Source organism: Aquarana catesbeiana, linkage group LG08, assembly GCF_042186555.1.
Source record: "Aquarana catesbeiana isolate 2022-GZ linkage group LG08, ASM4218655v1, whole genome shotgun sequence".
Lineage (NCBI taxonomy): Eukaryota > Metazoa > Chordata > Amphibia > Anura > Ranidae > Aquarana > Aquarana catesbeiana.
Window position 1 is genome coordinate 9,405,535 of NC_133331.1, and position 144,179 is coordinate 9,549,713.

General features: G+C 50.2%; 2 protein-coding genes and 2 non-coding genes across 5 annotated transcripts in view; 1 reads left to right on the forward strand and 3 right to left on the reverse strand.

Annotated features, from left to right (window-relative positions):
- Positions 1-7,026, reverse strand: part of EXOSC1 (exosome component 1) — a 28,424-nt gene extending 21,398 nt beyond the window's left edge. For both annotated transcript variants that reach the window (XM_073595484.1, XM_073595483.1), the window contains exons 1-3: positions 6,874-7,026; positions 4,563-4,678; positions 4,102-4,173 (exon numbers count right to left, since the gene is read on the reverse strand). In XM_073595484.1, coding sequence (XP_073451585.1) covers positions 4,102-4,173; positions 4,563-4,678; positions 6,874-6,901 — 216 coding nt within the window. In that variant the 5' untranslated portion in view covers positions 6,902-7,026. The remainder of the gene's footprint in view (positions 1-4,101; positions 4,174-4,562; positions 4,679-6,873) is intronic.
- Positions 7,027-13,904: 6,878 nt separating this feature from the next.
- On the forward strand, positions 13,905-13,976 carry TRNAR-UCU (transfer RNA arginine (anticodon UCU)). The gene has a single exon. It is a non-coding gene; the product is annotated as a tRNA-Arg (tRNA).
- A 12,860-nt stretch (positions 13,977-26,836) lies between these two features.
- On the reverse strand, positions 26,837-118,862 carry OGA (O-GlcNAcase). The gene is made up of 16 exons (XM_073595485.1): positions 118,436-118,862; positions 90,292-90,343; positions 87,193-87,290; positions 85,610-85,740; positions 75,114-75,285; positions 72,505-72,603; positions 68,995-69,279; positions 66,892-67,050; positions 64,211-64,827; positions 56,665-56,839; positions 44,623-44,708; positions 43,767-43,871; positions 42,010-42,098; positions 40,467-40,659; positions 38,308-38,467; positions 26,837-28,903 (listed from the first exon to the last, which is right to left on the reverse strand). The coding sequence occupies exons 1-16, from the start codon at positions 118,575-118,577 to the stop codon at positions 28,767-28,769; spliced, it is 2,700 nt and encodes an 899-aa protein (XP_073451586.1). The 5' UTR covers positions 118,578-118,862; the 3' UTR covers positions 26,837-28,766.
- Positions 118,863-131,398: 12,536 nt separating this feature from the next.
- On the reverse strand, positions 131,399-131,470 carry TRNAR-UCU (transfer RNA arginine (anticodon UCU)). The gene has a single exon. It is a non-coding gene; the product is annotated as a tRNA-Arg (tRNA).
- Positions 131,471-144,179: the final 12,709 nt, after the last annotated feature.

Here is a 144,179-nt window from a genome sequence, read left to right on the forward strand (position 1 = left end):
TCCAGTGCTGTGACCCCTTGATAACATTTCCCAAGTTGTGGGGACCCCTAACAGAAAAATAATTTTCGTAGCACATAATCACACAGATAGGTTGGACTTGATGGACTTGTGTCTTTTTTCAACCTCACCTACTATGTAGCGTGGGTTGTCAGCACCCAAGGCAAGGCAAGTAATTTGCACCCCTAACCCACGGACATTTAGCGTCCACGAGTCCCTTCCACTTGTATAGTATTAAAACCCCTTATGGTACATTTTAGGATGTACCACTCTCTTTGTTCTCCTTTCTTTGCCTTTTATCTCTATCGTAAATCCCCCCCCCCCCATCCCTCTCTCTAGCCGTCTTTTTCTTGTTCTCTCTCTCATGCCCCGTACACACGGTCGGACTTTGTTCGGATATTCCGACAACAATATCCTAGGATTTTTTCCGACGGATGTTGGCTCAAACTTGTCTTGCATACACACGGGTCACACAAAGTTGTCGGAAAATCCGATCGTTCTGAACGCGGTGACGTAAAACACGTACGTCGGGACTATAAACGGGGCAGTGGCCAATAGCTTTCATCTCTTTATTTATTCTGAGCATGCGTGGCACTTTGTGCGTCGGATTTGTGTACACACGATCGGAATTTCCGACAACGGATTTATTGTCGGAAAATTTTATAGCCTGCTCTCAAACTTTTGTGTGTCGGAAAATCCGATGGAAAAAGTCAGATGGAGCCCACACACGGTCGGAATTTCCGACAACACGCTCCGATCGCACATTTTCCGTCGGAAAATCCGACCGTGTGTACGGGGCATTATTCTTTCTCTCCCTTTTTCTTTGTTCCTCCCCCTTCCATGTATTCTTTATTTTTATTCCTTCTCTTACTCTTTGGTGGGGGGGGATGGGGGGGAATGAGATGAGCGGCAGTGTTGGCGGGGAGTTGGGATGAGTGGCAGTGCTGGGGGGAGTTCTGATGAGCCAACTTGGTGCGGACTTTTATTCGCAACTATAATCACAGGTAGTGTTACTCACTGTGTCTCCCACTTTGTGATGTCTCGCAGCAGTGACACCTATGCTAAAATCAGGAGATAGGGTCTCCTCCAGCCCCTCCCACTTCACATTCCTCACCAGTCAGCTGACCTCTAGTCTCTGCCCCCCCACCCATGCCGTGAAATGAATGGGCGGCTGCGAAAAGGCTGGGAGAACGGTGCAGGCTTCAGGAACAGCCCAGGATTTAGTGACCCCTGGCAAATTGTCATTCGACCCCCGAGGGGGTCCCGACCCCCAGGTTGAGAACCACTGATCTAGAGAGAGTTTTTTTTCTATTTAGGATACATTGATAATTTAGTTTATTCAGCTTGAAATGGAGCTTAGTTACACTAGACTACCAAAAGTATTGGGACGCCTGTCTTTACACGCACATGAACTTTAATAGCATCCCAGTCTTAGTCCGGAGGGTTCAATATTGAGTTGGAAAACCCTTTGCGGCTATAACAGCTTAAACTCTTCTGGGAAGGCCGTCCATGAGGTTACCTGCATTGCATTTGTGCATCATTTAAATAAACTATTACATGAAAAAAAAAAAATATTAACTAAAAGGCAGGTGTCCCAATACTTTTGGTAATATAGTGTATGTAGCATGAGGCTGCATATTCTACAATATTTAGATTTTTGGTAAACTCATTCAATAAATCCAAGCTCCGCAAGCGGAAATAACATGCACTGGCAAAGTTATGGTTTTAAGAATTTGAGTAGTTCAACTACGTGCGATTAACCCATTAGGCTACTTTCACCCTGGGGCCCGCCGAGCATTAGCGCCGCTCGTTTTAGAAGAAAGGGTTAAAAGCACTCATGTTGAGGCGCTTTCAAAATCGCGTTCTGGGCGCTTTGGAAGCTCCGCCCATTCATTTCAATAGGGCAGGAAGTCCTGGGAGCGCTAAATACAGCGCTTCCCAAATCGCCCTAAAAGATGCAGCTTGCCGGACTTTTCAGAACGTCCCACAAGCGCACCCCCCCCCCAGTGTGAAAAGTCACATTGAAATTAATGGGAGGCGTTTTTTTTTTTTTTAGAGATTTTTTTTAGCGCTAAAATGCCAGAAAACCGCCTCGGTGTGAAGCCAGACTTATAATAAAATCAGATCTGATTATCGCTGTTTTACTAACCTGACAGCTTATTATTCTAAATAGGAAACCTTCATTTTGTTTGCGAATATTAAAGATTCCAACCACCAGCAAGAATGAGTCCTCACAATTAAAGAGCACCTGTCATTTCAGATCTATCATTACAGCGCCTGTTAGAGGGCGTCCAATCACCTGCTGCTGCCGCCACGCCCCTCCCCTTGTTGTGTCACCGCCGCATCACCAGCCGTCCCATTAAAGTGAATGGGACTGTCGGTGAGCCAACAGCGGGTCAGAGGAGGAGGAGCCAACAGCGGGTCACAGGAGGAGCAGCGGGTCAGAGATGACAGTTGCTCTTTAACTGCTCGCCGACCAGCCGTCGCAGTTTTACTCCGGCAGAGCGGCGCGGTTGGGCAAAGCGACGTTACCTTACGACGCTTCGCCTTTTGGCCACAGCGGCACGCGCGTGTGCCCGGAGCCAATGTGAGTGCCCGGGGGGGGACGCGATGACCACTGGTCCCCCACGAACGCTCATGACAGCGAGAATCGGGATATATGTGTGTGTGTGTAAACACACAGACCCCGGATCGTTCAGGGGAGTAGAGACAGATCGTGTGTTCATACTAAAGTACGAACACAGATTTCTCTCTCCTCCTAGACAGTCCCCCCCCCCTACAGTTAGAACACACAGTCAGGGAACACAGTTAACCCCTTGATCGCCCCCTAGTGGCTAACCCCTTCCCTGCCAGTGACATTTATACAGTAATCAGTGCATTTTTATAGCACTGATGGCTGTATAAATGACAACGGTCCCCAAAAATGTGTCAAGTGTCCAATTTGTCCGCCGCAATATCACAGTCCCAATAAAAAAATCGCAGATCGTCGCCATTACTAGTAAAAAAAAAAAAAATTGCCATAAATCTAGCCCCTATAACTTTTGCGCATACCAATCAATATACGCTTATTGTAATTTTTGTTTTACCAAAAATATGTAGAAGAAAACATATTGGCCTAAACTGAGGAAAAAAATGTTTTGTTTTTTTAATTGTGGGATATTTATTATAGCAAAAAGTAAAAGATATTGTGTGTTTTTTTTCGCTCTTCTTTTGTTTATAGCGCGAAAAATAAAAACCTGCAGAGGCGATCAAATACCACCAAAAGAAAGCTCTATTTGTGGGGGGGGACTTCAATCTCGTTCATGTACAGTGTCGCACGTCCGCGCAATTGTCAGTTAAAGCGACGAAGTGATGTATGGCAAAAAATGGCCCCGGTCATTGAGCAGCCAAATCTTCCGGGGCTGAAGTGGTTAGAAATGATAATTTAAAATCGAGTTGATTTAAATCAAAATCCACCCTGGTGTAAAGGCGTCCCAATACTTTTGGTAATACACTGTAGGTCCCACACATTTACAAATTACATCGTGTTTTTTTTTAGGGTTTTCTTTTACACACGGACAGCCCACTGCTCAATTCCCCTCTATAGATATCTGCACTGTATTGTGTGCGATTGTCGGTGCTCCTCTATAGATATCTGCACTGTATTGTGTGCGATTGTCGGTGCCGCTCTATAGATATCTGCACTGTATTGTGTGCGATTGTCGGTGCTCCTCTATAGATATCTGCACTGTATTGTGTGCGATTGTCGGTGCTCCTCTATAGATATCTGCACTGTATTGTGTGCGATTGTCGGTGCTCCTCTATAGATATCTGCACTGTATTGTGTGCGATTGTCGGTGCTCCTCTATAGATATCTGCACTGTATTGTGTGCGATTGTCGGTGCTCCTCTATAGATATCTGCACTGTATTGTGTGCGATTGTCGGTGCTCCTCTATAGATATCTGCACTGTATTGTGTGCGATTGTCGGTGCTTTGACTTTCACTAGTAATGGGCACAATGTGCACCACTGCAGGGACTCCACATGGACAGCTTTGCACCCAACGTTTACATAAGTGCTGTGTGGTGCCCGTTATGGTAGAGCCTCTGCTGGTATACTCCTTACCTTGCATGTCACAATGACGCCCACATCTGGTAGAAGAAGGGAATCTGTGTCCCTCACCACAGATAACACCGACTGCAGAGGAAGAATACAGAGAGCATTTAAAAAGCTGAAACAAAAAGGTCTGAATACTGAACCAATGGGGCGGATTTACTGAAGCTGGAGAGGGCAAAATCCGGTGCAGCTGCACATGGTAGCCAATCAGCTTCCAGGTCAGAAGGATTAGGGACAATGGAAGAAAGGGAGGATCAGAGAAGACAGGATCAAACAGCCTTTTTACACAAGGCAGAGGATCAAACCCTTAGGTTCCACCAGGAATTTGTGTAAAACCACCTCCCTCCCCCACTGTCGGGTCTGACGTACAGCTCTGGCAGCGAAAGGGTTAAAGCAGAGCAATTGTGTGCAAATCTCAGTAAGAGAAGAAGATGTCACATTTTCCCCCAGTTGATCGGTTGCATACTTACCGTATCATTGTCACATGACTTAACCACGTAACCAGCGAGCGAGGCGAAGATGTAGCCGTGTTTGCAGTAGGTCCCGTGTCCCGGAGTACAATCCTCCAGACTGCACAGCCGCTCCCCTACAGAGAGAAGAAAGACACTGTATAAGGGGGCTCCGCCCACGCAGCCACTCCCCTACAGAGAGAAGACACACTGCATAAGGGGGCTCCGCCCACACAGCCACTCCCCTACAGAGAGAAGACACACACTGTATAAGGGGGCTCCGCCCACACAGCCACTCCCCTACAGAGAGAAGACACACACTGCATAAGGGGGCTCCGCCCACACAGCCACTCCCCTACAGAGAGAAGACACACTGCATAAGGGGGCTCCGCCCACACAGCCACTCCCCTACAGAGAGAAGAAACACGCTGCATAAGGGGGCTCCGCCCACACAGCCACTCCCCTACAGAGAGAAGAAACACATTGTATAAGGGGGCTCCGCCCACACAGCCACTCCCCTACAGAGAGAAGACACACACTGTATAAGGGGGCTCCGCCCACACAGCCACTCCCCTACAGAGAGAAGACACACACTGCATAAGGGGGCTCCGCCCACACAGCCACTCCCCTACAGAGAGAAGACACACTGCATAAGGGGGCTCCGCCCACATAGCCACTCCCCTACAGAGAGAAGACACACAATGTATAAGGGGGCTCCGCCCTACAAAACTCCCTACAAGACCCCGACCCCGGACTGCCTACGGGACCCCGACCCCGGACTGCCTACGGGACCCCGACCCCGGACTGCCTACGGGACCCCGACCCGCCTACGGGACCCCGACCCCGACCCCCCTACGGGACCCCGACCCCCCTACGGGACCCCGACCTCCCTACGGGACCCCGAGCTCCCTACGGGACCCCGAGCTCCCTACGGGACCCCGACCTGCCTACGGGACCCCGACCCCGGACTGCCTACGGGACCGGGACCCCGACCCCGGACTGCCTACGGGACCCCGACCCCGGACTGCCTACGGGACCCCGACCCCCCTACGGGACCTCGACCTCCCTACGGGACCCCAACCTCCCTACGGGACCCCAACCTCCCTACGGGACCCCAACCCCGGACTGCCTACGGGACCCCGGACTGCCTACGGGACCCCGGACTGCCTACGGGACCCCGGACTGCCTACGGGACCCCGACCCCGGACTGCCTACGGGACCCCGACCCCGGACTGCCTACGGGACCCCGACCCCGGACTGACTACGGGACCCCGACCCCGGACTGACTACGGGACCCTGACCTCCCTACAGGACCCCAACCTCCCTACAAGACCCTGACCCCGGACTGCCTACGGGACCCCGACCCCGGACTGCCTACGGGACCCCGGACTGCCTACGGGACCCCGACCCCGGACTGCCTACGGGACCCCGACCCCGGACTGCCTACGGGACCCCGACCCCGGACTGCCTACGGGACCCCGACCTCCCTACGGGACCCCAACCTCCCTACGGGACCCCAACCTGCCTACGGGACCCCGACCCCGGACTCCCTACGGGACCCCGACCCTGGACTGCCTACGGGACCCCAACCTCCCTACGGGACCCCAACCTCCCTACGGGACCCCGACCCCGGACTGCCTACGGGACCCCGACCCCGGACTGCCTACGGGACCCCGACTCCGGACTGCCTACGGGACCCCAACCTCCCTACGGGACCCCAACCTCCCTACGGGACCCCGACCCCGGACTGCCTACGGGACCCCGACCCCGGACTCCCTACGGGACCCCGACCCCAACCTCCCTACGGGACCCCAACCTCCCTACGGGACCCCGACCCCGGACTGCCTACGGGACCCCGACCCCGGACTCCCTACGGGACCCCGACCCCAACCTCCCTACGGGACCCCAACCTCCCTACGGGACCCCGGACTGCCTACGGGACCCCGACCCCGGACTGCCTACGGGACCCCGACTCCGGACTGCCTACGGGACCCCGACCTCCCTACGGGACCCCGACCTCCCTACAAGACCCCGACTCCGGACTGCCTACGGGACCCCGACCTCCCTACGGGACCCCGACCCCGGACTGCCTACGGGACCCCGGACTGCCTACGGGACCCCAACCTCCCTACGGGACCCCGACCCTGGACTGCCTACGGGACCCCAACCTCCCTACGGGACCCCAACCCCGGACTCTCTACAAGACCCCGACCCTGGACTGCCATCTCCAACAGCCAGAGTGAGCGCCATTTTTCTGGGCCTATCACTTTCCACTTTCCCGGTGCCTCCGTGATCTCCCCTTCCCCCTCCCCCAGCCATTTCCACCACTCACCGGGCACACACCACCTCACCGGAGCCATCGCTACCACGTGACCGACGGCACGCTGCTCTCTGAATGGGCAGCAAGACGTTACGTGATCCAACCAGCGTCGCTCATCATTGGTTGCTAAGGAAGCGCCTGAGTGCGGGGAGTACCAACATGGCCGTGACGGAACGTCACTTCCGTTAAGGAATCCAACAGGTCGCGTAATCTGACGGAACACCGGTGTAGCAGTAAACTTGGTATCCCATGAAATCAGGTATCACTTGCAGCTACTGCGCATGTGCCGATTTCAGACAAGAGAAACCGAGCGCAGAGCTACTGGTAACGAACAACACAGCTGAGTTCTCTGAACTCCTCACATTCCGCATCATGAAGACAAAACACAGCGGGGGACACGACGAGGGGACACAGGCTGAATGTCACATGGGGGGGACAGTCTGGATGTCACATGGGGGGGACAGTCTGGATGTCACATGGGGGGGGGCAGTCTGGATGTCACATGGGGGGGGGGGCAGTCTGGATGTCACATGGGGGGGGGCAGTCTGGATGTCACATGGGGGGGGCAGTCTGGATGTCACATGGGGGGGGCAGTCTGGATGTCACATGGGGGGGGGGACAGTCTGGATGTCACATGGGGGGGGCAGTCTGGATGTCACATGGGGGGGGCAGTCTGGATGTCACATGGGGGGGGCAGTCTGGATGTCACATGGGGGGGGGACAGTCTGGATGTCACATGGGGGGGGGGCAGTCTGGATGTCACATGGGGGGGGGCAGTCTGGATGTCACATGGGGGGGGGCAGTCTGGATGTCACATGGGGGGGGGACAGTCTGGATGTCACATGGGGGGGGACAGTCTGGATGTCACATGGGGGGACAGTCTGGATGTCACATGGGGGGGGACAGTCTGGATGTCACATGGGGGGGGGCAGTCTGGATGTCACATGGGGGGGGGGCAGTCTGGATGTCACATGGGGGGGGGGCAGTCTGGATGTCACATGGGGGGGGCAGTCTGGATGTCACATGGGGGGGGGACAGTCTGGATGTCACATGGGGGGGACAGTCTGGATGTCACATGGGGGGGGGCAGTCTGGATGTCACATGGGGGGGGCAGTCTGGATGTCACATGGGGGGGGACAGTCTGGATGTCACATGGGGGGGACAGTCTGGATGTCACATGGGGGGGGACAGTCTGGATGTCACATGGGGGGGGGACAGTCTGGATGTCACATGGGGGGGGACAGTCTGGATGTCACATGGGGGGGGACAGTCTGGATGTCACATGGGGGGGGCAGTCTGGATGTCACATGGGGGGGGGCAGTCTGGAAGTCACATGGGGGGGGCAGTCTGGATGTCACATGGGGGGGGCAGTCTGGATGTCACATGGGGGGGGGACAGTCTGGATGTCACATGGGGGGGGCAGTCTGGATGTCACATGGGGGGGCAGTCTGGATGTCACATGGGGGGGGCAGTCTGGATGTCACATGGGGGGGACAGTCTGGATGTCACATGGGGGGGCAGTCTGGATGTCACATGGGGGGGCAGTCTGGATGTCACATGGGGGGGGACAGTCTGGATGTCACATGGGGGGGGACAGTCTGGATGTCACATGGGGGGGGACAGTCTGGATGTCACATGGGGGGGGGACAGTCTGGATGTCACATGGGGGGGGACAGTCTGGATGTCACATGGGGGGGACAGTCTGGATGTCACATGGGGGGGGCAGTCTGGATGTCACATGGGGGGGGCAGTCTGGAAGTCACATGGGGGGGGCAGTCTGGATGTCACATGGGGGGGGCAGTCTGGATGTCACATGGGGGGGGCAGTCTGGATGTCACATGGGGGGGCAGTCTGGATGTCACATGGGGGGGGCAGTCTGGATGTCACATGGGGGGGGCAGTCTGGATGTCACATGGGGGGGCAGTCTGGATGTCACATGGGGGGGGCAGTCTGGATGTCACATGGGGGGGACAGTCTGGATGTCACATGGGGGGGACAGTCTGGATGTCACATGGGGGGGCAGTCTGGATGTCACATGGGGGGGGACAGTCTGGATGTCACATGGGGGGGCAGTCTGGATGTCACATGGGGGGGGCAGTCTGGATGTCACATGGGGGGGCAGTCTGGATGTCACATGGGGGGGGCAGTCTGGATGTCACATGGGGGGGCAGTCTGGATGTCACATGGGGGGGACAGTCTGGATGTCACATGGGGGGGGACAGTCTGGATGTCACATGGGGGGGGACAGTCTGGATGTCACATGGGGGGGGGGCAGTCTGGATGTCACATGGGGGGGGACAGTCTGGATGTCACATGGGGGGGACAGTCTGGATGTCACATGGGGGGGGACAGTCTGGATGTCACATGGGGGGGACAGTCTGGATGTCACATGGGGGGGGACAGTCTGGATGTCACATGGGGGGGGACAGTCTGGATGTCACATGGGGGGGGGGCAGTCTGGATGTCACATGGGGGGGGAAGTGTGGATGTCACATGGGGGGGGGCAGTCTGGATGTCACATGGGGGGGCAGTCTGGATGTCACATGGGGGGGGACAGTCTGGATGTCACATGGGGGGGGGGCAGTCTGGATGTCACATGGGGGGGGGCAGTCTGGAAGTCACATGGGGGGGGCAGTCTGGATGTCACATGGGGGGGACAGTCTGGATGTCACATGGGGGGGGGCAGTCTGGATGTCACATGGGGGGGGGCAGTCTGGATGTCACATGGGGGGGGACAGTCTGGATGTCACATGGGGGGGCAGTCTGGATGTCACATGGGGGGGGGCAGTCTGGAAGTCACATGGGGGGGCAGTCTGGATGTCACATGGGGGGGGACAGTCTGGATGTCACATGGGGGGGGACAGTCTGGATGTCACATGGGGGGGGCAGTCTGGATGTCACATGGGGGGGGGGGGCAGTCTGGATGTCACATGGGGGGGGCAGTCTGGATGTCACATGGGGGGGGGGGCAGTCTGGATGTCACATGGGGGGGGGCAGTCTGGATGTCACATGGGGGGGGCAGTCTGGATGTCACATGGGGGGGGCAGTCTGGATGTCACATGGGGGGGGACAGTCTGGATGTCACATGGGGGGGGGCAGTCTGGATGTCACATGGGGGGGGCAGTCTGGATGTCACATGGGGGGGGGCAGTCTGGATGTCACATGGGGGGGGCAGTCTGGATGTCACATGGGGGGGGACAGTCTGGATGTCACATGGGGGGGGGCAGTCTGGATGTCACATGGGGGGGGGCAGTCTGGATGTCACATGGGGGGGCAGTCTGGATGTCACATGGGGGGGGACAGTCTGGATGTCACATGGGGGGGGCAGTCTGGATGTCACATGGGGGGGCAGTCTGGATGTCACATGGGGGGGACAGTCTGGATGTCACATGGGGGGGGCAGTCTGGATGTCACATGGGGGGGGACAGTCTGGATGTCACATGGGGGGGACAGTCTGGATGTCATAAGGACACACAATGGTTGGCACGGGCTGCCTGCATTATTAGAGGGGGGGATTCCTATTTTCACGGCCGGCATTATTATTGGGGAAGGACACAATTTTAAGCCACCAACTGCCATAGAGGTGGAAAAGCAAGCCGCTGTCATTGTCTTTATTTTGGGGGTGACGTGTATTAGTGGTGGGGGGGGTCAGTCTGAGGTGTCAGTATTTTGTTTTGTGGGTGGTCAGTCTGGGGGGTGTAGCCAACAGTGGGGGGGGGGGGGGATTCCTAATTATTTTTTGGCTTGGAGTAATCAGGTTTCCTCACTCCTCAGTGTACTTATAATATTTAAATTAAACTATTTTTAAAAAGCTCTGTGTGTTATTTGTTTATATCTCTGTGTTTAGGGATCATTTCCCTTTCATTGTTGTGTACAGCACTACATGGACCTTTATTCAGCGTACATCAATATAGAATATCGCCTCCATTCGTTACGTCTAGGGATAGGGGCCGGTACCCTCATCCTTTGTATTAGGATATTGGAAAGGGGGGGTGTCCCCGCGGCACTGTGAAAGTTGAGGACTATCTCCATACCTGAGAATTAGGCCAAAGTAATTATAAAAATGTCAATTTATTAAGAAAGTAAACAGAATTAAAAACATTTTGTACGGCGGAACATAAAACAGTTGTTGCAAAATCGATATCAATGGTTCCCAAAGATCAGGTGACCCTCACAGGTATTGTGAGTAAACGAGATGTCTGTCCTGACGTAGTCCTCTGCATGTTCTCGTGACTTTGGCTGCTTCTTCAGGAGGAGTCAACCATAAACATCAACAAAAGTAAATACAGTCTCATAGTTACAGTACATGACGGCAGAACGGGGAGGGACGGCAGAACGGGGAGGGACAGCAGAACGGAGGGGGACAGCAGAAGGGAGAGGGACAGCAGAGGGAGAGGGACAGCAGAAGGGAGAGGGACAGCAGAAGGGAGAGGGACAGCAGAAGGGAGGGGGACAGCAGAAGGGAGAGGGACAGCAGAATGGAGGGGGACAGCAGAAGGGAGGGGGACAGCAGAAGGGAGGGGGACAGCAGAAGGGAGAGGGACAACAGAACCGAGGGGGCATGGAGGATGCGGGGACAGTCACGCACGTGGGGGAGTTACAAGCACCGATCACCTCTGTATAGATTTCACTAAAGCAGCTGAAAGCCGTGGGGGGGGAGAAGCTTGTAACTCCCCCACGCGTCGATCACCGCTGACTATCCCCCATGTGACAAGCGAATAAAGAAGCTCAAAAAAAAAATGGTGATCAGGCACAGGAATATCTTGCCACAAAAGAGTGACTTCATCCCACCGAGTGATGTCCACATTCCACCAACAAGCAAAAATGCAGAGAGCGCTATGGAGGAGACTGCCTTTCCCATTTCCAGCATCACACCTACCAGGAGTAACACTAGGCCATGGAGTGATGAGATCCTTCCAACCAAATACATGACCCCAGCAGTGGGTTCCGGCCTTAGGCCACGATGGAGTACATTTATTGTCCATCCCAGCGTCGTACGTCGTAGGAAAAATGTGAACAGAGCTTTGGACAAGACTGACATTTGCGTTCCCAGCATCACGCCTCCTAGGGATCAAAACAACATCATCCCACAGAATGGTGGTAACCTCTCATTACCGAGTTTCCTTATAACACCAGCGACTGATGACATCAATGCACAATTGGATTCCAGCATTAGTCAACAAAGGACAACACTGGCTGTTGATCCCAGCGTCGAAACTCGTAGTAATCAAACCCGTCTTCACCTACGGGAATTATTCCAGCTAGTGAAGGAGCGCAGGGCGACCAAGGAGGACGGCCAGGAGTCTTAAACCGGATCTTTACTTCTCATAGCGCTCCAGCGCTATGGTGTCCTGGAGCCACTGCCAGCTTTTGCCAGGAGGCTTCCAGGTACCAATCCCCGGCCGATTTAACTGGCCGGGCCAACATGACATCACTCCCGCGCAGGCGTGGGAGTTCAGGTATCTCGGCATTGCCGAAGTTGTATGTTAAGCTGCGCGGGCGCATTTATTTAGTTATTATATTATAAATAGTGCAGTGTTATTATAGTGTGTTATTGTATTGCAGTGTTATTATAGTGTGTTATTGTATTGCAGTGTTATTATAGTGTGTTATTGTATTGCAGTGTTATTATAGTGTGTTATTGTATTGCAGTGTTATTATAGTGTGTTATTGTAGTGCAATGTCTCTTTCTTTCTTTCTTTTTCTTTCCTTCTCTCTCCTTCCATCTCTTTCTTTTTTTTCTTTCTCTTTCTTTCTCTCTCCCTCACCTCCTCTTTATTTCTTTCCTTCTTTTTTTCTTTCTTTATTTCCCTCCCTTTCTCCCTCCACCCTTCTTTCTCTTTTTTTTTTTTTCTTTATTTCTCTTTCCTTCTCTCTCCCTCTCCTCCCCCCCACTCCATCTTTGCACATCATTGGCAGAACATGGGGATGAAGATGACAGGGGTGAGGTGGTAGGAAGCTGGCAGAGTGGTATAGGGGGATGAAGATGACAGGGGCGGGGTGGTAGGAAGCTGGCAGAGGGGTACAGGGGGGATGAAGATGACAGGGGTGGGGTGGTAGGAAGCTGGCAGAGGGGTACAGGGGGGATGAAGATGACAGGGATGGGGTGGTAGGAAGCTGGCAGAGGAGTACAGGGGGGATGAAGATGACAGGGGTGGGGTGGTAGGAAGCTCGCAGAGGAGTACAGGGGATGAAGATGACAGGGGTGGGGTGGTAGGAAGCTCGCAGAGGAGTACAGGGGATGAAGATGACAGGGGTGGGGTGGTAGGAAGCTGGCAGAGGGGTGCGGGGGGATGAAAATGACAGGGGTGGGGTGGTAGGAAGCTGGCAGAGGGGTACAGGGGGATGAAGATGACAGGGGTGGGTGGTAGGAAGCTGACAGAGGGGTACAGGGGGATGAAGATGACAGGGGTGGGTGGTAGGAAGCTGGCAGAGGAGTACAGGGGGGATTAAGATAACGGGGCGGGGTGGTAGGAAGCTGGCAGAGGGGTACAGGGGGATGAAGATGACAGGAGGTAGGGTGGTGGGATGCCAGGCACAGGATGATTAGGATAATGATGACAAAGGGTCAGTAGGTGGCCTCATATGCCGGATGGCATACATATCATCAGGGCTGTGTGTGTGTGTGTCTTTTTCTTTCTTACTTACCTCCCTCTCTCCCTCCATCCCTCTTTCTTTCTTTTCTTCTTGTTTTCTTTCTTCCTTTTTTTTTATTTCCCTCCCCTCTCTCCCTCCATCCCTTTTTTTTCTTTGTTTATTCCTTTCTTTTTTCCCCTTCATCCTTCCTTCTCTTTTTTTCTCTTTCCTTCTCTCTCCCTCCATCTCTCTCTCTTACCCTGCTCAGCGGGGGCGGGCCTTATAGAACAGAGGCCGTATATGGGCAGCACAGAGGTTTAGTGGTTAGCCTTGCAGCACTGGGGTCCTTGGTTCAAATCCTGACCAGGACACTATCTGCATGGAGTTTGCATGTTCTCCCTGTGCTTGCGTGGGTTTCCTCCGGGGACTCCGGTTTCCTCCCCCACTATAAAAGACATGCTACTTCTGCGTTGGTGGTGCAGTGGTGAGCATAGCTGCTTTCTAAGCAGATGACCCGGGTTTGATTCCCGGCCAACGCCATCTCCAAGATATCAGCCTCACCTTCTAAGTGCATTGAGTCCCCAGGGGGGAAAATTGATAAGCAAATTAAGTGTTGAGTATTTATGAACGGTGGAATAAAATTTAAACCAAAACTAATGAAGTGCATGCGTTGTATGTTTGTATGGATTTTATTAAACATTTTTGAATAACAGATTTCTTGCAGGTGGATGTGATTGTTTTGTGTTCCCCTTTTCAGCCAGTAGGTGGAGCACTCGGCTCCCTTCAGGTATTTTCTAGGCTCTCCTTCACAGTTTGGCTGGAGAAAGGTCCGTTGTGGACTATATAGATCAGGGGTGGGCAACCTTTTGAGCACAGTGTGCTGAAAAATGTTTTCAAAGATATTGAGCGTGACGATTTTATAACAAAAAAATGTCAACTTCACACTCTCAATCATGAAAAGGATTTTTTTTTTCACACCTCAGATCACTGCCCCACCACTGTACCCCCCTTCACATCTGCCCCACCATTGTACCCCCCCTGCACATCTGCCCCACCACTGTACATCTGCCCCACCACTGTACCCCCCTCCACCAATATTTCCCCTTTCTCATCTGCCCCACCAACGTTCCCCTTTTCTCATCTGCCCCACCAACGTTCCCCCTTTCTCATCTGCCCCACCAACGTTCCCCCTTTCTCATCTGCCCCACCAACGTTCCCCCTTTCTCATCTGCCCCACCAACGTTTCCCCTTTCTCATCTGCCCCACCAACGTTTCCCCTTTCTCATCTGCCCCACCAACGTTTCCCCTTTCTCATCTGCCCCACCAATGTTTCCCCTTTCTCATCTGCCCCACCAATATTTCCCCTTGCTCATCTGCCCCACCAATGTTTCCCCTTTCTCATCTGCCCCACCACTGTACGTTCCTGCACATCTGCTCCACCGCCGTACCCCCCATGCTCTTCTTCTGTCTCACCACTAAACCATCTTCTCATCTGTCCTAACACTGAACCTATCTGTTCTTCTGCCCCACCAATCTACCTCCTCCTCCTGCTCATCTGTCCCACCAATACATTTCCTTTCACATCTACCCCCCTGCTTTTCTGGCAGTATGTACAGGAGAGGAGTGTGGAGGGTAACACAGTTGGCAGTATGTACAGGAGAGGAGCATGGAGGATATGACAGTGGGTGGTATGTACAGCAGAGGAGTGTGGAGGGTATGACAGTGGGCAGTATGTACAGGAGAGGCATGTAGAGGGTATGACAGTGGGCAGTATGTACAGGAGAGGAGGGTAAGACAGTGGGCAGTATGTACAGGAGAGGAGTGAGGAGGGTATGACAGTGGGCAGTATGTACAGGAGAGGAGTCTGGAGGGTATGACAGCGGGCAGTATGTACAGGAGAGGTGTGTGGAGGGCATGACAGTGGGCAGTATGTACAGGAGAGGAGGGTATGACAGTGGGCAGTATGTACAGGAGTGGAGTGTGGAGGGTAAGACAGTGGGCAATATGTACAGGAGAGGAGTGTGGAGGGTATGACAGTGGGCAGTATGTACAGGAGAGGAGTGTGGAAGGTATGACAGTGGGCAGTATGTACAGGAGAGGAGGGTAAGGCAGGGGGCAGTATGTACAGGAGAGGAGTGTGGAGGGTAAGACAGTGGGCAGTATGTACAGGAGAGGAGTGTGGAGGGTAAGACAGTAGGCAGTATGTACAGGAGAGGAGTGTGGAGGGTATGACAGTGGGCAGTATGTACAGGAGAGGAGGGTAAGACAGTGGGCAGTATGTACAGGAGAGGAGTGTGGAGGATATGACAGTGGGCAGTATGTACAGGAGAGGAGTGTGGAGGATATGACAGTGGGCAGTATGTACAGGAGAAGAATGTGGAGGGTAAGACAGTAGGCAGTATGTACAGGAGAGGAGTGTGGAGGATATCACAGTGGGCAGTATGGACAGGAGAAGAGTGTGGAGGGTATGATAGTGGGCACTATGTACAGGAGAGGAGTGTGGAGGATATGACAGTGGGCAGTATGTACAGGAGAGGAGTGTGGAGGATATGACAGTGGGCAGTATGTACAGGAGAGGAGTCTGGAGGGTATGACAGCGGGCAGTATGTACAGGAGAGGTGTGGGGGAGGGCATGACAGCGGGCAGTATGTACAGGAGAGGAGTCTGGAGGGTATGACAGCGGGCAGTATGTACAGGAGAGGAGTGTGGAGGGTATGACAGTGGGTAGTATGTACAGGAGAGGAGTCTGGAGGGTATGACAGTGGGCAATATGTACAGGAGAGGCGTGTGAAGGGTATGACAGTGGGAACTATGTATAGGAGAGGAGTGTATGACAGTGAGCAGTATGTACAGGAGAGGAGTCTGAAGGGTATGACAGCGGGCAGTATGTACAGGAGAGGGGTCTGGAGGGTATGACAATGGGCAGTATGTACAGGAGAGGAGTCTGGAGGGTATGACAGTGGGCACTATGTACAGGAGAGGAGGATGAAGGAATCTGGGAAAGAAAAATGTAAATATTTGTGGAAAGATGTTTAGGGACTGCGTAGTGGTTAAGCGGGCCATACATGGATTGAAATTAAGCCAATTAAGCAGAGACCACCCATAGTCGATCTATGTAAGGGCTAGCTGTTTGTACACAAGTCAATCTATTAATCGACTTCAGTACAACCAGCCTGTCAGGTTTTTCCCAAAACATTCAGTGCTGCCAGCTATAGTTAGCAACACTCATGATTGTATTGTGTGGGTAGGGAAGGCTCCCCACTGGCAGAACACAAGAACACTGCGGGAGTGATCCCCCATCCACAGGTCAGCGGGTGAGAGGGTGTGTGTGGGACAGGCTGGGGAGAGAGGTCTGTGTGTGGGGGAAGTGGTTGGGGAGTGACCTGGTTGGTGGGGGAAGTGTGAAATGGATGATGTGTTTCAACTTTTTTTCACATTTGCGGTAATACTTACTGCCCTCTGAAAAGTGATCTGTGGCAGGTTGCTTTTCAAGGAGTGGTATAGCAGCAGCTGACAGGCGTTCACAAGGTGCTACTGCCGCCTCCTTGTTTTTGTTTTTATTACATTGCTGAATGGTAGTTTTACATTGTTGGACTATGCTGCTACTGCGAGCGAGTTTTGGCCCCATTGAAATCAATAGTCGAGTCTGACAGGTGGTGCCGCCTGTCAATCTCTGCAGGCCGAGTTAAAGATGCTGCAGCTTAAGAAATGACAAAAAAAAAAGTTGCACCTGGGTAGTAAAACATCAAAGCTCCGGCATTTCGTACAGCCCTGTCCAAATGTATTGGTAAGATTTGGGTGAGGGACGTGCGGTGAGGTGATTGGCTGGTGAGGCGCTGGCTGGTATCAGAGCCAGATACACGCGGGTTACATACGCCGCCATCGGTAGAGCGAGAACAATAATTCCAGCACTAGATCTCCTCTAACTCTAAACATGTAACCTGTAAAAAAAATGTTAAAGCTTCGCCTATGGAGATTTTTTTTAAGTACTGAAGTTTGGCGCCATTCCACAAGTGTGCGCAATTGTAAAGAGTGACATGTTTGGTATCTATTTACTCGGCGTAACATCATCCTTCATAGTATAGAAAAAAAATTAAAATCGGGCTAACTTTAGTGTTCTTTTTTTTTTTAATGCATGAAGCAGTTTCTTTCCAAAAAAAACAAGTTTGAAAAGTTGCTGCGTAAATACCGTATGATATAAAAAGTTGGAACGATCGCCATTTTATTACCTAGGGCCTCTGCTGAAATAAAATATACGCTAAGTTTATCTTGGTCTCAGACCACAGGACATGGTTCCAGTAATCCATGTCCTTAGTCTGCTTGTCTTCAGCAAACTGTTTGCGGGCTTTCTTGTGCATCATCTTTAGAAGAGGCTTCCTTCTGGGACGACAGCCATGCAGACCAATTTGATGCAGTGTGCGGCGTATGGTCTGAGCACTGACAGGCTGACCCCCCCACCCCTACAACCTCTGCAGTAATGCTGGCAGCACTCATATGTCTATTTCCCAAAGACAACCTCTGGATATAACGCTGATCACGTGACCTCAACTTCTTTGGTGGACCATGGTGAGGCCTGTTCTGAGTGGAACCTGTCCTGTTATACCGCTGTATGGTCTTGGCCACCGTGCTGCAGCTCAGTTTCAGGGTCTTGGCAATCTTCTTATAGCCTAGGCCAGTGTTTCTCCAGTCCTCAAGACGCACCAACATGTCATGTTTGCAGGATTTCCACTATTTTGCACAGGTGATTTAATCAGTTTTCACTGCCTTAGTAATTACCACAGCCGTTTCAGCTGAGGGAAATCCTGAAAACATGACCTGTTGGTGCACCTTGAGGACTGGAGTTGAGAAACACTGGCCCAGAGTCCAGTGATGGTGAACCTCGGCACCCAAGATGTTTTGGAACTACATTTCCCATGATGCTCAATCTACTCTGCAGAGTGCATGAGCATCATGATGAAATGTAGTTCCAAAACATCTGGGGTGCCAAGGTTCGCCATCAGGGGCCTAGACCATCTTTATGTAGAGCAGGGGGAAATTATGGGGCACTATTCCTCCCGGGAACACCAATGATGGGGCACTATTCCTCCCGGAAACACCAATAATAGAGCACTATTCCTCCTGGGAACACCAGGGGCACTATTCCTCCTAGGAACACCAATGATGGGGCACTATTCCTCCTAAGAACACCAATGATGGGGCACTATTCCTCCCGGGAACACCAATGATAGAGCACTATTCCTCCTGGGAACACCAATGATAGGGCACTAAAACCTCCCATTAAAAAAATCACAATGTATGTACTACTAACTGAGTATTGTTGTATACACTACAGCCGCTACCTTATATCACGGCCGCTTCTCATCTCTCTCCTCGAGGCAGCAGTGAGCGGGGCTGAGGGGGCGAGCTGACGTCAGCAAGGAGGAGAGGCGGACGTGCCTGGTCACATGAGCGCCGCTGTGTTCTCATGAGAATACGGCGCCGCCGCCTTGTACACAGGTACAGCCCTAACACACATACACATACATATATACATACATATACACACACATACACAATGTTTTGGGGTTCTGAGTAATTTTCTAGCAAAAAAAAAAAAAAAAGATTCTTACAAGTAGGAGAAATGCCAGAATTGGTTTGGGCTGGAATTGATTAAAGGGGTTGTAAACCTTCCTGTTTCTTCACCTTAATGCATCCTTATGCAGCAGCCAGCCCCCCCCCGTTTTACTCCCCTGAGCGCGTTCGTTCCTTCGGTGGAGACGCGCTCTCCCTCTCTGCCAGTTGTCTTGGCTCTTGATTTGATAAATTGATAGCAGCACAGCCATTGGCTCCCGCGGCTGTCAATCAGATCCAATGACGCGGGCGCCGGGGGGGGGGGGCAGAGCCCAGTCTTGCATTCTGTGTGAATATACACAGAAGCAGGACTCGGGGGCGCGCCCGCACGGGTGTCCACCTTAGGAGAGCCTTATCCAACATGGGCACTCGATGCAGGGGGAGGAGCTACCAGCCGGGGGACCCCAGAAGTCGAGAAACGGGGCCACTCTGTGCAAAACTGTTTTTTCACTATGCATTAGGGTGAAAAAACTTCTGTAGTGCAGTCCCCAACGCCCCCCCCCCCTCGTTTTACTCCCCTGAGCACATTCGTTCCCCCGCTGGAGACGCGCTCTCTCCCTCTCTGCCCGTTGTCTCAGCTCTTGATTTGATAAATTGATAGCAGCGCAGCCATTGGCTCCCGCTGCTGTCAATCAGATCCAATTATGTAGGGTCTACACGGGTGTCCACCTTAGGAGAGCGCTTCTCCAACGTGGGCACTCGATGCGGGGGAGGAGCTACCAGCGCCGCAGGGGGACCCCAGACGTCGAGAAACGGGGCCACTCTGTGCAAAATGAACTGCACAGTGGAGGTAATTACGACATTTCAATTTTTTTTTTTTTTTTAAACAACGAGGGTTTACAACCCCCTTTAAACTGACACGGTCTATAAACTGACTATTCTGCTTCAGTAATAGGGTCAGAGGTCGTCTGAAGTCAGACGTTTACAGCCTTGTCAAATGCCTGACCTCACACAGGGGGGTAGATTTAGGCCCCTTTCACACGGGCGCCTGTGTTTTGCAGGATCCACTTTGCTCAGCAGGGGGGGAGGGGAATCGCTCCGCTGATCCCCACTGAGCAGGCGGATGACAGGTCCGTCTTCACTTACTGAGCAGAGCGGAGATGGACAGAGTCCCGCTCTCCTCTATGGGGAGGTTGGATGAAAACGGAACGATTGTCTGTTTTCATCCAATCCGATCAACAGATGGAAAATAGGACCTCCATCAGTCTGGTTTTGGTGCTCCATAGAGGCGAATGGAGTGTCCAATCGGGGGGGGGGGGGGAGACAACAACACCATCTCCATATTAATGGCCGTGGCTTTAGAATGGGAAGTCCATATAGGTGTGATGGTGGGGTGTTCACAAGGTTTTGGCCATATAGTGTAATTTCTGTATTAAAAAAAATAAAAAGTAAAAACAAAAGTGCAAATAAACACAGACAAATGGTGATTTTTTTTTTTTTTTACCAGTTTTATTATAAAACAAAATCTTAACATCCTACAAAAGGTGTGCAATGTATATTCACATCAGAATTGTATTGTATAGTGGAACCTGGCCATAGACACAGGCAGGAGAGTTACCGAGGACCGCGGTCTCTCCTCATTGGATTGGCTGCTCTGCTGTGTTGCGTTTAAAATTGAAACACTTAAGAAAAAAAAACAAAAACAAACAACGATCGCTACAGACGGCTGGAGACGGGTGAAATTGAAGCTCTCACTCCAAATAAAAGCGCATTAGAAAAAAAAAGAGCTGCATTGTTCTCAAGGAAAATATTTGACCTTTATAAAATAGGAAATAAAACGTCATAAACTAACCCTTCAGCATTCCAAACTAACTGTAAAGCACAGCAAAAAAACAAAAAAAGAAAAGTGATTTTGCGTAGTAGCCTATTGCCGGAGGACTGATCCTCTTGAGTATCGTGCAATCTAAACAGTGATGACCAGAATAAAATATAGAGGTGCAATAATTGCATGTGAATATTGTATCATTGTGAAGTAAGATAAAACAATAATACCTCATAAAAAGTTGTGACTGGTAAAACGGAACACTTCAAATAATCACATATATCAATAAAAATGCCTGATGTGAAGTGCCAAAAAACCTATTAGTAAGTAATATGACAATAACAACAACAGTGAGAAAGTGCAAATAAAGTGTTAATAATCCAAATGGTAATAGATGAAAATTCTATGTCCATATGGTGAGATGGACTGTTCTTAAGAGTCACAGACTCTTACATTGTAACAAACGTTTAAAAGCAAATGGTAAAAGTTATGGAAAATGTTATTGTCATATTACTTACTAATAGGTTTTTTGGCACTTCACATCAGGCATTTTTATTGATATATGTGATTATTTGAAGTGTTCAGTTTTACCAGTCACAACTTTTTATGAGGTATTATTGTTTTATCTTACTTCACAATGATACAATATTCACATGCAATTATTGCACCTCAATATTTTATTCTTGTCATCATTTTGTTCAGATTGCATGATACTCAGGAGGATCAGTCCTCAGGCAATAGGCTACTGTGCGAAATCACTTTTCTTTTTTACTATGTTTGTGTTGTTGTGAACACTATACAGTAGATTTTGCTGCAAATATCCTACAATATTTTTCACCTTTTATTATTCACCATTGATAGCGCGAAGGACACTCACCACTCTATGTAAAGCAAAGCGTTATGGTAGCAAAAGCTGGGAGGAGATCCGGCCATGTGACCTGTCAAAGTCACATGCCTGCCTCTCCTCCAATCACGGCTCTCTTTCCCCTATATGGAGCAGAAGGAACTTTGTGGGCATTGCCAGCTACATACCATGGCCTGATTTCTCATGAATGGGATGGGGGGGCGATATCTGATCTACAATTTTGTCATCGAAGCCTAAAACATGTTGAGATGTCCCGGCTGGATTACCACCTAGGTGTGCCCACTACAAAGCGCAATATCCCTGGGTTGCCATTATTCTGATTGGCACCCCAACAACACTGTAAACACACCAGCCCAGTGGTCTCCAAACTGTGGCCCATTGCTTGCCTTTATCCGGCCCCTGGGGTACTATGTCATCTACTGATACCAACAATGGGGCAAAATTCCCTACATTGGCACCAATAATGGGCCACTATTCCTTTCACTAATACCAACGATGGGGCACCGTTCCTCCCACTGATACCAATAATGGGCCACTATTCTTTCCACTAATACCGATGGGGCACCGTTCCTCCCACTGATACCAATAATGGGCCACTATTCCTTCCACTAATACCAACAATAGGGCACAGTACCTCCCACTGATACCAACAATGGGGCACAATTCCTCCCAATGACACCAATGATGGAGTCCAGTGACAACAATGATGAGGCACAATTCTTTCCACTAACACCAAAGATGGGGCTCTCAATAACCACAGTCCGGCCCCCCTAAAGTCTGAAGGACAGTAAACTGGCCCTTTGTTTTGAAAGTTTGTAGACCCCCCCCCCCCTGCTTTAGCCCAATGCAAAAGGTGCAAATATTCTGCACATTGCTTTCCCAAGTGAAGGGCGGATACATTTTTTGCAGCCAATTGGGACATTCAAAGTGAATGAGTTGCCTTAGCACAAGTCGCATGTTCATGTGAGTATAGGTGTAAATGGGCCCATAGTGACTAGACTAGAATACTGCAATCACTGAGCAGCAAGTGATATCACCTGTGATGTGCTTCAGTTATCTTGCAAACCTGGCCTGTTAGTGGGTCCTGAGGACAGGAGATGAGAACCACTGCTCTAACTCATGTGTGTCAAACACACGACCCGAGGGCCAGATCCGGCCCTCCAGACCATCTCATGTGGCCCTCGTACCTCTCCGGCAGCTGCAGCACTCCTCATCTCCACCCCCACTTTGCCTCAGCAGTCGGCAGCAGAGAGGACAGAACTCCTTCACCAGATCCTGTGTGTCTCCCCGTGCAGCTGCAGAGAAGCTCGTCTCTTCCATCTCAGCAGTTGGCAGCAAAGAGGCGGATAGAACTTCTCTGCCAGATCCCCCTCTCTCTCCATGCAGCTGTGGAGAGGCAGGTCTCTGCCACACCCCTGCTCAGCAGTTGGCAGCAAAGAGGAGGATAGAACTTCTCCGCCAGATCCCCCTCTCTCTCCATGCAGCTGTGGAGAGGCTTGTCTCTGCCACACCCCTTCTCAGCAGTTGGCAGCAGAGGGGAGGACAGAACTCACCCTGCTAGATCCTGCGTCTCCATGTAGCTGCGGAGAGGCTCGTCTCTGCTACCTCACCATCTCAGCAGTTGGCAAAGAGGACAGAGGGCCTCCACCAGATTCTGTGTCTCTCTCCATGCAGCTGCAGAGAGGCTTGTCTTTGCCACACCCCGTCTCAGCAGTCTACAGCACAGGACAGAACTCCTCTGCCAGATCCTGTCTCTCCATGCTGCAGAGAGGCTTTTCTTTACAACTCTCCCATCTCGGCAGCTGGCAGCAGAGAGGATGAGAGATCTCCTTTGCCAGATCCTGTGTCTCTTTTTCAGCTGCAGCACCCCCTGGTCTGAGCTTAAAGCAGACTTGCGTGGCTTACTGCAGCCCTCCTCTGGTCCTCCTACAGACCCTGCACTTCTTCCTAGGAGAGGAGGGGTGCACTGTGATGTAAGGAAGGGTGGGGGAGCTCTACATCTGATGTAATGGTGTGCTCTGGACATCTAGCCTTACAGATACAACTGGCCCTTTGAGGGCAATGAGGCCACCGATAAAAGAGGAGTTTGATACCCCCGCACTAACTGAACTCTGGAAAATGTGCCCAAAAAAGCCAGGCAGTGGGCAAAGGATTAGTCACCAATATTGCCTGTGGTCTCCCTACAGCTGATCTTTTATGGGATAAAGAACGGTAACTACAAAAGCGCGCACGCCTTGTATGAACGCTGCCAGTCCAGTAAAAATTGCACCATATAGGGAGAATAGTCCCTCGGTGAAGGCCACGCTTCAAAACAATCACCCAAAAATCAGGCCAGTTTCTACTACAGGGGTGAAGCTTGGCCGCAGCCAATTCCTGTGTCCCTATTGCTCCCCCTGGTGGTGGGTGGTCTCACTGACAAAGCTCAGCTTTTGCAGGGAACCTGTATATTTAAGCTGCTTGCATCAACTGATCATCTGGACACCCGGCTTTGATCGGTGAGAAGCTTCGCTATGTATTTTTCTATCCTATGCAAGATCCGAGTTGACCAGGTTCGTGACCAGTTTATTTTAAAGGCAAATCTTCTATATCAGGGGTCTCTAAACTTTCTAAAAGAAAAAGGGCCAGTTCAGATTTTAGGGGAGGTACTGGAGTGGCAAGTGAGACTAAACAATGCCCCATCAATAGTTTTAGTGGGAGGAATGGTGTCCCACCACCAGCGCCAGTTGAGGGAGGACTGGTGCCCCACCACCACCATCAGTTGAGGGAGGACTGGTGCCCCACCACCGCCATCAGTTGAGGGATGGAATGGTGTCCCACCACCTGCGTCAATTGAGGATGGAATGGTGTCCCACCACCAGCGCCAGTTGAGGATGGAATGGGGTCCCACCACCGGCGCCAGTTGAGGATGGAATGGGGTCCCACCACCGGCACCACTTGAGGATGGAATGGGGTCCCACCACCGGCGCCAGTTGAGGGATGGAATGGTGTCCCACCACCGGCGCCAGTTGAGGATGGAATGGGGTCCCACCACCGGCACCAGTTGAGGGATGGAATGGTGTCCCACCACCGGCGCCAGTTGAGGAATGGAATGGTGCCCCAAGGGCTGGATATAGGCAAGCAAAGGCTCAAATCCGGGCCCTGGGCCGCAATTTGGCTACTACTGTTCTAGATCGTAAAATGAATGAAAGTAACAGAACATTGTAAGACTGATGCAAAACAAGTGCTTAGAGATATCACATCTTCCATAGACCCAAGGCCTACTGTACTTGTTACTTAGGGGCAAGTAGCCTCATATGTGATCTGCTTTACCTGCTAAATGATTTCTAATCCCTTTTAGTCGCTCTTATGATTTAAAACGCCTCTGCCACACTGCATAGCCAGCAGGGCGACGGCTACTGCAGCTTCCTGTGTCACCTACCTGGACGTTTGGGCTTTTAAAGCAGATCTCCACCCTCCTCCCCTCAGCTGTGCAAATTGGGCATTTTTGTGTGTTTAAGTTTTTTTAATGAAAATTCTCTGGCCTTAAGAGTACTGACCCCCTGAACAGATGACAGTCCAGGAAAAGAGGGGAGCATTGCAGTAAGAGATACTCCTGCTGAGAACTATTTGACCCCAAGCTTGGGGATTAAAGTAGCGCCGGGTTATTCTAAAAATATACTGGGAAGGAACTCTGTGGTTGAGATGGCAAAATTAAAGAGAGCCTGTCACCTACTTCAAAAAAGCCCTCTCCCGCGTCCTAGCCCTCTCCTTATGCGGGGGGGGGGGGGGGGGGTGGTGGTGTCCAACAGCCCACCACCTCCCTAGATAAACTTTTGTGTAGTTGCTGGAGAACAGGGAAGGGGGAATACTATAGAGCAGGAGTCCCCCACCCCCTCCCCCCGGCTGCGGACTGGTGCTGGTCTGTGGCCTGCTGGGAGCTGGGCTGTGTGGCGGGGGTTGGCGGCAGGCTGAGCGAGCAAAACCTGCACTGCCACCCTCCAACCACCAGTGGACACAAGCTCCCCTTCTCTTAGCACCACAACTCCCCTCCCTCTCTGCGGTCAGGAGGAACGAGAAGGGGAGGTAGGAGAGCCGGGTTGGGAACAGGATCTCATAGAGCACTGGGGAGACCCAAGCTGCAACCCCCATCCCTATGTGGTCACAGGCTGCACCCCCAACATACCCCTCCGAGGTGGCAAGCTGCACCCCAACACACAACCCCCCCCTCCTCCCAAGGTGACAGGCCGTCCGTGGAGGGGTTGACTTCCAAGTGGCCAGTCCCTGGTGCCAGGGAGGTGGTTGGGGACTGCTGCTGCTATAGTGTGGCAACCAGCACCCCCAACACACACACCCTTCTCCCCCCAAGGTGACAGGCCATCCGTGGAGGGGGTGACTTCTTCGCAGCTCGTGCCGGGCCGGCTGAGGACCGCTGGTATAGAGTGCAGCAAGCTACACCCCCAACACACACATTCCCCCGAGGTGACAGGCCATCTATGGATGGGTTGACGTTTGCGAGGCCGGTCCCTGAGGCTCGTTGGGGACCGCTGCTAGAGTGTCACCTGGGTGACAGCTCTGAGTCTGCTGAAATCACATCCAAGATGGCGGCACCCAGCAGTAGTTTGGGGCCTTTTGAATGACTTCACGGAGGAGGCTTTTACAGGTATATAGCATGCATACATTTCATGCACATATAATCCTATGGGGAGATTTGTGCTGAAATGGTCTAGTGACAAGGTCACCAAGAAAGCCATAGATTATACCATTTTCTCTCTTTCATTGAAACACGGTGACGGGGGATGCATGAAATAGCTGAACCGTTGTCACCAGGACATGTGATCTGCCGCAGCTTAAGCTCAGCTCTCCACCTGGACATTGCCGGGCTGTATAGAAGATACCCAGTCACGTGACCCAAGTATTCCAAATCCCGGACGGGACACCTATCTGGCTTGCAGATTATTTCCATCTTCTACTGAGCCCACCCCGCTGTGCTATATAGATGCATAGAAGATAACTTCAACACACTTGTTGTTTGGAAAACTACATTTGAAAAAAAAAAAAAAAAAAAAAAAAACACATGGGCAAAACCCACCCCAAAATTCTCTATTCCTATGGGCTCATTAATGTTGCCCCCCTCCATCTCCCAGCCTGAGCTTGGCTGTACAAAGTTTTCAGAACAAGACAAATTCAGATACTTACACTGATTTAATAAAAAAAAAATACATTTAATAAACTTTAATGAATACAGAGCTGCATTAGTTGGGGTTGCTTTAATACCTGCTCCTGGAGTTAAGCTTTAAAGAAGAAAAAAAATAAAAAATAAAATAAAATATATAAAAAAGAAAGAATCAGCACTTTGTCCTGTTTTTACGTTTGCAGATTAGGGCCAACGTGGGTGACCCCCCCCCCCCCCCATCTCTACCGCTATCCGACCACGCTGCTCTGAAGTAGAATTGATGAGAGGTGATTGATAGCGTTTTGAGCACCAGGCGCTTGCCCAAGGCCAGTGCCGTCACAACAAGTGCACAGGGAGGGGGCGTGTCACAGCAGAGCGGGTGAGTGTCACAGTGGAGGTAATGGAAGCAAGTCCACTCAGTCTGAGCTCCATAATAGATGTGCGGTCAAACATGGAGGGGGCGTGCCACAGCAGAGTGGGGGGGGGGGGGTCACAATACAGCGGAGGGCAGAACTCACCTTGGTCTGAGCTCCGCAATAAACGTGCAGTCAATATACATGGAGTGGGAGTGTCACAGCAGAGTGGGGGCATCACAGTGAAGGTGATGGAAGCAAGTCCGCTCAGTCTGAGCTCCACAATGAATGTGCTGTCACAGCAAAGCGGGGGCGTGTCATAGCAGAGTGGGGGAGGGGTATGTCACGGCAGAGCGGGCAGAATTAACTCATCTCGGTCTGAGCTCCACAATAGGAGTGCAGTCAATAAGTCATGCAGGAGGAGAAAACTGTTGGCATCGATAGCAAAGCCCACAAATTGGGCTGTTGACAGGGGAGGAGCTGCCGAGCAGTTAAAAAAAAAAAAAAAAGAGAAATGAAAGAATTTACTAGACAATCTTTCAACATTTCAACGTTCAGGTATCTCAATATGAATCTATGAGACCACAAATTAACTTTTCATTGCTCACGAGATGACTTCTTTAAGGAAGTATTATAAATTCTGAACACTGGGAAGTGCCTATAGGAAACTAAGTATCTGCAAAACAGCCCCCCCTTGTGGTCTCTTTAGCAAACACACTTTTTTTTTTTCCTTCATTTTTTTTTTTTTTATCAAAAGTGGAATTTCCCTTAAAGTACCTATAAAGCTTATGGGGCAACATCAAAAAAATGCATAAACCTCATATGAAATGCACCGAGCGCAGTGTTAATAACTATACCACAATGAGACGTGTAAACGGAACAGGAAAAGGCAGGTTTAAAGCACTTTTTTTTTTTTTTTTACCTTATAGTTTCAACCGTTAATTTTTAAAATGAAGCATGCTTTATCAAAGCTTGCATGAAGAAACCTGAACATAATATACAAAAAAAAAAAAAAAAAAAAGGAACAATGGTAAACAGTCTGTACATAGATTATCCTACAAGTACATTTACAGAATCATTACTTTGCTGCTTTTTAGAATTCCTCCATTCTAGGCAACCCTTCAATCCGCCTTGAGATGTGCTACATCGTTCATCTTCCCTGGGGGAGGGGAATTGGGTTCCCTCTTTGGAAAGAAAAAAAAAACAGACCATGGCGCCTTTGTGCACAAGATGACGCATGTTTTAGGAGCTCTTTAAATCGAAACAATTATTAAATGAGAAGTTTGTCAAATACGTAATCCGGAACGCAGAAAAAGAAAACCCGACGCGGATCCTTCAATAATCACACCCAGGAGCACAGAACTCCCCCCCCCATGCAAAGGAACAAACAGCATCATGGAGAAGACTTTAGACAATTTAAAAACTTTTTTTTTTTTTTTTTTTTGCTTTTTCTTCGTATTAAAGATTGGAGTCATCGTGTTGTAGTTATGCCTAGGAGATCCGGCAGAGCAAAACCTGGAATCTTCCATGTTTGAGAAATCTGAGAACAAATCCGGACAAGTTTTTTATTTGTGCAGAAAAACACATTTAAAGACTTCTTCCGAGAATAATAATATCTTTAGGAAATCCTTCCATTTTGGCAATTTCAAAGCAGCCGAGCTTGCTGTAAAAATCCAGGATTCTTTTGTCGTCTGGTCTGACTTCACAAAAAGCACCGCGTGATCCTGAGACCGGAGGAGGGTGAAAAAAAAAAGGCATTAGGCACGGGTACATTTATTTATATTTTTCACATTTGACTGCCTGGAAATTGCTACAGCGATTAGAATTAAGCGCATTCCTGCGTGCAATGCGTCAATGTTATTTCCTACTCATTGATCTGTGCTTGTCTGTACACTTTGATTTTAAATAAAGCTTTTTGGACCTGCGGTCAGCTCTCTACACTGTCAGATTGCTATGGTGGTGGCATAAGAGCAGGGAGACCTGCGAGAACAAAATGTAAGATTTGGGGTGCGCTAAGGCAGGCGATGACACCTGTGCGGCGTGCAGGTTCCCTTTGCTATTGCGCCTGTTTCCATCCCAGGCTGTGAGTGGGCAGCCTATAAAAGGTGCAGACAGACGCAGCTGCTGCACGGACACAGCCGAATGCCAAAACCTGACATGTGGACAGGAGCGGCTACATGGGTCCGAACACAGAATGACATGCAGGAAGGAGGGGGTCCGAACACACAATGACATGCAGGAAGGAGAGGGTCCGAACACACAATGACATGCAGGAAGGAGAGGGTCCGAACACACAATGTCTGACATGCAGGAAGGAGAGGGTCCGAACACACAATGTCTGACATGCAGGAAGGAGAGGGTCCGAACACACAATGACATGCAGGAAGGAGAGGGTCCGAACACACAATGTCTGACATGCAGGAAGGAGAGGGTCCGAACACACAATGACATGCAGGAAGGAGGGGTCCGAACACACAATGTCTGACATGCAGGAAGGAGGGGGTCCGAACACACAATGACACGCAGGAAGGAGAGGGTCCGAACACACAATGACACGCAGGAAGGAGAGGGTCCGAACACACAATGACATGCAGGAAGGAGAGGGTCCGAACACACAATGTCTGACATGCAGGAAGGAGAGGGTCCGAACACACAATGACATGCAGGAAGGAGAGGGTCCGAACACACAATGTCTGACATGCAGGAAGGAGAGGGTCCGAACACACAATGACACGCAGGAAGGAGAGGGTCCGAACACACAATGTCTGACATGCAGGAAGGAGGGGGTCCGAACACACAATGACATGCAGGAAGGAGAGGGTCCGAACACACAATGTCTGACATGCAGGAAGGAGAGGGTCCGAACACACAATGACACGCAGGAAGGAGAGGGTCCGAACACACAATGTCTGACATGCAGGAAGGAGAGGGTCCGAACACACAATGTCTGACATGCAGGAAGGAGAGGGTCCGAACACACAATGTCTGACATGCAGGAAGGAGAGGGTCCGAACACACAATGTCTGACATGCAGGAAGGAGGGGGTCCGAACACACAATGACATGCAGGAAGGAGAGGGTCCGAACACACAATGTCTGACATGCAGGAAGGAGAGGGTCCGAACACACAATGTCTGACATGCAGGAAGGAGAGGGTCCGAACACACAATGTCTGACACGCAGGAAGGAGAGGGTCCGAACACACAATGTCTGACATGCAGGAAGGAGGGGGTCCGAACTCAGATTGTGGGTGTTCAGACCCATGTAACCGCTCCTGCCAGCAACATTTTGGCTGTGTTTTTGCAGCTGCTGCATCCATCTCTATAGACGGCCCGCACTCAGCCTGAGGCAGATGCGCAATAACAAAAAGGAAAAAGAAAAAAAAAAAAAAAACGGGTGCAGCGCTCACTTCAGAGAACATAAAATGTCCAAACAAGGAATCCGATTATTTGGGGCTCTGGTTCCAGGTGTCCTCCAACCAGTTAATACAGAATGCAAAAACACGATATCAAGAATCGGCAACTCAAACATACGTGTTCAAGTCTTTATTTGCTACATAGCTGTGACAATAAAAAGCAGCTTACCTGTTTGTGGCAAACAGCCTTAAAGTGATTGTAAAGGCTTGTTTTTTTTTTTTTTTTTTAAACAAACATGTTACACTTTCCTCCTCTGTGCAGTTTGTTTTGCAAAGAGCAGCCTGGATCCTCCTCTTCTCGGGTCCCTCTTTGCTGCTCCTAGCCCCTTCCTCTTTTGAGTGCCCCTCATCCAGCAGCTCGCTACAGGGGGCACCCAATCCGAGTCAGAGCTCTGTGTATCCATTCAGACACGGAGCCCCGACCTGTCCCCTCCCTCCCCTGATTGGTTGACTGACTTTAACAGCCGTGGGAGCCAATGGCACCGCTGCTCTGTCTCAGTCAATCAGGAGGAGTGTCCTGGATGGCCGAGCGGATCGTGGACATCGCTGGAGAGAGAAGGAGCTCCGGTAAGTAATAAGGGGGGGGGGGGGCTGGGGGCTGCTACACACAGAAGGTTTTTTATCCCAATGTATAAAGAATGCATTGAGATAAAAAAAACGGAAAATTGTATACTCACCTTTCCGTAATTTTCCTTTCCTGACGCATCTTCATGGTAGCACACACTGGGTTGTGACTCCGCCCCCACAACCTGACAGGATTGGTCTATCTATAAAAGTTGAAGAGAGATGACCCCCACCATTCTCTGTATATATCATTTAAAACAGGGTGGGAATCTGTGTGCTGCCATGAAGATGCGTCAGGAAAGGAAAATTACGGAAAGGTGAGTATACAATTTTCCGTTTTCCTGACGCCTTCATGGCAGCACACACTGGGAAATAACTCGCCAGTCGGGAGGGTGCAAATTAAAGTTTTATTATTCTAAAGAGCTGAGGAATTGGCTGTAATAATGGCTCTGCCAAAGTCCGCTGTAGTTAGTTGTGCAGAGTCAATTTTATAGTGAGAAGTAAACGTATGTGTTGACGACCAGGTAGCTGCCCTACAGATCGTTTCCGGTGAAACTCTGCAATATGCTGCCCATGAAGTTGCCACTGCCCTGGTTGAGTGTGCCTTGATGCCTTCTGGGATGGCTAGCTGCTGAGATGAATATGTCTTTTTAATGGTGTTGACTAGCCAGGATGCGATTGTTCGGGAAGTTGCTGGATGACCTTTCCTAGGACCGTGAGGAATTATGAGAAGAGTATCTGATTTTCTGAAAGAGGCTGTAGCTTCCAAATAGCTGGTAATGATAGTTTTAACGTCCAATGCATGAGGTTCACCTTGGTTATTAATAAAGGATGGAAGGTTGATATCTTGATTATAATGAAAAGAAGATGATACCTTGGGAGTGAAACGTTCCGAAGGCCTCAATACCACTCTATCAGGATAGAAGACTAGGTAAGGTTCTGTTATCAGTAATGCTTTAAGTTCTGAAACTCTTCTCGCAGATGTAATGGCGATAAGGAAGGTTACCTTCAGAGTCAGGTTCCAAAGTGAAATTGTTTCAGTCGGCCAAAAAGGAGGTTTGGATAATGCATCGAGTACTGTAGAGAGATTCCATGGTGGAAATGTGGGTTTCTTTGGAGGTCTGATTTTTAAGCAGGCTCTCATGAACTGAATCACTAGAGGATGTAGTGCCCATCTAATGCCTGTTTTAGCTGAAAGAGCCGAAATCTGGACTTTAAGGGTACTAGAGCTTAAGCCTTTGGTAATACCTAACTGAAGAAATTCTAGAACTTGAGGAGGTTCTGGTGATACTGGGTTCCATTTTTTTTGTCGAGCCAGCGAACAAAACCTATTCCATACTTGTGAGTAGGTCCTGTTGGTGGTGCTTCCTCTAGCTTGAAGAAGAGTAGAAATGACCTCCTGTGAGCATCCTTGCTCTAACAGCCGAGTCCTTTCAATTTCCATGCTGTCAGGTGTAACTTCTCTGGAGCTGGATGTAGAAATTGACCCTGGGACAGAAGGTCCGATGTTACTGGGAGAGGAAGCGGTTGTTGTAGGCTGAGTTGTAGTAGGGTTGTGAACCACGGCCTCCTCGGCCAGAAAGGAATTATGGCTATTACAGTTGCTGATGATTTCCGAAGCCTGGATAGGAACCTCGCAATTAAGGGTACTGGGGGAAAAATGTAACCCAGCTTGAAATTCCACGGATGGGTTAGACAATCCATCCCTTCGGCTGATGGGAAGGCTGCTCTTGACAGGAATCTCCGACATTTGGCATTCGCAGGTGTGGCTGCTAGGTCGATCTCTGGTGTTCCCCAAGTTGTTGCAAGAAGGGAAAAAACCCGTTGGCTCAATGACCACTCGTTGTTGGAGAGAAGTTCCCTGCTCAAATAGTCGGCCAGCATGTTCTGGGCTGCTGGGACATATACTGCTTTTAGGTCTATTAGGTGTACTTGAGCCCACTCCATAATAGGGCGTACCTCCTGCATCAGAGTGTGACTCCTCGTACCCCCTTGCCTCTGGATATATGCTACAGCGACTCTGTTGTCCATCCGTATCACCACGTTCTTCCCTATCAGGTATGGAGTGAAGGCTAGAAGTGCCTGAAAGGCCGCTCTGAGCTCTAGTATGTTGGATACTATTCCCTGGGCTTGAAACTTCCATTGCCCTTGTGCTGCTAGATTTTGGTAATGAGCTCCCCATCCTAGCTGGCTGGCATCTGAAGTGACCACCTCTGGCTGTGGAGAAACTAGAGATTTGTATCTCTTGAGATTCCTGGGTCGTGTCCACCACCACATCGATTGTTTCACACCCCTGTGTATGTAGATCTTCTGAAGCATTGATACTTCATTCCACTGCCTCAGAAAAGAATTCTGCAAGATTCTTGTGTGCCATTGGGACCACTGAATCATGGGCAGAGTCGCAGACATGGAGCCCAGGATGCTCATACATACTCTGGCTGGCAAGTGTGTAACCGAGATTAGCCTCTGAACTTTCTGAATCAGAGGCATGATTTTCTCCTGAGGAAGCTGTACGCTGTTCAGGATGGTATCTAGCTCCGCACCGAGAAAAATCATCTTCTGAGTGGGCTGAAGCTTGCTCTTTTGCCAGTTCACCAGCCAACCAAAGTTTTGCAGAGTTGATAATAGGATCTCTCGGTGTTGTATCAAGACCTGGCGACTTTCTGCTAGAAGAAGTATATCGTCCAGATAATGATGTACTCTCAGACCTCTTTCTCTGAGGTATGCGATGAGAGGCAGAAGAACCTTGGTGAAGGTTCTGGGAGCTGATGAGATGCCGAAGGGTAGGCACTGGAACTGGAAGTGGTGTTGATTGATTGAAAAGCGGAGAAATCTTTGAAAAGCAGGATGTATTGGGATGTGAAGATAGGCGTCTGATAAGTCTATGGACAGCATCCAATCTTCTAGATTCACTGCTAATAGTATGGACTGTAGGCTCTCCATCTTGAAGGTTTCTAACTTGATATTTTTGTTTAGTCTTTTTAAGTCCAGCACTGGCCGTAAATCCCCCGTTTTCTTTTTTACTAAAAACAGAGGGGAGTAGAAACCTCTGCCTCTTTGACATAGTGGAACCTCCAAAATTGCCTCCTTTTGTTTTAGCTCCATTATGTATTGCAGAAGGATTCTTCTCTTTTGTTGAGAAGCCGGGAGTTTTGTTGGCAAAAAATGGTCTCTGGGGATCTTGTTCAGGAATCTCCACCTGTGGCCGTACTTGATCGTAGAATTGGTCCAATGATCCCTGATGTTTTCTGACCATATTTGTGTGAATCTTTTTAGTCTGGCGCCCACCCTCGGGGGATGGGCGGGCGTACCTTCAAAAGGACTTCTGTTGTTCGGTACCAGGGGTGGCCTTGGTTTTCCGCATCCTCAGGAAAGAAGACTGTGTGTTCTTCCAGTTTCTTTTAAACTCTCTGCCTGGTCTGTAGGTTTTTGCTTCTCTGTACCTTTCTGGAAGGTTACCTTTGTAAACGGGACCTCTTGGTCTCTTTGGTCTCCTGTCAGAGGGAATGAGCCCAGATTTTCCCCCTGTCACCTTGGAAATTGCCGTATCTAATTTGGAGCCGAAGAGGTTGGAACCATCGTAGGGAATTCTGCACCAATTAGTTTTTGATGCTGCGTCTGCTACCCAGGGTTTTAGCCACAGAGCTCGTCTTGCCATAACCGAGGCTAACATTGCCCGGGCCGAGCACCTAATAATGTCCACGGAGGCTTCTGCGATAAAATCGCCTGCTAATTTAAGTTCCTGTAGAGACGTAATTACTTTCTCCAAGTCTATCTCTCCCTGAAGAGATTTTTCAATATTTACAGTCCAGCCTGAAATGGCTCTACCAACTGCTGCTGTGGTGACTGCTGGTCTGCAAGCGCCCCCTGCTGTGGAATAGGCTTTTTTGAGTTCTAGGTCTATCTTCCGATCTAGGACGTCACGGAAGGAGACGGCATCTTCAATGGGTAGGGTGACATGCCTTGCCAAACGCATCAAAGAGGCATCCACAACCGGGGCATTAATTAAGGAGGAGACCTTGGGTTCTCTTAAAGGGTACATTTTTGCAAGTCTGTTGTTTAGGTTAGGTCTCTTGTCGGCTCTCTCCCATTCATCTTTGATCAAATCATTTAATTCCTCGATGAAAGGGAAGGTTTCTGGATCCCTTTTCAGGTTCGGAAAATATTTCCGCGTTTTTTGAGGTGTTTCCTCAGATTCTTCCCAACCTATGGCCTCTTTAACAGATTTTGCAAATGGTTCGACCAAGGTGAAGTCAAAACCTGTTGGCACTTCCGAGTCTTCGCTCTCTGAAGGGGATTCTGGATCTGCCCTTACTTCGATTGCTGAGCGAGGAGGAGCCATGGAGGTACCTGGTTCTGACCTGGCCGGCAGGGGTGCAGTTGACTCCATTATAGATTCTCTGACTGATTCCCGAATCAGGTCAGTTACTTCTCTGACGTCCGATTCTCTATCTTTCGTAGCTTCATTGAAGCACGAGCGACATACTAATTTATCTGGCAAAGCCGTGGCGCCACATACCCAGCAGCAATTTGCTGCGGGACGGGTGTGCTGGGTTTGCTTGCGACGTGATGAAGGCGATCTTCTATGATGAGATCGGCTACGTCGAGAACGACTGTGGCGTGAGTGACCACGACGAGAATGGCTACGGTGAGAGTGTCTGTGACGAGATGAGGAGCGTGATCGGCTTCTGCGGGATCTTCTGCTTGAGGCATGGCTTGATTTCTCCCTGCGTCTTGATTTAGACCTGGACGGACTGATAGAAGAAGTCTTGTCAGAAGATGTGTGCTCTTTTCTCTCTTCAATACTTACCATATGGACAGCCCCTTACCTTACAGGACGTGGGTGGTCTGCTTGGGCAGTGGTCTCCATGAGCAGAGAAGAAGAATGTAGGCAGAAATAAAGGTCTGGAATGTGGTTAAAGAGGAAAACAAAAATATACATATATATCTATGCCAAGATAATAATAATAATAACAAATTTCTTATTTCTTATTTCTTTTTTTTTTTTTTTTTTTTTTAAATTATTATATATATTTTTTTTTTTTTAAATAAAAAATACCCTTGTAACGATGAATCAGGAAGGATCAAATGACTTACCAGTTTCCAGAGGGAATTTCAGTTTCAGGATGCCAAGAAGAGTCAGCCAAAACGAGCAGAATAGCAAGCTGCTGTATTGAAAGCCAGAGCCCTTTTTTAAATAATACCGCCGCCGTCGCGCCAAAAATGACGCTTCGCGCATGCGCAGAAGCGCCGCGACGGCTCCAGCGCCATGTTGGAAGCTGGCAAACGTGAAGGCTGTCTCTATTCGATTCTCCCGCGCATGCGCAATGCGGAGCGGGACGCGCCGGCGGCCATCATCCATGCCTAGAGCGCTGTGGGACTACAGGTACCAGAGGGAGAAAGAATTAGGAAAATTGAAAAAGAAAGAAAAAGAAAAAGAAGTGGAGACCACTGCAATACTTCAGCTTCTTTAAAGCCTACTATGTGCCAGATAATCCATGATGCTGCCCCTGAGACCACCAGAGTGGGGGCTCCCTCCATAGAAGCTCCTTTAGAGACTGTACAAGAGGGACTTCCAAACAGGAGAGGCTTGAACCTGCTGGGGTGATGCGGTAAGAGGCTCTTGCGATGTCCAACCATCTTGTCAGGTGAGGATAACAAAGAGAATGGTGGGGGTCATCTCTCTTCAACTTTTATAGATAGACCAATCCTGTCAGGTTGTGGGGGCGGAGTCACAACCCAGTGTGTGCTGCCATGAAGGCGTCAGGAAAAAACCTTCTGCCTTTACAACTCCTTTACCACTTGGCGATTACGCTATAGCAAAATGGCGGCTACAGCGCGGTCGGCCAGCTCTGGGAGGGCGTCATGTGACGCTCTGTGACTCTCTGTGATTGCTGTGTCCTCCGGGGTAAACAGCCAATCACAGTGGCACTTCACCACATGATCAGCTGTGCTCAATCACAGCTGATCGCGATGTAAACACACTGGCCAGTTAACAGGCATTCCTTTCCTCAACTGTCACAGCGTGAGGAGAGCGCCGGAAACTGGCTAGTGTGAAAGGGGACATTTACCCTGATAATCAGAGCACATCAGTAAAAAAGAAAAAATGACCTGTTTGCAAAATTTTAGAACACCCTAACAAAAACATTTGTTTTATTTGGAAAATGTTTGGTCTTTTTTTGTTTGCTTAGCAAAAAATGACCACCCCAGTGATGATTAAATACCACCAAATGAAAGCTCTATTTGTGTGAAAAAAAAAAATCCAAGTTTCATATGAGTACAGCGTTGTATGACCGAGCAATTGTCATTCAAAGCGTGACAGCGCTGAAAGCTGAAAATTGTCCTGGGCAGGAAGAGGGGTGAAAGTGCCCGGAATTGAAGGGGTTAATCCTAGCAAGCCGAAACGCATAAGCTGCTTTTTATTGGCACCGCTATGCAGGCTCTTCATATTTTATTTGCAACAACAAAAAGGGAGCCTGCACGCAGGATGGGTGTCATCGCCCATCTGAATGAAGTTTAAAATAAAAAAAGGAAACCTTCAGAACATTTCTCCAATACACATATTTCCCTGTTCTATTCTCACATTCTGTGCACTCTGCTGCACTGAAATCCACTGAAACAGCTTCATCAGCCCTGCCCTGTTATCTATGGGACTACAGAATACCGGCCCTTATGTTCTGGAGACAAGGATAGTGAGAGGTGTTCTGTTGTCTACAGGGAAGAACTCTCAGTTGGAGATCACACCGTTTTCCAGTCATGTGTCAAGTATTGCAGACCCTGATGAAGAAAGAATTTAGAATCCATGAAAAGCGTTGGCCTTAGCTTCTGACTTTTTTTATTAGGATGATTAAACTTTTACGGGACTTGCACTAACCAGTGGCACTCTCCTCTTTTTACACTTTATTGGGGACTCTCAGGGATACCCCACATAACAGAGCCGCCTCTCCTGATCAAATTTGCTTTTCCCCATTTGGATCCAATTCCCCCAACACACTTTTTGTAAAGCCAGGAACTTGCTGGGCAGGGCTGACACCTCCGCTTGGGATTTTAGTGCAGCAAAAACAGTGTTGTCAGTCTATAAAATAAACGAACAAAAAAAAAAAAAAAAGCGATCTGGGCTTACAAAAAAAAAAAATCTTTCTGGACTTACCATTGGCTTTCAGAGAAGACAGGAGGCACCCCATCATCCCTTTGGCTACGCTGGGATCCGTCACCTTCTTGTGAATGTCCACTTTTATTAATGAGGGGAAGTTAGCGAGGAATGTGTCCGGTAAGATATCCTGCTCTTCATGAAAACTTAGCATGATTTTCTGGACGAATTAAAAAAAAAAAAAAAAAAAGGGAGGTTTGTTAGGTCACAACGGTTACCCAAATAAATCACAAATCAAATCAGAACTAGAAGATACAAATACAATATAGCAACCAGATAAATATAAGGAAAATGGTTTCCCTCATGCTTATATAAATGTTAGAGTGATGCCTTAAGTTGAAACTTTCCTTATGCTGTAGTTTGAAAAGTTTAAAATGCACTTGCAAGGCTTTTTGCAGAAAACATGCTACTTGCGTGCAAGGGCTAGCAGGAAGCCGCTTGTGGTCATAAGTGAGAGACTTATCTTGGAACACTGAACATTATCAAGAGACATAGCATACCTCACACCTCGGCCATATATTCCAATAAGTTTAGTTAAAGTTAAGAGGGTATATTTAGATAAGGGACTTTTTAGTATATCTCTGGGCAAAACACTATGCAAATATATATGTCATATAACATGTAACTGCCCCTTAGTCTGCCCCTACTGATGTATAATGTTGTTGTCCTATATAACATGTGAACTTCCTGTAATACATTGTATTCTTGATTAATCCATCCTTGTGTATGGTTTCTTGATTACCCGATCGATCAAGGAAATCTCCTGGTGTCCAACATAATCCAGCTCGAGCGAAGGAGGGGCGCACCTGACCCTTAACCCTTACAGATATTTCTAAACAATACTTCTTAAAAAAAAAAAGCAAAACAAAAAACAACTGGAAATATTGGCTGGACTGTGACCAGACAAAGGAACTAGAGGGTCCCCAGGACTAAGAATACTAGAGGGTCCCCAGGACTAAGAATACTAGAGGGTCCCCAGGACTAAGAATACTAGAGGGTCCCCAGGACTAAGAAAACTAGAGGGTCCCCAGGACTAAGACAACTAGAGGGTCCCCAGGACTAAGACAACTAGAGGGTCCCCAGGACTAAGACAACTAGAGGGTCCCCAGGACTAAGACAACTAGAGGGTCCCCAGGGAAGATCGGAAGATCGGGAGAGATCCCTGCATCAGCATTGCTTGTGTGGAGGCAGGGATCGGTTACTTTTCGTTCAACTTGCTGGTTGCATGAAAAAAAACAAAACCAAACCAAAAACACTACATGTATACCCTACTTAAAGGGGTTCTCAAAGGAGGAAGGCTTTTTACCTTAATCCATTCTATGCGTGAAGGTAAAAAACCTTCTAGGTCAGTGGTAGACAACCTCGGCCCTCCAGCTGTGGCGCAACTACATATCCCATCATGCCTCTACCTACAGAAGTTATGCCGGTGATTGTCAGGATCTTGCAATGTCTGATGGAACTTGTAGTTTCAAAACAGCTGGAGGGCCGAGGTTGCCAACCCCTGTTCTAGGTGAAGGTCCCCAGCCCCCCCCCCTCTTATACTTACCTGAGCCCCATCTCAATCCAGTGATGTGCATGAGAGTAGCGGCAGTCCCAGGTCTCTCTTGGCTCATTGGCTCCTGCTGCTGTCAATCACAGCCAATAAGGAGAGAGGGGCCGCGCTCTGTGTGTGAATGAAAACAGGAGCAAGCCTGCTCAAGTGCCACCATAGCAAGAGGGGGGAGGACAGTCAGAGGAGATTGAAAACTCCTCCTACAAGCTTTAACCAGACACTGATAAAAGTCATAAGACTGCTATATACTGCTGATGAGAAAAAGGTATTTAGCAGTTTATATTTACTAAAATAATTGCATTTCCATGTTCTGTGTACTGTGGGAGACCAGATATAGTGACTCCAGGCTCCTGGGGAGACCAGATATAGTGATTCCAGGCTCCTGGGGAGATCAGATATAGTGACTCCAGGCTCCTGGGGAGATCAGATATAGTGACTCCAGGCTACTGGGCAGACCAGATATAGTGACTCCAGGCTCCTGGGTTTATAGTAACACTTTGGGTCTGAAGTGCAGTCAGCAGTCTTAACACCATGGCAAAGCAATAAAACCATGTAAACGAACTGGAGGGGGGGGGGAGATGGGACACAAACAATAGGATTATGGTACCTCTGCTGCTGACAACTCTTTATCCGCCGTGGGTTTGCTGTATTTTTCCTGCATGAAGGGGATCCAGGAATGTTTGCACTTGTTGAGATACGGAGTGACATCCACAGTGCCCACCGCATAGCCACAGATACCGTCCTCATCCTCCAGCACAAAGCAATAGTCCAGGCTGTGAGATAGAAGCCCACCAACGAGCCTACATGAGGAAAAAAAAGATTTCAGCTGCCGATACATTTCTTCAGAAGTTAGAACGCTATTGACAGATTGCCTGTTTAAAGCCCCCGCTATGGGCTGCAGGAAGAATCACCCTTTTAGTGGGGTCTCCCCGCACTGCAAGGGTTAAATGCTTCGTAAGTTTAGGGGTGGAGGAAGAAGCTGTGATACTTACCTTGGTCCTCATTCTGGCAGGCTTCCCCAGTGCTTTGCGACCTGACCCCCCCCCCCCCGGTCACTCTGACAACATCATGTACACAAGACGAGGGCTTCCCACAACCCCCAGGGCCATCAAAGAGAGCGCCCCAGCAAGAAATTAGGGAGGTATTACATCTTAAAGGGGTTGTAAAGTCTTGAGGTTTTTCGCCTTAATGCATTCTATGCAGCAAGCTTCTTTTCCAGCTCCGGCCCCACGCCTCCCTGAGTTCAGGGACATATCCATCGGGTACACTGTTCACTTTGATGGGTTCTACTAATCCACGAGGGGCACGCCCCGACGCAAAGGGGGGCACTCCGACTGGGGCCCGCCCCGACGCAAAGGGGGGCACGCCGACTGGGGCCCGCCCCGACGCAAAGGGGGGCACGCCGACTGGGGCCCGCCCCGACGCAAAGGGGGGCATGCCGACTGGGGCCCCCTGATGTAAAGGGGGGCACGCCGACTGGGGCCCCCTGATGTAAAGGGGGGCACGCCGACTGGGGCCCCCTGATGTAAAGGGGGGCACGCCGACTGGGGCCCCCTGATGTAAAGGGGGGCACGCCGACTGGGGCCCACCCCGACGTAAAGGGGGGAAACCCGACTGGGGCACGCCGACTGGGGTCCACCAATTGTAAAGGGGGGAACCCCGACTGGGACCCACCCGACGTAAAGGGGGCACCCCAACTGGGGTCCACCAATTGTAAAGGGGGGGACTCTGACTGGGCACACCTAATGTAAAGGGGGGCACTCTGAGGGAACCTGCTATATTTTAAATAGACATACAACTACAACCTAAGGCCCCTTCCACACTACCGCGACTTCAAAGTCATGCGATTTTGCCGCAACTTGGCCACAAGTTTAGGGAATGCCTGGGTAAACTTGGTCTATGGACCTCAACTCACATCAGTCGGACCAAAGTAGTACAGGGACTACTTTGAAGTCGTACAGATATAAATGGTAATCATTAGCAATCATGGGGTAAGACTTGTCAATGCGACCTTGCAGTCCTAAGTCGCACAAGTGTGAAAGGGGCCTAAGCCATAGCACAAAATTGAGATTTGGACCTAGTCTGGAAGAAAATTTTAACGACTAGACCTCCTTGACTATTAGGTCCTCACCCCTGCTTTAAATACTTACTTATCTCCAATCAGGTCAGGCTGACTTTCGAATGGTAAGTCATCCATGGCATCGTCATACATTTCTCTGCAGATCTTATACACCGAGGCCTATAAAAACAACAAACGTTTATCTTTGACCAACATCATTGTTCACAATCGCTGCTCATCATCCCGATACCTCGCCTGGTGCTCCCGCCCATTAGTAAAGGATTTCAAAAGTGAACTACATCAGGAGGAAAAGCTTGTGGTGTGTCCCTGTATTTCCATCTCATACTATTCAGAACCGCGGCTCTATTAGAAATTCAAATGCTACAGATATTCTTAACCTTGGACCCTCATTCACACAGCCACAGAGGGGTGTACATATTTCTGCTCCCTGGAGTCACAGGCGTGTGCGTACAGCTGAGTCCAGCAGCCTGTAACCACTTGCCATCTGCAATACGTATATACACGTTGCAGTTTGTGTTTGCCATGGGTGAAGCCATCAGCAATAACCCCGGTATTTTTATTTTTTTTTTCTTCAGCCGGTTTTCTCATGAAAGCAGTCAGAGTGGCTCATTCTGACTGGATCTCTTTCCCCATTACCCCTGTGCCGCTCGCCAGTGTTTTTCAGGCGTACTGTTTCCACAGGTGCGCTCAACTGGCCTACCACAGAGGCGATAACGGACTACTAGATCGTCTTATCGCCTCTATGGACCTTGGAGCACTGGAGAGGCGTCATGTCGCGCCCCCCCCCCCCCCGTGTTTCTCAGGCATACTGTTTTGACCGGCACGCCTGAGAAACAATCAAACGATGAGGTCGACTGGTCACAGAGGTGGACAGAGACCAGATCGTCTCTGATCACCTCTATGACCTAGGTCATAAGTGTCAAACTGGCAGCCCTCCAGTTGTTGTAAAACTACAAGTCCCATGACGCATTGCAAGGCTGACAGTTACAAGCTTGACTCCCTCAGGCAGAGGCACTTGTACTTGAAGTTCCGCAACAGCTGGCGTTTGACACCCCTGATGTAAGTGGACCAGAGCGACTTTTTTTTTTTTTTTTTTTTTTAAAGAAAAAGGTTCATAATTTTTTTTTTTTTTTTAATCTTTTGCTTTTACAAAAGCCCAGATCCCTCTATAAAAAAAGAGGACCAGACATTCCTTATTTCTAGTACAATGGATGTATACAAAACCACTATTAAAAAAAAAAAAAAAAAATCTAACATTTACAATTATTAGATCCCTTTCACACTGGGGCGTTTTAGCGTTAAAAAGGCGCCTGTAAAGCGCCTGAAAGAAGCCTCATGTGCAATCCCAATGTGAAAGCCCGAATGCTTTCACACAGACCCCTTTCACACTGGGGCGTTTTTCAGGTGCTTTAGCGTTAAAAAAAGTGCTGGTAAAGTGCCTGAAAGAAGCCTCATCTGCAATCCCAATGTGAAAGCGCTGGCAGGGCATCAAAAAAAAATCCTGCAAGCAGCTTCTTTGCAGCGCTTTCGTGTTTTTTGCCACCGGGCTGGGCGCGCTGATGGCCCAAGCCCTTTCACACTGCCAGCGCCCGAAAAACACCTGAAAAACGCCCCAGTGTGAAAAGGGTCTTAAGAGGCGCTTTACCAGCATTTTTCAGGCGCTGGTAGTGTGAAAGGGCTCGGGCTTTCACACTGAGATTGCAGATGAGGCTTCTTTCAGGCGCTTTTTTTTTTTTTTTTTAACGCTAAAGCGCCTGAAAAACGCCCCAGTGTGAAAGGGGTCTTAATGAATAGGCCCGACTAGGTCAGCTGTTTATTTCTACTCACCTCATCTTTTGGGTAATACGGTCGTATCGTGTACATCTTAGAGGTGGGCGTCAGGGGAGGAGGCTGAAAAAAGAGGTCATTTGCTGCCTCAATTGGAAGCAAACGCTGTGAAAAATAAGAAGGAAATAAATCAGATAAAGAAAGCAAAAAACTTACGAAAAACAAAAAAATACCACTGCAGGTGGTGCTCAGCAAAAGGTGGTACATCGAGGGTGTTCTGGGCAGCAGCTACGCACCACTTTGCACAAGATAAGCCCAGCCTGCCGGGTCGCAGAGAGGATTGGTCTGAAGAGGGTTAACTGTGACAAAGAGGAGGTGTGTCGCCTTACCTCGCAGCATTACCGCAACATGCAGCGCGCAACGGCACCTGTGAGAGGGGGGAAAAAAAAGCTAGCGCGTGAAATTCCATGAACAAATTATTAGTGGTCACCCCAAATCACCGCTACAGATCGATTTTTACAAATAGGAATCTTTTACTTTTTTTTTTTTATTTTTGGTCTTCAGCACTTCTTTTGGTCATGGAAATTCGGCGGTTAGCCAAGCATGCGCACACGCGCGCTCGCAGGCGCAATAGGGACAGGCGCTGCGCGACCTGCAAAGGAACAATGTGAAATGCAACTACGCGCGGCGCAACCCCTGGCGCTTTTGGAAACACATCATCTCCTCCACCTGAAAAAACAGGATGGTTAAGTAAACGAGGAAAAAAATATATATATATAAAATCATAAAGAGATTAGATTGTTACAGTCAAAGCCTTCAGCAGACCAAGCCTTTCACTTCCTCAGATGCACAGAAATATTGGTTTGAACATAAAGTGTGAAAATAAAGTTATTGAGTTTTGAATTCGTGTTGATACCTGGAACTCTCCAGCTAGACCTCCTCTAAAGGCCCAGGGCTCTTGGTCTCCACTTAAGAACTGTGCTGAAGATTGACTACGACACCCTGTTGAAATCAGATCCAAGCGGAGAACGTTACATGAAGGGGGTTTGAGAGTCTACGTGTCCAGCAATATACTTAAGACGTGGAGAGGGCTCTCTAACTTCTGACGAGTCTTTTTTTTGCGCATTCCAGGCTGTAATAATCCTGTGCATTGACAAAATTCAAGAGTACCCCCTTGGAAAGGCTTAGAGGTCTTCCAGTTACATGCTGATGAGGTACGAAAAGGCTGCACATAAATGTTTATCTAGCCCCCAAGAGAATATAGTGTCCTGTGCTTTGGTAGCAGGGTTTGGGCAATGGCAACGCATTTTTTGATGCTGAAATGGATATGCAAGGCCCAGCTGCTTTAAAACTTATATATTAAACCTCAACCAAAATAAGCCTGCATTCGAGTGCAGATCCACTAACTGGCCTTTGGCATGGCTTCATATGGCTCAGTATCTTTGGAGGCTTCCATATGCCAGAGTGCCCACTGGTCTCCAGAGTGCCCACTGGTCTCCAGAGTGCCCACTGGTCTCCAGAGTGCCCACTGGTCTCCAGAGTGCCCACTGGTCTCCAGAGTGCCCACTGGTCTCCAGAGTGCCCACTGGTCTCCAACACCTTCAAATGTCACAGGGAAAGAAAGAAATTTGGTGGGCTCAAGTCAGTGAAGTCTTCAACCGTTCCAACAGGTCCCCAGAGCTCCAACTGGTCTTTAACACCTTCAAGTTAGTGGGGTCTCCAGAGCTCCCAACGGGTCTCCATCTCTTTTCTTTCCCAATGACATTGAAGGCGTGAGAGTAAGCTCAAGTTAGTAGGGTCTTCAGAGCTCCAACTGGTCTTTAACACATTCAATGTCATTGGGAAAGAAGAAAGATGGGGTTGGCTCAAGTTAGTGGGGTCTTCAACCATTCCAACGGGTCTCCAGAGCTCCCAAAGGGTCTTTAATATCTTCAATGTCATTATTAAACTAAAGAGGTGGGGTGGGCTCAGTTAGTGGTGTCTTCAACCACGGTCCTAACTTAACACTGGCGTCACTGACCTACAGAGGACCTCCACAACTAAAGTAGGCTTTAGTCTCTTAGGAGCAAGACTAACATTTATGTACAGACACTCCTTGCCTCAAAAAACGACTGGATAACCTTTTCAAAATGATAAAACCCAAGCACATGGGATGAGACACTAACATTATTATAAATGGCCTGGCACGCTAATGGCTACAGCAGTCAGAGTCAGCATTATTACAGCCCTAAGAATTAGGAATCTGAAGTCACATTCATCAGTACTGTAGGCATGTAGCAATCGCTACAGAAAAGGCATAGTGTGCAAAAAAAAAAAATAAATGAATACTAGCCACTGCACCATTTCTGGAAAGTATACACATATTGCACACGGTTTAGCTAAAGGTCAAAAAAAAAAAAAAAAAAAAAGAAGAAAAAGTACTCAAGTTAATTGAACAAAGCACAGCACTTGAAAAAAGAAAAAAAACAAAAAACACTGAAGCTGAAGGACACTTACCTGTCCAGGGCACCTGCGATGTCCTCCCCCAAAGCTGACCCATCCCTCGGCTCCGGCATCTTCAGTAAGAGAATCAGAAAGTGAAGCCTTGCGGCTTCACAGCCTGGTTCCCTAGTGCGCATGCGCGAGTCGCGCTGCGGGTTCTGAGTGGTCCATACTGTCTTCTGGGATCTGTGTCTCTCCCAGAACACATCGGGGGTGGGGGGCTGACATGACGTAGAACGCTGCGGATTCTGCTGCAATCTTCCGCCAGAAGTAGGAGCAAATACCTGTATTAGACAGGTATCTGCTCCTCCCTGAAAAGTGCCAAATGTGACACCGGAGGGGGGGAGCAATCTGGAAAGCAGAAGTTCCATTTTTGGGTGGAACTCTGCTTTAAAGTAGAATTCCACGCTAAACCTATTGATAGCGGCGCTTTATCGTCGGTATTCGGTAAAACTGCCCCGCTAGCGGCTGAGAAAGGGTTAAAAAGCACCGCAAAGCGCCTCTGCAAGGGTGCTTTGTCGGCGGTATAGCCGCGATGCCCCATTGATTTCAATGGGCAGGAGCGGTATACACACCGCTCCAAAGATACTGCTAGCAGGACTTTTTTTTTACTGTCCTGCTAGTGCACCGCTCCAGTGTGAAAGCCTTTGGGGCTTTCACATTGGAGACAAAGTAGCGGCTCTTTCAGGTCGGTTTGCAGGGCTATTTTTAGCGCAATAGCACCTGCAAACCGCCCCAGTGTGAAAGGGGCTCCAAGACCCCTTTCACACGGAGGCGCTTTTCAGGTGGTTTCACGCTAAAAAAGCGCCTGAAAAGCTCACGAAAACCTATTTTCATTAAGGGCCCTTTCACACTGGGGCGGCGGTAAAGCGCTGCTATTGTAAGCGGCGCTTTACCGTCGGTATACGGCTGCTAGCGGGGCGGTTTTACCCCCCGCTAGCGGCCGAGAAAGGGTTAAAAACCACTGCAAAGCGCCTCTGCAGAGGCGCTTTGCCGGCAGTATAGCCGCGCTGTCCCATTGATTTCAATGGGCAGGAGCGGTATATACTCCGCTCCTTCACCGCTCCGAAGATGCTGCTAGCAGGACTTTTTTTCCCGTCCTGCCAGCGCACCGCTGCAGTGTGAAAGCCCTCGGGACTTTCACACTGGAGACAAAGCAGCGGCACTTTCGGGTCGGTTTGCCGGCGCGATTAGCACAATAGCGCCTGCAAACCGCCCCAGTGTGAAAGGGCCCTAAAATCAATTAGAGCCCTTGCACACTGGGGCGGTTTGCAGGCGCTATTGCGCTAATAATAGCGCCTGCAAACCGCCCCAAAAGTGCCGCTGCATGTATTCCTGTGTGAAAGCCCCGAGGGCTTGCACACTGGAGCGATGCGCTGGCAGGACGGTAATAAAAGTCCTGCTAGCAGCATCTTCGGAGCGGTGAAGGAGCAGTGTGTATACCGCTCCTGCCCATTGAAATCAATGGGACGGCGCTGCTATACCGCCGGCAATGCGCCTCTGCAGAGGCGCTTTGCGGTGGTTTTTAACCCTTTCTCGGCCGCTAGCGGGGGGGTAAAACCGCCCCCGCTAGCGGCCGCATACCGACGGTAAAACGCCGCTATTAATAGCAGCGTTTTACCGCCGCCCCCGCCCCAGTGTGCAAGGGCTCTTAATGCTTTCACACTGGGGCAGTGCACTGGCAGGGTGGTGAAAAAATGCCCCTCTCCATTGAAAGGAATGAAAAGCTCTTCAAAAGCGCCTGAAAAGCTCTTCAAAAGCGCCTGAAAAGCTCTTCAAAAGCGCCTGAAAAGCTCTTCAAAAGCGCCTGAAAAGCTCTTCAAAATTGGTCTGTGTTTTACTGTCAGTTTACAAGCGCCTCAGTCTGAAAGGGGCCTAACTTAGGTATATACTTACCCATTTTCAGCCTCCTCCAGTCCAGTCAGGTGATCTGGCTTCTGTGTCAGTCAGCAGCGGCTGCAGGGGAGAAGAGGCAGTGCCAACAAGGGATGGGCCATAAGATCCTATGGGTGATGTGACAGTCACCTGCTTTCTGCTCAGGGAGCTCTGAGAACCGCGCGTTCGGCTGTGTTTGATCGCTCGGTTCTCAGTGTTGGAACCATCGGGTGACAGATGCAGAATCCAGCTAGGGAAGTATGATTGGGGAAAAAAAAGAAATAAATCCCACACTTCTCTTTTTAAGGTCTCATTCACATGGAATACTACAATGTACACCCCATGCTTACCTGCACAGGTGTTCTGTGCATCCCCGTTCAGGCAGTCCCATTCATGTCAATTGGGATGCAGAGCCGGCACAGACACAGCGGCTGCACTGAACACACATTGCTGTAGTACATCCAATGTGAATGAGGCCTTTAATATGATTAATGAGCAGAGAAAACACTGGAATTACAGCTCGGAGCTTAGTGGCTTTTGAAAATGGGGACAATGATGTTGACCTGTAAGCGCCGGCACAATCGCACCTTGGATGGCGTAAACGGATTGGCTGGATGTTGTCACCTGTCATCTATAGGGCCACACAAAGCCAAGCACCCAACCCCAAATCTATGCACCTAACCCCCCCCCCCCCACCACAGCATGTCCAATCCTAATGCAGATGAGACAAATCAATGCCGTATTGGAGTGATCTCCAAACTGCAGCCCTGTTTGCCTTGATCCAGCCCTTGGGATCAAGGCAAGCATTACCAATGGGGCACAAATCCTGCCACCGACACCAATGACGGGGCACTACTCCTGCCACCAATGACGGGGCACTACTCCTGCCACCAATGACGGGGCACTACTCCTGCCACCAATGACGGGGCACTACTCCTGCCACCAATGACAGGGCACTACTCCTGCCACCAATGACAGGGCACTACTCCTGCCACCAATGACGGGGCACTACTCCTGCCACCAATGACGGGGCACTACTCCTGCCACCAATGACGGGGCACTACTCCTGCCACCAATGACGGGGCACTACTCCTCCCACTGACACCAATGACGGGGCACTATTCCTCCCACTGACACCAATGATGGGGCACTATTCCTCCCACTGACACCAATGATGGGGCACTATTCCTCCCACTGACACCAATGATGGGGCACTATTCCTCCCACTGACACCAATGATGGGGCACTATTCCTCCCACTGACACCAATGATGGGGCACTATTCCTCCCACTGACACCAATGATGGGGCACTATTCCTCCCACTGACACCAATGATGGGGCACTATTCCTCCCACTGACACCAATGATGGGGCACTATTCCTCCCACTGACACCAATGATGGGGCACTATTCCTCCCACTGACACCAATGATGGGGCACTATTCCTCCCACTGACACCAATGATGGGGCACTATTCCTCCCACTGACACCAATGATGGGGCACTATTCCTCCCACTGACACCAATGATGGGGCACTATTCCTCCCACTGACACCAATGATGGGGCACTATTCCTCCCACTGACACCAATGATGGGGCACTATTCCTCCCACTGACACCAATGATGGGGCACTATTCCTCCCACTGACACCAATGATGGGGCACTATTCCTCCCACTGACACCAATGATGGGGCACTATTCCTCCCACTGACACCAATGATGGGGCACTATTCCTCCCACTGACACCAATGATGGGGCACTATTCCTCCCACTGACACCAATGATGGGGCACTATTCCTCCCACTGACACCAATGATGGGGCACTATTCCTCCCACTGACACCAATGATGGGGCACTATTCCTCCCACTGACACCAATGATGGGGCACTATTCCTCCCACTGACACCAATGATGGGGCACTATTCCTCCCACTGACACCAATGATGGGGCACTATTCCTCCCACCGACACCAATGATGGGGCACTATTCCTCCCACCGACACCAATGATGGGGCACTATTCCTCCCACCGACACCAATGATGGGGCACTATTCCTCCCACCGACACCAATGATGGGGCACTATTCCTCCCACCGACACCAATGATGGGGCACTATTCCTCCCACCGACACCAATGATGGGACACTATTCCTCCCACCGACACCAATGATGGGACACTATTCACACCAGGACATTTTCTACTCCCACTGGCCAGAGTGTGGCCCGCTAAAGTCTGCACGGTAATAAACCGGCCCTTTGTTTAGAAAGTTTGTTGACCCCTGCTGTATTTGTATTGGATCGACTAAGGTTTAAGTACTGAAATAAATATCGCAAAAAAAAAAAAAATGCACCGATATCCGAGCAGATCCAGCGACTGTGCTGTGAAAAAAAGTGATAAATGGCGTCCGTCACAGAGAACACTGCCATTACGTCATTGGGCGACAGCGGCATGACAAAGATGACATAAATCATTTTAATGCACCTGACAGGCTACCGAGAAAAGAATGCTTTTTTATTTTTTTGCTGCGGGTCCCAGCCAAGCTTGCACCCGCGACGTGCGCAAAAGACTGAACGAATGTGACTTCAGATGTCTTCATACAGCACAGAACATTCCACACTGCCTATCTAAGGAAGATTGTATATAAAATCGCTGCAGAGCGCAGTATGCATCTTGCTTTCTCCATCCAATAGTAGAAGACACTTGTGCTCAGGTCTCTCCCATCTGTGCACAATGAGGAAGACACAATAGAATCATTAGTAAGCAGGAAAAAAAAAAAAAAAATAGGACACACTTCCTGTCACAAGGACTGAGATCAACCAGGGATAGTTTTTGTTTTTTTTTTGGTTATTTTTTTTTTCTTTGATTTCTTACTGTACAGAACTAGTTCACGTCAAATTAAATCCTAAAAAGCTTTAAAGGGCGACTCCAGGCAACGAGTCAATCAGGGAGCTGCAAATGCCATTGTTTAGTCTGAAAGCCCACTTTGATTTCATGCTCATGGAATGTATGGAGTCAAATCTAAAATCGATAAAAAGGAATTGACAAATATTCCCATGATCCCTTGCAGCCAGGGCTCAGAACATGTGTGCAGCCTTGCCAGTCATTATGCAGTATGCCAATTTTACTCCTTAAAAAAAATAAATAAATAAAAAAAACACTACAAATTCCACCCCATAGCGCCTTATGAAGACTTCGGACAAACCCCGATAGATTGACAGAAGTTTGGCTTAATGTGTGATTAACCGCTTCCCGCCCGCCATACGTCATATGACGTCCTTGACCTTGAGCGGTGATATCTGAATGATGGGGGCAGTAAAGGCTACTTTCAGCCCGGGGCGGGCATCAGCGGTAAAGCGGGGCTATTTTTAGCCCCGCTTTACCGCCGTTTTAGGGGCGATGTCCAGCTGATAGCGGGGCAGTTTTAACCCCCGCCAGCGGGCGAAAGGGTTAAACCCTCTGTTTTCAATGGGCAGGGGCGCTTTAGGAGCGGTGTGTACACCGCTCCTACAGCGATGCAAAGATGTGGCTTGCAGGACTTTTTTTTACCGTCCTACAACCACACAGCTCCAGTGTGAAAGCACTCGGGCTTTCACACTAGAGAGGCTCTTTACAGGCCCTATTTTTAGCGCTGTAGCGCCTCAGTGTGAAAGTAGCCTTACAGACATCATTCAGATATCTACTTTTTCATCCAGCGATTCCCTACACCATAACAACGATCATAGAGGCTGTTCTGCCGCTCGATCGTTCTTATGGGCGGTGAGAGGGGACTCCCCCATTGCCATTGGCGAACCAGAGAAGGGGTCCACCAGCCCCGGATGCTGACCATAGAGATTTCTGGCAGAAAGCGGATGGTACCCAGAGTCTCTATGATCGTTCGGAGGCCGGGTGCAAAGTTATGACGTCACGTCCGGCCTCTGCATTTGAAAAAATGGTGCCGTCTTGGCTGGGAAGCTGCGATCGTTTTTTTTTTTTTTATTTTAAGCTTCCCAGCCTAGGAGGTGAGATGTGGGGTCTTATTGACCTCAGATCTCACTGTAAAGCGGACCTGTCATGCTTATTTATTCCTATTCCAAGGGATGTTTACATTCCTTGTAATAGGAATGAGAGTGATAAAAAAAAAAATAAAACAAAAAAACACACACACAAAATTATATATATGTGTGTTTTTTTTTATCACTCTCATTCCTAGTAATAGGAATAAATAAGCATGACAGGTCCTCTTTACAGTGAGATCTGGAGAGAGAGAGAGAGAGAGAGAGAGAGAGAGAGAGAGAGAGAGAGAGAGAGAGAGAGAGAGAGAGAGAGAGAGAGAGAGAGAGAGAGAGAGAGAGAGAGAGAGAGAGAGAGAGAGAGAGAGAGAGAGAGAGAGAGAGAGAGAGAGAGAGAGAGAGAGAGAGAGAGATTTTTTTTTTAAATTAATTAATTTATTTTTTTCCTGCACTTCCAGGTATTGGGCGCGAGTGTGTGCTGTCGGCTCGCTCTTGCTACGATTCTAACACAGCGGGTCCCAATAATAAGGAGCAGAATTTTAACTTTTGTACTTTTGCACATTGCAAGTATTCTGGCCACTTCCCAACTATAAGGACATCCTAGACTTGAAGTGGAGATATCTGGGATGATGGGTGCAGCAATTACAGGCAGCAGGAGGAGGGGTGGATCTCTCCTGTGCGATCGGGAGTCAGAGATCCGATCCAGTGGTGGCAGGTTACCATAGAGCTGGCTGTGGACCGGATGGTCCCCGGCCAGCTTTGATCATGGGAGGCGGGGAGTGACGTCATGATGTCACTTCCAGCTCTGGCAGATGTAAACGCTGCTTTTTTTATCCCTGGAAAGTAGAGAGCAATTTTTTTTTTTTTGTGTTTTTGTTTTTTATTTAATCTCATGCTTTCCAGGGTAGAGGATCTGGGCTCTTATAGACTGCAGACGTCTCCATAAAGAGGACCTGTCATGACGTATTCCTACTATAAGGGATGTTTACCATTTCTTGCAAAAAGCAATAAAAGTGATAAAAAAAAAATGACAAGGGGCAGTGTTAAAAAAATAATGTATATATTTTTAGTGACCCCCATCACCCCCATGCTCACGCATCGCCTACAGAGATTTTTAAGTACCGTCGTTTGGTGCCATTCCACGAGCATGCGCAATTCTAAAGCGTGATATGTTAGGAATGCCAAAAATGGAGAGCAATTGGCATGTGCAGAGCTGGGTGAGCGTGTATTACTGAATTTTATACAGTATAGGCCAGTGATGGCGAACTTTGGCAACCCAGAGGTTTTTGGAACTAAATTTCCCATGATGCTCACCTACACTGCAGAGTACCTGAGCATCTTGGGAAATGTAGTTCCAAAATACCTGGGGTGCCGAGGTTCGCCATCACTGGTATAGGCTCTTATATTTTAAATGTTTTCCAAAGCTATCCCTGCAAAGGAGCCAGCATGAAGTCATCTAGCAGGACCTTATTTTTCTGACTAACGTTCCACTTTAAAAAAAAAAAAAATTATGTATGACTGGAGCGTCCCTTTAAAACTCAAAACTTTTCAATTATATTTTAAATTTGGAGCCCTTTAAGCAAACTTCAAACTCACTAACAGAGTGAGCGACGGCCTTGAAAAAGGCCAAGCGTTAAGTTGGGTGGACGAGTCGACTTTACAGAAAGCCCAGCATCGCCGCCTGCTGTGTTCTCTACAAGCAAGTTTCCACACTGCTCCTTTAAACGACTTTGAAACCTGAAAACGAAAAAAAAAAACGAGGCTACGCAAGTAACCCAGGCCATGCTGGTGCACAGGACGAAAGTCCCAATCGTTCTCCCCGGGGTGATCGTTTCTACCTGCAAACACAAGCTGGTGCAACTACTTCGCGTAGAAGCGCATACTGTGTTTGTGCCGGCAAATTTGTGCTGCAGCTTAGGTGCCCAACCCCCACCACCACCCCAGCCCTGCAATTTGATGGCCTTTTTCGCACCAGAATAGCCTTGCGCAAAGCTCGCGTGCGCAGGGTGGTGGGGAGCCACCCATCAGTTCTTTTCCTGGGATGTCAATTGGAGGTCTCGGGAATGTTCTGTTAAAATAGCAATGGATGTTATTGCCACACAGCAAGCGGCAGGCAACTGGGTTCGTGTATGAAGTCAATGCCATTGGTTGGAAAACTCCCATGGAAGAGAGGCCGGTTGATTTCAGTCCTGTTCACAGCGACACAATAAAAAAAAAAAAAAAAAAAAAAAATACAAATACTGAAGTCATGACAGTATAAAGCCCATAGGGGGAGGGGGAAAAAAAAAACTCAAACATGACCCTTTCGTGACCAGAGGTGATGCTTAGGCCAAATTTAACAGCATCAGCTAAATTCGCAAAAACTCTGACCTGACTTAGTGTATGTACGCATTTAATGTTTATTTTATATAGTATTTTAATTTTAAAAATCCTGCTATTATTGGCTGCCACATCTGTAACCGTTTTTAATTTATGTACATATTTCAGGTTTATTTGGTTTAGTGTTTTAAAGCGGAAAGTACGGGGAAAGCTCATTTGGCTGTACTCTCCCCCCCCCCCAAGGGATCACAGACAGGAGTCCAGTTCATTTTGCACTTCTGTGACCAGTTTTTAGTAGACATGTGCAATTCGTTTAGTCCCAAATTCGTTAATTCCAAAATTTTCTAAATTTTTGGAAATTCGAAATTTCGGAAATTTTAAAATTCTAAAAATTTGGAAATTTGAAAATCCAAGAATAAGAATGATAATCCAAAAATTCGAAAACCCGAAAATCTGAGATTATAGGTATTGGAATTTCCTTTCAATTTTGGCTGTTAGTGAATGTAACGAATACGAATTTATCTGAAGTTACGATTTATCTGAAATCACGAATGCCGCATCTAAACAAATGGAACATAACGATCTAATAAATAATAATAATAAAACCTTTTTATTACTATTATTTTTTATTATTAATTTGTTCCATTCCATTTGTTTAGATGCAGCTTTCGTTATTTCGGATAATTCGTAACTTCAGATAAATTTTTATTTGTTACGTTCACTAACAGATAAATTTGAAAAGAAATTCCAATACCTATAATTTAATAGTTATTTAAAATTTTACTGATTTTCTTTTTTTTTTTCAGATTTTCGAATTCCCGAAAATTCGGAAAGCCAAAAATCCGAATTTTTGTTTTTCCGAAAAAAAAGCAGAAAACGAAAGTCTGAACTGGCCACTCCCGCCCCCTCCATAACCCAGCACTCCAGTGAGCGAAGGGGGGGGGGGGGGGGCAGATATCCGGTGACTGACAGTCAGCAGCTCTCTGCTCAGGGAGCTGTGAGAACCGAGCCATCACATAAAAAAATAAATAATAATAATAATAATATAATAACACAGATTTCCATACTTCTCTTATATTATAAATCCTGCTATTATTATTGGCTGCCACATTTACATTTTTTTTTTTTAATTTTTTGCAGCTGCAGCCACCGGGGTTGTGTGTGACAGACTCCTGCCCGTCAGGTGAAAGCACTCGGGTGGCTGCCTGCCGCCCGATTGCTTCCACACACTCCGGTCCTGGTACTGGCACTTTCTAGGCTCCACTTGCCCATCTGCAGGCCTGGGACCGACATGGCGGGGGCCGGCGTCTGGGGGATTTAAGTAATGTGGTGCTTTACTTAAAATGACGACACAGCCACCGTAATCACAGAAAATAATCGGGTAATGAAGTTTGTCGCCATTTCACGGGCGCACGCAAATTTTAAGGTTTGAGTATCTATTTACTCGGTGCAACCTAGTCTTTCATATTTTATTTGGGCAATTTATTACATTTGTTTGCCCTAAAATTCACTTAATGCATTTTTTTTACCTTTGTGGTAATATTGTGTGGCGTAAAAAAAAAAAAAAAAAAAAAAATTTGAACTACTGCTATATTTTATTCTCTAGGGTGTCCGATTTCAGAAAATAGATCATGTTTGGGGTGGGTTTACATCATCTTCAGGGCTATAATTATTTTGTAAAACGTGTGCAAAAAAAACGCAAAAAATAGCTCTGGTTGCAAAAAAAGGTTAAAATATATATCTGACAAAAAAAAGAAAAAAAAAAAAAAAAAAAAAGTTTTAGTGTAGCAAAATTGCAATTGCCACCATTTTATTATACAGGTTTCTCAGCTTTTCAGATCTAGAACATTCTGTGGTTTTTAAGTGCATATGCTTGTAAAAAAAAAAAAAAAAAAAAAAAAAAAGCATTTTAGATTGAGTGCATCATGAAAGAAAAAAAATAAAAATAAAATTAAAAGCCTCTGGCAGCGAAAGGGTTGGAGAGGACCTCTATGTACAAACCCCACCATTCTACAAAGCTGAACTTCTAATGCAAAAAGACTAGGCCATGGGTCATGACGTGGATGGGATGGCAGAGAGAGAAGCCTGTGCCACTTGCGCAAAATGCCAAAATGACCAATGGATGGATAAGACCCTCTTAGCACCTAAATTTGAGAAAACTGACCCCCCCTTCCCCAAGGTCCGCCTTTCCAGCACTTATTTGTGTGTAAGTAGTTTTGTTCCCCCCTCCTTTCCAGAGCTAGAAACGGAGGTAAAAGGATGACGGAATGGCTGCAGGATTCAGCAGAGTACGTACCTAGCCACTGCACAAATGACTTCACCATAGAAATGATGCTCTTGATGTCCCAGACGTAGGGGTAAAGGTCGTACAGGATGGTCCGGTTGGGGCAGTTAGAGAGCCGGGTGAACATGGTCATCACCACTCTGCACATCTCCTCAAATTTTGTCGCCCGTCTACGCCACTCGCACACCTACGACACAATCAAAAAGTTATACATCAATGTTTATTATTGGTGGATCTGTGATGAAATAACCTGAACTATATTAACCACTTCAATACCGGGTACTTTCAACCCCCCTTTGCTGCCCCCCTTCCTGCCCAGGACAGCTTTCAGAGCTGTCAAACTCTGAATGACAATTGCGCGGTCATGTAGCGCTGTACACATGATATTTTTATCTTTTTTTCACACAAATAGAGCTTTTTGGTGGTATTTAATCAGCACTGGGTGTTTTATTTTACACTAAACAAAAAAAAAAAAAAAACAAAAAAAAAAGACATTTTGAAAAAAAAAAAAAAAAAAAAAAAAAAAAAAAAAAAGGTTTTTCATAGTTTGTTATAACATTTTGCAAACAGGTAATTGTTCTTCTTCAATAATGTGCGCTGACAAGGCGGCAACGATGATGGAGGGGCAACGACAAGGCGGCAACGATGATGGAGGGGCAACGACAAGGCGGCAACGATGATGGAGGGGCAACGACAAGGCGGCAACGATGATGGAGGGGCAACGATAAGGAGGGGCACTGATGAAGGGGCAACTATAAGGAGGCACCGGAGGGGCAACTATAAGGAGGCACCGGAGGGGCAACTATAAGGAGGCACCGGAGGGGCAACTATAAGGAGGCACCGGAGGGGCAACTATAAGGAGGCACCGGAGGGGCAACTATAAGGAGGCACCGGAGGGGCAACTATAAGGAGGCACTGATCATCAGTGTAGATGTCCCCTTTCAAACTAGCTGGTTTGAGGCACTGGAGGGACAACGATAAGGAGGCACTGGAGGGACAACGATAAGGAGGCACTGGAGGGACAACGATAAGGAGGCACTGGAGGGACAACGATAAGGAGGCACTGGAGGGACAACGATAAGGAGGCACTGGAGGGGCAACGATAAGGAGGCACTGGAGGGGCAACGATAAGGAGGCACTGGAGGGGCAACGATAAGGAGGCACTGGAGGGGCAACGATAAGGAGGCACTGGAGGGGCAACGATAAGGAGGCACTGGAGGGGCAACGATAAGGAGGCACTGGAGGGGCAACGATAAGGAGGCACTGGAGGGGCAACGATAAGGAGGCACTGGAGGGGCAACGATAAGGAGGCACTGGAGGGGCAACGATAAGGAGGCACTGGAGGGGCAACGATAAGGAGGCACTGGAGGGGCAACGATAAGGAGGCACTGGAGGGACAACGATAAGGAGGCACTGGAGGGACAACGATAAGGAGGCACTGGAGGGACAACGATAAGGAGGCACTGGAGGGACAACGATAAGGAGGCACTAATGGGCAACGATAAGGAGACACTAATGGGCAACGATAAGGAGACACTAATGGGCAACGATAAGGAGACACTAATGGGCACTGGTTGGCAGCACTGATCATCAGTATAGATGTCCCCTTTCAAACTAGCTGGTTACCGTCCTTCTCCTCAGGATGTGACAGCTGTGAGGAAAGGAATGCAGATACTGGCAAGCGTGTTTACTGGACACAGCTGATCACGATGTAAAGGGCATTTGTGATTGGTGCTTTACCCCGATCTGTGATCAGCTGTGTCCGAAGCATCAGCTAATCTCCCCCACTCAGTAGTAACCACCAGCTCTGCTGATCCTCCTCTCTCTAGTCCCCGTTCAACTGCTCCCAGGCTGTGCACCATGTGCGACATCTGATCATTTCTACTGCTCAGGTCCCCCCCATCTCTGCTGATCCTCTGCCACTCAGTCCTCTCTCTTTGGTCCCCGCTCACCTTCCCATGTTGCACACCACAATTGCTGTCTGCTAGTTGCTTCAGTCCGGACCCCCGCTCACCTTCCTGCTGCTCCACACCAGATGTGACGTCTGACGCAGATACTCCCAGAATATATACACATGAACCAAAAATGACTCCTGATGACGTCTTCACGGTTCGCTTGTCTGTTCCCAGTGCATCCTGGGATCTCATAACTCCAAAGCAAAGCTAACTGAATAAAAGCCTCTCAAAAGCTCCACGTGCTGTTAGCGAGCTTTGGAGATGCATTGAAGCACCAAGAAAGCGACATGGGGTATTTTTGAAGCAAAGCAAACGTGTGACCAGGACTGTAAGGTGACCATTTTATTTAGGGACAGGGGCTTTCATTGGCATTCAGAATGCTTTAAAAAAAAAAAAAAAAAACATTTCTCCGGCAGATTAGGGCTGGCAAGATGGCAGCCATCACAAGGCCCCGATAGGCTGCGGCCGGATCTGCAGGCAGTGTCCACCTAATAGACCGCTACTCGGGAGGCACTCTCGCCTAGCAGTACAAAAGGGTCACTGGTTGGAATCCCAACCACGACACTCCCTGCCTGGAGTTTGCATGTTCTCCCTGTGCCTGCGTGGGTTTCCTCCGGGCACTCCGGTTTCCTCCCACACTCCAAAGACATGCTGGTAGGTTTATTGGCTTCTGTCTCAATTGTCCCTAGTATGTATGAATGTGAGTTAGGGACCTTAGATTGTAAGCTTCTTGAGGATGGGGACTGATGTGAATGTACAATGTATATGTAAAGCGCTGCGCAAATTGACGGCGCTATATAAGTACCTTAAATAATATTATTATTTATTATTAGGGTTGTCCCGATACCGAGCATTTGCCCAAGTACTTGTACTCGGGCAAATGCTCCAGATGCTTCTCCCGATACCTGGAAGTCAGCGATGATCGGCGCGTGGGTGAGTTACAAGATTCTCCCCCAGCGGCTTTCAGCAGCTTTAGTGACATACAGCGGTGATCGCTCACCACTGACTGTCACTGCATCCTCCTCCATACCCCCTCCTTTCCTCTGTCCCCCTCCGTTCCTCTCTCCTTCTCTGTGCCTCTCCGCTGTCCCCTCCGTTCCTCTCTCCTTTTCTGTCCCCCCCGTTCTGCTGTCCCCCTCTGTTTCTCTCTCCTTCCCTGTGTCTCTCCGCTGTCCCCTCCGTTCTGCTGTGTCTCTCCGCTGTCCACTCCGTTCCTCTCTCCTTCCCTGTGTCTCTCCGCTGTCCCCCTCCGTTCCTCTCTCCTTCCCTGTGTCTCTCCGCTGTCCCCCTCTGTTCCTCCGCTGTCCCCTCCGTTCTGCTGTGTCTCTCTGCTGTCCCCCTCCGTTCCGCTCTCCTTCCCTGTGTCTCTCCGCTGTCCCCCTCTGTTCCTCTCTCCTTCCCTGTGTCTCTCCGCTGTCCCCTCCGTTCTGCTGTGTCTCTCTGCTGTCCCCCTCCGTTCCGCTCTCCTTCCCTGTGTCTCTCCGCTGTCCCCCTCCGTTCCTCTCTCCTTCCCTGTGTCTCTCCGCTGTCCCCCTCTGTTCCTCCGCTGTCCCCTCCGTTCTGCTGTGTCTCTCTGCTGTCCCCCTCCGTTCCGCTCTCCTTCCCTGTGTCTCTCCGCTGTCCCCCTCTGTTCCTCTCTCCTTCCCTGTGTCTCTCCGCTGTCCCCTCCGTTCTGCTGTGTCTCTCTGCTGTCCCCCTCCGTTCCGCTCTCCTTCCCTGTGTCTCTCCGCTGTCCCCCTCCGTTCCTCTCTCCTTCCCTGTGTCTCTCCGCTGTCCCCCTCTGTTCCTCCGCTGTCCCCTCCGTTCTGCTGTGTCTCTCTGCTGTCCCCCTCCGTTCCGCTCTCCTTCCCTGTGTCTCTCCGCTGCCCCCCTCCGTTCCTCTCTCCTTCCCTGTGTCTCTCCGCTGTCCCCCTCTGTTCCTCCGCTGTCCCCTCCGTTCTGCTGTGTCTCTCTGCTGTCCCCCTCCGTTCCGCTCTCCTTCCCTGTGTCTCTCCGCTGTCCCCCTCCGTTCCTCTCTCCTTCCCTGTGTCTCTCCGCTGTCCCCCTCTGTTCCTCCGCTGTCCCCTCCGTTCTGCTGTATCTCTCTGCTGTCCCCCTCCGTTCCGCTCTCCTTCCCTGTGTCTCTCCGCTGTCCCCCTCTGTTCCTCTCTCCTTCCCTGTGTCACTCCGCTGTCCCCCTCCATTCCTTTCTCCTTCCCTGTGTCACTCCGCTGTCCCCTCCATTCTGCTGTGTCTCTCCGCTGTCCCCCTCCGTTCCGCTCTCCTTCCCTGTGTCTCTCCGCTGTCCCCTCCGTTCTGCTGTGTCTCTCCGCTGTCCACTCCGTTCCTCTCTCCTTCCCTGTGTCTCTCCGCTGTCCCCCTCCGTTCCTCTCTCCTTCCCTGTGTCTCTCCGCTGTCCCCCTCTGTTCCTCCGCTGTCCCCTCCGTTCTGCTGTGTCTCTCTGCTGTCCCCCTCCGTTCCGCTCTCCTTCCCTGTGTCTCTCCGCTGTCCCCCTCCGTTCCTCTCTCCTTCCCTGTGTCTCTCCGCTGTCCCCTCCGTTCTGCTGTGTCTCTCTGCTGTCCCCCTCCGTTCCGCTCTCCTTCCCTGTGTCTCTCCGCTGTCCCCCTCTGTTCCTCTCTCCTTCCCTGTGTCTCTCCGCTGTCCCCTCCGTTCTGCTGTGTCTCTCTGCTGTCCCCCTCCGTTCCGCTCTCCTTCCCTGTGTCTCTCCGCTGTCCCCCTCCGTTCCTCTCTCCTTCCCTGTGTCTCTCCGCTGTCCCCCTCTGTTCCTCCGCTGTCCCCTCCGTTCTGCTGTGTCTCTCTGCTGTCCCCCTCCGTTCCGCTCTCCTTCCCTGTGTCTCTCCGCTGTCCCCCTCCGTTCCTCTCTCCTTCCCTGTGTCTCTCCGCTGTCCCCCTCTGTTCCTCCGCTGTCCCCTCCGTTCTGCTGTGTCTCTCTGCTGTCCCCCTCCGTTCCGCTCTCCTTCCCTGTGTCTCTCCGCTGTCCCCCTCCGTTCCTCTCTCCTTCCCTGTGTCTCTCCGCTGTCCCCCTCTGTTCCTCCGCTGTCCCCTCCGTTCTGCTGTATCTCTCTGCTGTCCCCCTCCGTTCCGCTCTCCTTCCCTGTGTCTCTCCGCTGTCCCCCTCTGTTCCTCTCTCCTTCCCTGTGTCACTCCGCTGTCCCCCTCCATTCCTTTCTCCTTCCCTGTGTCACTCCGCTGTCCCCTCCATTCTGCTGTGTCTCTCTGCTGTCCCCCTCCGTTCCGCTCTCCTTCCCTGTGTCTCTCCGCTGTCACCCTCTGTTCCTCTCTCCTTCCCTGTGTCTCTCCGCTGTCCCCTCCGTTCTGCTGTGTCTCTCCGCTGTCCACTCCGTTCCTCTCTCCTTCCCTGTGCCTCTCCGTTCTGCTGTCTCTCTCCGCTGTGTGAATGGAGAGAGTCAGCTGACTCTGTCCATTCACATAACTGAAACATTGTAATCTTCTGTGATTACGATATCTCAGTTTATGAATGGAGAGGAGCCGCTGTCTTCTCTCCATTCATTCTCAGTGCAGCTGAGGCTGCAGAGAAATTGACTGGGGAATCTCTATCCTCCGTCTCTTTCTCTGCCTCAAGGGGGAGATATATAGTTACATAGTAGGTGAGGTTGAAAAAAGACACAAGTCCATCAAGTCCAACCTATGTGTGTGATTATGTGTCAGTATTACATTACATATCCCTGTATATTGCGGTCATTCAGGTGATTATCTAATAGTTTCTTGAAGCTATCAATGCTCCCCGCTGAGACCACCGTCTGTGGAAGGGAATTCCACATCCTTGCCGCTCTTACAGTAAAGAACCCTCTACGTAGTTTAAGGTTAAACCTCTTTTCTTCTAATTGTAATGAGTGTCCACGAGTCTTATTAAACTCTCTTCTGTGAAAAAGTTTTATCCCTATTGTGGGGTCACCAGTACAGTATTTGTAAATTGAAATCATATCCCCTCTCAAGCGTCTCTTCTCCAGAGAGAATAAGTTCAGTGCTCGCAACCTTTCCTCATAACTAATATCCTCCAGACCCTTTATTAGCTTTGTTGCCCTTCTTTGTACTCGCTCCATTTCCAGTACGTCCCTCCTGAGGACTGGTGCCCAGAACTGGACAGCATACTCCAGGTGCGGCCGGACCAGAGTCTTGTAGAGCGGGAGAATTATCGTTTTATCTCTGCAGTTGATCCCCCTTTTAATGCATGCCAATATTCTGTTTGCTTTATTAGCAGCAGCTTGGCATTGCATGCCATTGCTGAGCCTATCATCTACTAGGACCCCCAGGTCCTTTTCCATCCTAGATCCCCCCAGAGGTTCTCCCCCCAGTCTATAGATTGCATTCATATTTTTGCCACCCAAATGCATTATTTTACATTTTTCTACATTGAACCTCATTTGCCATGTAGTCGCCCACCCCATTCATTTGTTCAGGTCTTTTTGCAAGATTTCCACATCCTGCGGAGAAGTTATTGCCCTGCTTAGCTTAGTATCGTCTGCAAATACAGAGATTGAACTGTTTATCCCATCCTCCAGGTCGTTTATGAACAAATTAAATAGGATTGGTCCCAGGGGTCTGTTAAGACCCCTGATATCTCACCAAAGCCCCCCAACAGGGCTGATTAAAAAAAACACAAAAAAACAAAAAAAAAAAAACATATAAAAGAATAAAAAAAAATTATTGTAAAAAATAAAAATTGTAAAAAAAAAAAACAAAAAAACAAAAAACAAAAACACACACACATACACCGTTCACCCCCCCCCCCCCCCCCAAAAAAGAAAACACTGTTAAAAAAAAAACAAAAAAAAAACCACTGTCACGTGACATTAAAAAAAAAAGTATCGGTGAGTACTTGAAAAAAAGTATCGGTACTTGTACTCGGTCCTAAAAAAGTGGTATCGGGACAACCCTAATTATTATTATTATTACACCACAGCAGGGAGGCATGGAGGTGAGGGGGACAGATGGACTGGCAGTCCCCCATTCCCGGGCTCAGGATGGAGGAGGGTCAGTGCGCACCGGCGAGACCAAGGCCCGGAAGATGGCGGCGGTGGCCGCGAGTGTTCCGTGGCGGCCTGGATATCACCACGGGCGGACAGTAACCCCTCTCAATATCCGGCCCTGGGCAAGGCAGGGGTGTGGTGGAACGGTCTGGGTGTTTCTGAGGGCTCACCAGACCAGGAGATGGAATGGTGGAGGATTGCAATCAGGGTGCCTGGAGCTCCTCTCAAACACGTCTGCCACTGCGCACATCAGGACATGCCCCCCCCCCCCAAAAAGCATTTCTAATGCCACATTATAAAGCAAGTGTAAACAAGCCCTAATTTCTATTAGACTCCAATGGCCGTGGGAAAGGTAAAGTGTCTAAAGCAGGGATCTCCAAACTACGGCCCTCCAGTTGATGTGGAACTACACATCCCATGAGGCATTGTAAAACTCTGACATTTACAGACATGACTAGGGCATGATGGGAATTGTAGTTCCTCAACAACTGGAGGGCTGTAGTTTGGAGACCCCTGGTCTAAAGCAATAGGCTTCAAAGTAATAAAATAAAATTAAAAACTTCCTACGTTTGTAACCATGTCTAACAGAAAAAAAAAACCCCAGACACTTACTTTCTCTGCATCGTTGTCGTCAGAGTTAACGCTCACCACGCTGCTGTTCGCTCGCAGCCACTGAAATTCCTTCAACATCTGAGCACCTTTTGGTCCATGTTCATAAGGCAAGAAGAACAAATCGGCCAGCAATTGTAAATCGTCCAGGGTGACGGCTTCGGCGGCATATAAGGGCTTCTCATTAGGCCCGGGGATAAACGGCTCCTTACTGATCTGCTCGTCGGTTTGCATGGGAGCGATGTCGCCGCACACGTCGTCCTGCATACACGATTCCAAGGACTTGGCTTCCCCTACGATTTCTTTGTCCGTGTCCATCGGCTTCAACTCTTCCGACATTTTCGCCTCGGTAATGTCTGTCAAGATTTGGTTCACGTTCTTGTTGACGTCCTCGACTTTCTCCTCCACCATTTCCATGGGCTCCTCCTCCAGCTGTTTCTTCTCCTCCTCCTCCTCTTTGGCCAGCATGGGCGGCTCGGCGCTCAGCGCTGTTCCCTGGCTCATTATGGGCTGCTGGTAAACGGCAGTGACGATGGTTGAAGCATTTAGAGATGGAGAGGATATTAATGGCGCCATTCCGACCACGCCAGTCTTGGCCCCGCTGTGAGCGACTTGCCTGCCTGAAAAATGGTTAGGTACAGTTAAAAAAAAAAAATTTTTTAGTCACATTTTCATTAAAAGAGACAGTTACAATAACCTCTTACATTAAAAGAGAATTTTTTTTTTTTTTTTTAAAGATTTATACTTGCTTAGGTGGATGTAGCATAGGTCCGCCAATGCTGCATCGTTCCCCCGGAACCTCCAACACCGAGAACAGAGCGATCTAACACCGCCGATCCCTCGGTTCTCACAGCTTCGTGAGCAGGGAGCATCGGTCAGCAGCTCTCTGCTCTGCCCCTCCTGTGCTCACTGAAGCGCTGGGCTGTGGAGGGGGGTGGGAGCGACCGGCTCAGCCTCTCAGTGGCTCGCTGAGAGGCTGAGCCGGGTGCTGGTCTAGGCATGTGGGCAGGACCTGACTCCATTGTCGTGATCCAGCCCAAGCCAGGACTGGCTCTGTGACACCAGCCGACAGCAGACTTTAGTCCGCTGTCTGCTAAAAACGGGTCACAGGTTTGCAGAACAAACTTATTTTGACAGGTACCCACTCCGACCGCCAGGGGGATCAAACCGGTGGCCTTCCAGCTGCTGCTGAACTACAAGTACAACCATGCCTCTGGCTGTGGGAGTCATGCTTGCAACTGTCAGCCTTGCAATGCTTCAGGCTGGTTTCACATTATTGTGATTTGAATGCGGGTTTCTCCACATCCAATTCGCATGTCAGGAGATTAGAACCGGCTTTCTATGGAGCCGGTTCACACATCTCCAGAGCGTCTCTGGTGTGAATTGCACAGGGGTCCCGTGCTTCTATTGGTCCTTTTCAGGCCCGAATTCAGCCAAAAATTCGGACTGAAATTGGACCTGAATCTGAATTGAGATGCACTGGACCCCCGCTGTGAGCCGCGCCGTGCTGCGGTGTGAACGCAGCCTTAATGGGACTTTTAGTTCTGCAACAGCTGGAGGGCCTGCCAGTTTGACTTCTGTGGCTAGGCGATTGGAGCGAAAGTTCTCCTCCCTCCCTTCCCCCTGCAGCAGTCTTCTGGGACACAACAGGTCCCAGAAGACTGTATTCACCACTCACTTATGGGCAGCGCTGCTCGCGCATACGCCGTGGGCAACTGGCGGTGAAGCCGCAAGCTGTCAAAGCAGGATGCCCATGGTGAAGATGCCGGTGCCGAGGAAAGAAGACGGTGAGTGAAACAGACTGGGGTGAGCACACCTCTGGATCGTGTGGCAGGTGAGTGGTCAGTTTTTGTAGCTCCCGACTTTTTTTTTCACAGGAGACTGGAAATCCTCTTTAAAGTGGTTGTAAAAGGCAGAAGGTGCATTCTATGCATTAAGATAAAAAAACTTCTGTGTGCAGCAGCCCCCCCTCAGCACCAAGCTGCTTGCTGTGGGGACACTAGACAGGAGGGAGGGGCCAAGAGCTCCGAAGAGGGACCCAAGGAGAGGAGGATCGGGCTGCTCTGTGCAAAACCATTACAGAGCAGGTAAGCATGACTTTTTTTTTGTATAAAAATAACAAAAAACACACATCTTTAGTATCAGGTTAAGGTAAAAAAAAAAACCCTCTGCATGTAGAATCTCCCCTCCTCCAGACCCCCTTATACTTACCTGAGCCAGATCTCGATCTTCCAGCGATGTGCACGAGAGCCGCCCTCATGAAGCTTACAATCTAAGGTCCCTAATCTCACATTTCTACATACACATAGTAGAGACAATTTAGACCGGAGCCAATTACCCTACCAGCATGTCTTTGGAGTGTGGGAGGAAACCCACGCAGCCACAGGGATGTTCTCCCAGGCAAATGCCAGGCAGGGAGTGCCCTGGCTGGGAATCGAACCGAAGACCCCAGTGCTGCCAGGCGGAAGTGCTAACCACTCAGCCACTGTACACTTTTCTCTAGGAAATATATTTGAGATTCATTGCTGTTTAATTATCCTTGCAAGCAAGATTAACTTAGCTTTAAGGTCTAGGTTCACCTTTACGATCATGTTACACCCATATTTAGGAAAGGTGAACTCATCCATTAGGTGCTTATTTTACCCTCCTAATATGAGATGATCGGTATGGAAGGTGTAACATACTGCTGTACTGAAGAGGCACTCCGAACTCCTGCAGCCAGTCTGTCAGAGCCAACTTCAGAGCCATCTGAGGACTGTACAGCACGTCCGTCTCCAAGTCTTCATCGCTGCCTTCATTCTCTAGTTTGATCTGTATGGACACCGTGCTGTCTTCACTATCCGCTGCAAAGGAAGAAAAAAATCAAAGTCAGTACCAAAAAGTTGGAGGGGGGGGGTTGACCATTTCCTATATTTTTGAATGGTCGCTGCACCCTCCCAAATAGAAGCCCCACACACACACACACACACACACACACACACACAACTTACAGACCTCAGATACGGGAAGATCTCAGTGCCTTGGCCCCTCAAAATTCTGAACACCGATAATTCCAGTATTTATGATCCTGGATGCCGTAGCCATAGAGTAAAGCTAACCAAACATGGCCGCCCAGTCTCGTACGTCATTGGTTTTCAAGTGGTTGTACTGGGATGACATGCAGCTGCTTTTTTTTTTTTTTTTTGTTTTTGAGAGCCAGCAGTCTCTCTTCTAAAAGCAATCCTAGCAGCTAACTAGCCGCTAAATTGCTATTACAAGCAGCGGTGGGGTGTCTCCCCCCCCCCCCCCCACTAGCAGCTTACCCAGGCTCTCCCATCACACTGGGAGACCAGAACTACCATCTGGCACGTCCGCCGGTTGGTCGAATACCCAAAGAAAGCCAGGATTGGCTATGGCTAAGCAATGACATGACAAAACTTCCGGTTTAGCCGGATGTTAAAGGGGGTGTAAACTCTCGTGTTTTTTCACCTTAATGCATCTATGCATTAAGGTGAAAAAAAGAAAAAAAAAAAAAAAAAAAAAAAAAAAAAAAAAACACCTTGCAGTCACCGGCCCCCGAGCCCCCCGTGTTTTACTAACCTGAGCCCCGAATTTCCATTGGCGCATCCCCGACGTCCCTCTCTCCACGGGTTCCCGGCTCTTGACTGGATAGATAGCAGCGCAGCCATTGGCTCCCGCTGCTGTCAATCAAATCCAATGACGGGGGGGCATTGATCTTGCTCCAACATTCGCAGCAATACCGCGCGCGTGGCATGATCACCGTTTATATATGCGTGTGCAACTTATGACTTTTAAGTGTAAGCATGGGGGGCGGGGGTGTGGGGGGCTGGGGCAGTGTGGCGATATTATGTTATTCAAAACTTTATTACCCTGTCTCTAACTTTTTTTGAACAACTTTATTGCTTTCACAAGGGTTGAACATTGCTTGTGAAAGCATGGGCCATGATAGGTCCCCTTTATGGAGAGATTTATTTAATTTTATTTATTTCAGGTGCTTATTATATTTAGACCCCAGATTTCTCCTCTAGACTCCAAATGCAGCCAAATCACACCCACAGATCGGTTTGATATTCTGCTTCCATGGATTTTTCTAGGGTCGCAAAGATGGAGGAACAACGTCAGTTCCTTTCTCTGTGTAGTGCCGTGCTCACTGAAGCGCTGGGCTGTGGAGGGGGGTGGGAGCGACCGGCTCAGCCTCTCAGTGGCTCGCCGAGAGGCTGAGCCGGGTGCTGTTCCAGGCATGTGGACAGGACCAGACTCCATTGTCGCGATCCAGCGCAAGATCAGTTTGATAGTCTGCTTCCCTGGCTGTTTCTAGGGTCACAAAGACGGAGGAACGACGTCAGTTCCTTTCTCTGTGTAGTGCCGCCGTTGGGTCACATCGTTCCTGTGCTCTGTAATCAGACGGTAAACACCTGGAAAATGTGGCGGCGGCGATGGTGGTGACACCCGCAGAAGTGATCAAGTGGCTGTTCAGCCACTCTAATGAGTTCTGGTAAAAAAGTGAATCGCCGGCTGAAAATTTTAATACTGGGAAGGTGCAGCTGCAGGCATCAATTCAATCGGGGACGTCATATGGCTTCATATGGGTGGGAAGTGGTTAATACCGCTGAAAAAAAAAAATTCTGCTTGGCCCTGAATGGTCACAAGGTCGGTGTAATAGCTCTTGCCATGTCACCGTAGTAAATACAGTACAATTTAATTGTCAATCATGCTGTAGTGTACAGTACATTGATTCCCCCCCCCCAACAAACCACATTTAAAACATTTTACTGTTGCATACTTACCCATTACGACATCCTTCCTCACGCCATTCATGTTGGATTTATACCACGTAGCAAGCGTGTGAATGGCCACGTAATTCGACTCGAATTCGCAGTTTGGATTGGTCAGCACTCCCCGGAGCCTAGGAATGAGCTCGGTAGATCGGCCCTTGTAAGGACCCAGGAACAGCCTCTTCTGGTCGTAGTCATTGGCGTGTATGTTGTCCCAAATCAGCGGTGACCTCTTGATGATTTTGGAAACCTCCTCAATGGATTCCACAGAAATGTCTTTGGAAACCACTTTCGGGCCTGCAGGAAAAATGGTCACATTTGGGTTAAAAAGTTCCAAGTGTTATTTTCTGCCTGTCTCTTGGGGCTCTGAATGCCAATCAAAGCCCCCATCACTAAAAAAAATTGTAACCTTAAAGTCCAGGTCACACGTTACAATTGCTTCAAAAATGATTCCCCCCCCCCTCCCCCCGTTGCTTTCTTGGTGCCATCAGGTGACTTCACCCTGAGACCCTGCCTCTTTGTGACGTCACGGTAGCGGGACATCACAAAGGGGCGGGTCTCAGGGTGATGTCACCTGGTGGCCATGCCTCATGGCTATATAAGAACTGGTAGACACCGGAGCGGACAACGTCGGGAGTCCGCGTCGGAGGACTGTGTTTTTTATTCTTAGCGGGGCAGTGGAGGGAGAAAACCGGAGGAAGACGACATTGGTGGCGGTACCGGAGAAAAGACACGTTGGAGCTACGACGGGGGATATGCTACAGTTTTAATAGAAGGACAGTCTACTGTTTTTTTGTAACCCTACACCGCTTTTTGTTGTTAGGTGAATAGGTAGGGGTACAGTACCCCATTACTCATTCGCAGGGGGGGCGGGATCCTGGGGCCCCCTTTCTTAAAAGGCGGCTTGCAGGTTCCTATATGCCCCCTGCTCGCAGACCCCCAGGGAGGGCACTGGTAACACTATATTGCGCTGGTCAGTGTGTGTAAAAATAAAAGGATTGTAAAAAAATGGAAGGGAAAGGAAATAATTTTCTTTTTTTTTTAAATAATGTTAAAATGTTAAAAACTGAAAGAAATGATTAAATATACTGTCACCAGTCGAAGACCCTGATCACTGCCAAACCAGTCATTTGATAACACTGTACTGCACTGGTGACCGTAAGTAAAAAAAATATATATATGACAACACTGAAGAAATGACACTTTGCTACAATGTAAAGTAGTGAGTGTACAGCTTGGAACAGTGTAAATTTTCTGCCCCCTCAAAAGAACTCAACACACAGCCATTAATGTCTAAACCGCTGGCAACAAAAGTCAGTACACCCCTAAGTGAAAATGTCCAAATTGGGCCCAAAGTGTCAATATTTTGTGTGGTCACCATTATTTTCTAGCACTGCCTTAACCCTCTTGGGCATGGAGGTCACCAGAGCTTCACAGGTTGGCACTGGAGTCCTCTTCTACTCCTCCATGATGACATCACAGAGCTGGTGGATGTTAGAGACCTTGCGCTCCTCCACCTTCTGTTTGAGGATGCCCCACAGATGATCAATAGGGTTTAGGTCTGGAGACATGCTTGGCCAGTCCATCACCTTTACCCTCAGCTTCTTTAGCAAGGCAGGGATCGTCTTGGAGGTGTGTTTGGGGTCGTTATGTTGGAATACTGCCCTGCGGCCCAGTCTCTGAAGGGAGGGAATCATGCTCTGCTTCAGTACGTCACAGTACATGTTGGCATTCATGGTTCCCTCAATGATCTGTAGCTCCCCAGTGCCGGCAGCACTCATGCAGCCACAGACCATGACACTCCCACCACCATGCTTGATTGTAGACAAGACACACTTGTCTTTGTCCTCTTCACCTGGATGCCGCCACACACGCTTGTCACCATCTGAACCAAATAAGTTTATCTTGGTCTCATCAGACCACAGGACATGTTCCAGTAATCCATGTCCTTAGTCTGCTTGTCTTCAGCAATCTGTTTGTGGGCTTTCTTGTGCATCATCTTTAGAAGAGGCTTCCTTCTGGGATGACAGCCATGCAGACCAACTTGATGCAGATTGCGGCGTATGGTCTGAGCACTGACAGGCTGACCCCCCCACCCCTACAACCTCTGCAGCAATGCTGGCAGCACTCATAAGTCTATTTCCCAAAGACAACCTCTGGATATGACGCTGAGCACGTGACCTCAACTTCTCTAGTGGACCATGGTAAGGCCTGTTCTGAGTGGAACTAGTCCTATGGTCTTTTCCACCGTGTTGCAGCACAGTTACAGGGTCTTGGCAATCTTCTTATAGCCTAGGCCATCTTTATGTAGAACAACAATTATTTTTTTTCAGATCCTCAGAGAGTTGTTTGCCATGAGGTGCCATGTTGAACTTCCAGTGACCAGTATGAGTGAGAGCGATAACACCAGATTTAACACACCTGCTCCCCATTCACACCTGAGACCTTATAACACTAACGAGTCACATGACACCGGGGAGGGAAAATGGCTAATTGGGCCCAATTTGGACATTTTCACTTAGGGGTGTACTCACTTTTGTTGCCAGTGGTTTAGACATTAATGGCTGTGTGTTGAGTTATTTTGAGGGGACAGAAAATTTACACTGTTATACAAGCTGTACACTCACTACTTTACATTGTAGCAAAGTGTCATTTCTTCAGTGTTGTTACATGAAAAGAGAGAAGAAATGTGAGGGGTGTACTCACTTTTGTGAGATACTGTATATCCCATAGTTTGTGGACTCTATAACTTTCCTACAGACTAAATAATATACACTGATTTGGGTTACTTTCGCCAAAAAAAATGTAGCAGAACAGATTTTGACCTAAATTTATGAATAAAAATTGTTTGCAAAACCGAGAATTGGCCTCCGTTTACCTGCTACTTTTGTTATTTGTGAATTTTTTCAATAAAATCATTTAAATATAAAAATATTTTGCAAAATTTTATAACAAACGAAAATTTGACAGTTTGGCCAAAAAAACAAAAACCACACCATTTCTTTATGCCCAAAAACTGGAAGTGACGTCAAAGGTCGCTCTGGTCCTCCAAGGGCATAGAGCGGAGTGGGGGCCCATCTTGCTCTCACTTGACTTCGTGCCCAGAAAACGGCCGCATCGAATCGCTTCCGGGTTTACCAATGGCTCTGATAAGCTCGGAAACGTCCGGGAAGTGCCTATAAATGGTGATCCCGCAGCAAATCCGCCTGCACCTTTATCTTGTAGCAAATCGCCCCATAGTAAATAACGATACTGCGGGGGGGTTGGGTTATAGTAGCTAGCTGCTGCCATACCATCGGTATTTAACATCAAAGTAATGAGGTATATTTGCAGTGGGTGGTCGGCGAGTGGGTAACATGTACATTTACTGTTTATTTTTCCCCAAATAAATCTGACATTTGGCAGGTGGAGCTTTAGGCCCCTTTTTCACCTTTTCCAGGATCTCACTTTGCAGTATTCAGAAGACAGTAACTCTCGATGACATTTACATACAAAAAAGGTATAGAAGAGCGACTATCTCACCTGTCCAGAGGACATCGATCCGGGGAAGCAACCGCTCACCGACTGTCCGCAGGTAAGGGGACTGAGCAACATTTGGGAAGCAGAAGGTGCCGCAATATTCTATAACAGAAAGCAGAGAACAGGACATGTGACTGCCGACTCTATACAATATGAGGAGTTCAGCTTCATTCACACTTGCACTCCTGCAGGTAAAATGCACATTGTGTTCACACAACCCTCAGTACCGAGAAAGAGAGAGAGAGAGAGAGAGAGAGAGAGAGAGAGAGAGAGAGAGAGAGAGAGAGAGAGAGAGAGAGAGAGAGAGAGAGAGAGAGAGAGAGAGAGAGAGAGAGAGAGAGAGAGAGAGAGAGAGAGAGAGAGAGAGAGAGAGAGAGAAAGAGAAAGAGAAAGAGAAGAGAAAGAGAAAGAGAAAGAGAAAGAGAGAGAGAGAGAAAGAAAGAGAGAAAGAAAGAGAGAGAGAGAGAAAGAAAGAGAGAGCGCGAGAGAGCGAGAGCGCGAGAGAGAGAGAGCGAGAGCGCGAGAGAGAGAGAGCGAGAGCGCGAGAGAGAGAGAGCGAGAGCGCGAGAGAGAGAGAGCGAGAGCGCGAGAGAGAGAGAGCGAGAGCGCGAGAGAGAGAGAGCGAGAGCGCGAGAGAGAGAGAGCGAGAGCGAGAGCGCGAGAGAGCGAGAGCGAGAGCGCGAGAGAGCGAGAGCGAGAGCGCGAGAGAGAGAGAGCGAGAGCGCGAGAGAGAGAGAGCGCGAGCGCGAGAGAGAGAGAGCGCGAGCGCGAGAGAGAGAGAGCGAGAGCGCGAGAGAGAGAGAGCGAGAGCGCGAGAGAGAGAGAGCGAGAGCGCGAGAGAGAGAGAGCGAGAGCGCGAGAGAGAGAGAGAGCGCGAGAGAGAGAGAGCGAGAGCGCGAGAGAGAGCGAGAGCGCGAGAGAGCGAGAGCGAGAGCGCGAGAGAGCGAGAGCGAGAGCGCGAGAGAGCGAGAGCGCGAGAGAGCGAGAGCGCGAGAGCGAGAGAGAGCGAGAGAGAGCGCGAGAGAGAGAGCGAGAGAGAGAGAGAAAGAAAAAGAGAGCAAGAAAGAGAGAAAGAAAAAGAGAGCAAGAAAGAGAGAAAGAAAAAGAGAGCAAGAAAGAGAGAGAGAGCGCGAGAGAGAGAAAGAGCGAAAAAGAAAGAGAGAGCGAGAAAGAGAGAGCGAGAGAAAGAGCGAGAGAGCGCGCGAGAAAGAAAGAGCAAGAAAGGGAGAGAGCGAGAGCGCGAGAGAGAGCGAGAGCGCGAGAGAGAGCGAGAGCGCGAGAGAGAGCGAGAGCGCGAGAGAGAGCGAGAGCGCGAGAGAGAGCGAGAGCGCGAGAGAGAGCGAGAGCGCGAGAGAGAGCGAGAGCGCGAGAGAGAGCGAGAGCGCGAGAGAGAGCGAGAGCGCGCGAGAGAGAGAGCGAGAGCGCGCGAGAGAGAGAGCGAGAGCGCGCGAGAGAGAGAGCGAGAGCGCGCGAGAGAGAGAGCGAGAGCGCGCGAGAGAGAGATCGAGAGCGAGCGAGAGCGAGCGAGAGCGAGCGCGAGAGAGAGCGAGAGAGAGAGAGCGAGAGAGAGAGAAAGAAAAAGAGAGCAAGAAAGAGAGAAAGAAAAAGAGAGCAAGAAAGAGAGAAAGAAAAAGAGAGCAAGAAAGAGAGAGAGAGCGCGAGAGAGAGAAAGAGCGAAAAAGAAAGAGAGAGCGAGAAAGAGAGAGCGAGAGAAAGAGCGAGAGAGCGCGCGAGAAAGAAAGAGAGCAAGAAAGAGAGAGAGCGAGAGAGCGAGAAAGAGAAAGAGAAAAAGAGAGAGAGAAAAAGATAGACATCTCTTTCTCTCTCTATGTATCTACACACACACACACACACACGTGTGACCCGGCTCTTTGGGGTAGGGCACGTGCATGCGCGCCTCCGGCAGTACCGCTGACTATGTCCGCCGGCACCCGCCAAATGTTCAGTACACAGGCAGATTTCCGTTCTGTTAGTAGGGAAACGGTATGTATCCTGTTTTTCTGCAAAGCAGGAACACAGATCCATGTCTTCCACTAGTAAAAAACACCCCCCCCCCCCCCCCCACAGTACACAAAATCACTGGTTAGGCACAGTTAACTCTTTGATCGCCCCTGATGTTAACCCCTTCCCAGCCAGTGTCGGTGCATTTTTTTTTTTTTTTTTTTAGCACTGATTACTGCATTATTGTCACTGGTTCACAAAAAGCGTCAGTTAGCATGCAAATTGTCTGCCGCAATATGGCATTACTAGTAAAATAAATAATATCCCATAGTTTCTAGAGGCTATAACTTTTGCGCAAACCAATCAATATACATTTATTGGGATTTTTTTTTTTTTTTTACTAAAAATATGTAGCAGAGTACATATTGGCCTAAATTTATGAAGAAATTTGATATATAATTTTTTTTTTTTTTTTTTTAATTGCTTGATTGAAATGTGACAAGTTTGGCACACCTATTAGTTGGCCACATCTGTAGTAGATTAAGGTATCGCCACCAAAAACTAAAAAACTCCCCTGACCAGAAAACTTTAGTAAAAGCCACAAGATAAAAACACAGCAGATTAGCGGAAATGCCGATATTCTGGCACGCACATCTCCAGTATATAGTTACCTGTAGGACAAAATAAAAAGGTCTCTGGTTCACCCAAGTACTGATAAATTTCATTCGTTATTGACACTTGTGCGTGAGCGAAAGAGCTGAACACCTCCTTGTCCGCCGGGCACATGTTGTGATCGATGTCATCAAACAGCAGAGCAAACGACTTGCACCCAAACTGAGTGACCTTAAAAAAATAACAAAAAATAAATTGGAGGGGAGAAAAAAAAAATTTTTTTAAATAGTTGGAGGTTCTAATTTATTTTTAAACTTGTAAACAAAAAAAGTTCCAGAAAAGGCCCCGGTCAGCAAGTGGATAAGTGTAGTATTGTAGCCGGGGGGCAGATCATAATTAGAAAAAGTGACGAGTTCAACTTTAGTAATAGGAAAAACCGTCAGAATTGATATTTACCATATAGAAATATGGTACAAAGACTTTTGGAAACATGTAGTATATGGACAGTTATGTAGTTCCCAGATGTGTATAGGTTTTTTTTATTGGTCTTTTTATTCTTTGTATATTTATTTATAGTTATGTTTCATTTGTATGTAGCACCGTGGCCCTGTGACATTTCATTCTACTGTATGTTCTTACGTGTAGTAAAATGACAATGAAGCTTGACTTGACTAGAAGTGAAAGCGTGTCTCTCCCCCCCCCCGTCTCTGTCAGTACTAGGGGGTCACATTAGATGAGTGAGGGAAGAGGAGAAACATTGAAATTCTAGGTCTGTACCAGTGTGAAAAGGTGTATTTGCCTTGGAAGAAGTTTCCTTTAAGGTTGGGTGTACTGTGTGTGTTGATGTTGCCGTGTTGTGTAAAACTATTTTGTTTTTCACACAGAACGGGGGTGCCTTGAGATTGTGCATAATTAAAAGTTAGGTTGTAAACCCACATTAAAAAAAAAAAAAAAAAAAACGACCTGCAAGACAAAGGCATAAGTGCGCATAAGTATGTTGTGCATACTAGCTCATTATGTAATACTCACCTGAGATCAAAGCCTCCCGCTGTGGTGCCCGTACACAGCACCGGCCGGCAACATTTCTCCCCGGAGTTACTTCCCGGTATCGCGGCTCCGGCGCTGCGATTGGCTGAAGCCGCGATGTCGTCACACTCACTGACGTACGTGCCATTGCTTCAGTGCACATGTGCCGATGACGTCGGCAGATACAGGGGATATATCTCCTAAACCGTGCAGGTTTAGGAGATATCCGGGGTAACTACAGGCAAGCCTTATTATAGGCTTACCTGTAGCAAAAAGTGGATTGTAAGGGGTTTACAACCACTTTAAGGGTGAGGAAGAAGAAAAAAGAAGGAAAGAAGAAGATTTAAAAACATGGCTATAGGGTCAAAAAAATAAAAATAAAATAATAGTGTATGGGGGTTCCAAGTAATTTTCTAGCAAAAAACACAGATTTTACCATGTAAACAAATAGTGCCAGAAAAGGCCGGGTCTTCAAGTGGATGTAATAACATTGCTTTTTTAAAATTTTTTTATAAAATGTACACAGCGGCCTGATCCTCTTTACGCCCTAGTAACACACAGCCCACCTGTGAGGCAGGGTGGAGTCCCTGGAGACACAGTGGGAAGAGACCACCCCTGCCATACAGGCCCTCTCTGATAGATGTACAATTCAAGACTACAGAATTAACTCCCTGCTAGATCAAATGGATGATTTTGAGTAGAGGTCGACCAATGTATCGGCCGATATTTGGCCATTTTTGATAAATCGGCATCGGCCGATTATTATCAAAATTAGGCCGATATTTAACACTGGCCGCCGTTCCTCCTCCCCTCTGCACACTCAGCGCGGCGCTTGATGCTTGCCAGAACCGCAGAGTGTGCGAAACTGACACGTAACAGAGGAGAGAGAGGATCTGTCAGAATTGAGCTTGATGTCGGGGGTGGGCGGGACCCGGCAGCTATCAAACACCAGCCAATGGGATGGGATCTGGGCGGGCCGCTACGTGTATGTGGCCAGCCCCTTTTCTTAAGCAGCCCAATCAATGGCTGGTGTTTGATAGCTGCTGGGTCCCGCCCACCCCCAACATTAAGCTCAATTCTGACAGCTTCTCTCTCCTCTGTTACTTGTCAGTTTCACACAGTTACACTCGGCTCAGTGTGAAACCTGCCAGTGCCAACCAGTGCCACCCGCCAGTGCCATCTGTCAATTCCAAACCAGTGCCACCAACCAGTGCCATCTGCCAGTGCCATCAGTCAGTTCCAAACCAGTGCCACATGCCAATCAGTGCCATCTGTCAGTTCCAAACCAGTGCCACCTGCCAACCAGTGCCATCTGCCAGTGCCAATCAGTGCCATCTGTCAGTTCCAAACCAGTGCATGCCACCTGCCAGTGCCATCTGTACTGAGGACATCAAGTGTGTGGTAGGAGTGGAGTGGGAGAGGTTTTTTCTTTGTTTTAAAATCGGCATCATATAATCAACCATCGGCCGCCCAAATTTCTAAATATCGACATCGGCCAGAGGAAAACCCATATCGGACGACCTCTAATTTTGAGAGCAGGAGCCGCAGGGTTAACATCCACATTAGAGGCCTGTCCGAAGCCACGGGCCCAAAGAACATCGTACCCACTCTGCAAGGAGTCTTCAAGCAAATATTGGGCCGCCATGCTCCTGACCAAAAAGAAATGGACCGAGCCCACAGAGCCATGCGCCCCCCCCCCCCCCCCCCATCTGAAGATCCTGATAAGCCCAGAGACATTATCTGTAAATTGCACAAACATTCACTGAAGGAGCGCATTATGTTCCAAGTGAGGGGTATCCACCATGTGGATTTTGATGGTGCCAAGCTAACCTTCTTTCCTGACCTTTCTAGATGCACGCTTATGCAACATCATGCCCTCAAGCCACTACTGGGAGGTTTTGCAAGGTGCCCAACTGAGTTACAGATGGGGCTTCCCGTTCAGCCACTAAAGATGGCCAGCAGTTCACACTACAGAACAAAGGAACCTTGGCGCCCAGCCCACTGCAGAAGACGCAACGGACCCAGGAGGGGCCCCTCTGGTCAAGCACACATCTCTTCCTCTCCACGGGGGACACCCTGACTGGCTGAACTGTCCACCGCTGATTTTCACGCCACTTCTGGAGTAATATCAACACCCCCCCCACCCCCGGCTGCTGTACCACCTTTTGCCTTAAGTTGAGGTGCAGGCCTTGCACCTGGTGACGACAGAGGGTCCCCCTTTCGGACTCACTCCCCATGCCCTGCCACCCACCCTCAATAGGTCAACTCCTTGGAGTCATGTTCCCCTTTTGGGGAAAGCCACTGCTCGCTGGCCTCCACTGCCTCGTCTTGAGGAGGGGGTGGCAGCTCCTGACTAGTGGTGATATTGCACTTTGGTGCGTCCTTTGGGCTTTTTTTTGTTGTTGTTTAGTATGTTTGTTATGTTCCTTATGTTTTCTGTGTATTTCACCTGCAATAACTGAGATTTGTTTTTTAGGCTCTTATCTATGCCTGGTATGCTACCACTGTTGCTTGTTGCCTGGCTTGGTGTGCTGCGGGTCTCTCTCTCCTTCTGCTGGAGGCTCGGCTGCTCCACTGCGTAATTTCTCATCATGGCCTCCCTGAAAGTCGTGTCGTATAACGTGCGTGGCCTGGGATCCCCCTCGAAACGCGTTAAGTTGTGGCTTGAGACAAAACGTTTGGGGGCACACTTTTTTTTGCAGGAAATGCACTTCCACACTGACTCGGTCCCCCGCCTCCCTACTCATCTATACAAATCATGGTACCTCAGTAATTCCCCTCGTCCCAAATCTGGGGGGGGGGGTTGGGTTGCCATAGCGGTTCACAAGCAATGCCCCTTTGTACCGGTGGACCAATTGATAGACCCCAATGGTAGGTTTGTCTTCATCAAGGGCACCATTTTCAATCGGAGGTTTACATTTGCAGCTGTGTACGCCCCGAATAGCTAACAATTAACCTTTTTGGACTCTGTCCTGGAATCCTTGTCCACCTTCAGGGAGGGACAGCTCATTCTAGGAGGTAACTTTAATGTTAGCCCCAACCCACAGCTAGAAACGTCTTCAGGCCAGTCTACCCATTCATTCGCCTTTTTGAAGCATTTTAGGAAGTCCCTAAAGGCACATCACCTGGTCGACTGTTGGAGACTGCTCTACCCCTCAGGTAGGGACTACAGCTATTTTTCGCCACCCATAATGTCTATACACGTATAGACCTATTGGTGATGGACCAGTTTTCCCTCGACTCCTTGGCTGGCGCATCCATCGGCTCCATAACCATATCAGATCACGCCCCGGTTCCCATATCCCTGCATCCTCTGTCTTCGGATGCGGGGACGTGGAGCTGGTGCCTGAATGGAGCCATTTTGGATGACGCAGTGGCCCAGAAACAGGTCTCCAATACCATCTCCCTATACTTTGCTGAAAACAAGACAGGCAAGGTGGGTATGGGCTCAATATGGGAAGGACATAAAGCAGTGGTTCGAGGGGAGCTGATATCCCAGGGGGATAGATTAAAGAAGGCAAGGGAGGGGGAAATGCAGACCCTACTATCCAAGATATGCTCGGCCGAACTCATGCACAAACTACGCGTCACCCCAGAACTGGTGTCGGAACTGCAATCCCTTAGACAAGACCTGGTCACTCTACTAGACGTTAAGATCAGGGCAGGAATACGCCACGTTGCACACAAATTCTATGAATTTAGCAACAAGTGCGGGAGACTACTTGCTAGAGCTCTCAAATGCCAACGCGACATGGGACATGTACATAAACTAACCACCACGACTGGATCATCTGTGGTCCACTCCACGAAGATAGCCAACACCTTTAGGGGACTACTATGCCCGACTGTACCACCTCCCCGACACCCTACCTGGTTCCACGGAAACCCAGAAAGTGGGCATTTCATAATATCTAACCGAGGGCCAGTCCCCACAACTTACTGCCTCAATTAGTGAGCTAGACGCTCCCATCTCCCTGTCAGGAATTGAGGCGGTTATTAAAGACCTCCCCAAGGGGAAAAGTCCCGTTCCCGACGGCTTCACTAATGCTTATTATAAGAAATTTCCGTCACTACTGCCCAGCCCCACGTGTGCCTATTTCATGGCCTTAGGGGGCACTGTGATGCCCAGAGAGGCGCTGATGGCGCATATCACAGTCCTCCCAAAAGGAGGGGAAGGATCACGCTATACCAGGGAATTATAGGCCTATCTCACTCTTGAATACTGACATAAAAATACTATCAAACATTTTGGCCAATAGACTCGAACCAATCCTCCCGACGCTCATACACCATGACCAGACGGGGTTCATCAGGGGGAGAGAAGCCAGGGACAATTCTAATAGAGCACTCCAACTAATTCACTGGGTCGGGTCACAGACGAGGACACATCCCTGTCTCTTGCTTTCCACCGATGCCGAGAAGGCGTTTGGCAGGGTGGCTTGGACTTGCATGTGAACGGTGTTGACCAGATTTGGCTTAGGCCCAAATATGCTACTGTGGATATCCTCCCTCTATAGCTCTCCGACAGCCAAGGTAAATGTGAATGGGATACTGCTGACGCATTTCCGATCCACAACGGAACACGTCAGGGATGCCCTCTATCCCCCCTCATTTTTGCGTTAACCCTCGAACCATGCTTAACCAGATCAGCTTGAACAGTGCCATCAAAGGCTTCATGTTAGGGCCCCCGGAACATAAATTATCTGCCTACGCAGACGGCGTCTTATTCTACGTCTCTGATCCCCTAATTTTGCTTTGCTACCCAATATCATGACCGAATTGAAAGACTTCAACCTACTGTCCAATTTTAAAATAAACTATAACAAGTCAGAGATCCTATCCCTGAATGTACCTACGGGCTTGCGTACACAGAGCTGCAGACCTCTTTCTCCTTCACCTGGTGTCAAACCTCGCTAAGATACTTAGGGGTCTACCTGCCCACAAGCTGCCCCCAGCTTTACAAATGCAATTATGTGCCGCTACTTTCCGCTATAAGAACAGACCTAAAGAGCTGGGACAGGACTGCCTTTTCGTGGATGGGCCAAGTCAGTGTATTGAAGATGAATGTGTTGTCCCGCATTCTATTTTTTGCAGATGGTGCCTATCCCACTGCCCGGACCTTTCTTCTCAACCCTCAACAGCCTGTTTCTGCAATATATATGGCATGGGAAATGCTCCCGATTGGCCCTCCGCACGATACAACGCCCTAAATTTAAAAAGGAGGTATGGGTGTCCTGGTAGTTCGTAGATATTATGAGGCAATAGCAGTACAACACAACTGGTACCATTGTGTAACTCTTAAACTCTGGGTTCCACTTGACAAACTCCTGGCTGGCATTTGTCACATGCCCCATTGATCCCTCGGGAGAGTAGGGGAATTTCCACGCTGGTCTCTCCCATGGCCGCCTACGCTCTGGCAATATGGGATGCCCTGAACAAAAAAGAGGAAAGCTCGCACCTCCAATTTCCCCCCTTGCTCCCTTAGGTGGCTTCCCATGGTTTGCTCCAGGGGAACACCCCTCCTTTTTCCGGGCCTGGGCGGCTGACGGGGAGTCCAGATGTGGGAAGATTTATACAAGACCAGGGTTTACTGCCGATGGCCACACCGAGAACGCAATATGGTGCCTTCCCAATGGACAAATGGCGCTTATAGACAGCTCCAGCACTTTATTCATAGTCTGCCCCAGGGGGTCCGATCTCCCACCATGGCATCTCCCTTCGACTAGCTCTGCATGTCCACTTCAGCTATCCCACACACTATTTCTGTGCTACACGATTTACTACAATCACTGAATAGCGAGGGGAAGCCGAGGTACATTGGGGAGCGGGAGAGAGACCTTCAAGCATGTCTTTACCGAGACGCAGTTAGGATCACTTGTACCGTCTCGCGCACTGGAGCTCAGTGGACACAAAAATGCAGGAGAATAGTTATAAAGTTTTGACCAGGTGGTATAGAGTCCCTTCCAAACTAGCCAAGATATACCCGTCTACATCAGATACCTACTGGAGAGAATGTGGCCTTAGGGGCACATTCCTCCACATATGGTGGGAATTCCCCAGGCTACGGCCCTTCTGGCTAGACATCCACGCACAGATTAAGATTATTTTAGGACTTGGAGCTCCCCGACTCCCCATTGGAATCCTTGATGCATGTTCCTACCACTCCTCTCAGCCAATACCGCAAATCAGTACTACCACATCTACCTCAATGCGGCTAGTATACTAATACCGATATATTGGAAGAAATCACAAATTCCTACACGTACTGAGTGGATTAATCTAGTGAAAAATATCATGGATGCAGAGGAGTGGATGGCCAAATGTAAAGATAGGTATGAAAAGTTTTATTCTTGTTGGGCCACTTGGATACACTACTCAGGCAAAATAACACCGGGCGCCCCGGGATCCTGACAGGCAGCGGACCCCTCTGATTGATGGGGGTCGGGTTGTGGAAGTTCAGGGGTTACACCGGAATACCTTGGCAAAGCGAGCTGCATTAACAAGCCTATCTCAACTCAATGTATTCTACCATGTTTGCAGCTAGCCCCCCCCCCCCACCCCCACCCCACCCTCGATTAATTTTTTTCATGTTTTGTGTTTTTCCCCCTCACTGCTCTATTATCTCTGGGTACTTCCAGTACTCTGCCCTTGTCTGAAGGTCCGAACCATCATCGATGGTATATCAGGGAGGTTTTAACAGGGGTGATTCATTGATGTCTGAGTTCACATGACAACTGAAATATGATGTTCCCTATACCCTTTAGGTATTTTTACCTGACTGTCCCTAAATGACCTAAATGGACTAATATGTAGGGCTCAGACGAGGGCTCTATAAGTATGTTATTATTATTGTTTGCATGTTTTGTTTTACATTCTTTCATATGTTGTTTTATGCAAAAATTTCAAAATAAAGATTACATAAAAAAACAAAAAAACAAAAAAAAAAAAAACAAAAAAAAAAAAAACTGGGCTTCAATGCCCATACACCGCACATATGCCTTGCCAATGTTTATGCGCTCTCCGGGCACAAAGTTGGCCAGCACAGTGGAAAGCACTTTCACTTGGCAGAAAAAGGGTCTTGGGTTCAAATCCAAACCATGACACCACCTGCCTGGAGTTTACATGTTCTCCCAGTGTCCCCCCCCCCCCCCCCCCCCAGTCTGGGGTGTCAGTGTCCCCCCCCCCCCCCCCAGTCTGGGGTGTCAGTGTCCCCCCCCCCCCCAGTCTGGGGTGTCAGTGTCCCCCCCCCCCCCCCAGTCTGGGGTGTCAGTGTCCCCCCCCCCCCCAGTCTGGGGTGTCAGTGTCCCCCCCCCCCCCCCAGTCTGGGGTGTCAGTGTCCCCCCCCCCCAGTCTGGGGTGTCAGTGTCCCCCCCCCCAGTCTGGGGTGTCAGTGTTCCCCCCCCCCAGTCTGGGGTGTCAGTGTTCCCCCCCCCCAGTCTGGGGTGTCAGTGTTCCCCCCCCCCCAGTCTGGGGTGTCAGTGTTCCCCCCCCCAGTCTGGGGTGTCAGTGTTCCCCCCCCCCAGTCTGGGGTGTCAGTGTCCCCCCCCCCCCCCCCCCCAGTCTGGGGTGTCAGTGTCCCCCCCCCCCAGTCTGGGGTGTCAGTGTCCCCCCCCCCCAGTCTGGGGTGTCAGTGTCCCCCCCCCCCCAGTCTGGGGTGTCAGTGTCCCCCCCCCCAGTCTGGGGTGTCAGTGTCCCCCCCCCCCCCCAGTCTGGGGTGTCAGTGTCCCCCCCCCCCAGTCTGGGGTGTCAGTGCCCCCCCCCCCCAGTCTGGGGTGTCAGTGCCCCCCCCCCCCCAGTCTGGGGTGTCAGTGCCTCCCCCCCCCCCCCCCCCCAGTCTGGGGTGTCAGTGTCTGTGGTTCCCCAGTCAGTGTCAGAAAGTGTGGTCGTCAAGTCTGTGTCTGCACCTATTGTTTCTCCTAGTGTAGTGAAGGCAGCGGAGGGTGCTGGACCAGCGTGTATGGTGGTGCCAACCCCTCCTCCTCGGCGTAGGTGGGTGGAGTGAGGGATGGATTGAATGATGGTGGAGGGGGAGGTGGGAAGGGCATGAGGGTGGCTGGTGCAGAATGCAAGGTGAATGATGTAGAAGTTGGGGTGAATGATGTGGGGGGAGGGGTTAATGGGGGGAGTTTTGGAATCACATCCTGATGGCGATTAAATCTCAAAATGTTTCTTAGCCTGGATTGTGTTTGAGTTGAGGTTCGGGGTTTGTAGTTGTCATTAAAATATGTTTCTTGCTATGTAATCTTGTCAGGAAACTGTTTTCTTTACATGCTGATATAAGCACGCTTGTTTTTGTTTAGTAGTTTATTTTTGTGTAAATGTTTTTATTAATGAACTGTATGTTTGTGTGATTTTTTTAAATAAAAAAATTTACATGTTCTCCTTGTGCCTGCTTGGGTTTATTCCGGTTTCCTCCCACACTCCAAAAAGACATGCTGGTAGGTTATTTGGCTCCTGTCTAAATTGGTCCCTAGTATATGAATGAATATGAGTTGGGGACCTTAGATTGTAAGCTCCTTGAGGGCAGGGATTGATGTGAATGCACAATAAAATATGTAAAGCGCTGTGTAAATTGATGACGCTTATACCTGAAATAAATAAATAATAATGACAGCTGCCCGAAAACAACTCCCGATCAAACAATCGGTAGATGGCGAGACTGACAGTCAGTCAGTGGTCACATGATCACCAATCCCTCCCGCCCTGGATGTTTAAGCAGAACTTAAGTCATTTTTTCATCTTTCCATCTATTGAATCTTCTGCCCTTGTTGTTTTAACTTTGGATTATAAAAAAAAAAAAAGCCTCATGCTTGTAATTTAGGTGCATTTACAGGCGTCAAGTGCTTGGGCATTAATTTCATTGGGCAAAATAATAATTTATTCTGGCCATAGAAATGAATTAATTGCTCAAGCGCTAAACGTGCCTCGATTTAACATGCATCAAGTGTTTTTCTTTCTGCCAAAACGCTGCCGCTCCTGGACGCACTGGCAGTGGGGGGGGGGGGGGGTGTTTTCTTGCCTCTAGGAGCTGCCGCCGCTAAACCCAGAAAAAAAGTCTATGTGTGCATGGACACAGACCAGGCTAACACAGTGGTGTAATGAATAGCACTTTCGCCTAGCAGTAAGAAGGGTCGCTGGTTCGAATCCCAACCACGACACTCCCTGCCTGGAGTTTGCATGTTCTCCCTGTGCCTGCGTGGGTTTCCTCCGGGCACACCGGTTTCCTCCCACACTTCAAAGACATGCTGGTAGGTTAATTGGATCCTGTCTAAATTGTCCCTAGTATGTATCAATGTGAGTTGGGGACCTTAGATTTTAAGCTCCTTGAGGGTAGGGACTGATGTGAGTGTACAATGTATATGTAAAGTGCTGCATAAATTGATGGCGCTATATAAGTAAGTTTTGAAATAAATAAATAAAAATAAAATAAATAAAAGGGGACGCTAGGGCGGGCAGGAAGGCGTTATAATTATATCAGGCAAAAAAAAAAAAAATTTAAAACAAATCCAAAATCTGTACAAATATTTACCTGATCTAATTTGCGTTTTAGCGTGGCCAACTCCTTCTGATTGGAAAAAGTTATATCAAGGCCCGGAGAAATGGCATAGATGAACTCAATCCCAAATTCCTGAGCAGCGGAGATCAAAGTCATCAACTGATCTATAGAATACAAAAAAAAAAAAAAATGACTTGTTTAGAAATACATCCTGTAAATATATAATAATTGTATTTGATATTTATATACAGATGCTACATTGGATAGATTCTTCTTACTTTCTGTGCCAGTAACCACACAGCCAATGGGGTCACAGTTAAATTAAGAAAAAGAAAAAATGATTTGGCTGGAATCAGACCTAAATTTAAAGTGATATTAAACACAAAAGAAAACAGTGGAGGTCGGGACAGGCAGAAGACAGGCGAGTAATCCAGGGACAAGAGAAGAAGGTCAGGGCAGAAGATAGGAGAGTAACCCAGGGATAAGAGGTGGTCAGGGCAGAAGATAGGAGAGTAACCCAGGGATAAGCGGTGGGGTCAGGGCAGAAGATAGGAGAGTAACCCAGGCATAAGCGGTGGGGTCAGGGCAGAAGATAGGAGAGTAACCCAGGCATAAGAGGTGGTCAGGGCAGGCAGCAGACAGGAGAGTAACCAAGGGACAAGCTGGTTAGGGTTGAAAATGAGGGTCAGTGTGCAGAGCCAGTTTGGTCAGAATATTCACAAGTCCAGAGCCCTAGGGCTCTGCCAATGCAATGCCAAGCTGCCGCTAACAAAGCAAACAGAATATTGGCATTAAAAAGGGGATCAACTCCAGAGATAAAATGATAATTCTCCCACTCTACAAGACTCTGGTCCGGCCGCACCTGGAGTATGCTGTCCAGTTCTGGGCACCAGTCCTCAGGAAGGATGTACTGGAAATGGAGCGAGTACAAAGAAGGGCAACAAAGCTAATAAAGGGTCTGGAGGATATTAGTTATGAGGAAAGGTTGTGAGCACTGAACTTATTCTCTCTGGAGAAGAGGCGCTTGAGAGGGGATATGATTTCAATATACAAATACCGTGCTGGTAACCCCACAATAGGGAGAAAACTTTTTCGCGGAAGGGAGTTTAACAAGACTCGTGGCCACTCATTAAAATTAGAAGAAAAGAGGTTAAACCTTAAACTGCGTAGAGGGTTCTTTACTGTAAGAGCGGCAAGGATGTGGAATTCCCTTCCACAGGCGGTGGTCTCAGTGGGATAGTGTTGATTGATAGTGTCAAGAAACTATTAGATAAGCACCTGAACGACCGCAACATACAGGGATATATAATGTAATACTGACATATAATCACACACATAGGTTGGACTTGATGGACTTGTATCTTTTTTCGACCTCACCTACTATGTAACTAGGCTTGTGATGTTAAACTTAAGAGCCAAAAGGTGCTGCAGCCAAAGCAGGGAGGGCAAGGCAGGCAAAGCAACCGGAACGCAGCCTGAGAGAAGTGCCGCCAACCGAGAGAGAAGAGAAGGTGCCGCTCCCAGACCAGGGAGAGGTAGAGACGGGTGTTGGTGGAGCGTCCCGCAAGCTCCCAACATTTCTGTATATTCTCTGTGTGATGAAAGGTGACACTTACCAGCTTCCTCCACAGAGTACATCTCCCTCCAGAACATTCTGTGCTTGTAGTCATCTTTAGGTGCATACAGGTAGGTGTTAAGTCCCCACTTCTGAAGCCTATATAAAAACATAAAAAACAGACATTATAAACTGAATAAATCACGTGCTTGTAAAATACGGATTGTGATCTGACAAACATCGCCGATTACAATGGACCCCTTCACGTGGGCAAGTTTTGCCCTGAGATTCAGGGGTCTCCAAACTACGGCCCTCCAGAAGTTCAGGAACTACAATTCCCATCATGCCTAGTCATGTCTGTGAATGTCAGAGTCTTACAATGCCTCATGGGATGTGTAGTTCCGCAACAGCTGGAAGGGCCGTAGTTTGGAGATCCCTGGATTAAATGATCAGCTAAACATCAGCCAACTGCACTATTTTATGGCACAGAAAACACAGCCGGCAAATGCAATATCCAAATATGGCTCCCGTCACACACATCCAATTACAAAGAAAAAGCAAAAAAGACAAGATTTCTAACCACCTGCTCACCACTGACCATAAATATACCGCGAGCGGTTGGCAGGTACAGGCACAGTCACCTACATGTACATGATCGGCCCTCATCCGGGTTTCGGGAGCTCAGGCGCAGCCTCTTGCCAAGCTTGACTGTCCTGATCTCAACCCTAAAGAACACATTTGGGATGAATTAGAGAGCAGACTGCAAGCCAAGCCTTCTCGTCCCACATCAGTGCCTGACCTCACAAATGCTCTTCTGGAAGAATGGTCAAACATTCCCATAGACACACTCCTAAAAGTTGTGGACGGCCTTCCCAGAAGAGTTGAAGCTGTTAAAGCTGCAAAGGGTGGGCCAACTCCATATTGAACCCTACAGACTGGGATGCCATTAAAGTTAATGTGTGTAGGCAGACGTCCCAATACTTTTGACACTATAGTGGCTGGCTCTCTCATGAGCCACTGGAACACTTTCAGAAGCAGCTGCGGGAGGGGATATCCCCCCCCCCGGTGTTTCTCAGGCTTACCGTTTCCACTGGCTCACCCGAGAAACGATCCAACAGTGAGGCTGGCTGGTTCCAGAGGCGATAAAGACTATCTAGCCTTTGATCGCTTTTGTGGCCTTGGAGGACTAGAGCAACATCATGTTATTTTCGGCCCAGGGTGGAAGTAAGCAATATTTTTTTTGATCTTTTGCTTTTAAAAAAGTAAGGAGAGATTTGGGGTCTCTTTGACCCCTAATCTCACCATAAAGAAGACCTCTCAAACCTTTTTACTATTACTTGGGATGTTTACATTCCTTGTAATAGGAATAAAAGTAATGATAAAAAAAAAAAAAATTGAAAGCACCCCCATTCCTCCATGCAAACACATATGCAAGTCACGCACGCATATGTAAAAAAAAAAAACAAAAAAAAACAAAACAAAGGAGAAGGCCTTCAAAAAAAAATACAAGGCTGAGGGATCATCATCAGCATTTCGACTTTACAAAGAATGCAACAAGAAATGTAAGGGTGTAATCAGGGCAGCCAAGATAGAACACGAAAGGCACATAGTACATAAATAGTAAGAATTGGAGGTCAGATCATATTGGTCCCATAAAGAATGATGAAGGGAATCTGGTTACTAAGGATGGAGAGATGGCGAAGGTATTGAATTTATTCTTCTCCTCCGTCTCCACGAGGGAATCGGGGGGCTTCAGTAACCAAAACTGCAGTGTTTGTCATGACACATCACAGGAAGCACCCTCATTGCTAACAGAGGACAGAATTAGAAATAGACTTGAAAAACTTAACATTAATAAGTCACCAGGACCAGATGGCTTGCACCCGAGGGTACTTCGAGAACTCAGTCTACTGACTGGAGTGGCATCAGCTGATTGGAGAAAAGCCAATGTAGCACCAATATTTAAAAAAGGGCCAAGATCTATCCCTGGGAATTACAGACCAGTTAGCCTAACATCAATAGTATGCAAGCTCTTGGAGGGGATGATAAGGGACTATATGGACCTGGGAGGATGGGGTAAACAGTCCAATCTCTGTATTTGCAGATGATACTAAGCTAAGCAGGGCAATAACTTCTCCGCAGGATGTGGAAACCTTGCAAAAAGATCAGAACAAATTAATGGGGTGGGTAACCACATGCAAATGAGGTTTAAATGTAGAAAATGTAAAATAATGCATCTGGGTGGCAAAAGTATGAATCCAATCTATACACTGGGGGGAGAACCTCTGGTGGGGGGTGGGGGGGGGCATCTAGGATGGAAAAGGACCTGGTGGTCCTAGTAGATGATAGGCTTAGCAATGGCATGCAATACCAAGTTGCTGCAAGCAAACAGAATTTTGGCATTAAAAAGGGGATCAACTCCAGAGATAAAACGATAATTCTCCCGCTCTATAAGACTCTGGTCCGGCCGCACCTGGAGTATGCTGTCCAGTTCTGGGCACCAGTCCTCAGGAAGGATGTACTGGAGAGAGTCTAAAGAGCAACAAAGCTAATAAAGGGTCTGGAGGATATTAGTTATGAGGAAAGGTTGCGAGCTCTGAACTTATTCTCTCTGGAGAAGAGACGCTTGACAGGGGATATGATTTCAATAGACAAATACCGGACTGGTGACCCCACAATAGGGAGAAAACTTTTCAGCGAAAGGGAATTTAATAAAACATGTGGCCATTCACTAAAATTAGAGGAAAAGAGGTTTAAACTTAGACTGCATAGAGGGTTCTTAACTGCAAGAGCGGCAAGGATGTGGAATTCCCTTCCACTGGCGGTGGTCTCATGGCAGGGCAACGATAGTTTCAAAAAATGATTAGATAAGCACCTGAACAACCGCAACATACAGGGATATACAATGTAATACTGACATATAATCACACACATAGGTTGGACTTGTGTCTTTTTTTCCAACCTCACCTACTATGTAACAGGAGGTTGGAGGTCACGTATAAGCTCTCATAGACAATGCATTGAACAGATCCCATTCATGGTCTATACATTATCCTTTTACCTATTGCTATCTCTGTATGCAGACTGGCTGCAGCCCAGCAATTTCCATATCACAATTGGCAAAAATCAATAATTGGTTGTCACCTCAAGCTCCACCCACCTTCTGAAAAGTTCTTTCCTTTGTTCCATAGTCCATGGCCGCCCATAGAAGCCTGCAAAGAGAAACAAGACATTTCAATCTAAATCACAGTTTGGAGGGCTGACACACTGGGTTTTGGGTACATACAGTATCTCACAAAAGTACGTACACCCCTCACATTTTTGTAAATCTTTTCTTCTATCTTTTCATGTGACAACACTGAAGAAATGACACTTGTCTACAATGTAAAGTAGTGAGTGTACAGCTTGTATAACAGTGTAAATTTGCTGTCCCCTCAAAATAACTCAACACACAGCCATTAATGTCTAAACCGCTGGCAACAAAAGTCAGTACACCCCTAAGTGAAAATGTCCAAATTGGGCCCAGAGTGTCAATATTTTGTGTGGCCACCATTATTTTCCAGCACTGCCTTAACCCTCTTGGGCATGGAGATCACCAGAGCTTCACAGGTTGTCACTGGAGTCCTCTTACCCTCCTCCATGATGACATCACAGAGCTGGTGGATGTTAGAGACCTTGCGCTCCTCCACCTTCCGTTTGAGGACGTCCCACAGATGATCAATAGGGTTTAGGTCTGGAGACATGCTTGGCCAGTCCATCACCTTTACCCTCAGCTTCTTTAGCAAGGCAGTGGTGGTCAGAGACTACAGACATGATACGAGAGATGGTCAGGATTAGGGACATGTTGCAGGAGACTGAGGATATGCTTCAGGAGACAGTTATAGTCTAGAGACATATTATTATTTGAGGCTTTGAGACACTTTTCTGGCTGAGCTGTCCAATCAGAAATTAGTCACTGTTCTGGCTCACATCACCTATGTAAAATTTCAGCTTGAACTATTGGGTTCCGTAAGCAACAGGCTTTAAAACCAGTGGAAAGGCCAGAAAACATGAAAAGCTCCTGAAAGTGGTTCTAAAGGCAGAAGGTTTTTCGTAAAGCATTGGGGTAAAAATAAATAAATAAATGTTCTGCATGCAGCTCCCCCCCCCCTTTTGCAGACCCCCCTAAATACATAGGAATTAAATCTTGATCCAGAAATGTGCACAAGAGCAGGGCTCGGGCTTATGGACACTCACGCGGCTCAGGAGTGAGCACGTAAGAGTGCCCCCACAGGAAGCTGCTTGCTATAGGGGCACTCGGCAGGGGCCTAGAGTGTCAGTGAGGGACCAAAGAAGATGAGGATCGTGGCTGCTCTGTGCAAAATCACTGCAAAGAACAGGTAAGCATGACATGTTTGTTTTTTTAATAAAATAAAAATGAACGCTTATAATCACCAAGTTCCAACCCACTGACTCAATAGAATAAATAATAAGATTAATCAGTAGAATTTCATTTAAACTGAAAAAAAAGTAAAAGGATAATAAAACTATTAACTTGTATTGGCCATAATTAAAGCAGTAAGCTATGTATGACCCCACAAAAAAAAAGTAACAAGACCATAATAAAGTAATGTTATGTATGAAACCGCTATGCGTTCCCTTTAAAATGAAGTCAAAGTATGTAGGTATTATGTTTAATATCTAAAGTGGAAAATTCTTCCTATGGGCTGTAGTCCTGTTCCAACTTTATAAACAATGGGTCTGTTTACTATCCTTCGAACGTTAGGGGAGCTGGATTGTAGCCAGTGGGAGGAACCGTGCCCCCACCACTGGGGCCAGTGGGAGGAACCGTGCCCCCACCACTGGGGCCAGTGGGAGGAACCGTGCCCCCCACCACTGGGGCCAGTGGGAGGAACCGTGCCCCCACCACTGGGGCCAGTGGGAGGAACCGTGCCCCCACCACTGGGGCCAGTGGGAGGAACCGTTGCCCCCACCACTGGGGCCAGTGGGGAGGAACCGTGCCCCCACCACTGGGGCCAGTGGGAGGAACCGTTGCCCCCACCACTGGGGCCAGTGGGAGGAACCGTGCCCCCACCACTGGGGCCAGTGGGAGGAACCGTGCCCCCATCACTGGGGCCAGTGGGAGGAACCGTGCCCCCACCACTGGGGCCAGTTGGGAGGAACCGTGCCCCCCACCACTGGGGGCCAGTGGGAGGAACCGTGCCCCCACCACTGGGGCCAGTGGGAGGAACCGTGCCCCCATCACTGGGGCCAGTGGGAGGAACCGTGCCCCCCATCACTGGGGCCAGTGGGAGGAACCGTGCCCCCATCACTGGGGCCAGTGGGAGGAACCGTGCCCCCATCACTGGGGCCAGTGGGAGGAACCGTGCCCCCATCACTGGGGGCCAGTGGGAGGAACCGTGCCCCCATCACTGGGGCCAGTGGGAGGAAACCGTGCCCCCATCACTGGGGCCAGTGGGAGGAACCGTGCCCCCATCACTGGGGCCAGTGGGAGGAAACCGTGCCCCCATCACTGGGGCCAGTGGGAGGAACCGTGCCCCCATCACTGGGGCCAGTGGGAGGAACCGTGCCCCCCATCACTGGGGCCAGTGGGAGGAACCGTGCCCCCCATCACTGGGGCCAGTGGGAGGAACCGTGCCCCCATCACTGGGGCCAGTGGGAGGAACCGTGCCCCCATCACTGGGGCCAGTGGGAGGAACCGTGCCCCCATCACTGGGGCCAGTGGGAGGAACCGTGCCCCACCACAGGGGCCAGTGGGAGGAACCGTGCCCCACCACAGGGGCCAGTGGGAGGAACCGTGCCCCACCACAGGGGCCAGTGGGAGGAACCGTGCCCCACCACAGGGGGCCAGTGGGAGGAACCGTGCCCCACCACAGGGGCCAGTGGGAGGAACCGTGCCCCACCACAGGGGCCAGTGGGAGGAACCGTGCCCCACCACAGGGGCCAGTGGGAGGAACCGTGCCCCACTGCTGCTGATGGTTTGGGGGGGGGGGAACTGCAAAGGGCCGCAGTTTGGATACCACTGCTCTAGAGGAACACTGACAGTATAGAAACGGTGTGTGTCGTTCCAGAAGAGTGTCCTGTAGTGCAGATCTCCTGGTGTCTCTGACCCACAGGCAGTACCCACTGGTGACCAGCCCTTTCTCCTCTGCCTGTCCATTAGAGCTCCCACAGTTCAGGTCGGCTTTATCAAGCAATAATTTCACAGAGATTACACACAGATCTGCACTACATTGTGGAGTAAAGATCGCCCATCGATCTCCTCCCGCTCTGTCCTCCTCTGATAAGGGTCTATACGTCCAGCTGAACAGAGCGGAGGACACACAGTGGACAGACAGAAAATAAGAAAAGCTCCTTAAGTTTCACTCACTGCCTCAAAATAATGTATATATTAGGATTAGTCTGCATAATAAAGCAATAAGCTATTTACAGAAATCACTCCCCTAAAATTACCCATTTTAGCAATCATTAACCCCAATTCCCTGTACATCATTATCCAGAAGACAACATTCTTAACATACCAGGTACTGGATTTTAGTTCTAACCTTGGAAACTCCTTTTCTTGAACATGACAATGAGGTCCCTGTACTCCAATGGCCTCCACACTCACCACATCTCATCCAATAGAGAACCTTGGGATGTGGTGGAATGGGAGATTGGCATCATGAATGTGCAGCCGACAAATCTGCAGCAACTGCGTGATGTTATCATGTCACTGTGGAGCAAAATCTATGAGGAACATTTCCAACACCTTGTTGTATCTATGCCACCAAGAATTAGGGCAAAAGGGGGTCCAAATCGTTAAAAGTGGCCGGGGGGGGGGGGGGGGGGGGGGGGGTGTTTATGTATATGCCTGAGAACAGTCCATGCATAGCACATCATTCTAAGTATTACTTAGTTTTCTTCATAGCGACCTTTGATTTATTATCACTTGAGGAAGAGAGGTAAAATCAGTATCCAGGGAACCATAAACCCCAGCAGCACCGATCGCCGCCTCGTGGGCAATAAACCTCGGCAGGCACCGACACAGAAAATAATCCATCGAGCAGCAGATCCACGTCTGAATCATTCATTCAGTGAACACACTGCCTCGGCAAAATTATAAAAAAAACTACCGATGTGCAGGAAGGAAAGGAAAGGAAAGGAAAGGAAAGGAAAAGGAAAAGGAAAAGGAAAAGGAAAAGGAAAAGGAAAAGGAAAAGGAAAAGGAAAAGGAAAAGGAAGAAAGAAAGAAAAAGGCTGAAGAAAGAAAAGAAGAAGGAAGATGTTCTGTAAATTCCAACAACTAGAAGAGTCAAAAATAAATAAATAAAATAAAAAAAAACCCATTACAACCTACACAATGCAACAAAACCAACTTTGAAGTTCTTCAAATTTAAAGTAGATGTAAACCCGAAATTTACAATCCTCTTTTATTGTTCAGTGAAAAAAATCTTGACAAAGTGAGAAAAACTTTGTCAGCTCCTCCCCCTTGCTGTGAGTGACAGCCTAAGACACATGCATTATTTTTTAATTCCCTCCCCCACTCCTTTCTTCAGCAGCTCTGCAAGGATTGGCTGTTCCACACCTCACCATGATTTGACATGCTGAAGTCATGTGGTTACTTTCCTGTCTTTTCATTGGATGTTAGAGATCATAGCAGAAGTTCAGTGTAAGAAATACACAGGAGAAAATGCATATTGACAAGGGGAGTGTAGAGGTGGGCGGGGAGTCTACTGACATCACGACTCCACCCACCGAGCTCCAGACAACAGACCCCGCCCACAGAATCTGCAGTTTTTCGGGGTCTCATAACAGACAGAGGGGAGACATTTGACAGGTAAAGATACATGCAGGAGACATGTATATCCTTATAGATAACCCCTATGGCAGGAGTTTAGAAAGGATGACATTGGGTTTACATCCACATTAAAGTGGTTGCAAAGACAGAAAAGGTCGCACCTAACCCAGGAGCCATTTTGTTTTTTTTTGTTTTTTAAATCTTATGGGTGAAAGATGTAACATGTTCCTGAAGGTGAACTTATCCTTTAACCCTTTCACAGTCGGAATAGTTTTTGTGGTTTTTTTTTTTAACGTTTAAAAAAAAAATAATTTTAGGCCTGAAGATTACACAAAACCCCCAAAAAGGTGCACCGAAATTTCGGCTGCCGAAAATTATCGGCAGAAAACAGTGTGTTTTTCTCTTCCGGCCAAATGAAAAAAACAGCAGATACCGAAAGGGGGGTCCACCCCGGGGTGCCGTCCATTGCGGGAGTGTCATCCTGGCAGGCCCAGTCCTACCGCCCCGCGGTGATCTCCGCGTGTCACTGAGCTGAATTTTTCTGGCCGTAAAAACAATGTCCCGCCTCCTGTGATAGACGGCACACTGATCCAATGGTGGGACATTAAATCAGCGTGATGTGAATACAGGAGGCGGGGACATTGTTACTGCGGCCTGGGCAATTCACATCAAGCTCCATGACACACGGAGATCGCCGCTGATGCGGGGCACAGGCAAGTTACATATGAAGGGCACTGGTGGGGCTGCTGGGCATTGACAAGCTGCATATGACAGGCACTGGTGGGCTGCATATGACGAGCAGTGGTGAGGCTGCTGGGCACTGGCATTCTGCATATGATGGCACTGGTGGGACTGCTGGGCACAGGCGAGGCTGTATCGATCTCTTGTATTGTCCTGCTAGAGGTGCTCCGAATGGAAATTTTTGTAATACTATTAGAAGTGTGTTTAAGTAAGAGACTGAGGACACGATACGAGAGATGGTCCGAGACTGAGGACACGATACGAGAGATGGTCCGAGACTGAGGGACACGATACGAGAGATGGTCCGAGGACTGAGGACACGATACGAGAGATGGTCCGAGACTGAGGACACGATACGAGAGATGGTCCGAGACTGAGGACACGATACGAGAGATGGTCCGAGACTGAGGACACGATACGAGAGATGGTCCGAGACTGAGGACACGATACGAGAGATGGTCCGAGACTGAGGACACGATACGAGAGATGGTCCGAGACTGAGGACACGATACGAGAGATCGGTCCGAGACTGAGGACACGATACGAGAGATGGTCCGAGACTGAGGACACGATACGAGAGATGGTCCGAGACTGAGGACACGATACGAGAGATGGTCCGAGACTGAGGACACGATACGAGAGATGGTCCGAGACTGAGGACACGATACGAGAGATGGTCCGAGACTGAGGACACGATACGAGAGATGGTCCGAGACTGAGGACACGATACGAGAGATGGTCCGAGACTGAGGACACGATACGAGAGATGGTCCGAGATCTGAGGACACGATACGAGAGATGGTCCGAGACTGAGGACACGATACGAGAGATGGTCCGAGACTGAGGACACGATACGAGAGATGGGTCCGAGACTGAGGACACGATACGAGAGATGGTCCGAGACTGAGGACACGATACGAGAGATGGTCCGAGTCTGAGGACAACGATACGAGAGATGGTCCGAGTCTGAGGACACGATACGAGAGATGGTCGAGTCTGAGGACACGATACGAGAGATGGTCCGAGTCTGAGGACACGATACGAGAGATGGTCCGAGTCTGAGGACACGATACGAGAGATGGTCCGAGACTGAGACACGATACGAGAGATGTCCTAGACTGAGGACACGATACGAGAGATGGTCCGAGACTGAGGACACGATACGAGAGATGGTCCGAGACTGAGGGACACGATACGAGAGATGGTCCGAGACTGAGGACACGATACGAGAGATGGTCCGAGACTGAGGACACGATACGAGAGATGGTCCGAGACTGAGGACACGATACGAGAGATGGTCCGAGACTGAGGACACGATACGAGAGATGGTCCGAGACTGAGGACACGATACGAGAGATGGTCCCGAGACTGAGGACACGATACGAGAGATGGTCCGAGACTGAGGACACGATACAAGAGATGGTCCGAGACTGAGGACACGATACGAGAGATGGTCCGAGACTGAGGACACGATACGAGAGATGGTCCGAGACTGAGGACACGCTACGAGAGATGGTCGAGACTGAGGACACGATACGAGAGATGGTCCGAGACTGAGGACACGATACGAGAGATGGTCCGAGACTGAGGACACGATACGAGAGATGGTCCGAGACTGAGGACACGATACGAGAGATGGTCCGAGACTGAGGACACGATACGAGAGATGGTCCGAGACTGAGGACACGATACGAGAGATGGTCCGAGACTGAGGACACGATACGAGAGATGGTCCGAGACTGAGGACACGATACGAGAGGATGGTCCGAGACTGAGGACACGATACGAGAGATGGTCCGAGACTGAGGACACGATACGAGAGATGGTCCGAGACTGAGGACACGATACGAGAGATGGTCCGAGACTGAGGACACGATACGAGAGATGGTCCGAGACTGAGGACACGATACGAGAGATGGTCCGAGACTGAGGACACGATACGAGAGATGGTCCGAGACTGAGGACACGATACGAGAGATGGTCCGAGACTGAGGACACGATACGAGAGATGGTCCGAGACTGAGGGACACGATACGAGAGATGGTCCGAGACTGAGGACACGATACGAGAGATGGTCCGAAGACTGAGGACACGATACGAGAGATGGTCCGAGACTGAGGACACGATACGAGAGATGGTCCGAGACTGAGGACACGATACGAGAGATGGTCCGAGACTGAGGACACGATACGAGAGATGGTCCGAGACTGAGGACACGATACGAGAGATGGTCCGAGACTGAGGACACGATACAAGAGATGGTCCGAGACTGAGGACACGATACGAGAGATGGTCCGAGACTGAGGACACGATACGAGAGATGGTCCGAGACTGAGGACACGATACGAGAGATGGTCCGAGACTGAGGACACGATACGAGAGATGGTCCGAGACTGAGGACACGATACGAGAGATGGTCCGAGACTGAGGACACGATACGAGAGATGGTCCGAGACTGAGGACACGATACGAGAGATGGTCCGAGACTGAGGACACGATACGAGAGATGGTCCCGAGACTGAGGACACGATACGAGAGATGGTCCGAGACTGAGGACACGATACGAGAGATGGTCCGAGACTGAGGACACGATACGAGAGATGGTCCGAGACTGAGGACACGATACGAGAGATGGTCCGAGACTGAGGACACGATACGAGAGATGGTCCGAGACTGAGGACACGATACGAGAGATGGTCCGAGACTGAGGACACGATACGAGAGATGGTCCGAGACTGAGGACACGATACGAGAGATGGTCCGAGACTGAGGACACGATACGAGAGATGGTCCGAGACTGAGGACACGATACGAGAGATGGTCCGAGACTGAGGACACGATACGAGAGATGGTCCGAGACTGCATTTTTCTTGACCTTTCTTGCACTAAAGGTGCCAATAATGGCCAACAATAATTTCATACCAATTTAATCTGATGATATTAAATTAAAAAGTTGAATATAATACAATTATATATAAAAATATAAATATTTTTTAAAAACTGTAATTTTTGGTATCAGTTTTCGGCCTAGTGCATCCTTCATTTTCGGCACCAAAATTTCCATTCGGTGCACCCCTACCAAATGTGATATATTTTCTGAAAGCAGACACCCTAGAGCAGTGATGGCGAACCTTGACACCCCAGATGTTTTGGCACTATATTTCCCATGGTGCTCAACTATACTGCAGAGTGCATAAGCATCATGGGAAATGTAGTTCCAAAACATCTGGGGTGCCGAGGTTCGCCATCACTGCCCTAGAGAATAATATAATAGTTCGAATGTCACGAATATAATAGCTGTAGTTCCAGTGTCACGAGATATTACCGCAAAGGTCTAGTAAATCACTAAACTTCAGTAAAAAACACACACACGCACACGCATGCACACGCACACTAAAAGGTCAATTTTAGGGGGAACAAAAAACGCAATTACCCGATTTTTTGGTACAATATAAAAGCTGAGGTTGCACCAAGTAAATAGATACCCAAGATGTCAGACCTTAAAGTGTAAGCTCACCTTTACATAAAAATCTGTAAGGTGAACTTACACATTTACCCCCTCCTCACCCCCCCCCCCCCCACCCGTCCTGATGACCTGCAGCGCGGCGATCTCCCGTTCTGAGTCCCGGTATAGCCGCCTCAGGGGTCCGGGGCTTAGAAATCCCCTCGATATTCACTCTTTTTCCCAGGTTACGCAGGTTCTGATTGGTTGGTGCCGCCCATGTGACGGCACCTCCTGACGGGGTAGGTTTAGGAGATTAAGCTCCGGGGATTTCTAAGCCGGGGGGGCTGTGTATAGAGGGACTGTGATCCCCCCCATTAGATTACAGTCCCTCTATATTAGCACCTCCCCCCCTTTAGATCAGAGTTCCTTTATGTCAGCACCCCCTCCCTTAGATCAGAGTCTTTACATATTAGAACCCCCCCCCCCCTTTAGAGATCAATAGTTGGCCATCTCTGTTGCTGAAAACAAAGCCCTACCGGTCAAAAAGAAAAATGGCTTCTACGTTTTTTTTAGCTGGCTCCTAAATTCAAAGCAAGATTGCCAAGCCCTGGCTTTGTTCATATCTGAGGTTCACAAGGAGTCTTTGGTACAGTTCAGCTCCATGCACCCTCCAAAACGACTTTCCACATGAAATGTTTCCATGACAGTACAATGATTGTAGAGGACAGGAAATGTCGGATTTTTGTGGTAAACTGCTGCCAACGAGGTCCCATCAAGAAACAATACGTGACGTGACTTGTACCCTGACTTCTACCGCCAGGGATGGAGAACAAAGAACACCATTCAAGAAAAAGGTGAAAGGGAACATTCACCCCAAATAATTATTTCAGTTACTGGTGAATGCGGATGAGCCAAGGCGCCCCCTCGGGCATCTTAAGGCTGCATTCACACCTGAGAGTTTTCAGCTCATAAAGCGCCCGTAAAACGCCCAACATGCAAAATCCCATTCATTTCAATTGGGGTGCAACGAGTGGGTTGTTTGGTGGCAAAAACGATACCGAAAAAGGAAAAATACACTAGGTCGAAAACGACAGTTTTAAAAAAAAATATATATTTTTTATATATATTTGTATTATAGTGTACAACACTTTAATTAATATCACCAATTTAAAATTAATATGAATTTATTGTTGACCATTATTGGCACTGCTAATAGTATTAGCAAAATTTTTATTCGGTGCACCTCTAGCAGACATAGTAGAGGAGATGGTGAGAGACTGCAGACATAATATAAGAGATCAATGCAGCCTCTCACCAGTGCCAGTCATGCAGCCTTGTGCCGGTGCCCAGCATGCAGCCTCTCGCCAGTGCCCAGCATGCAGCCTCTCGCCAGTGCCAGTGCCCAGCATGCAGCCTCTCGCCAGTGCCCAGCATGCAGCCTCTCGCCAGTGCCCAACACGTAGCCTCTCACCAGTGCCCAACACGTAGCCTCTCACCAGTGCCCAACACGTAGCCTCTCACCAGTGCCCAACACGTAGCCTCTCACCAGTGCCCAACACGTAGCCTCTCACCAGTGCCAGTGCCCAACATGTAGCCTCTCACCAGTGCCCAACACGTAGCCTCTCACCAGTGCCAGTGCCCAGCATGCAGCCTCTCGCCAGTGCCCAGCATGCAGCCTCTCGCCAGTGCCCAACACGTAGCCTCTCACCAGTGCCCAACATGTAGCCTCTCACCAGTGCCAGTGCCCAACATGTAGCCTCTCACCAGTGCCCAACACGTAGCCTCTCACCAGTGCCAGTGCCCAACATGTAGCCTCTCACCAGTGCCCAACATGTAGCCTCTCACCAGTGCCAGTGCCCAGCATGCAGCCTCTCGCCAGTGCCCAACACGTAGCCTCTTACCAGTGCCAGTGCCCAACATGTAGCCTCTCACCAGTGCCCAACATGTAGCCTCTCACCAGTGCCAGTGCCCATCATGCAGCCTCTCACCAGTGCCCATCATGCAGCCTCAGTGCCCAGCATGTAGCCTCTCACCAGTGCCAGTGCCCAGCATGTAGCCTCTCACCAGTGCCCAGCATGTAGCCTCTCACCAGTGCCAGTGGACACAGCTTGCCTGTGCCCAGATCAGAGCAGCAATCTCCGTGTGTTATCTGAATTGCCCGGGCCACAGTAACAATGTCCCACCTCCTGTTAACACATTACACTGATTCAATGTCCCAGCATTGGATCAGTCACAGGAGGCGGGACACTTATTATGGCCAGAAAATTCGGCTCCCTGACACAGGAACATCACCGTTCTGCAAGGAGAGGAGGAGGAGGAGGGAGGGGAGGACAGGACCTTGAGCCAGGAAGATACCCTGCAATGTGCGGCACCCAGCAGCGCGCCCACCGCTACTGCGCAAACGCGATTTTCCTTTCTGCAATGTGCCGAAAACACAATTTTCTGCCATAATGTTTCGGCACACAGCAGAAATTTTGGTGCATCCCTAATTTCAATGGCACCTGTTCAAATCTGCGGGTTTTGTCACCTGAAGCAAAAACGCCTGAAAAACGCTCTAAGCTCAAAAAAAGGACATGGAGCTTATTTGTGGCAGATTACAGGCTTTTTTCTGCCTTTTACATTGGTGACCTGAACATAATCGCGGTAAAAAAAGTGGCAAAAAAAATTGCGGTAAAAATGCCCGACTTTGAAACGCTCAGGTGTGAATGCAGCCTAAAGAAACCGGAACCCAAACAAGTCATATCCAACAAAAGTTGTAGCTGACTAAATAAGCCCCACCGTTCCTTACAACGGAACTAAACTCCACTAAAAAAAAAATAAGAGAGTCCCTTCATCACTCCAATGGCCGGGCCACAGCGACTTCACTCCCACCTATGAAATTCCCTTCACCACTCCAATGGCCGGGCCACGGTGACTTCACTCCGGCCTATGGGAGTCCCTTCAAGGCACAGATAGGGTTCCAGAAATGTACCTGAGCTGCGCATGCGCAGCTAAGTGTACATTACTGCTGGTAGGTGGGGGAAGCATTTATGACAGAAGAGACCATCAGGGTCGGTGATAAAAACCCGGCAGCGGCTTTCCAAAATATGACATTAATACCGCTTTAAAGCGAACTTCAAGGCAATAAAGACATTTAGTAGAGCTCTGCAATACATGCGTATTTCCCTGTGTTTATCCCTTTAGACACACTGCAAATACCAAATAATAAAATACTAATGTGCCAATCATATGGCGAGCTCCTACCTTCCCCTCTGTCATGACAACGCAGGTTTTTTAGCCTTGGATTTCTAGCAAGTGGTGTCAGCCCTGCCTACTTCATTTCTGATGGATTACAACGGACACAGACCTCTACTCATCTCCTCAACTTCGTAAAACCTCCACAACCTCCATCCACACCTCCATAAGTCCATAGCCCCCTCCACAATCCCATAGCCCCCTTCATTCTCCCTCCACAACACCTTTCACAATCCCATAGTCCCCCTCTGTACTCCCTCCACAATCCCATAGCCCCCTCCATAACTCTATAGCCCCCCAACACAGGTCCATAGCCACCTACACAATCCCATAGCCCCCTCCGTTCTCCCTCCACACCACCTTTCACAATCCCATAGCCCCCTTCACCACGCATCCAAAGCCACCTCCACAATCCCATAGCCCCCTCCATAGCCCCCCCAACACATGTCTATAGCCCCCTTTGTTCTCCCTCCACACCTCCATAACACCTTTCACAATCCCGGAGGCCTCTCTGTACTCCCTTCACACCCCCATAGCCCCCTCCATGCCTCCACAACCCCCCAACACACGGCCATAGCCACCTCCACAATCCCATAGACCCCTCTACATCCATAGCCACCTCCACAATCCCATAGCCCCCTCCATAGCCCCCCCCCCAACACACATCCATAGCCCCCTTCGTTCTCCCTCCACGCCTCCATAACACCATTCACAATCCCATAGCCCCCTCTGTACTCCCTCTACATCCCCATAGCCCCCTCCATGACTCCACAACCCCCCAACACAGGGCCATAGCCACCTCCACAACCCAATAGTCTGTCCATACTCTCTCCACACCTCCATAATGCCCTTCACTATCCCATAGCCCCCCTGCACACCCCCTCTGCACCACCTCCACAACCCCCTCCATACTCCATCCACACCTCCATAACGCCCTTCTCTATCCCATAGCCCCCCCTCCACACCTCCATAACCCCTCTTCACAAACCTATAGCCCCTGCCACACCTCCCTGCACCCCCCCAAAAAGGTCCCTGCACACCCCCCCACAACCCCCTCTGTACTCCATCCACACCTCCATAACCCCCTCCTTACTCCCTTCAGAACCTCATTGCCCCTGCCCAACCCTATAACCCGCTCCACACCTCCATAACCCCCCCCCCCCCCCAAACCAAAAGACAACAAATCGGGGGAGGTCCATTGTTATCCATTGTGAGGGGATTACATATATTTACCTTCTTTGCCCTTTAGAAGCTCCAGCGGTCCACATTCACCTCGCAGGTCAGAAAGCCTCGTCCTTCTCTACCAGCCCACTGAGAACATCTGTGCCAAATCTCACACCTCATTGTACAAGATCTCAGACAAAATTTTAGAATGGTTTCCCTGAGATCTCACAAGATTCCCAAAATTTACAAAATCAAGACCTTCCCGGAAGGACACGTGTGAGGCCCTTCCTACGTCACCAGTGCCCCCCCAAGAAACCAGGGTGGTCTACACTGGAGTAGAATGACGATTGAGAATTGCCAAGAGATCAGAAGGGCCCAACTTACTCCTTGAACATGTTAAAACATATATGAGATTTTATTTCATTTATATCCTTTTTTATTTTTATTTTATTACTACCACATCAGTGTAAACATGAGATCTTTAGAGCGAATGAAGCAAACCATAGAAGAGGTTATTTAAGTTCACGACAACATCTGCACCGACTCAGGCAGAATGAGGAGGAGGAGCGACAGCCGAACGCAGATCAGCCCCGAAAAAATCTGTTTACATTCTATAACAACCACCCCTGTACGAAACATACAAATCCATTCACAATTTGCCTCGCAAAAGGAGAAAAATAATCCTCAGCCCCAAGAGGACGAACATCAGTTTTATGAGAAAATCATCAAGAAGATAAAAAAAAAATCTAATCTATGCTCCCTGCAAATGTGAATCCATTTTAAACCAATCCTTAACCCCTTCAATACCGGGAATTTCACCCCCTTCCTGCTCAGGACAACTTTCAGCGCCGTCACACTTTGAATGACAATTACTCAGTCACGTAACGCTGTACCCATAGGACATTTTTTTTTTCACATTGTTCACACAAATAGAGATTTCTTTTGGTGGTATTAAGCCCCGGACCACTTGGCTGGCAAAAGACCAGAGCACTTTTTTTTGCGTTTCGGCGCTGCGTCACTTTAACTGACAATTGCGCGGTCGTGCGACGCGGCTCTCAAACAAAATTGACGTCCTTTTTTCCCCACAAATAGAGATTTCTTCTGGTGGTATTTGATTGCTATATTGATCGGTATTTTTTTACGCTATAAACAAAAAATAGCGTCAATTTTGAAAAAAAAAAAAAAAAGCATTATTTTTTACTTTTTCTTATAATAAATATCCCCCCCAAAAATATATAAAAAACATTTTTTTTCCCTCAGTTTAGGCCGATATGTATTCTTCTACATATTTTTGGTAAAAGAAAAAAAAAAAAAAAACGCAATAAGCTTTTGATTGGTTTGCACAAAAGTTACAGTGTCTACAAAATAGGGGATAGTTTTATGGCATTTTTATTTTTTATTTATTTATTTTACTAGTAAAGGCGGCGATTAGCGATTTTTATCGTGACTGCGACATTATGGCGGACGGATTGGACACTTTTGGCGCTATTTTGGGACCACATTTATACAGCCATCAGTGCGATTAAAAATGTATTGATTACTGTGTAAATGTTACCACTAGGTGGCGCTGTAGGAGTTAAGTGTGTCCTAGGGAGTGATTCTAACTGTGGGGGGGGGGGGGGGGGAGGGGCTATGTGTGACACAACACTGATCACCGCTCCCGATTACAGGGATCGGGGATCGGTGATCAGTGTCCTGTCACTAGGCAGAACGGGGAGATGCTTGTTTACATCAGCATTTCCCCGTTCTTCCTCTCCGTGAGACGATCGTGGGTATCCCCGCGGACATCGAGTCCATGGGACCCGCGATCACACTCACGGAGATCGCGGCGGGCACGCTCGCAGGCGGCTTCTTAAAAGGGCAACCTACAGGTACGTTAATCTGCCTGTACGTGCCCTTCTGCCGTCGTATATCGGCGTGAGCCAGTCGGCAATCAGTTAATCACCACTGAGGGTTTTTGATTTTTTTTTACTAAAGTAAATAAAAAAAGCAAACATTTTGAAAAAAAAAGTTTGTTATAAAACTTTGCAAATACCGTATTTATCGGCGTATAACACGCACTTTTTTCCCCTGAAAATCAGGGGAAAATCGCGGGTGCCTGTTATACGCCGATCCCCTGCGATCCTGACCTGTCAGAACGAAAAAAAAAATCGCTGACCGCGATTTGAAAATGGCGCCGCCGGCACCGAAATACACAGTGCCGGTCCTCGGCTCTTCTCGGCCGCTTTCGGTTTCACTCGAGCGCCGCCCGAACCTAGCCGAGTATACTCGGCTAGTTTCGGATAGCTCCGCTCACCGTCCGAGTGGAGCCGAAAGTGAACGAGAGCCACCGAGAACCGGCTCTGTGTATTTCGGCGCCAGCGGCGCCATTTTCAAATCGCGGTCGGCGATTTTGAAGCTCAGAGGCTTCAGCAAGACTGCACTGGGGCAAGGCTGGACTGGGGCAAGGCTGCACTGGACACTGGGGAAGGCTGCACTGACATGGCTGCACTGACATGGCTGCAATGATGGACATTTAAATGTAAGTTTTTTTTCCTTAAAATTCCCTCCTAAATTGAGGTGCGTGTTATACGCCGATAAATACGGTAAATTTTCCCAAAAATTTAGACCAAAATCTATTCTGCTCCATTTCTTTGATGAAAATAACCCAAATCAGCGTATATTATTTAGTCTGTAGGGAAGTTATAGAGTCTACAAGTTATGGGATATACAATTTAGTTTATTCAGCATGAAATGGAGCTTAGTTACACTATATTACCAAAAGTATTGGGACGCCTGCCTTTACACGCACATGAACTTTAATGACATCCCAGTCTTAGTCCGTAGGGTTCAATATTGAGTTGGCTCCGCCCTTTGCCACTATAACAGCTTCAACTCTTCTGGGAAGGCCGTCCACAAGGTTTAGGAGTGTGTCTATGGGAATGTTTGACCATTCTTCCAGAAGAGCATTTGTGAGGTCAGGTACTGATGTTGGACGAGAAGGCCTGGCTCGCAGTCTCCGCTTTAATTCCTCCCAAAGGTGTTCTATCGGTTTGAGGTCAGGACTCTGTGCAGGCCAGTCAAGTTCCTCCACCCTAAACTTCTTCATCCATGTCTTTATGGACCTTGCTTTGTGCACTGGTCCAAATCATTTGGTGGAGGGGGGATTATGGTGTGGGGGTTGTTTTTCAGGGGTTGGGTTTGGCCCCTTAGTTCCTGTGAAGGAATCTCTTAAGGCGTCGGCATACCAAGACAATAATTCATGCTCCCGACTCGCTCATCCATGTCTTTATGGACCTTGCCTTGTGTACTGGTGAGCAGTCATGTTGGAACAGGAAGGGGCCATCCCCAAACTGTTCCCACAAAGTTGGTAACATGAAATTGTCCAAAATGTCTTGGTATGCTGACGCCTTAAGAGTTCCCTTCACTGGAACTAAGGGGCCAAACCCAACCCCTGAAAAACAACCCCCCACACCATAATCACCCCTCCACCAAATGATTTGGACCAGTGCACAAAGCAAAGTCTATAAAGACATGGATGAGCGAGTTTGAGGTGGAGGAACTTGACTGACCTGCACAGAGTCCTGACCTTTGGGATGAACTAGAGTGGCAACTGAGCCAGGCCTTTTCGTCCAACATCAGTGCCTGACCTTACAAATGCGTTTCTGGAGCCTGCACTCACTATATCTGGTCTCCCACAGAAATGCAATTATTTTAGTACATTAAAACTGCTAAATACCTTTTCTCATCAGCAGTATATAGCAGTCTTGTGACTATCAGTGTCTGGTTAAAGCTTGTAGGAGTTTTCATTCTCCTTTTTACTGTCCTATGAGGCTCTGCATGACCCCTGACTTTGTGTGGACAGTGCCGATTGGCCATGTGCTGATCACATGCACCCTCCCCCAAAAAAAAAAAAACAAAAAAAAAAACACCTCTAGCAATACACACCAAACTGAGCATGTGCAGCTTGCTTCCAAAGGCTCTGTTTTTATCAGGAGATGGGTTGGGGACAATGGAAGAAGGGGAGGATCAGACAGCCTTTTACACAATGAAGGCGGATCAATCCCTTAGGTTCCACAGTTTTTTTTATCATCTTAATGCATAGAATGCACCTTCTGCCTTTACAAACACTTTCAGGCTTTGCTGAAAAAATTGGTTTCTTGCCTTTAGAAGAAATACTTCCTGTAACTAAAAATGGTAATTATTTGCCTGGTGGCGTCCTTCAAACAATAAAGCTTTGTTTACTGAAAGCAACGCTGGACTGAGCAAACCCCTGCAGGTTCTGGAGGTCGGCCTGTCAATCATCTCTGTACACGTCAGCTTTGTTCCTCTTCCCTGAGAGGCCGTGTCCTTTGTAAGGACCTGTGTCCGCGGGGGCATTCGTTTGTTCAGATGTTTTATCTCCTCCTCCCCCCCCCCCCCTTTTTTCCTTTTCTATAAACATGCTTAAAGTGGGTCAAGCTCGGGTCGAATGCACCCCCCGTCCATGATTTCTGGAAGCAATCCTAAAACTGATGATGTCACTGACAAGGCCCAAAGCCGATTACCACCAGCCCTGAAGGATGACTTCAACTTTTGGAACACGTTACACCCATTTGGGAGTATCTCACCCAAAAAAAAAAATAAAAAAAAGACATTTTTGTTGCAGGGGATGCCCAAAATCTGACTTGTATCTTAGTGCGGACTTCTGGGAAAATCAGTGAGCCAAATCACACAAGCAGAAAAATGACATTTCTGTGTGTGTGTGTTTGTGTGTGTGTGTGTGTGTTTGTGTGTGGGGATGTTCTGCATACCATCTGTGTACAGAGCGCCTCCAGGTGGCCATATTGGATTTTACAGAAAACAGCGGCTGCAGATTGAAAAGGAATTTCTAATAACATTCAATTCTAATAGGACTTGTGTCATTATTAATAAATGAAGTGGCCCTCTGGGCGGAGCCCTGCACAGCCGCGTGGTTTTCAGATTGTGACAGCGGGTCTGGGGAGAAAATCCCCCCCACTTACTTACGGGGGGGGGGTGTGCAGATGCTGAAACAAGTTAGATTTTCCACCCTAAAACGGGGAGGAACATGTAACATGTTCCAAAGGTGAACTTCCCCTCTAAAAAAAGGTGAACTCCAGGCATAAACGTTTTTTAATGTATTCCTCAATAACCACATCAGGATATAAATTCACTTTGTGTGCGTCAAATGCCTTTGCAAACCCAGTTATTACTTTGCAAAAGGAGCAGTGACGTCATTACTGTGCTGTACATAGCCTGTGCAGACAGCAGAGCTGTAGGAGGGGCCTAGCAGGCTCCACCCACTACAGGAAACTACAAGGGGCAGAGACTAGACCAGTCCCCTGAACAAGGAGAAAGCGCAGAGCCGTGGGAGGGGCCAAGCATGCTCCACCCACTACAGAAATATACAGCGGGGGTGGGGGGTTTCGGGGGGGGGGGGGGGGAGAAGACCAATCATCCTTGCACAAGGAGAGAGCAAAACTGTGGGAGGGGCCCAACAACTCCACCTACTACAGAAAAAGTACAGGAGGGGGCTGAGGCAAGACCAGTCACCCTGTACAAGGAGAACGCAGAGCTGTGGGAGGGGCCCAGCCGGCTCAACCTACTACAGAAAACTACAAGAGGGGTGGAGACATGACCAGTCACCCTGCACAAGGAGATAGCACAGAGCTGTGGGAGGGGCCCTGGAGGCTCCACCCACTACAGAAAACTACATGGGGGGGGGGTGGAGGTAAGACCAATCACTCCTGCACAAGGAGAGAGAGAGCAGAGCTGTGGGAGGGACACAGCAAGCTCCACCCACTACAGATAACTACAGGAGGGGGCGGAGACCAGACACCCTGCAGGAGGAGAGCGAGCAGAGCCGTGGGAGAGGCCCAGCAGGCTCCACCTACTAGAGAAAACTACAGCAGGGGGCGGAGGCAAGACCAGTGACTCTGCACAAGAACAGAAAGCAGAGCTGTGGGAGGGACCCAGCAGGCTCCACCCACTACAGAAGGGGGCAGGGACATGTCCAGTGACTCTGCACAAGGACGGAAAGCAGAGCTGTGGGAGGGACCCAGCAGGCTCCACCCACTACAGAAGGGGGCAGGGACATGTCCAGTGACTCTGCACAAGGACGGAAAGCAGAGCTGTGGGAGGGGCCCGGCAGGCTCCACCCACTACAGACCTCTCACAATCAAGTGATACTCTCAACAGGTCCTCAGAAATGTCTTAGAAGCCCAACGGTAGATCAGCGGCTGGCAGCCATATGGAGGTCTTTGGGCCCCGGGGACACAAGGCTAGGCCCCCCCATACACAGATCCATTGGGTGTATACCAACACACATCATAATTATTGTACATATCATCCCCCCCCCCATACACGGGCAGACAGACCTGCGGGAGGACCTACACCTGGGAGGAACGGCTGTATGCAGATTACAAATATAATACACACTAATAAAAAAATGTATATATAAATACACACTAAAAATGGGAGACCCATAATGATAATGGAGGGGGGGGTCCTCTTTCAGGGGATATTATATACTAATGGGAGGTAAATGGTAATGGGGGGGGGGGTCACTGACCCTCCACCGCCCCACAGAGGAAGCACCATGGCCAGGTGGGGAGGGGTTCTTTCTGCTTTAGTAGGGGGGGCATCTATAATATTTGGGGGGGGGGGCAGTGTTGGTGGTGATAATAAGGGGAGTGGGGGGAGGCCTGTGCGGGTGGTATAGGGGAGGGTATGGGGAGTCCAGCGTAATGGAGGGGTGTTAGTGGAGGGTATCATCTCAGGGGGGATTCCTTCTGAGGTGGGTATGACGTCTCTCTGTAAGGGAGGTATGGGGGAGGGGATCCTCCCTGAGGGGGGTATTGGGGTCTCTTCTGGTATGGGGGAGGGGATATCTTCTGAGGGGGGTATAGGGTCTCCTCTGTAAGGGAGGTATGAGGCAGGAGATCCTCCCTGAGGGGGGATACTGTGAAGATGGTATGGGGGTCTCTTCTGTGGTGAGGGTATGGGGGAGGGGACCCCTTTTGAGGTGGGTATGGGGGTCTCCTCTGTGAGGAAGGTATGGGGGAGGTGATCCTCTCTTAGGGGGGTATAGGGCCTCCTCTGTGAAGATGGTATAGAGAAGAGGAACAACCCTCTAAGAGAAGGGGTCCTCTGTGAGGGTGGTATAGGGGAGGGGATGACTGAGGTGGGGGGTATAGGGGAGGGGGATACTCTTAGAGGGCTCCTCTGTGAGGGTGGTATAGGGGAGGGGATGACTGAGGGGGGGGTATAGGGGAGGGGATATCTGAGGGGGGTATGGCGTTCCCTCTGTGTGAAGGAGGTATGGGGGAGGTGATCCCTTCTGAGGGTGGTATGGGGTCTCCCCTGTAAGGGAGGCATGGGGGAGGGGATACGGCGGCTCCTCTGTGATGGTGTAGGGAAAAGGATGATCCCTGAGGGTGGTATAAGGGATTGGATTACCCTGAGGGGGGTAGGAGAGTGGGGATCCCTTCTGAAGGGGGTATGGGACTCCTCTGCAAGGGTGGTACAAGGGTGGGGATCCCATCTGGGGGGGTATTGGGGGGGGGGGGGGGGGCTACTCTGTGAGGGTGGTATAGGGGAGAGGTAACTCTCTGAGGGGGTCCCTTGTGAGGGGGGTGAATCGGAGGGGTATACGCTGAGGGGGGTATAGGGGCAGGGATCCCTTCTAAGGGGAGTAGGGCACCTCTGTGAGGGTGGTATAGAGAAGAGGACCCTCTAAGAGGGGGGGGGTCCCATCTGAGGGGGGTATTGGGGGGCTACTCTGAAGGTGGTATAGGGGAGAGGTACCTCTCTGAGGAGGGTATGGGGGGGGTCCCATGTGAGGGGGTGGTATAGGGGAGGGGGATCCCCTCAGAGGGGTATTGGGGGGGCCCTCTGAGGATGGAAAGAGGACCCCCCTCAGAGGGTGGTATAGAGGACAGGATCCTCTCTGAGAGGGGTATGGAGGGGGCCCCTCTGAGGATTGTATAGGAAAGAAGGATACTCAGAGGGGTATAGGGGCGGAGATCACTTCTGGGGGGGGGGGTATGGGGCGGGGTTTCCTTCTGAGGGGGGTATGGGAGCACCTTTTGTGTTGTAGGGAAGAGGACTCTCTAAAAGAGGGAGTCTAGGGGAGAGGGATACTCTGAGGGGGGTATAGAGTCTCCTCTGTGAGGCGGGTATGGGGAAGGGCATCCTTTGAGGGTAGTATGGGGTCTCCATTGAGGAGGGGGGTATAGGGAAGGGGATATAGAGGAGGGTGTAGGGGGTTTTCTGTGAGAGGTATGAGTGAGGGGGCTCCTCTCTGGGAGATATATAATAATAAATAATGGAGGGGGGGTATATATCTATATCTACTGACCCCCCCACCACTTGGCAGAGGAAGCACCCGGGAGGGGGGTCCTCTCTGAGTATGTGGCAATGGGGGAGGGGCTCCTCTATGCAAGGTTGTATGGGGGTCTCCTAATATATAATGGGGGTATATTATAATAATTGGGAATTACTCTGGGTGGGGGTTGGCATGGTGGGAGGGGGGTTTCCTCTCTGGGTGGGGATTGGCATGGTGGGGGGGTTGGAATTTTCTCTCTAGGTAGGGGTAGGCATGGTGGGGGGTTCCTCTCTGGGTAGGGGTTGGCATGGTGGAAGGGTGGGGTTTCCTTTCTGGGTGGGGGTTGGTATGATGGGTTTCCTCTCTGGGTAGGGGATGGCATGGTAGGAGGGGGGGTTCCTCTCTTGGTAGGAGTTGGCATGGTGGGGGGGGTGTTTCCTCTCTGGGTAGGGGTTGGCATGGTAGGAGGGGGGTTCCTCTATGGGTAGGAGTTGGCATAGTGGGGGGGTTCCCTCTGGGTGGGGTTTGGCATGGTGGGAGGGGGGTTCCTCTCTGGGTATGGGTTGGCATGGTGGGGGGGGGGGGGTTCCTCTTTGGGTGGGGGTTGGCATGGTGTGGGGGGGGGTCCTCTTTGGGTGGGGGTTGGCATGGTGGAAGGGGGGATACCTCTCTGGGTGGGGTTAGCATGGTGGGTTTCCATTCTGGGTGGGGGTTGGCATGGTGGGAGGGGGGTTTCCCCTCTGGGTGGGGGTTGGCATGGTGGGGGGGGTTCCTCTCTGGGTGAGGGTTGGCATGGTGGGGTGGGGTGGGGTGTTCCTCTCTGGGTGGGTGTTCCTCTCTGGGTGGGGGTTGGCATGGTGGGGGGGGGGGGGGGGGTTTCCTCTGTGGGTGGGGGTTGGCATGGTGGGGGGGGTGTTCCTCTCTGGGTGGGGGTTGGCATGGTGGGGGGGGTGTTCCTCTCTTGGTGGGGGTTGGCATGGTGGGGGGGGTGTTCCTCTCTTGGTGGGGGTTGGCATGGTGGGGGGGTGTTCCTCTCTGGGTGGGGGTTGCCATGGTGGGGGGGGGTTCCTCTCTGGGTGGGGGTTGCCATGGTGGGGGGGGGGGGTTTCCTCTCTGGGTGGGGGTTGGCATGGTGGGAGGGGGGGTTTCCTCTCTGGGTGGGGGTTGCCATGGTGGGGGGGGGTTTCCTCTCTGGGTGGGGGTTGGCATGGTGGGAGGGGGGGTTTCCTCTCTGGGTGGGGGTTGGCATGGTAGGAGGGGGGGGTTTCCTCTCTGGGTGGGGGTTGGCATGGTGGGACGGGGGGTTCCTCTCTGGGTGGGGGTTGGCTCCTCACTGGGTGGGGATTGGCATGGTGGGGGGGGGGTTCCTCTCTGGGTGGGGGTTGGCATGGTGGGAGGGGGGGTTCCTCTCTGGGTGGGGGTTGGCATGGTGGGAGGGGGGGTTCCTCTCTGGGTGGGGGGGGGGTTCCTCTCTGGGTGGGGGTTGGCATGGTGGGGGGGGGTCCTCTCTGGGTGGGGGTTGGCATGGTGGGGGGGGTCCTCTCTGGGTGGGGGTTGGCATGGTGGGGGGGGTTCCTCTCTGGGTGGGGGTGGGGGGTTCCTCTCTGGGTGGGGGTTGGCATGGTGGGGGGGTTCCTCTCTGGGTGGGGGTTGGCATGGTGGGGGGGTTCCTCTCTGGGTGGGGGTTGGCATGGTGGGGGGGGGTTCCTCTCTGGGTGGGGGCTGGCATGGTGGGGGGGGGGTTCCTCTCTGGGTGGGGGTTGGCATGGTGGGGGGGTTCCTCTCTGGGTGAGGGTTGGCATGGTGGGGGGGTTCCTCTCTGGGTGAGGGTTGGCATGGTGGGGGGGTTCCTCTCTGGGTGGGGGTTGGCATGGTGGGGGGGGGTTCCTCTCTGGGTGGAGGTTGGCATGGTCCTCTCTGGGTAGGGGTTGGCATGGTGGGGGGTTCCTCTATGGGTAGGGGTTGGCATGGTGGGGGGGTTCCTCTCTGGGTGGGGGTTGGCATGGTGGAGGGGGTTCCTCTCTGGGTAGGGGTTGGCATGGTGGTGGGGGGGTTCCTCTCTGGGTGGGAGTTGGCATGGTGGGGGGGGGTTCCTCTCTGGGTGGGGGGGGTTCCTCTCTGGGTGGGGGTTGCCATGGTGGGGGGGGTTCCTCTCTGGGTGGGAGTTGCCATGGTGGGGGGGGGTCCCTCTCTGGGTGGGGGTTGGCATGGTGGGAGGGGGGGTTTCCTCTCTGGGTGGGGGTTGGCATGGTAGGAGGGGGGGTTTCCTCTCTGGGTGGGGGTTGGCATGGTGGGACGGGGGGTTCCTCTCTGGGTGGATGTTGGCATGGTGGGAGGGGTTCCTCTTTGGGTGGGGGTTGGCATGGTGGGGGGGGGGGTCCTCTCTGGGTGGGGGTTGGCATGGTGGGGGGGGGTTCCTCTCTGGGTGGGGGTTGGCATGGTGGGGGGGGTTCCTCTCTGGGTGGGGGTTGGCATGGTGGGGGGGTTCCTCTCTGGGTGGGGGTTGGCATGGTGGGGGGGGTTCCTCTCTGGGTGGGGGTTGGCATGGTGGGGGGGGGTTTCCTCTCTGGGTGGGGGTTGGCATGGTGGGGGGGGTTTCCTCTCTGGGTGGGGGTTGGCATGGTGGGAGGGGGGGTTCTCTCTTGGTAGGGGTTGGCATGGTGGGAGGGGGGGTTCTCTCTGGGTGGGGGTTGGCATGGTGGGAGGGGTGTTTCCTCTCTGGGTGGGGGTTGGCATGGTGAGGGGGGGTTTCCTCTCTGGGTGGGGGTTGGCATGGTGGGAGGGGGGGTTCCTCTCTGGGTGGGGGTTGGCATGGTGGGAGGGGGGGGTTCTCTCTGGGTGGGGGTTGGCATGGTGGGAGGGGGGGGGTTTCTCTCTGGGTGGGGGTTGGCATGGTAGGAGGGGGGGGGTTTCTCTCTGGGTGGGGGTTGGCATGGTGGGAGGGGGGTTCCTCTCTGGGTGGGGGTTGGCATGGTGGGAGGGGGGTTCCTCTCTGGGTGGGGGTTGGCATGGTGGGAGGGGGGGGGTTCTCTCTGGGTGGGGGTTGGCATGGTGGCGGGGGGTTCTCTCTGGGTGGGGGTTGGCATGGTGGGGGGGGTTCCTCTCTGGGTGGGGGTTGGCATGGTGGGGGGGGTTCCTCTCTGGGTGGGGGTTGGCATGGTGGGGGGGGGGTTCCTCTCTGGGTGGGGGTTGGCATGGTGGGGGGGTTCCTCTCTGGGTGGGGATTGGCATGGTGGGGGGGTTCCTCTCTGGGGGGGGGTTCCTCTCTGGGTGGCGGTTGGCATGGTGGGGGGTTTCCTCTCTGGGTGGGGGTTGGCATGGTGAGGGGGTTCCTCTCTGGGTGGGGGTTGTCATGGTGGGGGGGTTCCTCTCTGGGTGGGGGTTGGCATGGTGGGGGGGGGTTCCTCTCTGGGTGGGGGTTGGTTCCTCTCTGGGTGGGGGTTGGCATGGTGGGGGGGTCCTCTCTGGGTGGGGGTTGGCATGGTGGGGGGGTCCTCTCTGGGTGGGGGTTGGCATGGTGGGGGGGTCCTCTCTGGGTAGGGGTTGGCATGGTGGGGGGGTTCCTCTGTGGGTGGGGGTTGGCATGGTGGGGGGGGGTTCCTCTCTGGGTGGGGGTTGGCATGGTGGGGGGGGGGGGTTCCTCTCTGGGTGGGGGTTGGCATGGTGGTGGGGGGGGTTCCTCTCTGGGTGGGGGTTGGCATGGTGGGAGGGGGGGTTCTCTCTGGGTGGGGGTTGGCATGGTGGGAGGGGGGGTTCTCTCTGGGTGGGGGTTGGCATGGTGGGAGGGGTGTTTCCTCTCTGGGTGGGGGTTGGCATAGTGGGGGGGGTTCCTCTCTGGGTGGGGGTTGGCATGGTGAGGGGGGGGGGGGGTTTCCTCTCTGGGTGGGGGTTGGCATGGTGGGAGGGGGGTTCCTCTCTGGGTGGGGGTTGGCATGGTGGGAGGGGGGTTCCTCTCTGGGTGGGGGTTGGCATGGTGGGGGGGGTTCTCTCTGGGTGGGGGTTGGCATGGTGGGAGGGGGGGCTCTCTCTGGGTGGGGGTTGGCATGGTGGGAGGGGGGGTTCTCTCTGGGTGGGGGTTGGCATGGTGGGAGGGGGGGTTCTCTCTGGGTGGGGGTTGGCATGGTGGGAGGGGGGGTTCTCTCTGGGTGGGGGTTGGCATGGTGGGAGGGGGGGTTCTCTCTGGGTGGGGGTTGGCATGGTGGGAGGGGGGGTTCTCTCTGGGTGGGGGTTGGCATGGTGGGAGGGGGGGTTCTCTCTGGGTGGGGGTTGGCATGGTGGGAGGGGGGGGTTCTCTCTGGGTGGGGGTTGGCATGGTGGGAGGGGGGGTTCTCTCTGGGTGGGGGTTGGCATGGTGGGAGGGGGGTTCCTCTCTGGGTGGGGGTTGGCATGGTGGGAGGGGGGTTCCTCTCTGGGTGGGGGTTGGCATGGTGGGGGGGGGTTCCTCTCTGGGTGGGGGTTGGCATGGTGGGGGGGGGTTCCTCTCTGGGTGGGGGTTGGCATGGTGGGGGGGGTTCCTCTCTGGGTGGGGGTTGGCATGGTGGGAGGGGGGGTTCTCTCTGGGTGGGGGTTGGCATGGTGGGAGGGGGGGTTCTCTCTGGGTGGGGGTTGGCATGGTGGGAGGGGGGGTTCTCTCTGGGTGGGGGTTGGCATGGTGGGAGGGGGTGTTCTCTCTAGGTGGGGGTTGGCATGGTGGGAGGGGGGGTTCTCGCTGGGTAGGGGTTAGCATGGTGGGAGGGGGGGTTCTCTCTGGGTGGGGGTTGGCATGGTGGGAGGAGGGGTTCTCTCTGGGTGGGGGTTGGCATGGTGGGAGGGGTGTTTCCTCTCTGGGTGGGGGTTGGCATGGTGGGAGGGGGGGTTCCTCTCTCGGTGGGGGTTGGCATGGTGGGAGGGGGGTTCCTCTCTGGGTGGGGGTTGGCATGGTGGGGGAGGGTTCCTCTCTGGGTAGGGGTTGGCATGGTGGGAGGGGTTCTCTCTGGGTGGGGGTTCCTCTCTGGGTAGGGGTTGGCATGGTGGGGGGGGGGGGTGTTCCTCTCTGGGTGGGGGTTGGCATGGTGGGGGGGGGGTTCCTCTCTGGGTGGGGGTTGGCATGGTGGGAGGGGGGGTTCTCTCTGGGTGGGGGTTGGCATGGTGGGAGGGGGGGTTCTCTCTGGGTGGGGGTTGGCATGGTGGGAGGGGTGTTTCCTCTCTGGGTGGGGGTTGGCATAGTGGGGGGGGTTCCTCTCTGGGTGGGGGTTGGCATGGTGAGGGGGGGGGTTTCCTCTCTGGGTGGGGGTTGGCATGGTGGGAGGGGGGTTCCTCTCTGGGTGGGGGTTGGCATGGTGGGAGGGGGGTTCCTCTCTGGGTGGGGGTTGGCATGGTGGGAGGGGGGTTCCTCTCTGGGTGGGGGTTGGCATGGTGGGAGGGGGGGTTCTCTCTGGGTGGGGGTTGGCATGGTGGGAGGGGGGGTTCTCTCTGGGTGGGGGTTGGCATGGTGGGAGGGGGGGTTCTCTCTGGGTGGGGGTTGGCATGGTGGGAGGGGGGGTTCTCTCTGGGTGGGGGTTGGCATGGTGGGAGGGGGGGTTCTCTCTGGGTGGGGGTTGGCATGGTGGGAGGGGGGGTTCTCTCTGGGTGGGGGTTGGCATGGTGGGAGGGGGGGTTCTCTCTGGGTGGGGGTTGGCATGGTGGGAGGGGGGGTTCTCTCTGGGTGGGGGTTGGCATGGTGGGAGGGGGGGTTCTCTCTGGGTGGGGGTTGGCATGGTGGGAGGGGGGTTCCTCTCTGGGTGGGGGTTGGCATGGTGGGAGGGGGGTTCCTCTCTGGGTGGGGGTTGGCATGGTGGGGGGGGGTTCCTCTCTGGGTGGGGGTTGGCATGGTGGGGGGGGGGGTTCCTCTCTGGGTGGGGGTTGGCATGGCGGGAGGGGGGGTTCTCTCTGGGTGGGGGTTGGCATGGTGGGAGGGGGGGTTCTCTCTGGGTGGGGGTTGGCATGGTGGGAGGGGGGGTTCTCTCTGGGTGGGGGTTGGCATGGTGGGAGGGGGTGTTCTCTCTGGGTGGGGGTTGGCATGGTGGGAGGGGGGGTTCTCGCTGGGTAGGGGTTGGCATGGTGGGAGGGGGGGGTTCTCTCTGGGTGGGGGTTGGCATGGTGGGAGGAGGGGTTCTCTCTGGGTGGGGGTTGGCATGGTGGGAGGGGTGTTTCCTCTCTGGGTGGGGGTTGGCATGGTGGGAGGGGGGGTTCCTCTCTCGGTGGGGGTTGGCATGGTGGGAGGGGGGGTTCCTCTCTCGGTGGGGGTTGGCATGGTGGGAGGGGGGTTCCTCTCTGGGTGGGGGTTGGCATGGTGGGGGAGGGTTCCTCTCTGGGTAGGGGTTGGCATGGTGGGAGGGGTTCTCTCTGGGTGGGGGTTCCTCTCTGGGTAGGGGTTGGCATGGTGGGAGGGTTCTCTTTGGGTGGGGGTTGGCATGGTGAGGGGGGGGTGTTCCTCTCTGGGTGGGGGTTGGCATGGTGGGGGGGGGGGGGGTGTTCCTCTCTGGGTGGGGGTTGGCATGGTGGGGGGGGGGTTCCTCTCTGGGTGGGGGTTGGCATGGTGGGGGGGGTTCCTCTCTGGGTGATATATAATAATAATGGGGGGTAATATAATAATGGGGGGGGGGTAATATACTGACCCTCCACCACCCCGCAGAGTAGGCGCCTGGCTCGGGGCGGGGTGTCGGTCTCCTCCGGTCCGGGGGGGGCGCTGTGCTCTCCGGTGAGGGGTGTCGGGCTCTCCGGCTCGGTGGCTGCGCTCTGTCCATCCTTCTGCACCATGGTGGAGCGCAGTGCGCAGGCGCGGGACGGATCCGGCTGGAACCGGTATATCTCTCTTCTGTCTCTCTTCTCCCCTCCCTCAGCGCTCCGCTCTCCTCCTCCCCCCTCTACAGCGGCGGGCGGTGTTCGGCAGACTCTCCGCGGCGCTCCGCTCCTCCTCTGCCCGGTCCTCCTCCTCCTCGGTGTCGGTCTCGTACGGCGGAGCTCTCCCCTCACCCAGCCGTCTCCGCTCTATGTTTACTCCGCAATGCGCCTGCGCGGGGGGCGGGCCGCGCTGTACGCCTCTCTGACAGGCGGTGCGTCGTGGCGGCGGAGGGCGGAGCCTGGTTTAACGCTTCCGCCTGACTGCTGGAGCTCTGGGTGGGCGGAGATACGGGTGGGGGAGGGGCCGGCCAGCCAGCCAGGACATGTTTATAGGCGGGGCGGAGTTGTTTGGGGCGTGGTTTTCTCGTTCAAATCTGACACATGGGTGCAGGGGGCGGGAGTTATAGTAGTAGGGTATAGGAGTAGTAATAGGATATTCTAGTAGCAGGGTATTGTAGTAGTAATACCAGTGGAGTATTACAATAATTGTGGTAGTAGTAGAGTGTATTTGTTGTAGTAATAATAATAGTATTCCAGTAATTGTAAGGAATTGTAACAATAGTAGTAGAGTATTGTAGTAGTAGTTTCAAGGTATTGTAGTAATAGTAGGATATTGTAGTAGTATTTTTAGGGTATTGTAGTAATAGTGGGGTATTGTATTAGGATATTGTAGTAGTAGGGTATTATGGTAATAGTAGGGTATTGTAGTAGTGATATTGGGGGGATTGGGTTCATTATAACCACCTAGTAGATTGGGGTTCCTAAGCTGGGGCTCCGTGGAATGCCAGGATTCCTCCAGATGTTGCTCAGGGTTCCATGGAGCCCTAGTGTTCCTCCAGAAGTTTCTCAGGGTTCCATGGAGCCCTAGGGTTCCTCCAGAGGTTGCTCAGGGTTCCATAGAGCCCTAGGGATCCTCCAGAGGTTGCTTTGAGATTCCATGGAGCTCTAGAGTTCCTCCAGAGGGTGCTTGGGGGTTTCATGGAGCCCTAGAGTTTCTCCAGTTGTTGCTCAGGATTCCATGGAGCCCTAGAGTTCCTCCAGATCTTGCTTTGGGTTCCATGGAGCCCTAGGGTTCCTCCAGATGTTGCTCGGGGGTTCCATGGAGCCCTAAAATTCCTCCAGATGTTGCTCAGGGTTCCATTGAGTGCTAGGTTTCCTCCAGCTGTTGCCCGGGGTTCCATGGAGCCCTAGAGTTCCTCCAGATGTTGCTTGGGGGTTCCATGGAGCTCTAGGGTTCCTCCAACTGTTGCCCAGGGTTCCATGGAGCCCAAGAGTTCCTCCAGATGTTGCTCGGGGGTTCCATGGAGTCCTAGGGTTCCTCCAGATGTTGCTTGGGGTTCCATGGAGCCCTAGGGTTCCTCCAGAGGTTGCTTGGGGTTCCATGGAGACCTAGGGTTCCTCCAGAGGTTGCTCAGGGTTCCATGGAGCCCTAGGGTTCCTCCAGAGGGTGCTTGGGGGTTTCATGGAGCCCTAGAGTTCCTCCAGATGTTGCTCAGGGTTCCATGGAGCCCTAGAGTTCCTCCAGATCTTGCTTGGGGTTCAATGGAGCCCTGGGGTTCCTCCAGATGTTGCTCTGGGGTTCCATGGAGCCCTAAAATTCCTCCAGATGTTGCTCAGGGTTCCATTGAGTCCTAGGGTTCCTCCAGCTGTTGCCCGGGGTTCCATAGAGCCCTAGAGTTCCTCCAGATGTTGCTCGGGGATTCCATGGAGCTCTAGGGTTCCTCCAGCTGTTGCCCGGGGTTCCATGGAGCCCTAGAGTTCCTCCAGATGTTGCTTGGGGGTTCCATGGAGCTCTAGGGTTCCTCCAACTGTTGCCCAGGGTTCCATGGAGCCCAAGAGTTCCTCCAGATGTTGCTCGGGGGTTCCATGGAGTCCTAGGGTTCCTCCAGATGTTGCTTGGGGTTCCATGGAGCCCTAGGGTTCCTCCAGAGGTTGCTTGGGGTTCCATGGAGACCTAGGGTTCCTCCAGAGGTTGCTCAGGGTTCCATGGAGCCCTAGGGTTCCTCCAGAGGGTGCTTGGGGGTTTCATGGAGCCCTAGAGTTCCTCCAGATGTTGCTCAGGGTTCCATGGAGCCCTAGAGTTCCTCCAGATCTTGCTTGGGGTTCAATGGAGCCCTGGGGTTCCTCCAGATGTTGCTCTGGGGTTCCATGGAGCCCTAAAATTCCTCCAGATGTTGTTCAGGGTTCCATTGAGTCCTAGGGTTCCTCCAGCTGTTGCCCGGGGTTCCATAGAGCCCTAGAGTTCCTCCAGATGTTGCTCGGGGATTCCATGGAGCTCTAGGGTTCCTCCAGCTGTTGCCCGGGGTTCCATTGAGCCCTAGAGTTCCTCCAGATGTTGCTCGGGGGTCCCATGGAGCCCTAGGGTTCCTCCAGATGTTGCTTGGGGTTCCATGGAGCCCTAGGGTTCCTCCAGATGTTGCTCAGGGTTCCATGGAGCCCTAGGGTTCCTCCAGAGGGTGCTTGGGGGTTTCATGGAGCCCTAGAGTTCCTCCAGATGTTGCTCAGGGTTCCATGGAGCCCTAGAGTTCCTCCAGATCTTGCTTGGGGTTCAATGGAGCCCTAAGGTTCCTCCAGATGTTGCTCGGGGGTTCCATGGAGCCCTAAAATTCCTCCAGATGTTGTTCAGGGTTCCATTGAGTCCTAGGGTTCCTCCAGCTGTTGCTCGGGGTTCCATAGAGCCCTAGAGTTCCTCCAGATGTTGCTCGGGGATTCAATGGAGCTCTAGGGTTCCTCCAGCTGTTGCCCGGGGTTCCATTGAGCCCTAGAGTTCCTCCAGATGTTGCTCGGGGGTCCCATGGAGCCCTAGGGTTCCTCCAGATGTTGCTTGGGGTTCCATGGAGCCCTAGGGTTCCTCCAGATGTTGCTCAGGGTTCCATGGAGCCCTAGGGTTCCTCCAGAGGGTGCTTGGGGGTTTCATGGAGCCCTAGAGTTCCTCCAGATGTTGCTCAGGGTTCCATGGAGCCCTAGAGTTCCTCCAGATCTTGCTTGGGGTTCAATGGAGCCCTAAGGTTCCTCCAGATGTTGCTCGGGGGTTCCATGGAGCCCTAAAATTCCTCCAGATGTTGTTCAGGGTTCCATTGAGTCCTAGGGTTCCTCCAGCTGTTGCTCGGGGTTCCATAGAGCCCTAGAGTTCCTCCAGATGTTGCTCGGGGATTCAATGGAGCTCTAGGGTTCCTCCAGCTGTTGCCCGGGGTTCCATTGAGCCCTAGAGTTCCTCCAGATGTTGCTCTGGGGTCCCATGGAGCCCTAGGGTTCCTCCAGATGTTGCTTGGGGTTCCCTGGAGCCCTAGAGTTCCCCCAGATGTTGCTCTGGGTTCCATGGAGCCCTAGGGTTCCTCCAGATGTTGCTCGGGGTTCCTTGAGCAATGTACAATTTCTGCCTCTCAGATAAGTCCCCAGTGACACCATTGATCCCTTTAGCTATCTGTAAGGAGGGGGAAGGGGGGGGGTTCTTCCTAATGACCATCACACTAATGAGTTGTAGATAAAGTCATTTTTAGCAGAGGGTCCCCCTGAGACCGGAAAGTTTTGTCAAGGGTTCCTCCGTGTTGGAAACGTTGGGAAAGGTGTAAGACCTTCAGTGTCGTATAGAGGAAAGTGTCGGGGGGTCTGAATCTCTTCAGAGGTATTTAACCCTTAGAAGGCATCTCTCCAAAACTGAAATTCCTATTGCAGGAGATTCCTAAAATCTGGGTAAATCAGTGAGCAATCACACGAGCAGGAAACGAGTAGAATAGAACTCTATGGGAAGTCACTAGAAGTGTGCAGGAAAGATCTGTGCGGTGGGACTGTCATGTTTCTGGAAGCCGCAGCTGGCTCCCAAATCCATGATGGCGGCACCGGGGACCCGCAGCGGTAGGTAAAAACCGGCTGCGTAAAGACAGCGCTGGAGCCCAGGCAATACTTGACTTTTTTTTTTTTTTTTTAAGGCTGGATTCAGAGATGTGTGTTTAAACCCACCACTCCTCTAAAGAGCGATCCACATTTGCATCGCTTTTCAAATGCCATTGACACGCGGAGACGAGACGACGCGATGCCTCCTCACTCGAAGCTCCAAGACGCTGGAGGAGAGAAATCCAATACATCTCTACGGAGACGGTTCAAATCTGCCCTCCAAAGTCGCCTAAGGCTCAAAAAAAAAAAAAATGTTGCTACTTTTGTAGCAACATTTTGCTACAAAATGCATTGAAACGCGCAATTCTCGCATTTAGGGGCATTTTCGCACGTTTTGTTAGGCAATGCAATAAATACATGAAATAAACGAATAGCACTAAATAAATAATAATATACAATGCAGGGGGAAAAAAAAAAAGTATTCGATCGGCTGCTGATTTTGTAGGTTTGCCCCACTGACAAAGAAACGATCGGCCTATCATTTTATTGGTCGGTTTATTGTAACAGCGAGAGACAGAATAACAAGAAAAATATCCAGAAAAACGCATTAAAAAAAAAAAAAAGTTCTCATAAGTTTACATACCCCGGCAGAATTTATGATTTCTTGGCCATTTTTTTTTTAGAGAATATGAATGATAAACACAAAAACTTTTTCTTTCACTCGTGGTTAGTGTTTGGCTGAAGCCATTTATTATCAATCAATTGTGTTTTACTCTTTTTTTATATCCTAATGGCAACAGAAACGACCACATGGCCGGATCTCCTCCCAGCTTTTGCTACCATAACGCTCTGCTTTACATGCAGAGCCTTCTTAATGCATGGGCACTGCCCAGGGGCCCCAGGTGTATGAGGGGGCCCCATAATAATCTTGCATTACATTGTACTTGCCAACTGTCCCGGATTTGCCAGGATAGTCACAATTTTTACTAAGCTGTCCCGAGATGACCATGTCTCGGGCAGCAGCATCCTGGAGCTCCCTGTGACCGGGAGCAGAGATCAGTGACATGTCACACGTAGCCACGCCTCCCACAGTTGGAAACACTCCCCAGGACATATTAACCCCTCCCTAGCCCCCTAGTGGTTAACCCCTTCAATGCCAGTGTCATTTACACAGGAATCAGTGCATTTGTATAGCACTGATTGCTGTATAAATGACAATGGTCCCAAAAATGTGTCAAAAATGTCAGATGTGTCCGCCAAAATGTCGCAGTCACGATAAAAATCGCTGATCGCCGCCATTGCTAGTAAAAAAAAAAAATTAATAATAAAAATGCCATAAAACTATCCCCTATTTTGTAAGCGCTATAACGTTTGCGCAAACCAATCAATATACGCTTATTGCGATTTTTCTTTTACCAAAAATATGTAGAAGAATACGTATCGGCCTAAACTGAGGAAAAAAAATGTTTTTTCAAATATTTTTTGGGGATATTTATTATAGCAAAAAGTAAAAAAATAATGCGTTTTTTTTTTTTTCAAAATTGTTGCTATTTTTTTTGTTTATAGCGCAAAAAATAAAAAAACGCAGAGGCGATCAAATACCACCAAAAGAAAGCTCTGTTTGTGGGGAAAAAAAGGGACGTCACTTTTGTTTGGGAGCAGCGTGGCACGTCAGTTAGTTGTCAGTTAAAGCGACGCAATGCTGAATCGCAAATAAATGCTCTGGTCAGGAAAGGGATAAATTCTTCCTGGGCTGAAGTGGTTATAAAAGTCGAATAATTTCCTTGAGAACAATGCAGCTCTTTTTTTTTTTCGAATGCGCATTTACAGGTCACATGGCCGGATCTCCTCCCAGCTTTTCCTACCATAACGCTGTGCTTTACATGAGCCCCTTAGTTTGGAATGCTGAAGGGTTCGTTTATGACGTTTTATTTCCTATTTTATAAAAGTCGAATAATTTCCTTGAGAACAATGCAGCTTTTTTTTTTTTCTAATGCACTTTTATTTGGAGTGAGAGCTTCAATTTCATCCGTCTCCAGCCGTTTTCAGCGATCGCCTTTTTTTTTTTTTTAAGTGTTTCAATTTTAAACGCAACACAGCAGAGCAGCCAATCCAATGAGGAGAGACCGCGGTCCTCGGTAACTCTCCTGCCTGTGTCTATGGCCAGGTTCCATTATACAATACAATTCTGATGTGAATATACATTGTACACCTTTTGTAGGATGTTAAGATTTTGTTTTATAATAAAACTGGTAAAAAAAAAAAAAATCATCATTTGTCTGTGTTTATTTGCACTTTTATTTTTACTTTTTTTTTTTTTCTTTTAATACAGAAATTACACTATATGGCCAAAAGGTTGTGAACACCCCACCATCACACCTATATGGACTTCCCATTCTAAAGCCAAGGCCGTTAACCTCTTCCTTACCGGGCACTTAAACCCGCCCTCCTGGCCAGACCAATTTTTAGGCTTTCAGAGCTGTCACATTTTGAATGACAATTACGCGGTCGTGCTACACTGTACTCAAATGACATTTTTATCATTTTTTTTTTCACACAAATGGAGCTTTCTTTTGGTGGTATTTAATCACCACTTGGGTTTTTATTTTTTTGCTAAACAAACCAAAAAAAGACAGAAATTTAAAAAAAAAAAAAAAAAAAAAAAAAAACATGTTTCATAGTTCGTTACAAAATTTTGCAAACGGGTAATTTTTCTCCTTCATTGATATTCGCTGATGAGGCTGCACTGATAGGTGACACTGTGGGCACTGGTAGGTGGTACTGATAGGCAGTACTGGTGATGAGGCACTGGTGACATTTATAGGTGGCACTGTGGGCACTGATAGGTGACACCGTGGGCACTGATAGGTGACACTGTGGGCACTAATAGGTGACACTGTGGGCACTGGTAGGTGGTATTGATAGGCAGCACTGGTGATGACGCACTGGTGACATTCATAGGTGACACTGTGGGCACTGGTAGGTGGTATTGATAGGCAGCACTGGTGATGACGCACTGGTGACATTCATAGGTGACACTGTGGGCACTGGTAGGTGGGCACAGAAGCCTCTGCAGAGGCTCTCCACGATCGGGACTGATGTCCCTCTCACAGCCGCCGGTGATCGGCTTTTTTTTTCTTTTTCTCCTCACGCTGTCAGCGCGAGGAGAAAAAAATAGCCGATTACCGGCTCTGTTTACATCACATGATCAGCTGTCATTGGCTGACAGCTGATCACATGGTAAGGGGTCGGGATCGACCCCGTGCTCCGATCTGTGATCAGCCGAGTCTCATAGACTCGCTGACCACAGAACGCGCCGCGCGCGCCCTGCAGGGGGCGCGCAGGGCGCTCGAGCACGGGAGGAAGTCTATGGACGCCCTCCCAGCAAATTAGGTCCGCGCTATAGCCGTCTTTTGGCTATAGCGCGGACAGAAGGTGGTTAATATGGAGATGGTGTCCCCCGTCCCCCCCAGGCGGACCTGATCGGACCCTCCAATTCACCTCTATGGAGCGCCAAAACCAGACTGACGGAGGTCCTATTTTCCATCTGTCGATCGGATCGGATGAAAACAGACAATCGTTCCGTTTTCATCCAATTTCCCCATAGAGGAGAGCGGGACTCTGTCCATCTCCGCTCTGCTCAGTAAGTGAAGACGGACCTGTCATCCGCCTGCTCAGTGGGGATCAGCGGATCGATTCCCCTCCCCCGCTGAGCAAAGTGGATCCCGCATAACGCCCCTGTGAAAGGGGCCTAAATCTACCCCCCCCCTGTGTGAGGTCAGGCATTTGACAAGGCTGTAAACGTCTGACTTCAGGCGACCTCTGACCCTATTACTGAAGCAGAATGGTCCGTTTATAGACCGTGTCAGTTTAAAGGGGGTTGTAAACCCTCGCTGTTTGTTATTTAAAAAATAAAAAATGTCGTAATTACCTCCCACAGTGCAGTTCGTTTTGCACAGAGTGGCCCTGTTTCTTGACTTCTGGGGTCCTCCTGCGGCGCTGGTAGCTCCTCCCCCCACATTGAGTGCCCACATTGGAGAAGCGCTCTCCTAAGGTGGACACCCGCGCCCCCGAGTCCTGCTTCTGTGTACATTCACACAGAATGCAAGACTGGGCTCCGCCCCCCCACCCCCGGCGCCCGCATCATTGGATCTGATTGACAGCAGCGGGAGCCAATAGCTGTGCTGCTATCAATCTATCAAATCAAGAGCCGAGACAACGAGCAGAGAGGGAGAGCACGTCTCCCCTGGGGGATCGAACGTGCTCAGGGGAGTAAAACGGGGGGGCTGGCTGCTGCATAAGGATGCATTAAGGTGAAAAAACACGAAGGTTTACAACCCCTTTAATCAATTCCAGCCCAAACCAATTCTGGCATTTCTCCCACTTGTAAGAATCTTTTTTTTTTTTTTTTGCTAGAAAATTACTCAGAACCCCAAAACATTGTGTGTGTATATATATATGTGTATGTGTGTGTGTTAGGGCTGCAACGATTAATCGATAATGAAAATCGTTACCAACGATTTTCATTATCGATTAGTTGGTCTGACGTCACCTTCCTCCCTGCCAGTCCCGCATCCGCCCCAGTGAATCCTGTTCCTGTGTACAAGGCGGCAGCGCCGCTGTAGTTTAATGAGAACACAGCGGCGCTCATGTGACCAGGCACGTCCGCCTTTCTCCTCCTCGCTGACGTCAGCTCACCCCCTCAGCCCCGCCCACTGCTGCCTGGAGGGAGGAGAGGGAGAGATGAGAAGCGGCCGTGAAATAAGGTAGCGGCGGCTGTAGTGTATACAACAATACTCAGTAGTAGTACATACATTGTGATGGGAGGTTTTAGTGCCCCACCATTGGTGTTCCGGGGGGGGGGGGCATGGGTGGGTGGAATAGTGCCCCATCATTTCTTTTCCTGGGGGGGGGGATAGTGTCCCATTGGTGTTGCTGGGGGGGGGGAATAGAACCCCATCATTGGTGTTCCTGGGAAGAATAGTACCCCATCATTGGTGTTCCCGGGAAGAATAGTGCCCCTTCATTGGTGTTCCCAGGAGGAATAGTGCCTAATCATTGGTGTTACCAGGAAGAATGGTGCCCTTATTATTGGTGTTCCCAGGAGGAAGAGTGCCTAATCATTGGTGTTACCAGGAAGAATGGTGCCCTTATTATTGGTGTTCCCAGGAGGAAGAGTGCCTAATCATTGGTGTTCCCAGAAGGAATAGTGCCCCATCATTGGTGTTCCCGGGAGGAATAGTGCCCCATCATTGGTGTTCCCGGGAGGAATAGTGCCCCATAATTTACCCCTGCTCTACATAAAGATGGTCTAGGCCCCTGATGGCGAACCTTGGCACCCCAGATGTTTTGGAACTACATTTCCCATGATGCTCATGCACTCTGCAGAGTAGTTTGAGCAACATGGGAAATGTAGTTCCAAAACATCTGGGGTGCCAAGGTTCGCCATGACTGGACTCTGGGCCAGTGTTTCTCAACTCCAGTCCTCAAGGTGCACCAACAGGTCATGTTTTCAGGATTTCCCTCAGATGAAACGGCTGTGGTAATTACTAAGGCAGTGAAAACTGATCAAATCACCTGTGCAAAATAGTGAAAATCCTGAAAACCTGACCTGTTGGTGCGCCTTGAGGACTGGACTTGAGAAACACTGGCCTAGGCTATAAGAAGATTGCCAAGACCCTGAAACTGAGCTGCAGCACGGCGGCCAAGACCATACAGCGGTATAACAGGACAGGTTCCACTCAGAACAAGCCTCGCCATGGTCCACCAAAGAAGTTGAGGTCACGTGCTCAGCGTCATATCCAGAGGTTGTCTTTGGGAAATAGACGTATAAGTGCTGCCACGATTGCTGCAGAGGTTGTAGGGGTGGGGCGTCAGCCTGTCAGTGCTCAGACCATACGCCGCACACTGCATCAAATTGGTCTGCATGGCTGTCATCCCAGAAGGAAGCCTCTTCTAAAGATGATGCACAAGAAAGCCCGCAAACAGTTTGCTGAAGACAAGCAGACTAAGGACATGGATTACTGGAACCATGTCCTGTGGTCTGATGAGACCAAGATAAACTTACAGTATATATTGTTTTAGCAGAGACCCTAAGGAATAAAATGGCGATCGTTGCAACTTTTTATATCACATGGTATGTACGCAGCAACTTTTCAAAAGTGTTTTTTTTTTTTTTTTTAAGAAACTGCTTCATGCATTAAAAAAAAAAAAAAAAAAAAAAAAGGACATTAAGTTAGCCCGATTTTAATTTTTTTTCTATACTATGAAGGATGATGTTACTCTGAGTAAATAGATACCTAACATGTCACTCTTTACAATTGCGCACACTTGTGGAATGGCGCCAAACTTCGGTACTTAAAAATCTCCATAGGCGAAGCTTTTAAAAATTTTTTACAGGTTACATGTTTAAAGTTACAGAGGAGATCTAGTGCTGGAATTATTGTTCTCGCTCTACCGATGGCGGCGTATGTAACCCGCGTGTATCTGGCTCTGATACCAGCCAGCGCCTCACCCGCCACTCACCTTACTGCACCTCCCTCACCCAAATCTTAAAAATACATTTGGACAGGGCTGTACGAAATGCCGGAGCTTTGATGCTTTACTACCCAGCTGCGACTTTTTTTTTTTTGTCATTTCTTAAGCTGCAGCATTTCGGCCTGCAGAGATTGACAGGCGGCACCACCTGTCAGACTCGCCTATTGATTTCAATGGGGCCACTCTGCAAATGCAAGCCAAACTCGCTCGCAGTAGCAGCATAGTCCAACAATGTAGAAATACAATTCAACAATGTAATAAAAACAAAAAGAAGGAGGCGGCAGTAGCACCTTGTGAACGCCTGTCAGCTGCTGCTACACCACTCCTTGAAAATCAACCTGCCACAGATCACTTTTCAGTAAGTATTACCGCAAATGTGAAAGAAACTTGAAACACATCATCCATTTCACACTCCCCACCAACCAGGTCACTCCCCAACCACTTCCCCCACACACACAGACCCCTCTCCACCAGCCTGTCCCCCACACACAAACCTCTCTCCCCAGCCTGTCCCCCACACACCCTCTCACCCGCTGACCTGTGGATGGGGGAATCACTCCCGCAGTGTTCTTGTATTTACATTTTTCCTTCCCAGATTCCTTCATGCTACTCACCTGTACATAGTGCCCACTGTCATACCCTCCAGACTCCTCTCCTGTACATACTGCCCGCTGTCATACATTCCTCTCCTATACATAGTGCCCACTGTCATACACTCCTCTTCTATACATAGTTCCCACTGTCATACCCTTCACACGCCTCTCCTGTACATAGTGCCCACTATCATACCCTCCACACTCCTCTCCTGTACATACTGCCCACTGTCATATCCTCCACACTCCTCTCCTGTACATACTTCCCACTGTCATACCCTCCACACTCCTCTCCTGTACATACTGCCCACTGTCATGTCCTCCACACTCTTCTCCTGTACATAGTGCCCACTGTCATACCCCCCACACTCCTCTCCTGTACATACTGCCTACTGTCTTACCCTCCACATTCTTCTCCTGTACATACTGCCCACTGTCACACCTTCCACACTCCTCTCCTGTACATACTGCTCACTGTCATACCCTCCACACTCTTCTCCTGTACATAGTGCCCACTGTCATACCCCCCACACTCCTCTCCTGTACATACTGCCTACTGTCTTACCCTCCACATTCTTCTCCTGTACATACTGCCCACTGTCACACCTTCCACACTCCTCTCCTGTACATACTGCCCACTGTCATACCCTCCACACTCCTCTCCTGTACATACTGCCCACTGTCATACCCTCCACACTCCTCTCCTATACATACTGCCCACTGTCTTACCCTCCACACTCCTCTCCTGTACATACTGCCCACTGTCATACCCTCCACACTCTTCTCCTGTACATACTGCCCACTGTCTTACCCTCCACACTCCTCTCCTGTACATACTGCCCACTGTCTTACCCTCCACACTCCTCTCCTGTACATACTGCCCACTGTCATACCCTCTACACTCCTCTCCTGTACATACTGCCCACTGCCATACCCTCCACACTCCTCTCCTGTACATACTGCCCACTGTCATATCCTCCACACTCCTCTCCTGTACATACTGCCCACTGTCATATCCTCCATGCTCCTCTCCTGTACATATTGCCCACTGTCTTACCCTCCACACTCCTCTCCTGTACATACTGCCCACTGTCTTACCCTCCTCTCCTGTACATACTGCCCACTGTCTTACCCTCCACACTCCTCTCCTGTACATACTGCCAGAAAAGCAGGGGGGTAGATGTGAAAGGAGATGTATTGGTGGGGCAGATGAGCAGGGGATTACAATGGTGGGAAAAAAAGAGCTAGGTGGTACAGTGGTGGGGCAGATGTGCAGGGTGGTACAGTGGTGGGGGCAGATGTGAAGGGGGGTACAGTGGTGGGACAGTGATCTGAGGTGTGAGAAAAAAATCCTTTTCATGATTGAGAGTGTGAAGTTGACATTTTTTTGTTATAAAATCGTCACGCTCAATTTCTTTGAAAACATTTTTCAACACACTGTGCTCAAAAGGTTGCCTACCCCTGATCTATATAGTACACAGCAGGCCTTTCTCCAGCCAAGCTGTGAAAGAGAGCCTAGAAAATACCTGAAGGGAGCCAAGTGCTCCACCTACTGGCTGAAAAGGGGAACACAAAACAATCACATCCACCTGCAAGAAATCTGTTATTCAAAAATGTTTAATAAAATCCATACAAACATACAACGCATGCACTTCATTAGTTTTGGTTTAAATTTTATTCCACCGTTCATATATACTCATCACTTAATTTGTTTAGCAATTTCCCCCCTGGGGACTCAATGCACTTAGAAGGTGCGGCTGATATCTTGGAGATGGCGTTGGCCGGGAATCGAACCCGAGTCATCTGCTTAGAAAGCAGCTATGCTCACCACTGCACCACCAACGCAGAAGTAGCATGTCTTTTATAGTGTGGGAGGAAACCGGAGTCCCCGGAGGAAACCCAAGCACAGGGAGAACATGCAAACTCCATGCAGATAGTGTCCTGGTCAGGATTTGAACCAAGGACCCCAGTGCTGCAAGGCTAACCACTAAGCCTCTGTGCTGCCCATACATGACCTCTGTTCTATAAGGCCCGCCCCCCCCGCTGAGCAGGGTAAGAGAGAGAGATGGAGGGAGAGAGAAGGAAAGAGAAAAAAAGAGAAAGAAGGATGAAGGGGAAAAAAGAAAGGAATAAAGAAAGAAAAAAAAGGGATGGAGGGAGAGAGGGGAGGGAAATTAAAAAAAAGGAAGAAAGAAAACAAGAAGAAAAGAAAGAAGGAGGGATGGAGGGAGAGAGGGAGGTAAGTAAGAAAGAAAAAGACACACACACACAGCCCTGATGAGGCCACCTACTGACCCTCTGTCATCATTATCCTAATCATCCTGTGCCTGGCATCCCACCACCCTACCTCCTGTCATCTTCATCCCCTCTGCACCCCTCTGCCAGCTTCCTACCACCCGCCCCTGTCATCTTAATCCCCCCTGTACCCCTCTGCCAGCTTCCCACCACCCCACCCCTGTCATCTTAATCCCCCCTGTACCCCTCTACCAGCTTCCTACCACCCCATCCCTGTCATCTTCATCCCCCTGTACCCCTCTGCCAGCTTCCTACCACCCCACCCCTGTCATCTTCATCCCCCTGTACCCCTCTGCCAGCTTCCTACCACCCCACCCCTGTCATCTTCATCCCCCTGTACTCCTCTGCCAGCTTCCTACCACCCCACCCCTGTCATCTTCATCCCCCCTGCACCCCTCTGCCAGCTTCCTACCACCCCGCCCCCTGTCATCTTCATCCCCCTGTACTCCTCTGCCAGCTTCCTACCACCCACCCCTGTCATCTTCATCCCCCTGTACCCCTCTGCCAGCATCCTACCACCCCGCCCCCTGTCATCTTCATCCCCCCTGTACCCCTCTGCCAACTTCCTACCCCCCCACCCCTGTCATCTTCATCCCCCCTGTACCCCTCTGCCAGCTTCCTACCACCCCACCCCTGTCATCTTCATCCCCCCTGTACCCCTCTGCCAGCTTCCTTCCACCTCACCCTGTCATCTTCATCCCCCTGTACCCCTCTGCCAGCTTCCTACCACCCCACCCCTGTCATCTTCATCCCCCCTGTACCCCTCTGCCAGCTTCCTTCCACCTCACCCCTGTCATCTTCATCCCCCTGTACCCCTCTGCCAGCTTCCTACCACCCCACCCCTGTCATCTTCATCCCCCCTGTACCCCTCTGCCAGCTTCCTACCACCCCACCCCTGTCATCTTCATCCCCCTGTACCCCTCTGCCAGCTTCCTACCACCTCACCCCTGTCATCTTCATCCCCCTGTACCCCTCTGCCAGCTTCCTACCACCCCATCCCTGTCATCTTCATCCCCCTGTACCCCTCTGCCAGCTTCCTACCACCTCACCCCTGTCATCTTCATCCCCCCGTACCCCTCTGCCAGCTTCCTACCACCCCACCCCTGTCATCTTCATCCCCCCTGTACCGCTCTGCCAGCTTCCTACCACCCCACCCCTGTCAACTTCATCCCCTCTGTACCCCTCTGCCAGCTTCCTACCACCTCACCCCTGTCATCTTCATCCCCCTGTCCTCCTCTGCCAGCTTCCTACCACCCCACCCCTGTCATCTTCATCCCCCCTGTACCCCTCTGCCAGCTTCCTACCACCTCACCCCTGTCATCTTCATCCCCATGTTCTGCCAATGATGTGCAAAGATGGAGTGGGGGTGGAGGGGGGGAGAGGGATAGAGGGAGAGAGAAGGAAGGAGAAAGAAAGAAAAAAAGAGAAAGAAGGGTGGAGGGAGAAAGGGAGGGAAATAAAGAAAGAAAAAAGAGGGAAGGAAATAAAGAGGTGTGGAGGGAGAGAAAAAGAAAGAGAAAGAAAAAAAAAGAAAGAGATTTAAGGAGAGAGAAGGAGAAAAAAAAGAAAGAAAGAGACATTGCACTACAATAACACACTATAATAACACTGCAATACAATAACACACTATAATAATACTGCAATACAATAACACACTATAATAACACTGCACTACAATAACACACTATAATAACACTGCACTATTTATAATATAATAAATAAATAACTGCACCCGCGCAGCTTAACATACAACTCCGGCAATGCCGAGATACCTGAACCCCCACGCCTGCGCAGGAGTGACGTCATGTTGGCCCGGCCAGTTAAATCGGCCGGGGATTGGTACCTGGAAGCCTCCTGGCCAAAGCTGGCAGTGGCTCCAGGACACCATAGCGCTGGAGCGCTATGAAAAGTAAAGATCCGGTTTAAGACTCCTGGCCGTCCTCCTTGGTTGCCTTGCGCTTCTTCACTAGCTGGAATAATTCCCGTAGGTGAAGACGGGTTTGATTACTACGACTTTCGACGCTGGGATCAACAGCCAGTGTTGTCCTTTGTTGACTAATGCTGGAGTCCAATAGGATATTGATGTCATCATTCGCTGGTGTTATAAGGAAACTTGGTAATGAGAGGTTACCACCATTCTGTTGGATGATGTTGCTTTGATCCCTAGGAGGCGTGACGCTGGGAATGGGAACGCCAGTCTTGTCCAAAGCTCTATTCACATTTTTCCTACGACGTACGATGCTGGGATGGACAGTAAATGTACTCCATCGTGGCCTAAGGCCGGAACCCATTGCTGGGGTCATACATTTGGTTGGAAGGATCTCATCACTCCAAGGCCTAGTGTTACTCCTGGTAGGTGTGATGCTGGAAATGGGAAAGGCAGTCTCCTCCATAGCGCTCTCTGCATTTTTGCTTGTTGGTGGAATGAGGACATCACTCGGTGGGATGATGTCACTCTTTTTCTTGGGAAGATATTCCTGTGCCTTACCAATTTTTTGCTTGAGCTTCTTTATTCGCTGGCTCAGCCTAGCACAAAAGGAAGCTCGAGGAGGTGTGACTCTGGAAACGGGAACGTCAGTCTCTTCCATAGCGCTGTCCACATTTTTCCTTGTTGGAAGGATGTCATCGCTCGTTGGGAATATGTTGCTATCCCTAAACACTTTAGTTGGCCTATGCTTTTTCAGTGGCCGGCATAAATCTCGTATGTGAGCACGGATGTGATCCCTAGGAGGTGCGACTCTGGGAATAGGAAAGTCAGTCTCCTTCATGGTTCTCTCTGCATTTTCTCTTGTTGGAAGGATGTCCTCGTTTGTTGGGATTATGTTGCCATCTTTGAAAACTTTGGTTGGCCGGTGCTTCCTCTTTCGTGGGAAGAAATTTTTGCGTCTAACCACCATTGGTGGTTTACATCTCTTCATTTGCCGTCGTAGCTGGGCACGTAGGTAATCCCGAGGAGGTGCGACTCTGGAAACGGGAACGTCAGTCTCTTCCATAGCGCTGTCCACATTTTTCCTTGTTGGAAGGATGTCATCGCTCGTTGGGAATATGTTGCTATCCCTAAACACTTTAGTTGGCCTATGCTTTTTCAGTGGCCGGCATAAATCCCGTATGTGAGCACGGATGTGATCCCTAGGAGGTGCGACTCTGGGAATAGGAAAGTCAGTCTCCTCCATGGTTCTCTCTGCATTTTCTCTTGTTGGAAGGATGTCCTCGTTTGTTGGGATTATGTTGCCATCTTTGAACACTTTGGTTGGCCGGTGCTTCCGATTTCGTGTGAAGAAATTTTTGCGTCTGACCACCATTGGTGGTTTATATCTCTTCATTTGCCGTCGTAGCTGGGCATGTAAGTAATCCCGAGGAGGTGCGACTCCGGAAACGGGAACGTCAGTCTCCTCCATAGCGCTGTCCACATTTTCCCTTGTTAGAAGGATGTCATCGCTCATTGGGAATATGTTGCTATCCCTAAACACTTTGCTTGGCCTACGCTTTTTCAGTGGCCAGCATAAATCCCGTATGTGAGCACGGATGTGATCCCTAGGAGGTGCGACTCTGGGAATAGGAAAGTCAGTCTCCTTCATGGTGCTCTCTGCATTTTTGCTTGTTGGAAGGATGTCATCGCTCGTTGGGAATATGTTGCTATCTCTAAACACTTTGGATGGCCTACGCTTCTTCACTGGCCGGCATAAATCCCGTATGTGAGCACGGGTGTGATCCCTAGGAGGTGTGACTCTGGGAATAGGAAAGTCAGTCTCCTCCATGGTGCTCTCTGCATTTTTGCTTGTTGGAAGGATGTCATCGCTCGGGAATATGTTGCTATCGCTAAACACTTTAGTTGGCCTACGCTTCTTCAGTGGCCGGCATAAATCCCGTATGTGAGCACGGGTGTGATCCCTAGGAGGTGTGACTCTGGGAATAGGAAAGTCAGTCTCCTCCATGGTGCTCTCTGCATTTTTGCTCGTTGGAAGGATGTCATCGCTCGGGAATATGTTGCTATCTCTAAACACTTGGGTTGGCCTACGCTTCTTCAGTGGCCGGCATAAATCCCGTATGTGAGCACGGGTATGATCCCTAGGAGGTGCGACTCTGGGAATAGGAAAGTCAGTTTCCTCCATGGTGCTCTCCGCATTTTCACATGTTGGTGGAATGGTGTCATCGCTTGCTGCTAGAATTACTTCACTTGGTGGGGAGATGTTGCTACTTGTTGGTCGGAACAGTCGGTAGAAATGCTTGAAAAATACTAGGAGCAGTACCACGAGCATAGTGATAAATCCCAGAAAGCATTCTGACCGGTGCTCAGTAAAAATATTTATAAGTACGGGTGGGGCTGTGTTCACCCACTCCTTGGACCAGACTGACCAGAGCCCAGTGACCACCCATTGGTACCAATCACCAGCATTTATATGCAGGGATGGGACTGTGTTCTCTAAGGTCACCCACCCCTTAGACCAGACTGACCAGAGCCCAGTGACCACCCATTGGTACCAATCACCAGCATTTATATGCAGGGATGGGACTGCGTTCTGTAAGGTCACCCACCCCTTGGACCAGACTGACCAGAGCCCAGTGACCATCCATTGGTACCAATCACCAGCATTTATATGCAGGGATGGGACTGCATTCTCTAAGGTCACCCACCCCTTGGACCAGACTGACCAGAGCCCAGTGACCATCCATTGGTACCAATCACCAGCATTTATATGCAGGGATGGGACTGCGTTCTCTAAGGTCACCCACCCCTTGGAACAGACTGACCAGAGCCCAGTGACCATCCACTGGTACCAATCACCAGCATTTATAGGCAGGGATGGGACTGTGTTCTCTAATGTCACCCACCCCTTTGAGTAGACTGACCAGAGCCCAGTGACCATCCATTGGTACCAATCACCAGCATTTATAAGCAGGGATGGGACTGTGTTCTCTAAGGTCACCCACCCCTTGGACCAGACTGACCAGAGCCCAGTGACCACCCATTGGTACCAATCACCAGCATTTATGAGCAGGGGTAGGATTATGTTCTCAAAGGCCACCCCACTGCTGTTCCAGATATCGATCAGTATATAAATGAATCCACTCAGCTGCAGGAACTTCAAATAGCGTCCTAATATTCTGGCCAGGTAATCTTGGTGCAGGATGTGCTTCAGAATGAGAACACATATCAGGACCGCCCAGCTAAACCAGAATGGAGTGCGGGTCAGGAATGAAATCCAGCTGATGAGTTCTAGGATGATGTTCTCAAAGGATGTTCCTTCGCTGTTCCAGATATCGATCAGTAGATGAATTAATCCACTCAGCTGCAGGAACATCAAATAGCGTCCTAATATTCTGGCCAGGTAATTTTGGCGCAGGATGTGCTTCAGAATGAGAACACATATCAGGACAGCCCATGGGTATAAGATTCTAAATATCAGCGGGATTTCCGCTGGCAGCTGTGTATTTGTCTCCACAATCCCCTCCTCCTGATCCATGTGGACCTCTGGGGATGGGATGACGGGATCCATGTGGACCTCTGGGGATTGGATGACGGTATTTCTGTTTAGCCCCCAAGGGAGCAACAGGACAAGAATCGCGGCAACGATTCTGTTCATTTTTTTTTTTTTTTTAAGAAAATATAGAAATGTTTTCTTTATATAGAAAATAATTGGAAATGCCAATTACTATCAGTAGAAGATTATAGACAATTAATGCCAATCAATAAATTGACTCTCAAATCCAAACACTGTAGATAATATGAGTATCGCTGAGGAGCTCTTCACAATCAGATCCTCTCTCTGTCAAGACGGAACGTCAAGTGTCAGATTCTCCCTCTGCACTGCTAAATAACGGCTGCAGGTCACGTGTCCAACACATCCAGCCAATCACAGCTCTCCTTTGCAGCTGGAGATGGTTGCTATAGCAACCTCGAGTGAAAACGAGGATTGGCTGCAGCATAACTGAGCATGCGCGGGATAACGGCTGAGAGAAGATTAGGAAGGGCGGAAGTCATCTCCGCTGCGGCCTCGGAAGACAGGAGCTGAGGTGGCGCCGGTATTCCGTCAGCTTAGGCGACCTGTTGGATTGTGTTACGGAAGTGACGTTCGGTTGCGGCCATCTTGGTACTCCCCGCACTCAGGCGCTTCCTCAACAAGCAATGATGAGCGAACGTGACCAACATCGTGTCTGTGCGTGTAAAAAACCTCCAGCCAATCACTGCTCTCCTTTGCAGCTGGAGATGGTTGCTATAGCAACCTCGAGTGAACACGAGGCTTGGCTGCTGCAACCTAACTGAGCATGTGCGAGATAACGGCTAAGAGAATAACATGAAGGGCGGAAGTGATCTACACTGCGGCCTCGGAAGACAGGAGCTGAGATGGCGCCGCTGTTCCGTCAGATTCGGCGACCTGTAACGGAAGTGACGTTCAGTCGCGGCCATCTTGGTACTCCCCGCACTCAGGCGCTTCCTCAGCAAGCAATGATGAGCGACGCTGGTTGGATCACGTAACGTCTTGCTGCCCATTCAGAGAGCAGCGTGCCTGCCGGTCACGTGGTAGCGATGGCTCCGCTGAGGTGGTGTGTGCCCGGTGAGTGGTGGAGATGGCTGGGGGAGGGGAAAGGGGAGATCACGGAGGCACCGGGAAAATGATAGGCCCAGAAAAATGGCGCTCACTCTGGCTGTTGGAGTTGTGAAAGTGAACAGTTGTCAGGTTTTTATTTCTGTTTATGACCCCATTGAGGACATTTTGCCTCACTTCCTGTCAGTGTGATACCCATCCAAGAAACTGGAGGGGAGCAGTTGTCGGGATCTCGTAGGGAGTCCAGGGTCGGGGGCCCGTAGGGAGTCCAGGGTCGGGGGCCCGTAGGGAGTCCAGGGTCGGGGGCCCGTAGGGAGTCCAGGGTCGGGGGCCCGTAGGGAGTCCAGGGTCGGGGGCCCGTAGGGAGTCCAGGGTCGGGGGCCCGTAGGGAGTCCTGGGTCGGGGGCCCGTAGGGAGTCCTGGGTCGGGGGCCCGTAGGGAGTCCTGGGTCGGGGGCCCGTAGGGAGTCCTGGGTCGGGGGCCCGTAGGGAGTCCTGGGTCGGGGGCCCGTAGGGAGTCCTGGGTCGGGGGCCCGTAGGGAGTCCAGGGTCGGGGGCCCGTAGGGAGTCCTGGGTCGGGGGCCCGTAGGGAGTCCAGGGTCGGGGGCCCGTAGGGAGTCCAGGGTCGGGGGCCCGTAGGGAGTCCAGGGTCGGGGGCCCGTAGGGAGTCCAGGGTCGGGGGCCCGTAGGGAGTCCAGGGTCGGGGGCCCGTAGGGAGTCCAGGGTCGGGGGCCCGTTGGGAGTCCAGGGTCGGGGGCCCGTTGGGAGTCCAGGGTCGGGGGCCCGTTGGGAGTCCAGGGTCGGGGGCCCGTTGGGAGTCCAGGGGCCTTGAGGGAGCCCAGGGTCGGGGGCCCGTGGGGAGTCCAGGGTCGGGGGCCCGTGGGGAGGTCAGGGGCCCGTTGGGAGTCCAGGGTCCGGGGCCCCTTGGGAGTCCAGGGTCGGGGGCCCGTTGGGAGTCCTGGGTCGGGGTCCCGTAGGGAGGTCAGGGGCCTGTAGGGAGCCCAGGGTCGGGGTCCCATAGGGAGGTCGGGGGCCCGTAGGGAGGTCAGGGGCCTGTAGGGAGGTCAGGGGCCTGTAGGGAATCCTGGGTCGGGGGCCCGTAGGGAGGTCAGGGGCCTGTAGGGAGCCCAGGGTCGGGGGCCCGTAGGGAGCCCTGGGTCTCGGTCCCGTAGGGAGGTCAGGGGCCCGTAGAGAGTCCTGAGTCGGGGTCCCGTAGGGAGGTCAGGGGCCCGTAGGGAGCCCTGGGTCGGGGTCCTGAAGGACGGTTTTGTAGGGTGGAGCCCCCTTATGCAGTGTGTGTCTTCTCTCTGTAGGGGAGTGGCTGTGTGGGCGGAGCCCCCTTATGCAGTGTGTCTTCTCTCTGTAGGGGAGTGGCTGTGTGGGCGGAGCCCCCTTATGCAGTGTGTCTTCTCTCTGTAGGGGAGTGGCTGTGTGGGCGGAGCCCCCTTATGCAGTGTGTGTCTTCTCTCTGTAGGGGAGTGGCTGTGTGGGCGGAGCCCCCTTATACAGTGTGTCTTCTCTCTGTAGGGGAGTGGCTGTGTGGGTGGAGCCCCCTTATGCAGTGTGTCTTCTCTCTGTAGGGGAGTGGCTGTGTGGGCGGAGCCCCCTTATGCAGTGTCTTTCTTCTCTCTGTAGGGGAGCGGCTGTGCAGTCTGGAGGATTGTACTCCGGGACACGGGACCTACTGCAAACACGGCTACATCTTCCCCTCGCTCGCTGGTTACGTCATGTGACAATGATACGGTAAGTATGCAACCGATCAACTGGGGCAAAATGTGAAATTGTGTTCTCTTGTGCTCTGCTTTAACCCTTTCGCTGCCAGAGCTGTACGTCAGACCCGACAGTGGGGGAGGGAGGTGGTTTTACACAAATTCTTGGGGGGTGCGTGTGTAAATCTGACAAGTGGACTGTGGAAGCACACCCTCCCCCGGAAACGTAGGGGTCGGGGTCCCGCAGGAAGGTCAGGGTCGGTTTCCTGTAGGGAGTCCAGGGTCATGATCCCATAGGGAGGTCGGGGTCCCATAGTGAGTCCAGGGTTGGGGTCCTGTAGGAAGGTTGGGGTCCCGTAGGGAGGTCGGGGTCCTGTAGGGAGTCCAGGGTTGGGGTCCTGTAGGGAGGTCGGGGTCCCATAGGGAGTCCGGGTTCTTGTAGAGAGGTCGGGGTCCCGTAGGGAGGTCTGGTTCCCGTAGGGAGTCCAGGGTTGGGGTCCTGTAGGGAGTTTGGGGTCCCGTAGGGAGTCCAGGGTCGGGGTCCCATAGAGAGTCCAGGGTCTTATAGAGAGGTCTGGTTCCCGTAGGGAGGTCGGGGTCCCGTAGGGAGTTTTGTAGGGCGGAGCCCCCTTATGCAGTGTGTGTCTTGTCTCTGTAGGGGAGTGGCTGTGTGGGCGGAGCCCCCTTATGCAGTGTGTGTCTTCTCTCTGTAGGGGAGTGGCTGTGTGGGCGGAGCCCCCTTATACATTGTGTGTCTTCTCTCTGTAGGGGAGTGGCTGTGTGGGCAGAGCCCCCTTATGCAGTGTGTCTTCTCTCTGTAGGGGAGTGGCTGTGTGGGCGGAGCCCCCTTATGCAGTGTGTCTTCTCTCTGTAGGGGAGTGGCTGCGTGGGCGGAGCCCCCTTATGCAGTGTCTTTCTTCTCTCTGTAGGGGAGCGGCTGTGCAGTCTGGAGGATTGTACTCCGGGACACGGGACCTACTGCAAACACGGCTACATCTTCCCCTCGCTCGCTGGTTATGTGGTTAAGTCATGTGACAATGATACGGTAAGTATGCAACCGATCAACTGGGGGAAAATGTGACATCTTCTTCTCTTACTGAGATTTACAGTGCAGATATCTATAGAGGGGCACCGACCATCGCACACAATACAGTGCAGCTATCTATAGAGGGGCACCGACCATCGCACACAATACAGTGCAGATATCTATAGAGGGGCACCGACAATCGCACACAATACAGTGCAGATATCTATAGAGGGGCACCGACAATCGCTCACAATACAGTGCAGATATCTATAGAGGGGCACCGACCATCGCACACAATACAGTGCAGATATCTATAGAGGGGCACCGACAATCGCACACAATACAGTGCAGATATCTATAGAGGGGCACCGACAATCGCACACAATACAGTGCAGATATTTATAGAGCGGCACCGACAATCGCACACAATACAGTGCAGATATCTATAGAGGGGCACCGACAATCGCACACAATACAGTGCAGATATCTATAGAGGAGCACCGACAATCGCACACAATACAGTGCAGATATCTATAGAGCGGCACCGACAATCGCACACAATACAGTGCAGATATCTATAGAGGGCCATTGAGCAGTGGGCTGTCCGTGTGTAAAAATAACCCTAAAAAAACCCACAATGTAATTTGTAAATGTGTGGGACCTACACTATATTACCAAAAGTATTGGGACACCTTTACACCAGGGTGGATTTGATGTAAATCAACTCGATTTTAAATTATCATTTCTAACCACTTCAGCCCCGAAAAATTTGGCTGCTCAATGACCGGGGCCATTTTTTGCGATACATCACTTAGTCGCTTTAACGGACAGTTGCGCTTTCGTGCGATGTTGTACCGAAACAAAATTGACGTCCTCCCCCAACCCCCCCACAAATAGAGCTTTCTTTTGGTGGTATTTGATCGCCTCTGCAGGTTTTTATTTTTCACGCTATAAACAAAAGAAGAGCGACAATTTTGAAAAAAAACATAATATCTTTTACTTTTTGCTATAATAAATATCCCACAATTTACAAAAAAAAAAAAAAACATTTTTTTTCCTCAGTTTAGGTATTCTTCTACATATTTTTGGTAAAACAAAAATAGCAATAGGCGTATATTGATTGGTTTGTGCAAAAGTTATAGCATCTACAAAATAGGGGATAGATTTATGGCAATTTTTTTTTTTTTTGCTTTTTTTTTTACTAGTAATAGCAGGGATCTGCGATTTTTTTTTTTTTTTTTTTTTTTTTTTTTTTTTTTTTTGGGACTGCGATATTGCGGCGGACAAATTGGACACTTTTGACACATTTTTGGGGACCATTGTCTATAGAAATGCACTGATTACTGTATAAATGTCACTGGCAGGGAAGGGGTTAACCACTAGGGGGCGATCAAGGGGTTAACTGTGTTCCCTGACTGTGTGTTCTAACTGTAGGGGGGGGATGGGACTGTCTAGGAGGAGAGAGAAATCGGTGTTCGTACTTAGTATGAACACACAATCTGTCTCCTCTCCCCCTGAACGAACTGGGATTTGTATATCACGAGCGATCGTGGGGGACCGGTGGTCATCGCGTCCCCCGCCGGGCACTCGCATTGGCTCCGGGCACTTGCGTGCGCCTCTCTGGCCAAAAGGCGAAGCGACGTAAGGTAACGTCGTTTTGCCCAACCACGGCGTTCTGCCGGAGTAAAACTGCGCCGGCTGGTCGCCGAGCAGTTATAGAGCAACTGTCATCTCTGACCCGCTGTTGGCTCCTCCTCTGACCCGCTGTTGGCTCCTCCTCTGACGCGCTGTTGGCTCACCGACAGTCCCATTCGCTTAGCTGGTGATGCGGCGGTGACACAACAGGCGCCGTAATGATGGATCTGAAATGACAGGTGCTCTTTAATTGTGAGGACTCATTCTTGCTGGTGGTTGGAATTTGTATTATTCGCAAACAAAATGAAGGTTTCCTATTTAGAATAATAAGCTGTCAGGTTAGTAAAACAGCGATAATCAGATCTGATTTTATTATAAGTCTGGCTTCACACCGAGGCGTTTTTCTGGCTTTTTAGTGCTAGAAATAGTCTCTAAATAACGCCCGAAATAAAAAAAAAAAACGCCTCCCATTAATTTCAGTGTGACTTTTCACACTGGGGGGGGTGCGCTTTTCGGACGTTCTGAAAAGTCCCGCAAGCGGCATCTTTTCGGGCGATTTGGGAAACGCTGTATTTAGCACTCCCTAAACTTCGTGCCCATTTTGAAATGAATGGGCGGGGCTTCCAAAGCGCCCAAAAAAGCGCCAGAAGCCTCTCACCATAAGGGGGGGGGGGGGGGGTCAGGAAGCCGGGCAGTCAGGGCTAAGACATGGGGGGGGGGGGGGACACAATAACAAAGAGTAGTCATTCTACAATTCTGGGGCGCCTGCCTTTACACACATATGAACTTTAATGGCATCCCAGTCTTAGTCCGTAGGGTTCAATATTGGGTTGGCTCCGCCCTTTGCAGCTATAACAGCTTCAACTCTTCTGGGAAGGCCGTCCACAAGGTTTAGGAGTGTGTCTATGGGAATGTTTGACCATTCTTCCAGAAGAGCATTTGTGAGGTCAGGCGCTGATGTTGGATGAGGAGGCCTGGCTTGCAGTCTCTGCTCTAATTCATCCCAAAGGTGTTCTATTAGGTTGAAATCAGGACCCCAACATTGCGGGAACAGTTTTGGGAACGGCCCCTTCCCGTTCCAAGTTGACTGCGCACTAGTGCACAAGGCAAGGTCCATAAAGACAGGGAGGAGCGAGTTTGGGGTGGAGAAACTTGACTGGCCTGACCCCCCCACAACCCAATAGAACACCTTTTGGGATGAATTAGAAAGGAGACTGCGAGCCAGACCTTCTCGTCCAACATCACAAATGACCTGATCTGACCTCACAAATGCTTCTTCTTCTTTCTTCTTTCTTCTTTCTTCTTTCTTCTTCCTCTTTTTTGTTTTGTTTGTTTTTTTTT

What these genes read in the sequence shown, in the direction of transcription:
- OGA (XM_073595485.1), bottom strand. Translation starts at nt 118,577, where the DNA reads ATGGTGCAGAAGGATGGACAGAGCGCAGCCACCGAGCCGGAGAGCCCG. An exon ending in AGGAAAGAACTTTTCAGAAG is followed by an intron (nt 87,291 to 90,291) that starts GTGGGTGGAGCT and finishes GTTTTTATATAG; the next exon opens with GCTTCAGAAGTGGGGACTTA. An exon ending in GTCTTCTCTGAAAGCCAATG is followed by an intron (nt 28,904 to 38,307) that starts GTAAGTCCAGAA and finishes CTCCGGTCTCAG; the next exon opens with GATCACGCGGTGCTTTTTGT.